Below are 144,179 nucleotides of genomic sequence, written 5' to 3' on the forward strand. Positions count from 1 at the left end.
AAAAATATATATATATGGGCCAGGCATGGTGGCTCACGCCTGTAATTCCAGCACTTTGGGAGGCTGAGGCAGGCAGATCACTTAAGGCCAGGAGTTCAAGTCCAGCCTGGCCAGCATGGCGAAACCTCATCTCTACTAAAAATACAAAAAAAATTAGCCAGGCGTGGTGGTGGGCACCTGTAATCCCAGCTACTCAGGAGGCTGAGGCATGAGAATCACTTGAACCTGGCAGGCAGAAGTTGCAATGAGCCAAGATCGTGCCATTGCACTCCAGCCTGGGTGACAGAGTGAGACTTCAACTAAAAAAAAAAGTATATGCATATGTATGTATATGTGAATAGATAATAAAATAATAAAATGTATAATGCAAATTGCACCCCATACACTGCAGCTAGCATCATTTTGCTCCTAATTTTTTTGCCTATGAGCCTTTCTTGGTCAGTCTCAGCTTGGGTCTCAATTTTCTTGTCTGTCTTTCTCTATCGCTTTCTTTCTGTGTGTCTATTCCTATCTTGGCGAAACTCCTCCCATCACTTTCCTTTGCATTTACTTTGCTTTACCACATTGGCCTTGTTGCTGATTCTCAAAGATACCAAGCTTTTTTCTGCCTCTGGGTCTTAGCATTTTCTGTTCCCTCTTCCTGAATGCTTGCACCTCCACTCTCTTCATGGGCCATTCCCTCACTTCATTCAGTTCTCTGCTCAAATATATATATAAATTATTATATATATTATAATAGTATACAATATATAATAATATATAACATATAATAAAAATAATACATATATCAATAATATATAAATATATAATCATATAATATTATAAATATATTCTATATTATATTTATATTATATATAATTTATATATAATATCTAATAAATAATTATAATTTATATAATATATAAATTTATATTATAAACATTTGTTTATATTTATATTATTATAAATATTTATATTTATATTATAAACATATAATTATATTCATATTATTTATATTATAAAATATATATTTATATTATATATATCATTATATTTATATTTATGTTTATGTTATTTATATTTATAAATTTATATAAATTTATATTATTTATATATTCATATATATTTATATATAATTTTTATTTCCTATTTTATTAAATTTTTTTGAGACAAGGCCTTGCTCTGTCACCCAGGCTGGAGTAGAGTGGCACAATCATAGCTCACTGCAGCCTCAACCTCCCAGGCTCAAGTGATTATCCTGCATCCGCCTCCTGAGTAGCTGGGACTACAGGTACAAGCCGCCATGCCTAGCAAATTAAAAAAAAAAATTGCTAGAAAAGGAGTCTTCCTATGTTTCCCAGGCTGGTCTTGAACTCCTGGACTGAAATGATCCTCCTTCCTCAGCCTCCTGAAGTACTGAGATTACAGGCATGAGCCACAGCATCCAGCCACTCTGCTCAAATATAATCTCTGCCTTAACCACCTCTTCAAAAACGGTCTCTTCCATCTCCCTCAATCATCCTACATCTTATTTCACTGCTTTACATTTTATCATAGAACTTATGACTATATAAAATGATCTCATTTTATCTGTCTCATTGTTTAAGGACAGGAACCTGGCCATCCTGTGTTCAGAACAGTGCCTGGCACATAGCAGATGCTCAGTGAATATTTGTTGAAGGAATGCTCTTGTTCAATGATACTGATAGGCGTTTTTTGACTCTAGCCTCTTGTCCTGTTCCACATTGTTCAAGATGGCATTTCTTCATTTCCCTGTCTTTTGTCCTCCGTTAGTTGAGTTGCTGTCTGTGGTTCTGAGACCCAATACTGTGGATCTGTCCTTGGTGCTGACCTGGACTTCCACTTCCACTTAAGCTTGGGAGGGTGGGGGAATCTTGGGAAGGGGCAAGGTTGTATGTAAAATCCAGGCATTAAATAATCATTATCTGCATTACCAGAAGAAGAGCGATGTCTGGGTTCCCAAGTGGGTGTATGGGTCACTGTGAGTTAAATAGGTATTAGTTCTATCTATTATCTACCTTTTCATATATACATATATATTCATATATGTGTACATATATATTTATTATCGAGAACTTCAAACATATAGAAGTGAACAGAAGAGTATAATAAACCTCCATGTATCTATTTAACAAATACCAATTCGTGGTCAATTGCATTTCATCTGTGCTTCCATTTACTTCCTCACTTCCTATGTTATTTCAGTGTAAAACCTAGAGGTAATACCATTTAATCATATGTGGCATTTAAAATTGTTTTCTTTTTCTTTTTAGAGGCAGGGTCTCACTCTGTCACCCAGGCTGAGTGCAGCGGCCCAATCATAGCTCACTGCAGCCTCGACCTCCTGCCCCCAAGAGATCCTCCTGCATCAGCCTCCCAGGTAGCTGGGACTACAGGCGCACACCACTGCACCTAGTTACTTTTAAAATTTTTAGTAAAGACAGGGTCTCTCTATGTTGGCCAGGCTGGTCCTGAACTCCTGGCTTCAAGCAATTCTCCCACCTCGACCTCCCAAAGTGCTGGGATTACAGGCATGAGCCACCAGGACTGACCTAAGATTGTTTTCTTTTTGTTGAGGTATGGCTTACACGTTGCAAGTCTGCAGATCTTAAGTGTATGGATTAATTCAGTTAAACCTGTGTACAGACATATGTGACCACCATCTCGATCAAGCTGTCTCCATCATCACAAGAGGCTCTCTTGTAACCCTCCCAACTGATACACCAGAGATAACCAGTATTCTGAATCCCTATCGCCAAAGATTAAAAAGCTCTAATATGGATGTCCAAAGACCTGAGCTCTAGCCATGTCTTTGCTTTTGACATTTAAAAAAAAATAGGTCGGGTGCGGTGGCTCAAGCCTGTAATCCTAGCACTTTGGGAGGCCGAGGCGGGTAGATCACGAGGTCAGGAGATCGAGAACACCCTGGCTAACACAGTGAAACCCCGTCTCTACTAAAAATATAAAAAAAAATTAGCCGGGCATGGTGGTGGGCACCTATAGTCCCAGCTACTCGGGAGGCTGAGGCAGGAGAATGGCATGAACCCAGGAGGCGGAGCTTGCAGTGAGCCAAGATTGTGCCACCGCACTCCAGCCTGGGCGACAGAGCGAGACTCTGTCTCAAAAAATAAAAACAATAAAAACAAATAAATAAATAAAATATACCTTATATGCCGAAAGTGCATAAAACATAGTGGTACATTTTGGACAAATGATGTATTGTGAACCTCCATAAAATCAAAGGCACACCAAGAGAAAGTATTTGCATTCCCTGGAATCTCCTTATGTGCTCCTTTATGATCAGGAACCCCCAACCTCCAGAGGAAACCACTACCCTCACTTAGAAGGGACTTTAACTCCTCGTAGACCATAACACTTACACTCTGGTTTCTCAGTTCCTCCTTCTGCCTCCAGCCTTTTAATCCTAAATTGCCCTTGACTCTGGAAACCAGGCAGCATGAGAGGCCCTCTCACCATCCACCTCCCTGGTCTCCCTGCCTCCAATCTCACTCCCTCGGGCCTGTCTCCTGCGTGGCCACAGGGAGAGCCTCATATCACCTGGCTTTGACCATGCCTCGCCCCTTCTCTATATCAGTCCATGTATCCCCATTGGCTGTAGGAGAAAGTTCAGAAAATGTTATCCCTATTTGACATTGTAAGCCCTTCAGGGGCACTGCCATATCTTCATTCACATCTTCTTCACTTAAAAAAAAAAATAGAGACAGTGTCTTACTCTGTTGCCCAGGCTGGAGTGCAATGGAGCGATCATAGCTCACTGCAACCTCAAATACCTGGGCTCAAGCAATCCTCCCACCTCAGCCTCTCTAGTAGGTGAGACCACAGGCATGTACCATCATGCCCCACTAATATTTTTAGTTTTTTGTAGAGATAAGGTCTCACCATGTTGCCCAGGTTGGTTTCAAAGTCCTGGGCTCAAGTGTTCCTTCTACCTTGGCCTCCCAAAGTGCGGGGATTACAGGAGTGAGCCACTGCTTCTGGCTTTCCTCACACTTTAAACACAGGTAGGTACTGAAAGATAGTTTTTCAAAGTGGTTGTTCTATTTTACACACATACTACTTGGATGTGAGAATCCCAGTAGCTCCACATCCTTGCTAATAAATGAAGCCTTTTATTTTACTTTTTTTTTTTTTTTTGAGATGGAGTCTCACTCTGTCACCCAGGCTGGAGTGCAGTGGCGCAATCTCGGCTCCCTGCAAGCTCTGCCTTCCAGGTTCACACCATTCTCCTGCCTCAGCCTCCCATGTAGCTGGGACTACAGGCACCTGCCACCACGCCTGGCTAATTTTTTGTATTTTTAGTAGAGACAGAGTTTCACCATGTTAGCCAGGATGGTCTCGATCTCCTGACCTCGTGATCTGCCCGCCTCGGCCTCCCAAAGTGCTGGGATTACAGGCATGAGCCACTGTGCCCGGCCTATTTTACTTTTAATTAAATTGTTTAGAGAGACGGGGTCTTGCTACATTGCCCAGGCTAGTCTCGCACTCCTGGGCTAAAGCAATCCTTCTGCCTCTGCCTCCAAAATTGCTGGGATTACAGGTGTGAGCCACTGTTTCCAGCAGGTGAAGCTTTTATTAGGTGAGTGCAAAAGTAATTGCGATTTTTGCATTGTTGGAATTTGCCATTTGATATTGGAATACATTCTTAAATAAATGTGGTTATGTTACACATCACTTTTTTTTTTTTTTTTTTTTTTTTGAGACAGAGGCTCGCTCTGTCACCCAGGCTGGAGAGCAGTGGCACGATCTAGGCTCACTGCAACCTCCGCCTCCCAGATTCAGGTGATTCTCCTGCCTCAGCCTCCTTAGTAGCTGGGATTATAGGTGTGCACCACCATGCCTGGCTAATTTTTGTATTTTTAGTAGGGACAGCGTTTCACCATGTTGGCCAGGCTGGTCTCGAACTCCTGGCCTCAAGTGATCTGCCCACCTTGACCTCCCAAAGTGCTGGGATTACAGTTGTGAGCCACCATACCTGGCCTGTTATACATCCTTGTAATGGGCATTTCTTGCTTTATGTTTTTCTGCTAATGACTTATTACTTGATGTTTATTTTATGTTTATTTTAGACTCTGGAAATGATATTAGACAAAAAGCACATTAGAGTGACTTTCTTATTTCTTATTTGAGTTCAGAATGGGTCATAAAGCAGAGTTTGTTGAATCCTGAAGCACATATTTTTATACTACAGGAATCAACAAACTTATTTCTCACGGGCAAAAATGTGTTGATTGTAATGGTTCCTATTTTGATTAATAAAGATGTGTGTGAGCCTAGTTATAATGATTTAGAATTAATGGTCCGGGCTGGGCGTGGTGGCTCACGCCTGTAATCCCAGCACTTTGGGAGGCCAAGGAGGGTGGATCACCTGAGGTCAGGAATTTGAGACCAGCTTGACCAATATGGTGAAAGCTCCCCCTCCCCCTGGCCCCTGTCACTATTAAAAATACAAAAATTACCCGGATGTGGTGGCATGCACCTGTACAGTCCCAGCTACTCAGGAGGCTGGGACAGGAGAGTTACTTGAACCCAGGAGGTGGAGGTTGCAGTGAGCCGAGATCGTGCCACTCCAGCACTCTAGCCTGGGCAGCAGAGCGAGACTCTGTCTAAAAAATAAATAAATAAAATGAAATTTATGGTCCAAACCCATAATTACTTTTGAAAGGCGTCTCCCTCTCTGCTAAGCACTCAGGAAGGCATCTGGGTCGCAATACCCAAGCAGCTACATAGCCGAGTCCACAGTTTCACTTGGACCCCCCATACTATGAGTTCTAAGGCAGTTGGTGCACCCCTGTTCTACTTAGTGAGAGCTGTCAAGTATAAGCTTTTAGAAGTTTTTGAATCACTCTCATGACAAAGAACTGCCAATTGCTCATGTATTTCATCTCACAGGAGTCCTTGGCCACCACACCTCAGGGAGAATCTTCTATCTCAGAAGTACAGTCATACACTGCCTAACAAGTACAGTCATACACTGCCTAACAACCCCTTGGCCAACGACAGACTGCCTTTATCATCAGTGTGGCACCATAAGATTATAAAGAAGCTGGCCAGGCGTGATGGCTCACGCCTGTAATCCCAGCACTTTGGGAGGCTGAGGCAGGTGGATCACTTGAGGTCAGGAATTTGAGACCAGCCTGGCCAACATGGTGAAACCCCGTCTCTACTAAAAACACACACAAAAAATTAGCTAGACGCGGTGGCTCATGCCTGTAATCCCAGCTACTCAGGAAGCTGTGGCAGGAAAATCGCTTGAACCTGGGAGGCGGAGTTTGCAGTGAACCGAGATCGTGCCAATGCACTCCAGCCTGGGTGACAGAGCAAGACTCTGTACAAGAAAGAAGAAGAAGAAGAAAAAAAGATTACTATGAAGCTGAACGATTCCTTTTTTCCCCGTTCCTCAGGCTGAAACCTATTTACCCTGTTCCTCAGGCTGAAACCTATTTACCCTGTTCCTCAGGCTGAAATCTAGGAGTCATCTCAAGTACTCCTCAACCAATATATCAGCAGGTCCTGTCTTCTCCACTAATAAAATCTATTCCTTGCAGCCTGTTAAGGAGAAGCTAAATTTTTAAAAAATCTATTCATTTTCCAACTCCTTGCACTACCTCTGCCATCATCTCTTGCCTAGGTATATCATCTCTGCCTAGACTGGGGCAGCAGCCACCTCACAGGTCTAGCTTCCATTCTTGCCACAGGGAAGCTTTTAAAATGTAAAGCATGTACACAAGAGCACATGCTGTAGGATTCCATTCATATGAAGTTTAAAAATAAGCAAAATTGATCTGTGATAGAAGTTGGAGTCATGGTTATCCTTGGGGTGGGAAACTGACTCTGAAGGGCTATGAGGGAGGCTCTGGGGACATGGGCTGGAAATATTCTACATCTTGACCTAGGTGGAGGTTATTCAGGTATGTACATATGGAAAAATTGCAATTTATGCATTTTATTGTATATATTTTATACCTCAATGAAAATGTTATATCATATATTACATGTAATTATATGTGCATATAATTATATACACATACAACATATATATATACATATATATATACACATACACACACACACATACACCCCTATATATGATTATGGCAGCCTTCTACTTCTCCAACGCATTCTTTTTTTTGTTTTTTTGAGACAGAGTCTCTGTGTGTTGCCCAGGCTTCAATGCGATGGCATGATCTCAGCTCACTGCAACTTTTGCCTGCTGGGTTCAAGTGATTCTCCTGCCTCAGCCTCCCAAGTAGCTGGGACTACAGGTGCATGCCACCATGCCCGGCTAATTTTTGTATTTTCAGTAGAGACGGGATTTCACCATGTTGGCCAGGCTAGTCTTGAACTCCTGACCTCAGGTGATCCGCCCAACCCAGCCTCACAAAGTGCTGGGATTACAGGCATGAGCCACCACGCTGGCTCCAACACATTCTGTGTTAGTCTTGGATTAACCACAGAAACAGAACCAGTAGACAATCTATAATATAAGATTTATTGCAAAGAATTGGCTTATGTGGCCTGGCTAGGCAGGTCAGAAAGAGCAAGCTGGAATCTCAGGCATGGGCTGAAGCAGCTGTCCATAGGTGCAGTTTTTTTCTTCCTCAGAGAAGCCTCATCTCTGCTCCTAAGGCCTTTCAGCTGATAGAGTCAGGCCCACCCAAACTGTCTAGAACAATCTCCCTTCCTCAAAGTCAACTGATTATGGACTTTAATCACATCTACGAAATACCCTCACATCAACACACTGATTAGTGTTTGATTGAATAACTGGAACTGTCACATAGGTAAGTTGACACATCAAACTGGCCATCCCAACTTCAGACCACATTTGCAATAAAATCCAAAATCTGGCTGGGCATGGTGACTCACACCTGTAATCTCAGCACATTGGGAGACTGAGACAGGAGGATTGCTTGAGCCCAGGAGTTTGAGACTAGCCTGGGCAGCATAGTGGGGGCCCCATCTCTATAAAAAATACAAAAATTAGCAGGGTGTGGTGGCACACACCTATAGTCCCAGCTACTAGGGAGGCTGAGGTGGGAGGATTGCTTGAGCCTGGGAGATTGAGGCCGCGGTGAGCTGATTGTGCCACTGCACTCCAGCCTGGGATAGAGCGAGACCTTGTCTCTAATAAATACACAAGCAAAATCCAAAGTTTGCTTTGGATTGCTAGCCCATCAAAAAGGCTAGCTCCTTGAAGGTGGGAATTTTTGCCACTTTAGTTCCCTGCTGCATGCCCAGCAACTGGAACAGCGCCTTGCACATAGTAGGTGCTCAGTAAATGTGAAGGATGAATGAAGACATCCAGCTTCCCCTTGTATGTCAGGATGTAAAGACACCTGAAGCCCTTGTCACACTGGCCTTACAGGAGCATAGGAGCGGAGCGTTTCTGAATTGCCCCCCTTCCCACAAGGCTACTTGCTGACATGGAGCGAGAAGACACGGGAGTCCACTCTTGCTATGCACTTACTCTGAAAACTGCTCTCTCACTGTGCTTTGGGCATCTTGTCTGTAAAACAGGAAGGTGTCTTAGTCCCTTCAGGCTGCTGTAACAAAATACCATAGACTGTATGGCTTATACACAACAGAAATTTATGTCTCATAGCTCTGGAGTCTGGGAAGTCTGCAATCAATGCATCAGCAGATTCGATGGCTGGTGAGAACCCACTTTCTTGCTTATAGGCACCTGCTGGCTGTGTTCTCATGTGGTGGAAGGGGCAAGGCAGCTCTCCAGGGCCTCTTTTATAAGGGCACTAATCCTATTCATGGGGGCTCCACCCTCATGATCTCACCACCTCCCAAAGGCCCCACCTCCTCGTAATATCACTTTGGTAATTAGGTTTCAAAAGATGAATTTTGAGGAGACACAAACATTCAGACAATAGCAGGATGCAACTTACTTTTTTGCTTCTCTCACTGAGTTGCTGGAAAGATCAAGTGGCAAAAAGCATGTGAAAGAACATGGTCAAGCATGTGCACAGAGAACATGCTAAAGGATCCCATCTCTATGAAGTTCATGCAGTTATGAAAGTGTCCTGCACTCATGAAAGTGTCCTGCACTCCTTGTGTTCCTTCCTCCCTCAGACCTTTTTCCAGGCTGTCTCCTCTACCTAGAATGTGCTTCCTCCTGCTTCTTTTTGCCAGCTACTATTGATCCTTTAGGATTTTGCTCAAGGGTGAATTCCTCCAGGAAGTCTTCCCTGATCTTTATAGCTTGGAGAATTTCACCTCACTGAACTTTGCCTTGTGTGTTTTTCTGTGAAGTTAATCGGCACTCATGTGTTTAGGAGGTGCGGTTGCTTAGCAGTTCATGGGGCTGGGAATCTAGTCCCTGAATCCATACTCACTAGATACACAAGCTCAACCAAGTGCTTTTGCCTCTCAGTTTGTTGACCTGTGACTTAGGGCTTATGACAGTAGCCCATTTATACTGGGCCACTACTGTGTCCCAAGTACTAAATGTTCATCTCGTTGAATCCTCACTGCAACTACTGTGAAGCAGTTCTTGTCATGTTATAGAGTTTATTTTCACCTCCACCTTATAGGTGAGAAAATATTGGCACAGAGAGCTCAAGTAACTCACCCATGGTCTCTGCAGGCTGAATGGTGGAGCTGGGATTTGAACCCATGCAGCTTAGCTCCAGAGCCTGGCTTAAGTAACTCACCCATGGTCTCTGTAGGCTGAATGCTGGAGCTGTGATTTGAACCCATGCAGCTTAGCTCCAGAGCCTGGCTTAAGTAACTCGCTCATGGTCTCTGCAGGCTGAATGGTGGAGCTGGGATTTGAACCCATGCAGCTTAGCTCCAGAGCCTGGCCTACTAACTGATAGGGCATACTGCTTATTGGGCCTCTCATGATGACAGTAATAAAGACATCATTGTATAGCTCCCTCCTAGAGCTGCGACAGGCTCTGGAGGGAGAGCACAGGAAGCCGTGTTACAGGGTGCCTGGTGCCTGGCTGGTGCTCAGTGAGTAACAGCTGTGATCAGAATTGCTCTTCATTAGGGCAGGACGTGGCTGTTTTGCCCTCCCCTGGGATGCTGGTGACTGTGTCCAGTTTCTTCCAGTACTGTTGACCAGGTTGTGGGGCACAAGGGAGGGAGAGATGGAAGGCCAGAGGGACAGGAGTGCAATTCTTATTTTCCATCATTTTCCAGTGAGCTACGTGATAGGGGCTGAAGCAGCAAGAATGAAGTGTGTGAACCCTGTTCCCAGCATCCTGGAGGGGCGGTCTATGCTGAGAGCCCCACCAGCAGGAGGACTGGGAGGAGCAGGGCCAGGACCTGTAGTGCTCGGGGAGGGGTGGTGGCTGAAGCACTGGTGAAAGGCTGGGTCATGGATTTCCTGTTGCAGAGGTACCCCTCACAGCAGGAGCCCTGGAGGTCAATGGCTGTCCAGGGGCTGGTGGTGCCCTCGGTGGTACAGGAGGGCCGGTGGCAGGTTCTGATGTACACAGGGACTGAGAAATTGCCTGGGGGTGGGCAGAGCAGTGAGGAACGGTCAGAACTGAGGGAGACAGCTGTACCTGAACCTCCACCTTGGTAGCTAGGGCCATGCCTCCGTCCTCAGACTTGCTTCAGGTTTTCCTCCTAAGACCAGGGCCAGGCCTCCCTCAGACCAGGGCCATGCCTCTTCCCTCAGATCCCAGGGCCATGCCTCTTCCCTCAGAACAGGGTCGTGTCTCCTCCCTCAGACCAGGGCCGTGCCTCTTCCCTCAGACCAGGGGCCATGCCTCCTCCCTCAGACCAGGGTTATGCCTCCTCCCTCAGACCAGGGCATGGCCTCCTTCCTCAGAGCAGGGCCAGGCTTCTCCCTCAAACCAGGGTCATGCCTCCTCCCTCAGACCAGGGTCATGCCTCCACCCTCAGACCAGGGTCATGCCTCCTCCCTCAGACCAGGGTCATGCCTCCACCCTCAGACCAGGGTCATGCCTCCTCCCTCAGACCAGGGTCATGCCTCCACCCTCAGACCAGGGCCAAATCTTCTCCCTCAGACCAGGGTCAAACCTTCTCCCTCAGACCAGGGTCATGCCTCCTCCCTCAGACCAGGGCCATGCCTCCCACCTCAGAGCAGGGCCATGTCTCCCTGTTGGGCCTGTCTGGTATCACTACCCTCATGGCTGCCCTGCCTCCATATCCCTTGTCCAGGCCCTTCCACCCTTCCAGCCCCTTACCGACTGTCATTCTGCCATTGCCCTGGAAGCAGGCGGTCTGGTCCTGGTGACACTGGACCCGTCGGGACCTGCCGATAGCGCATTCATCCTGGTGGACCCCGATACAGGCGTAGCACTCGGCGCCGCTGAGCGTCGGCGGGTCGGGTGCTGGCAAGAGAGCGTAGATGCACACTCAGGCAGTGGTACCCTGGCACAGTCGTGCGGGCTGCGCACTGCGCCAGAGCCCGCGCCTAGCACGTCTAGGGGGCTGGGATCCTAGCGCGCCAAGAGAAGGCGCTCGGCGGAGGCCACGCCTTCACCGAGGCTGCCCGGCCTCCCATCGTCACTCCCGGAGCCCAGCCCCGCTCTCCCGCGCACCTTGGCTCAGGTTGGGGAGGGCGTCATGAGTCATGAGGTGGGCGTTGCATTTGTCAGTTGTGCAGCCGCGCACCACCGAGTAGTCTGGAGGCAGCGCGTCCGGGTTCGATTGCGTCTGGCCCGCAGGAGGCCCGGTCCAGCAGCCCTTCCGCACCAGGGTCACCGGCGCGCGATACCCTGGGGGCGGGATCGGGGCTCGTGCTCTGCTTCCCGAAACCCTTCTCCCTCCAGTCTCAGCGTTCTTCCTCCTCCCTCTATCCTTTCGCTTTCACCTACACCTCCTCCCCTCCCTCCTTCCCTCTTTCCTCTCACCCCCAGACCTTTTCCCCGAGTTCTTCTCTTCCTCCACTCTTCCTCCCTGTGCGCCTCTCCCACCTTCTCTTCCTTGCTTCCCCATTGTTTCCTCCCCTCACCGCTCGTCCCTCATCCACTTTTTCTTTTGTGGGGCGGAGGACGGAGCCTCGCTCTGTCGCCAGGCTGGAGTGCAGTGACCCGATTTCGGCTCACTGCAACCTCTGCTTCCCGGATTCAAGCGATTCTCGTGCCTCAGCCTCCCGAGTAGCTGGGATTACAGGTGCCCGCCACCACGCCCAGCTAACTTTTTGTATATTTAGTAGAGACGGGGTTTCGCCATGTTGGCCAAGCTGGTCTCAAACTTCTGACCTCGTGATTCGCCAGCCTCTGCCTCCCAAAGTGCTAGAGTTACAGGCCTGAGCCACTGCCCCAGCCCTCATCCACCCTTTTCTTTTTCTTCCTCCTCTTCTTCCTCTCCTTCCCCATCTTTCTATCTTTATCTTTTCATCTTCTACTCAATTCCCCTCCCTTTCTGCTCCCCTCTCCCCCCTTTTCCCTCCCTAATCTCTCATCCCTGTCCCCCCAGCTCCCGCTCCTTACCGGTGTCCAGAGACAGGATAGCCTCAAAGCACTCATGAGGACAGGAGATGCTGGGCAGCTTCATGGCCCTGAGGTCAAAGGGGCCAAAGTAGGTGTGCTCAAAGCTGTAGCACTGCAGGGCTTGGGACCCTGGGGAGAGAGGCGTGGCAGAGTCAGCAGGGCCAGTGTGAGCCTGTCCCAGGAACTCAGAGCTCCACCCAGCAAATGACAGGCACACGGGCCTGGCCCCTCTGCTCCCAGGGAAGACACGCCTTGAGAGACCAGGTGCTGCTATTGCAGCTGGTCCCAGCTGTGTCTGTCTCATGGCAGAGTAATGACCTCTCTGCAGCTGACAGTCCAGTTTTTTCCCTCCAGGACACTCCATGTCTCCACCCTCTTCCAGGAAGCCCTCTCCCTAGCTATGACTTAGAATAGGAAGGAAAAGTGATTCATTCTTGCTCTGCCCATCCTTCCCCAAGCTTAACTCACAAAGTGGACAGCACAGTAAGAGACCCCTGACAGGAAACATGCACTCCAGGACAGGTAGAGTGAAGTGTGGTCCTGTAGTGCCCTGTAAACCCATACATCGCCCCAGCAACACACAAACTGCCATAAACACACAATAACAACATATACACAGGTTCATCCAAGTCTCACAAATATACACAGAATATCCTGAGCGCACCCAGGCAGAGTTTTACATTCTCACACAAAACAAGTACGCACCTGGACCCTGCAATATAAACCTCCCTAACTAAGGCACAGCACTTCACACATGGAAAATCACACAGACACAAAGCGTGTGTCTGTGAGGATGCTTGTGCCTGTATGATAACCATATCAACACAGAGAGGGACCAGATGCACAGAAAATCATACCCAGAGAGGTCCCAAATCACAGAAGCACAAATAAAACCAGAGACCACAATTATGCGATGTTTAGAGATACAGGAAAATGAGATCACAAAAACATACAGTTTAAAATAATATATGGAGGCCAGGGGTGGTGGCTCATGCCTATAATCCCAGCACTTTGGGAGGCTGAGGCAGGAGGATCACCTGAACTCGGGAGTTAGAGACCAGTCTGGGCAACATGGTGAAACCCCGTTTCTACTAAAAATACAAAAATTAGCTGGGCGTGGTGGTGCACGCCTGTGGTCCCAGCTACTCAGGAGTCTGAGGCACGAGAATTGCTGGAGCCTGGGAAGCAGAGGTTGCAGTGAGCTGTGATCGCGCCACTGCACTCCAGCCTGGGCTGCGACAGAGGGAGACTCTGTCTCAAAAAAAAAAAAAATCAAAATCACATATGGATACAAAATGTATAGACCCATGTAACACAGATACATGGAGAGAAAAAAAAAAAAACACACATCAAAAGGCCCAAACAATTGGCCAGGCATGGTGGTGTCCCCCTGCAGGCCCAACTACTTGGGAGGCTGAAGCAGGAGAATTGCTTGAGCCAGGAGTTTGAGGCTGTAGTGAGCCATGATTGTGCTACTACACCTTAGTGTGGGCAACAGAGTGAGACCTTATCTCTATTTAAAAAACAACCACAAGAAAAAAGGCCAGTCTCATTGGCCGACGTGAGTGGATTGCTTGAGCTCAGGAGTTTGAGATCAGCCTGGGCAACATAGTGAAACCCCACCTCTACAAAATCATACAAAAATTAGCCAGGCGCAGTGGCACATGCCTATAGTCACAGTTACTCAGGAGGCTGAGGTGGGAGGATTGCTTGGGCCCAGGAGGTCAAGACTTCAGTGAGCTGTGATTGTGCCACTGCACTCCAGCCTGGGCGACAGAGCAAGACCCTGTCTCAAAAAACAAAACAAAAAACAAAAACTGAGCATATATACATAAATATAGGCTTACAAATCACAGAGATACATAAACACAGACGCAGATACACAAAATTACACACGCATCTCTTTTATAAAGAAAGCAAATTCAGAAACAGACCCACAAACGCATTTGTTCAGACTAAGACTTTGAAACCTATACAGAGATACACACACAAGCACAGAGACTCACAGGACATACTGAACCTGGACACATACAGAAATCAAACTCTCTCCCATTAAGGAGCAGAAACACACAGATTTGGTTGTGTGCAGGAATAGCCTCCTTTCTACATTTCTAATTCCCTGTCTTTGTAACCACTTCCATTCTGAAATGAGTTATGTTCCTGTCCTAGCCCACAATGGGGTAGAGGTTGCCTGAAGGTGAAGCCAGGGTTTCTGCCAGTTTCGGAAAGAGTCCTGAGGGCTCCCTGGAAATACCTTTGAATTGGGGGTTGGGCAAGGAAGAGAAGAAAGGCTGGGATGGTGGGAAGAGAGACACCAGGAAAAATGACTGATGGGAGAAGAACAAAGGCAGGGAAGAGAAATGAAAATGACATAGCCTCCAGGCTCCTGCCCACCAAGACCCAGGAGTCCAGGCCCCCAGCCTCCTCCTCCCTCAGACCCAGGAGTTCAGGCCCCCAGCCCCCTCCTCCCTCAGACCCAGGAGATCAGGCCCCCAACCCCTCCTCCCTCAGACCCAGGAGTCCAGGCCCCCAACCCCTCCTCCCTCTGACCCAGGAGTCCAGGCCCCCAGCCCCTCCTCCCTCAGACCCAGGAGTCCAGGCCCCCAGTCTCTCCTCCCTCAGATCTAGGAGTCCAGGCCACCTGCCCCTTCTCACTACTGGATTCAGAAGTTTGCGTACCTGTCAGGCAGAGCGCAGCCCCAAAGAGGCAGAGCAGAATGACTCTGGGGACCCCCATTGCCATTGCTGAGCTGGGCCACCTGGGACAGCTCCTCCCGCTGTGATGTGCTGCCTGGCTGGTTCTCCTTACTGAGTCCTAAGCATCCCGGCCACCCAGCCTGGCCAGTATTTCTTCGTCCCACCCTCCCTATGTGGGCGGGTCTCTTCCTAGGTAATCGTGTTGGAAACAGGGTGATCCTCAGTTGCTGGAGATCTACACTTCTGGGTCTGAGGGAGGAGAGAACTAGAAGTCTGGAACCCTTAATTTTGAATGATTGGTGTCTTGTTGGCCTTCTTCCTTCACCCCTCCCAGCACTCTGCTCTAGTCTGAGGGTGGCACATATGGCCTTTTGACTTCCCTTCCCTCCCCCTACCCCAACACACACCACCCACACAGCTTCCAATCCTGGGATGTCTCCACACCCAAAGACACGTTCATCGTCCCATCGTCTAAACCTTCTCTGAACCCCATCTCCCCACTCATCCACACACCCTCAGCCTCCAGCACCTTCCTGTCTCCCAGCCCTGATCAAACTAGGCTGGGCTAGCGTCTGTCTCCCCTACCTGGCTGTGAACTCTTCGGGGGCCTCCAGGAATGTCTGAGATACCGTATGAGTGAACGAATGAATCAATGAATGAAGACACAAACAGAGAGGCACCAAGAGACATACAGGGAGAGACAGACACAAAAGGGAAACAGAGAGAGAGGAAGAGAGAGAGCGAGCGTGCCTTCGAGGAAGCAATTACACACGAGATGCAGAAAGACAGACACAGCCTGGTGTGAACAGATGTGACTGTGTAGTCACACAGACAAACCTAGAGGTGAAGAGGGACACCCCGATAGACACGACATGCCCCCAGGTGTTTCAGAAACATTTATTAAATGAATGAAATCAGGAAGATGGAGATACAGCAGACAACCAGAGGGTCACTGTCCCCTGAGGACACAGGCAGACACATGTGGATGCTCAGACACTCAGCAGGTGAGGAGGTCCAGAGGAGGCCCCAGCAGGTGGTTGGTGCTGAGGCAGAGACCCCAGGCTAGCACCTCCTGGTTTGTCTCACTTCTTGCTGCTTGGAGATGCTGCCTGCTGGATCAGGCTAGTGGATACTAGCCACAGAGTGGGCACCAGCCATGTGCAGACACCCAGAATCTCAGACCCACATCTGGATGGCAGTCCACGTAACACTGGTGACCAAAAGAGCCTTAATGGTCCCCTCAGATCGACTAAACTTTAGATAGGTTTCTTCCTGACTCTCGGCCCTGGATCACGCTTTTTGTAGGGCACTTACTTTAGAAAACTTGTACAGTCATCCCTCGGTATTGTTTTCTATTTCTATGTTTTTTTATTGTTTTTTGGTTTCAAAATATTTTTTATCCAAAGTTGACTGAATGCGTGGAGGTAGAACCTGTGGATGCAGAACCCCATAGACACAGAGGGCCAAATATAATTGCAAATTCTTTCTCTGCTCCCCCCGCACCCCCTCTCTTTTTCTTTTTGAGACAGCGTCTCACTCTGTTGCCCAGGCTGGAGTGCAGTGGCGTGATCTCGGCTCACTGCAAGCTCCACCTCCCGGGTTCACACCATTCTTCTGCCTCAGCCTCCCGAGTAGCTGGGATTACAGGCATGTGCCACCATGCCTGGCTAATTTTTGTATTTGTAGTAGAGACAGAATTTCACCATGTTGGCCAGGCTGGTCTTGAATTCCTGACCTCAAGTGATCTGCCCGCCTCGGCCTCCCAAATTGCTGGGATTACAGACGTGAGCCATTGTGCCCGGCCTTCTCTGCCCCTTTGAAATGTAGGTAAATCTTCTCCTGGTCTCTTGCCAGCGTTACAACCCAGGAATGTCTTTTTCAAGGACCTGGGAATTATCCCTTTGAAATCATCAAGGGAGATAGCACCCCTATCGCCCAGTCTCTGTGGGAGGGTAGGAGCCTCACTTTGATAATTGACAATCAGCAAACTCAGATGGCCCAATCACAGAGAAAAACATTTGCAGACTCAGGAATAACTCCATGTGATGGACACATCTCATTGACCCACCTCCCCCATTGTCCTCCAATATTTTTCCATTAACTCACCTAGGGCTTAACCACCCTAGCACATTTGTTTCAGTGGAGTTGAGTTCAGTCTCTTTCCCTATTGCAATTTCCTTGAATAAAGTCTGCCTTGCCTGTGCAATTTTTCTTTGACAGCAGGCACTATGGACACTACCAAGCTATGTCCTCCCTTACTGTCATCTTGCCAAATCCCTCCTCTTCCCATCAGGCCTCACTTCCCAGAACCTGTTTTGCATACAAATTATTCTTCCTTCCTGATTCTCCAGTTTCTGCCCCAGGCTCTCAGTGGGGGTCTATCCAGACCGGGGCAGGGTTGTGCTGGGGGTCTCTGGAGAGTGGAGTCTGGCCAGGAAGGAGGATGGTTTTTCTGAAGCCCCCGTGGAAGGTGGAGGCATTGAAGGTCTTCACAGCAGTTGTCAGTTTCAGGGATTGAGGCTTACAGGGTAGGCAGACCAGTCTGGTGAATGTGTGAGTATGTGAGTGCTGTGTGCACTTTTGATTCTGGTATTGTTCAGGTACTTTTGGAGACTTTGAAGTGTCAGCTCCCTGTACCTTTTGGGAGCATCCATCTGGCTGTCTTCATCTGCCTGGTGTCTGAGTGTTCACGAGTCTGTTGAATGCCTTAGAATTCTGAATGCCTTAGAATGTTCTCAAGGATCTTCTGTTGCATTCCATCAGTTTCCACGCATGGTTCCATTTCCAATCATGTTTGCAAACATCTGGCCTCTCAAAATTTTTTTTCATATTTGATTTTCATAAGCAGTTTACTAAATGTGGGTACCTTCTAGGGTTTGTGGCCCAAATAGTTGAGAAGTATTTAGTATTTCTTGCCTTATTGGAAGTGATTCCATTAATCAAACAAGTCATAATTGTAATGCATTTTAAGATATTCCCTAAGTAATGTGGGTCATCCCTTGCTTCCAGTCTTCATGTTCTGCATAAATGTTATTTCACACATTATCAGAATTGTGAATTTTCTTTTGGAACTCTAGTCATGACCTTGTCAAAAATTGGATCATGCAGATTGTATGCCAATATATTCTTTTGTTATTTTGTTATTTTTATTTTTTGAGACCGAGTCTCACTCTGTTGCCCAAGCTGGAGTGCAGTGGTGCCATCTTGGCTCACTGGAACCTCCGCCTCCCAGGTTCAAGTGATTCTCCTGCCTCAGCCTCCCAAGTAGCTGGGATCACAGGTGCTTGCCACCATGCCTGGCTAATTTTTGTATTTTTAGTAGACACAGGGTTTCACCATGTTGGCCAGGCTGGTCTCAAACTCCTGACCTCAGGTGATCCACCCGCCTCGGCCTCCCAAAGTGCTGGGATTACAGGCGTGAACCACCACACCTGGCCTCTTTTGTTGTTTTCACATACATTCTTCCTGCAGCATCAATATCTCTTTCTTTCAAATCAGATCTTAATTTTCTTTTACAGTTCAGTAGTATCAAGTGTATTCATGTTTTTGTACAATCAATATCCAGAACTTTTCATCTTGCAAAACTGAAACTCTTTACCCATCAAACAACTCCCCTTTCTTCTATCCCTCCTCCCCACACCCCCTGGCAAGCATCATTCTACTTTGTTTCTGTGAATTTGACTACTCTAGATCAGGGATCCCCAACCCCCGGGGCCTGATACCAGTACCTGTTAGGAACGGGGCCGCACAGCAGGAGGTGAGCGGTGGGCGAGGGAGGGAAGATTCATCTGTATTTACAGCCTCTCCCCATTACTTGTACTACCACCTGAGCTCTGTCTCCTGTCAGATCAGTGGCTTAGATTCTCATAGCAGCGTGAATCCTATTGTGAATTGCGTATGCAAGGGATCTAGGTTATGCATTCCTTATGAGATTATAATGCCTGATGATCTGTCACTGTCTCCCATCACCCCTAGAAGGGACCATCTATTGGCAGGAAAACAAGCTCAGTGGGCCAAGCGTGGTGGCTCATATCTGTAATCCTAGCACTTTGGGAGGCTGAAGCAGGAGGATCACTTGAGGTCGGGAGTTCAAGATGAGCCTGGTCAACATGGTGAAACCCCATCTCTACTAAAAATATAAAAATTAGCTGGGCATAGTGGGCACGCCTGTAATCCCAGCTACTCAGGAGGCTGAGGCAAGAGAATCCTTGAACACGGAAGGCGGAGCTTGTGGTGAGCTGAGATCACACCACTGCAGTCCAGCCTGGGCGACACAGCAAGACACCGTCTCAACAAAACAAAACAAAACAAAACAAACCCAACAAGCTCAGGGCTCTCACTGATTCTACATTATGGTGAGTTATATAATTATTTCATCATATATTACAATGTAATAATAATAGAAATAAAACGCACAATAAATGTAATGCTCTTGAATCATCTGAAACCATCCCCCACTCCCCGGGTCCATGGAAAAATTGTCTTCCACACAATCAGTCCCTGGTGCTCAAAAGGTTGAGGACCGCTGCTCTAGATAACTCATATAAGTGAAGTCATATAGTACTCGTCCTTTAGTGACTGGCTTATTTCACTTAGCATAATATCCCCAAGGTATAACCATGTTGTATGTAGCATGTGTCAGAATTTCCTTCCTTTTAAAGGCTGAACAATATCCCATTGTGTGGATACACCGCATTCTATCTATTCATTCATCCTTCCATCAATGGACACTGGGGTTGTTTCGCCTCTGGGCTATTGTGAGTAATGCTGTTATGAATATGGCTTTACAAATATCTGTTTGGGACCCTGCTTTGAATTTTTTTGGTTATTATATCAAATCATTTTGAATGTTGCACGCTCTTGTGGAAGTGCCCCTCACCTCATTTTCTTTCTTTTCTTTTCTTTTCTTTTTTTTTTTTTTGGCAGAGTTTCGCTCTTGTTACCCAGGCTGGAGTGCAATGGTGTGATCTCAGCTCACTGCAACCTCTGTCTCCCAGGTTCAAGTGATTCTCCTGCCTCAGCCTCCTGAGTAGTAGCTGAATTTACAGGCGCCTGCATCCACGCCCAGCTAATTTTTGTGTTTTTAGTAGAGATGGGGTTTCACCATTTTGGCCAGGCTGGTCTCGAACTCCTGATCTCAGGTGATCCGCCTGCCTCGGCCTCCCAAAGAGTTGGGATTACAGGTGTGAGCCACCGCGCCTGGCCCACCTTCTAATTTTCAGATAATTTGTGATAGCTGTGCTCACCTGTGTTGTTGCAGGCTAGGCTCTCCTGGGAGGCAGATTGTGAGGCTGAGATTAGCATGCAGGACCTTGGGATCAATAGCTGCATAAAGGAGGCAAAGGAAACTGGATTTTGAGCAGAGGGTGAGATTGGGTCCTGATTCAGTCAATCCAAGGGTTCAGTGCACCCCAGGGGGAGGTCTGGCACTGGGCTTCTGGGTTCTGATCAGCTGAGGCAATGCCCAAGGGGCTGACATCAGAAGCAGCTGTCAGAGTCCTTCATTCCTAAAGAGATCTTGGTGGCAAATCACAGCATCCACCACATTCTACTCATTTCTTTGTTTTAGTGTATTTTTCTCCATCTCCAGTGTATTTTTTCCACCTCTTTGAAATAAAGATTAATTACAGAATCCTTTGAGATTAAACAAAGTTACCTGATCTGGTCATTTATTCCTCAGTTGAAAAAATTGATGTGAAACTACTTTTCTGTCTACCGTTACTGTCTTTTGGAAGTTAAATGCTTTTTTTTTTTTTTTGAGACAGAGTCTCACTCTGTTGCCTAGGCTGGAGTGCAGTGGCGTGATCTTGACTCACCACTGCCTCCCAGGTTCAAGTGATTCTTATGTCTCAGCCTCCGGAGAGGCTGGGATTACAGGTGTCTGCCACCACGCCTGGCTAATTTTTGTATATTTAGTAGAGACGGGGTTTCACCATGTTGGCCAGGCTGGTCTCGAACTCCTGACCCCAACTGATCCACTGGCCTCAGCCTCCCAAAGCATTGAGATTACAGGCGTGAGCCACTGCACCCAGCCTAACTGCTCTTATTTAAGGTGAATAATTTTTAAGAGTTTAAATTTAAGGGTTTAATATTTAAATATTCACATCTAAAGAGTTTAATATTTAAATTAGGTGGCTGGGTACCTGGATTGACGAAAAGAACATGTAATTAAAGGGTTCGTTTATTCTCCATTTTTCCTGTCTTCCAGTTATTTCTTGAATTTTCTTTTCTTGGCTTACACAAAAGTGGAAGGAGTAAATTCATGGTCTGTCCTGCTCAATAATTAATGGATCTGTGCTACATTCTGCCAAAATAGCAGCTGTGGAAATTTTTTCCCCTTGCAACTTTGTTTTTCTCAAAAATTCATTCAATGATCCACTTTGTTTCATAATAGCTTTCCATTTTCTGGTCCTGATTATTTTTTGTCCTTGACAGACATCGAATAAGGTTAATATTTTATCTTAGAATTTTAGCATCTTACAATACTATGTAGGCAACAAATCATTAAATTTTCATAAGTTTATTTTTATACTGATGAAATTTCTAAAGCAATAATAAGCAACTACTATAATAGTATAATTAACAGACTTGCATAATACTCTTTAATTTCAACCCACACACATTCTTTGTGGATGATTAATGGTAACCGGATATTAGTTTGTTGTGTTATTGTTGTTGTTGTTTTGAGACAAGAGTCTTGCCCTGTCACCCAGGCTGGAGTGCAACGGCGTGGTCTCGGCTCACTGCAACCTCCGCCTCCCGGGTTCAAGTGATTCTCCTGCCTCAGCCTCCCGAGTAGCTGGGATTACAGGCGCCCGCCACTACACCCGGCTAATTTTTGCATTTTTAGTAGAGACTTGGTTTCACCATGTTGGTAGGCTGGTCTCCAACTCCTGACCTCGTGATCTGCCCACCTCAGCCTCCCAAAGTGCTGGGATTACATGTGTGAGCCACCGCACCTGACCGGATATTATTATACAGTGATTTGTGCCAAGTGAAAGGACTTGTAGATTTATTTATTTATTTAAGACAGAGCTTCGCTCTTGTCACCCAGGCTGGAGTGCACTGGCGAGATCTTGGCTCACTGCAACCTTCGCCTCCCAGGTTCAAGCGATTCTCCTGCCTCAGCCTCTGTAACTGGGATTACAGGCGACTGCCACCATGCCCGGCTCATTCACTGGGCTAATTTTTGGTATTTTTAGTAGAGACAGGGTTTCACCATGTTGGTCACGCTGGTTTTCAACTCCTGACCTCAGGTGATCCACCCGCCTTGGCCTCCCAAAGTACTGGGATTACAGGCGTGAGCCACCGTGCCTGGCCAGGACTTGTAGATTTAAACATAGAATTCAAAAATTCCAGTCTGGTAGAGTAAATAATTAGATGAAAATATGAACTGCAATATGAAATACTGAATACAGACAATGTGCTGGCACCATTAGGGACTTTAACAAAATGTTCTGCATATCAGGTGGAAGAGCAGCTCATTGTTTAGAAGCACAGACTATTTTAAATGACATAAAATCAACACGTCTTTCCATTTCAAAACCAATGTCTCCTTAGTATATAGAAGTAGAATGGTAGCTACCAACCCTCTTGGAACAAGACACTTTACTGCCATCTGCTGGAACATAGTTGCAATAAATTGTAAATCACTTTCGCAACCGTCAATAGCATGCACAATACATAATAATTTTCAAAAAGTTGTTTTCAAAATAGTAAAGATGTCTGTGATATGAATAGCACCTCCTTAGGTGTAGTGTTCTTGTGCAGTGCCCAACATGAACAACTGCACATGGTGACAGTAGAATCATGGCATCTGCAAAACAAAATCCATTTTACTTTTTCCTCTCCAATCTTTATGCCTTTTTTTCTTTTTCTTGCCTTATTGTATAGGCTAGAACTCCCAGTACATGATTGAATAGAATTAATGGGAGTAAACATGCTTGTCTTGCTACTGATGTTATATAGTCGTGTGTTTTTTTTAGACAGGGTCTTTCTCTGTTACCCAGGCTGGAGTGCACTGGCATAATCATGGGTCACTGCAGCTTCAACTTGCTGGGCTCAAGTGATCCTCCCTCCTCAGCCTCTTGAGTAGCTGGGACCACAGTTGCATGCCACTGTGCCTGGCTAATTTTGCTAGTTTCTACCCTTCCCTTCCGTTCCCTTCCCTTCCCTTCCCTTCCGTTCCCTCCCCTCCCCTCCCCTCCCCTCCCTTCCCCTCCTCTCCCTTCCCCTCCCCTCCCCTTTCTTTCCCTTCCCTTCCTTTCTTTCCGTCTTTCTTTATCTTTCTTTCTTTCTTTCTTTTTTTTGGACAGAGTCTCGCTCTGTTGCCCAGGCTGGAATGCAGCGATCTTGGCTCACTGCAACCTCTGCCTCCTGGGTTCAAGTGATTCTCCTGCCTCAGCTTCCCAAGTAAGCTGGGATTACAGGGGCCTGCCACCATGCCTGGCTAATTCTTTGTACTTTTAGTAGAGATGGGGTTTCGCCATGTTGGCCAGGCTGGTCTCGAACTCCTGACCTTAGGTGATTCACCTGCCTCGGCCTCCCAAAGGACTGGGATTACAGGCGTGAGCCACTGCGCCCAGCCTAACAGAAAAATTTTTAAATAATAGTAAATATATACCAGACCACCCACAGTGTGATCAAACACCTTTCTTTGGCAGCATTTGTGTAGTTTCTAATACAGCTTTAAAATATGTTCATAAAGAATTATTAAATATCCTTTGTATTTATATTTTATTTAGAGGCTGGAGAAGGCTCTAAATAAAAGGTGAGAGGTGAATATTTTGAGTTAACTTGATATAAGCAAGGTTTCACAGATTAACTTTGAAATATAGGATGACATGGGGCTGGGTGCCATGGCTTATGCCTGTAATCCTAGCATTTGGGAGGTTGAGGCAGGATGACTATGACAGCTTGAGCCCAGGAGATTGAGGGGAAAAAAAATGGATAACATGGAATAGTTGAGAAACGTGACATCATGAAAATAAAGGTGATTTTTCTAAATTTTATTGCAAACAAATTTAAAGGTATGAAAGTGTTGAAAAATTAGCTCATCAGCTGGGCACGGTGGCTCACGCCTGTAATCCCAGCACTTTGGGAGGCCAAGGCGGGCAGATCACATGAGGTCAGGAGTTCAAGACCAGACTGGCCAACAGGGCGAAACTCTGTCTCTACTAAAAATACAAAAATTAGCCTGATGTGGTGGTGGGCGCCTATAATCCCAGCTACCTGGGAGGCAAAGGCAGGAGAATGGCTTGGACCTGGAAGGCGGAGGTTGCAGTGAGCAGAGATCACGCCACTGCCCTCTAGCCTGGGTGACAAAGGGAGAAAAGAAAGAAAGAAAGAAAGAAAGAAAGAAAGAAAGAAAGAAAGAAAGAAAGAAAGAAAGAAAGAAAGAAAGAAAGAAAGAAAGAAAGAAAGAAAGAAAGAAAGAAAGAAAGAAAGAAAGAAAGAAAGAAAGAAAGAAAGAAAGAAAGAAAGAAAGAAAGAAAGAAAGAAAGAAAGAAAGAAAGAAAGAAAGAAAGAAAGAAAGAAAGAAAGAAAGAAAGAAAGAAAGAAAGAAAGAAAGAAAGAAAGAAAGAAAGAAAGAAAGAAAGAAAGAAAGAAAGAAAGAAAGAAAGAAAGAAAGAAAGAAAGAAAGAAAGAAAGAAAGAAAGAAAGAAAGAAAGAAAGAAAGAAAGAAAGAAAGAAAGAAAGAAAGAAAGAAAGAAAGAAAGAAAGAAAGAAAGAAAGAAAGAAAGAAAGAAAGAAAGAAAGAAAGAAAGAAAGAAAGAAAGAAAGAAAGAAAGAAAGAAAGAAAGAAGGAAAGAGAGAAAGAAAGAGGGAGGGAGAGAGGGAGGAAGGAAGGAAGGGAGGGAGGGAGAGAGTAAGGCAGGCAGGAAGGCTCATTGATCATCCATATAGCAATTATGTGGATCAAAATTGTTAACATTTGCCATATTTGCTTATTCTATCTCTATCTTCTGTGTCAGCTTCTGGTGCATAGGAAACCACAAGCAAAATGTAGGGGCTTAAAACATCAAGCATTTTACCCCTCTCCAAATCCTGTGTGTCTCTTGGGTTGTTCTTCTGATATGGGCTAGCTTGACTGATTTCTGCTGGGCTCTGTCATGTGCTTGTGGTCAGCTGGAGGGTTGGGTGGTGGCTGGATGACCCAGAATGGTCTCACTCACAAGACTGGCTGTCAGGCAGGCCTCAGTTCTCCTCCAAATGGCTAGCTTGAACTTTATCACATGGGAGTTGCAACGTTCCAAAGGGGAGCAAAAAAGGGCAACCCCTAATAAGCAGGTGCTTTTCGTGCCTTTGCTTATGTTTGCTAATGTCCCATGTCCCATTGGCCACAGCAAGTCACCAGGGTATCCCAGAGTCAGTGCAGAAGGACACTAACAAAAGGTGTGGATAGAGGGAGGGGAATGATTTGTGGTTATTTTCTCTATCTATCTATCTATCTATCTATCTATCTATCTATCTATCTATCATCTATCTATCCATCCCTCCAGCTATCTATCATCATTATCATCTTTATCATCTATTATTTGTCTATTACTGTTGAACCATTAAAAGCAAGTTGCAGACATCTTTTGCTTCACTCCTAAATATAAATTCTGGCATAGGCAAGGGTCTTTCTCCAATTCAATTCTTCCCTTCCCTTCTTTTCAGACTATTTTTAAAGGGCTAAATAACTTGAAACTTGATCGTTCATCTCACATTCACACAATAATTGTGACAGTGATAAAGAACATGGAGGGAAGACCTACAAGGCCAACTAATTAAAATATTTAAAAATATTCATTTTTACCCACAAGGAAATCGTAGGTTTGAGCCACAACATTTAACCAGATTTCTTGGAGCTCAAAGGCAGTTCTGCAGTCAAATTTATACTCTTAACTACACGCAAATTAAGGGACAGATGATGCAGACATTTCTAGGAAAAGAGTGGTAACTTCTAGGTCATCACCATGGAAATGGGTGGTAACTTCCGGGTATTGCCATGGCAATGGTAAACTGACATGGCACACTGGTGGGAGTGTCTTATGGAAAGCTGCTTCCACCCAGGCCCTGTTTTAGCTAGTCCTCAATTAGGTCTGGTGTCTGAGCCCCACCTCTGGAATCGAGTCCCACCTCTGACCTCATAAAGATATTAAGGACACTGTAAGAATAAATTCCTGCCCCATTCAGGAGATGTCTTGTGTAATTACGTTACTATGAGGTAGCTGGCTGGTCTCCTTGAGAAGCAGTTCCATATCAAGTGCTCAGGATCAGCCTCTGCTGCTAGCAGATTGGGTACTCAGTAGTGGCGGTAAGTTGATTAGTTTCAGTGAAAGGTAGCCCCTGCGTGGTGCCCTCCCACAGTAATGAGTTTATGCAAGATCTGGTTGTTAAAAAGTCTGGGAACTCCACCATCTCTCTCTTGCTCTCTCTCTTGCCATGTGACACACCTGTTCCCCCTCTGTCTTCCACCATGATTGTAAGCTTCCTGAGGCCTCACCAGAAGCAGATGCTGGCACTATGTTTTTTGTACAGTCTGCAGAACTGTGAGCCAAATAACCTTCTTTCCTTATAAATTACCTAGACTCCAGTATTCCCTTATTGCAATGCAAAACAGACTAACACACAGGCATAGCTTTCATCCTTGCCACCATGGCCACTCTGTTCATGAGACCATTGAACCAGCATGGGGCTGGCTGAGGAGATGGACTGACTTACTTTCATGGGATGGATCATCCCTGTTGTTAAGAGCTTTCTTTGTGGGGATTATTGTTGTATTTATTTGTGTATTTATGTATTTATTTATTGAGACGCTGTTTCATTCTGTTGCCCAGGCTGGAGCGCAGTGGTGCAATCTTAGCTCATTGCAACCTCTGCCTCCCGGGTTCAAGTGATTCTCCTGCCTCAGCCTCTTGAGTAGGTGGGATTACAAGTGCACACCACCAAGCCCAGCTAATTTTTGTATTTTTAGTAGAGATGGGGTTTCACCATGTTGGCCAGGCTGGTCTCGAACTCCTGACCTCAAGTGATTTGCCTGCAATGGCCTCCCAAAGTGCTGGGATTACAGGCATGAGCCACTGTGCCCAACCAAGGATTATTTTTAGTAGGAATTAGGATGAGACACATATATGCATGCATTTTGTATGTACGCCCATAAATGTATCCACATACTTCTTCCTAGACCTACTTGCCCCTGAGCTTCCAGTCTCATTCCTTACAAGATCCTGACCAAACAGAAAGCCATGGGCCATTTCCCAGGAGCCCATGTATATCTGCACATTGGGCCACATCTCACTCCAATTTAAGTGAAGGGGCCAGGTGTGGTGGCTCAGCCTGTAATCCCAGCACTTTGTGAGTCTCAGGCGGGAGGATGGCTTGAGCCCAGGAGTTCAAAATCAATCTGGGCAACATAGGGAGACCCCATCTCTACAAAACATTCAAAACAAATTAGCAGGTGTAGTGGTGCACACCTGTAGTCCCAGCTACTGAGGAGGCTGAAATGAAAAAATCACTTGAACCCAAGAGATTGAGGCTGCAGTGTGCTATGATCCTGCCACTGCACTCCAGCCTGGGTAACAGAGAAAGACCTGTCTCTAAAACAAACAAACAAATGAAGTGAAGATCTCCAATCACAGCTCTGTACACCAGGATTTACCTTCACCACTGCCTGTAGGACCCACCTCTGAGTAGTGGTCCCGTAATATGATAATTCGGGTTCAGCTTCCAAAATACATCAGTCATACTGATCCATCTGTGAGCCAGACCTTTTCTTCCTTAATATTCTACAGGAAAATCTTCATATGATGTCATGAATGTGAATTAAAGGAACAACATAGCTGCAACCAAGGTCAGTGACATGAGAGTCTGAGCTGTCTGTGTGTGTAACTCTTTTGTGCCATCTAGATCTCTTACAATGAATTAATACTGTGCCCAAATCGCACTATGACTCAGTGGGTTAGATACCCAACTCATGACAGGTAGTTTTAGTCATATAGATACTTGATGTCCCATGGTCAAAATCACAGACTCTATTAGTACTCAGCAGTTGGTTTTCAAATTGAAAGCACTTATATGCTGCATAATAAATGGACTTACTTCAGAAACTTACGGGCTGCAATTTTGCTTTTGTATCTTGCCAGAGACTCCACATAACAGCTTCAACCATTATGGATAGAGGTGACACCATCAAAGTTGCTGATTCATGTGGCTCAGGGACAGGGCGATTGCATCGCAGGCTTTACCTGCTGTAGAGCTCTCACCTGCTTTGAAACTCAGCAGCCTTCAAGTTTATCTGAAAAATGAGTCAGAACAAAATTCCAGGCCAGTCATGATGGGTCATGCCTGTAATCTCAGCACTTTGGGAGGCCGAAAGTGGGGGGATTGTTTGAGGCCAAGAGTTTGAGGCCAGCCTGGGCAATATAGTGAGAACCTATTTCTAAAAAAAGAAAGAAAGAAAGAAAAAGGAGTTTGAGACCAGCATGGGCAACACAGGGAGACCCCGTCTCCACAAAAAATTTAAAAACTAGCTGTGCACGGTGGCATGTGCCTGTAGTCCCAGTTACTCGGGAGGCTGAGGTGGGAGGATCTACTTGAGCCAGGGAGGTCAAGGCTGCAGTGAGCTGTGATCATGCCACTGCACTCCAGCCTGGGCAATAGAGCAAGACTCTGTCTAAAACAAAAACAAAACCAAAAACCAGCTATAAAAGACACCTAGAACTATTTAAAAAAGAGAAAAAAAGAACACTATTCTGAAGTGTGATTTATATATGTATCATATAAATCATATATGTTATATATAAACACACATCTATATATACCCATCTATTATTTTTATTTTATTTTATTTTATTTTTGAGACGGAGTTTCACTTTGTCACCCAGGCTGGAGTGCAGTGGCGCGATCTCAGCTCACTGCAACCTCTGCTTCCCGACTTCAAGCGATTCCCCTGCCTCAGCCTCCTGAGTAGCTGGGACTACAGGTGTGCACCACCATGCCTAATTTTTGTATTTTTAGTAGAGATGGAGTTTCGCCATGTTGGCCAGGCTGGTCTCGAACTCCCAACCTCAAGTGATTCACCCGCCTTGGCCTCCCAAACTGCTGGGATTCCAGGTGTGAGCCACCACGCCCCACTCTATCTATCTATCTATCTATCTATCTATCTATCTATCTATCTACCTACCTATCATGTATCTATCACTTTCAAATGTCAAAGAGCCCTACCAAATTATGTGCCTGTTTATCAGTTTAGGAAGTGTGAGTTGTAATAACTTATTCTTTACCTTAAGGGAGATACTATGGCATGTCCCAGATGATTGGACTTCTAAAATCTTCACTGATGTGGTAAGTTAGTGAACATTCATGAGGTTTATCTCCCTCTTTCTGTCACTCATTTGCATTACTATGGCTTCTACAGTGATTGCCACTTCCTGATCACCAGGTCAAATTAGCATGATTTTATTGGTGGAATGAACCAGTGCTATGTTCTTCAGAATGTAAAGATGATCAAGGCCTCTGTGGACTACAATATGACGGAGATTAGGAGGGTTATCAGGAACCTGGGGCAAGACAGTGCTGCAGTCCTTACCATGCACACATGAATGGCTTTTAATTCTCCTAAATGTCAGAGATCAAGTAAAATACATTTGTCAGATCATTAAGCACATACTAAGGACCAAAAACTAGGTTGGTCAACTCCAGTAAAGATGTCACATCTGACATAGCAGCTGAAATTGGAGCTGCTATTTGTTTACATTTAAAGTAGTCACTATGAATTAGCTTTGGCCACATAATAAGTGATACGGTTTGGCTGTGTCCCCACCCAAATCTCATCTTGAATTGTAGCTCCCATAATTCCCACATGTTGTGGGAGGAACCTGGTGAGAGATAACTGAATCATGGGGGTGGTTTCCCCCATACCGTTCTCATGATAGTGAATAAGTATTATCAGAGCTGATGGTTTTATAAGGGGAAACCCTTTTTGCTTGGCTCTCATTCTCTTTGCTGGCTGCCATGTAAGATGTCTCTTTGTTCTCTTTTGCTCTTCTGCTATGATTGTGAGGCCTCCCCAGGCATGTGTAACTATGAGTCCATTAAACCTGTTTTTCTTTATCAGTTACCCAGTCTTGGGTATGTCTTTATCAGCAGCATGAAAACAGATGAAAACAATCAGTAACCCCAAAACTCAGAGGCTTGAAATTACGAATATTATTTCTCACAATTCTGGGGGCTTTCTGAGCATTTCTTTTGCTCTGGGCTGGTTTGGCTGCAGCTGCATAGTATAGTCAGGCCTCACTCAAAGTTCTAATGGTTGGTTGGTTATTGTGGGGGAGGGGGCATGAGAATGACTTGGCCTTATGTTTCTCATCATCCCTCAGTCTAGTTCACGCTTGCATGAACCCATGGGAGCTGGGTTCAAAATGCAACAAGAAAGCAGTTTCCATTCAGTGAGTGTTTTTCAAACCTCTATATGTCACATTTACTACTGTCTCAAAGAAAATCAAATGCACATTCCCAGATTCAAGGAGTGGAGAAATTGACTCCACCTTTGAAGGGAAGAGCTGCAAAGTCATGTTGCAAAGAATATACACACAGGTATGGGAAGAATTTGTGGGATTTTTTTTCAATCTACCACATCCACTAGCTTCAGTCATGCAGGTTTTTTGCAGGGGCCAAGTGAAATGAATGGAGGTATGATAGGGACAAATAATCCTGCATCCTCTAACTTTTTGATGATGATGCAATCTCTGCAATTCCTCCCACAGCACAGTATTGAGTTTCAAGGGTTTCCACTTGGCTCTTTATACCATAAGGACTTTATTTATTTATTTATTTTTGAGATGGAGTCTCACTCTGTCACCAGGCTGGAGTGCAGTGGCGCCATCTCAGCTCACTGCAATCTCTGCCTCCCAGGTTCAAGCTATTCCCCTGCCTCAGCCTCCCAAGTAGCTGGGATTACAGGTGTGCACCACCACATGCAAGTAATTTTTTTATTTTAGTAGAGATGAGGTTTCACCTTTTTGGCCAGGATGGTCTCTATCTCCTGACCACATGATCCACCCGCCTTGGCCTCCCAAAGTGCTGGGATTACAGGCATGAACCACCACGCCCAGCCCATAAGTACTCTTAGTTCACAAGTTAGGAAGCCACTATAATGAGTTCCACCAGAAGATGAGCATATCTATCCCAAATATATGTTAAAGGATAGAGGAAAACAACCATAGGGTGAGTTCATGGACTTACTGAACTCACTGTGAGATCAGACTTGGGCCAAACATGGATAAGTAACAAGCTTGAAATCCTATCACAAGGATCTTGAGGGTCTCTCCTGGAAACACTCCTCTTAGCTTACATTGCCTACAGGGAGGACCCTGAGAAGAAGTTTCTGTGCTATTATTTTATCAGCGGGTACAGTTCCAGGGAAGCAGGAGAGAGGGAAAAGTATAGTGTGGTAGGGAAGGAGACAACACTTGCATGAAGGTCTTACTGATCTGGCCACTGCTTGCTATCAAGTGTAATTGATTGTTTAATTTTGTGTTTTAAGACCACCTAGCTGAGGAGAAGAAGGGAGGTGAATTCATCCACTGGTTCATGAAAGGTTTGTCCCAGAGACTATTAACTCCGCTGTACTTCCAGGTCACGTGTGAATAGTTCAATGGGTTCTGTAACGTCTCATGCATCAGCATCAACAGGAAAGCCCTAGGGCTTGAGACAAGTAGTGTCCATTGCAGGCATGAGGTCAGGTTTCGTTGCTGCTTGTGCCCATGTAGAGTTGTTCTGAGTTCATGCAGGGATGTTGCTGCAGCAGTGAATCAAGAGAAACAAGTTTCCAGAGGCCCCAGGCGCAGGTGAGGCTGAGAGGATCTGAAGTGACATATAAGATGTGTCTGAACTCTTTCTTAATTCAACTCTTGCATGCAATTATCTGAGCCTGGTGATGATTAGAGTTTAAATTCTAAACTACTGATGCTGTATCATTAATGACTAATTGTCTATTATTAAAAGTTTCTGTCTCTTCTTGTCAATTCTTTAAGTTATAGCTTTCTAGGAAATTGACCATTTCATCTGTCTTCAAATTTATTCTAATTCAAAAAATATTTTCTATTCTTGTGTAGTCTTTTTCTTTCTTAATATTATTTGTGCCTGTTCTCTTTTTTATTCATCTTTTGAAATAATCTATTTTTTAATTATCTCAGAAATGGATCACTTCAAATAAGCAGTTGTTGGCATTTAGCCTCTATTGCATCGGTGTTTTCTATTTCTTTAACTTGTGCTTATTGTTGACCTCAACCAACTTTCTTTGTATTTATTCTATTATTCTGTGTTCTAACTTCAAGTTGGACACAGCCTTCATTCTTTTCATTTTTCCCTTCTTCTTCTTCTTCTTTTTTTTTTTTTTTTGAGATGGAGTTTGCTCTTGTTGCCCAGGTTGGAGCGTAGTGGCATGATCTCAGCTCACTGCAATCTCCACCCCCAGGGTTCAAGCGAGTCTCCTGCCTCAGCCTCCCGAGGGGTCTAGGAGATTAGTGATTATTAGTTCTAGCAGGTTACAGTGACCGGTAGCACAGGAGGGATTGGCTTCCTTTTTCTGAAGGTGAACCGGGTCTTTTCTGTCCTTTTTCTAAGTAGCTTAAATAACACATGGTCAATAGGCACAATTTTCACAGGCCTCTAACTCATGACCCACTAATCCCCTAGACCCCCGTTGGAAAAAAGGAGAACGTGTAACCCTGGAGATCGATGGGTCAGGGCTAAACCCCCAAGTTGCCTTTTTAGTTTGAGGGGAGGTACACAGGCACTGTCCCAAACCAGTGTTTCAAACTTTTTATGATGAGCCGAATCTGCCAACACCAGAGCTTCCAAAAAGGACAAAAGAACTTGTTTCTCCAGCTAGCAGAAAGTGTAGCTCATTTCCTCAATGTTACTTTCTGTTATGTATGTGAGGGAACCACTATGGGAGACTGATGGCCTTGGGAAGCTAGAGAGTTGGTGCCCACTGATCCAGTTCCTGACCCAATTCCAGTTCAGAAGGCCCAAATTAGCAACTTCTGGGTCCTAAAAACTTCAATTATTGGACAATACTGTGTAGCTAGAGAAGGAAAAGACTTCACCATTCCTGTAGGAAAGCTCGATTGTCTAGGACACACTCCAGCTGTCACTCTACACACAAACCCACACACTTGTGTCACAGTCACAGATTCATTCCAGTCCTGTCATACACCAAGCACTTTCTTCTTTTTGACACATACACACAGTCTGTCACACAGTCAAAGAGAAACACACCTGCTGTGTCATGAGCACACATGCAGTCACGAAGACATACCCTGGCCATTTCATGTGCACAGACGCACACACACCCCATTCCCTGTGTCACAAGACATCCCAGCCGTGGCACGTGCACTCTCATACAGACGCAACGTCACCATTCGCACGGTAGGGCACATCCTTGGCTCTATCACGCACATAATATTGCACACACCCCCTACACCATGTCTGTCACCACCACGGACGGTCCATCACACGCGGCCAGGGAGACGCCTGACCTCGTTTTGCCCCACCCCCTCCCTCAAGTCTTCATACCCAGCCACACTGTCGCCTTCTTCGGCTGCTCGCATTCGCCTCATTGCTTCTCCCACCCTTACCCGCACTGCCGACTGGGGCATGAGTCCGCAACGCCCTCTGAGCCTCGCCCTGCTTCGATGTCTCCTTCCGAAACTACACGCGGAACGCAAGAATCACTGGGATGCGCAAAGTGGATCAGGAGCGCACGCTCATTCGGCCCAGTGACCTGTGGGAATTGTAGTCCAGGGCCGGAAACGCAGGAGACGCCAGAAACCCAAGTTTGGGACGGCGCGTCCCAGGGGTTTCTGGAAGTTGTAACCTGTGCTCCGAGTGCGCAGGCGCAGGAACCCTTCGGGGGAATCCCTTTAGCAGGGAGCGTATGTTGAAGAGTGCGTGCGGAGGTGAGAGCAATAAACTGATAACGGAAACAGATGGCATACTTCGTTTTCAGTTATCAAATTTCAAAAACTAAAAATGTAGATGGTACACAATATTGTTGAGAATGTGGGGAAATGAGAACTTTCACACGTAGTGGGTGGAAATGACTACAGCTCTTTTACAGTTTTGTGTAGTAGCATTCACGAACTGTGAAAGCAAACCCCTAAGCAACCAGCATTTTTACATACAAGAATCTAGCCTACAAAAATGCTGGCATGAAAGACAAAGATGTGGGTACAGTAATGCTTACCAAAGCCGTGTTTGTAATACTGAAGAATTCACACTGTAATACTGAAGAACCTCAATGTTCGTTCTTTGAGACACTGTTAGTCTGTGCTAGCCAATATGATAGCTATTTGTGGCTATTTAAAATTAAATTTATTAAAATTAAATAAAATTCGAAATTCAGTTTCTTACTCACACTAGCCATGTTTCAAAGGCTCATTAGCCAAGACAGCTAGTGGCTACTGTATTGGACAAGAGGGATATAAACATTTCTAACATCACAGAAAGCTACATTGAACAGTGCTGGGTTAGGTAATAATTCAACGTTAAAAGGAATGAATTACATCTATAACTGACATGAAATGAAGTAGAAGAATGTGTTGAAGTGGAAAGGGCAAATGGCAGAATTATATGGATAGCATGATCCCATTTCTGTATAAAATAGCTGTGTCTTTATACATACATTCAGTGTACAGAAAAATCTGGAAGAATACCTGAAAATATTAACTTTGGTCATTTCTGTAGATAGGGAATGAGTAGGGGGACACTTTCATTTCTGACATTATTTATCATCAGTTGTTTGAATATTTAAAAACTGCAACAATTAACTGAATGTTGCTAAATCCAAATAAATATTTTTATTACTTATTTTGAAAGATTTTTGGCTGCCTTCTACTATCTCAGCGACGTACTCTTTCTTGAAATACTGAACTACTTTAGCTTAATAGACCTCCCTCATTTCTGTTTTATCTCCTCACTGAAAAGCATTAGAACATCTCTACAGCTATACCACTCTGAATGCTCCCGATCTGGTCCGAAAAGCATTAGAACATGGAATTACTTGAGTGATTAAAAGTAAAACAATAAGAAATTGATTGTGGCATCAGAAAAAGTGAAATCAGTTGGATCAATTTAAAATCCCAACATAAGTTTTTTTAAAACGTTTTTCTTTTTACTTTGTAATTACAAAAGCAATGCATGTTTATTACATGAAATATGAATATAGAACAAGTGCAATAACAGAAAAGATCCCTGTAGCCCATGGAGTGGCTGAAAATGATGATTGCTAGTGGGTATTGGTGTCTTTTTGGGCAATGAAAATGTTCTAAAATTGATTGTGATGATGGTTGCATAGCTCTTTGAATAAACTAGAAACTACTGAATTCGGCCAGGCACGGTGGCTCACACCTGTAATCCCAGCACTTTGGGAGACTGAGGCGGGCAGATCACCTGAGGTTAGGAGTTCAAGACCAGCATGGCCAACATGGTGAAACCCCTGTCTTTACTAAAAAATACAAAAATTAGCCAGGCGTGATGGCAGGTGCCTGTAATCCCAGCTACTCGGGAGGCTGAGGCAGGAGAGTCGCTTGAACCCAGGAGGCGGAGGTTGCAGTGAGCTGAGATCACGCCATTGAACTCCAACCTGGGCAACAAGAGCAAAACTCTGTCTCAAAGAAATAAAAAAGAATCTACTGAATTGTACACTTTAAATGGGTGAGTTTTAGAGTATATGAATTATATCTCAGTAAAAGTATTACAGAAAAGCAATAATCTGTGTTAACTAGTTAACCACCTGGAAAAATAAAGTAACTTCCATCCCTCACACATTAAAACAAATAATGTTCACGACATGTATAACTTAAAAATAGACTACCAGAGTGCTTATCAAATTACAAATTGATGTTATTATAATTTTGGTCGGTAGGTTTGACAGCCAAAACACAAATTATGAATTAAATAGTTAATAAATTATAGAAAATATAAAGTATGTTCCAGTAAACTTCCCTGCCTCCCTCAAATTTAAGTAGCAAATAAACTAAGGGAAAATATTTCAGATACAACAAACAGATAATAAATTTAAAACAAATCAACATATAGATGAATACAAAAATGTGTAGAAATAGGTAAAGAATATAGACTCTTAGAAGGAAAAATTGAAAATGACCAATAAATACTTGAATGCATATGTAAGCTTATGAGAAATAAAAGACATGGAAATATTATGAAAATAAAGGCCGGGCGCGGTGGCTTACGCCTGTAATCCCAGCACTTTGGGAGGCTGAGGTGGGCGGATCACCTGAGGTTGGGAGTTCAAGACCAGCCTGACCCACATGGAGAAACCCCATCTCTACTAAAAATACAAAATTAGCTGGGCTTGGTGGCGCATGTCTGTAGTCCCAGCTACTTGGGAAGGCTGAGGCAGGAGAATCGCTTGAACCTGGGAGGTGGAGGTTGCGGTGAGCCAAGATCGCGCCATTGCTCCAGCCTGGGCAACTAGAGCAAAACTCTGTCTCAAAAAAAAAAAAGAAAGAAAGAAAAGAAAAAAGAAAAAGAAAATAAAATGTTATCATTGGTTTAAGGACTGGGAAATGGTCAAAACAATTGTAAATTTTAAGAAGATATTCATTCACAATACTTTTGGTGGGAGGAATCCACTTACAACCTTTCTGAGAGTAACTTTACATAAATATTTAAGAGAAGCATCTCTTTTAATTCAGGAATCCATTTCTAGAAATGTAGTCCAATTCGGCAAAGTTTCCGACGTACACAAATTAGTAGCTCTTCTATGCACCAACAGTGACCAAGCTGAGAATCAAATCCAGAACTCAACAACTTTTACAACATCTGCAAAAATAAAATAAGATAAAATACTTAGGAATATACCTAACCAAGAAGGTGAAAGACCTCTACGAGGAAACTTCAAAACACTGCTAAAAGAAATCATAGATGACACAAACAAACGGAAACACATCCCATGCTCATGGATGGGTAGAATCAAGATTGTAAAAATGATCATACTGCCAAAAGCAACCTACAAATTCAAAGCAATTCCCATCAAAATACTGCCATCATTCTTCACATAACTAGAAAAAACAACCCTAAAATTCATATGGAACCAAAAAAGAGCCCGCATAGCCAAAGCAAGACAAAGCAATGGAGGCATCCCATTACCTGATTTCAAACTATAAGGTCATAGTCACCAAAACAGCATAGTACTGGTATAAAAATAGGCACATCGACCAATGGAACAGAATAGAGAACCCATAAATAAACCCAAATACAGTCAACTGATCTTCAACAAAGCAAACAAAAACATAAAGTGGAGAAAGGACGCCTTATTCAACAAATGGCACTGGGATAATTGGCTAGCCACATGTAGGAGAATGAAACTGGATCTTCATCCCTCACCTTATACAAAAATCAACTGAAGATGGTTAAGGACTTAAATCTAAGACCTGAAACTGTAAAAATTCTAGAAGATAACATTGGAAAAAGCCTTCTAGACATTGGCTTAGGCAAGGATTTTGTGACCAAGAACCCAAAAGCAAACGCAATAAAAACAAAGGGCCTGAGACTTAATTAAAGAGCTTCTGCGTGGCTAAAGGAACAGTCAGCAAAGTAAACAGACAACCCACAGAGCGGGAGAAAAATTTCACAATCTGTACATCTGACAAAGGACTAATATCCAGAATCTACAAAGAACTCAAATTAGCAAGAAAAACAAACAATCCCATCAAAAAGTGCGCTAAGGACATGAATACACAATTCTCAAAAGAAAATATACAAATGGCCAACAAACATAAGAAAAAATGCTCAACATCACTAATGATCAGGGAAATGCAAATCAAAACCACAGTACAATACCATCTTACTCCTGAAAGAATGTCTATAATGGAAAAAAAAATAGATGTTGCCGTGGATGCGGTGAACAGGGAACACTTCTACACTGCTGGTGGGAATGTAAACTAGTAAAGCCGCTATGGAAAACAGTGTGGAGATTCCTTAAAGAACTAAAAGTAGAACTACTATTTGATCCAGCAATCCCACTACTGGGTATCTAGAGGAAAATAAGTCATTATACAAAAAAGATACTGGTACACACATATTTACAGCAGCAGAATTCACAATTGCAAAAATGCTTAACAACCCAAATGTCCATGAATCAATGAGTGGATAAAGAAACTGTGGTAGATATATACAGTTGAATACTACTCAGCCATAAAAAGGAATGAATTAATGCATTTGCCTGGATTTATTTATTTTTCCTTTTTTTTTTTTTTTAAGATGGAGTTTCGCTCTTGTTGCCCAGGCTGTAGTGCAATGGCGCTATCTTGGCTCACTGCAACCTCCACCTCCCAGGTTCAGGCAATTCTCCTGCCTCAGCCTCCTGAATGGCTAGGATTATAGACACCCACCAGCGTGCCCGGCTAATTTTCGTATTTTTAGTAGAGACAGGGTTTCATCATGTTGGCCAGGCTGCTCTTGAATTCTTGACTTCAGGTGATCCAGCTGCCTCAGCCTCCCAAAGTGCTGGGATTACAGGTGTGAACCACCATGCCCGGCCTGGAGACTATTATTCTAAGTGAAGCAACTCAGGAATGGAAAATCAAACATCGTATATTCTCACTCATAAGTGGGAGCTAAGGTGTGAGGATGCAAAGGCCTAAGAATGACACAGTGGACTTTGGGGACTTGGGGGAAAGGGTGGAAAGGGGGTGAGGGATAAAAGACTAAAAATTGGGTGCCATGTACACTGTTCAGGTGATGGGTGCACCAAAATCTCACAAATCACCACTGAAGAAGTTACTCATGTAACCAAACACCACCTGTTTCCCAAAAACCTATGGAAATAAAAAATTAAAAAAAAATCAAAGACCCCCAAAATATTCAGAGTAGTACTTGTGGGAGTCATTGAGCAAGTAACATGGGAAGAGAGGAGGCTGCTTCCACCAGTGGTTTTGGAGGTGGAGCAGATGCTGATGATAATGAAGTCCCAGATGGGAAACGGGGATGGGTGCCGAGGAAAGCTCAAGGACCCTGCAGATGAGGACTCAGACCCACGATACTGGATGAGGCATCCATGTCACCATGGGAGTCAACCAGGGTAGTGGCCTCAGCTGAGGCAGGGGAAAAGCTGGGTTCCAAGAGCTCTAGTCTTCTCTTGATAAGCAAGAGAGACCAGGAGGTGAGAGATGGCAGAGGATGAGACAGGTGATATCAGTGACCAGAAAGAGCCCCTAAAAAGTAACTTCCTTTTCTTTCTGTTAGTTTTAATATAAAATTTCGCTTTAATATTTTTAGACAATTCTTTTTAAAAAAAATATTTATATCCAAAGGTTCTTACCACACCAACCACAGCCCCAATCTTTTTGCCCTAACCTCAGAATCAGTTAGTTGTCTCCTTTAAAACCTCTCTCTCTCTCACACACACACACACACACGCACACACGCAAACACACAGGAGAGAGAGGGAATATATAGTATTGTTTTTGGAGTATGAGTGTGTGCTTCAGAATAAATGGTTTCATACTCTATAAAAAATGAGATTCAAATTTTATAATCCATCAAGTTTTATTGGAACACAGCCATGCTGGATTGCTTGTGTATTGTTTATGGCAGCCTTTGCACTGCCATAAGTCTCCACGGTCACAATATCCACTCACTACCACTTATTGTTGTCTTTCAACAGCGGCATATAAAATCTGTAACACAGTTCATCTCACACCTAATAAAATAGACTCACACAGGCATAAATTTAGAAAACATCCCATGAACATAAACTGGTCCACGCAGGGTCCCAGACACCGAATCGAACTAAGAAACTCCCTCACAGCAAGACACACCCATCTGTTCAATTGCCAGACACTGTTCCAGGCGCTCATACCCAGGTAAACCGGTAGTGTCGCGCAGGTCATTTCCAGCGAACTTACCCCGGATTCCCTTGCTCGCTCACGTCTAAGTCCCCAGACACCCCAGTCCCATCTTCGCCTGTTCTAGACTCCAGAATGCGTTCCTTAGCGAAAGCTGAGAACCTTTTAATTCGCTCTCAGTCAACACCAAAGACCCTCAAGCAAAAGCAAGAGCTCCCGGGCGTCTTCGAAAAAAGCGCCTTTTGTGAAGCCAAGGCCAAGTTGCATGCTGGGAGCATCCCTGCTGTCCAGGTTTCAACTTCCGGAGACTCTCCCGCTGTGGACTACATTTCCCAGAAGTCTCCGGGGCACAGGTCTTTTAGGGGCGGGGCGAGCTTGCCTGCCAGAAGCTCATCTCCCAGCCTGCGAGCATTTCCAGGCTCTTGTTTCCCATCAGCCTCTGGGTCCAAACTAACCACAGGTCTCTGGGTCCTTTTCCGGTGTCCTTAAGGTTCTTGGACTCTGCATGGTGAGTTGGTCGTGTCCGTAGAAGTAATCTGCCCGGGTGAAGCTGGGAGGGCTCGGCTGGCTTACTGGGGCCCGACTGGAACCGGCAGTGAGGGTGGGGGTGGCATCGGGGGCGCTGGGGGTGGGGAGGGCTGGGTCACGGACAGAGCGTGTCGTGTCCGGATCCTCAAGCCTGTGTGCACGCGAGCAGCCGAGGGACAGTGTGTCTCAGACGGCGTGGCAGGGACGGGGCGTGTCTCCACGGAGGTGGGTGCAGTTGTGAATGTGTGACGGGCTGACGGGGTGCGTGGCCGTATTTGTAAATGTGATTTGCTTTGACCAAATGCTCTAGGTTCCCTTTAGCCTGTCTTCGGGCCTGCCACAATTAAATGGCCGCAAGAAAGAAGTCTATGCTAAGCCCCATAATGAACGTTTCAAGCAAGAAGGATGAGAATTTTAGATCTGGAAGTGTCCGCGGGACAGGATCTTGTCAAGACCTGATGGGGAGGTTCTAGAGGTGGGATTCCTAGAAGAGGGGCCTCTAGGAGCTCTTTGGTGGTGAGCCACATGTTTCAGAGCCATTGCAAGCAGACCTCTGTCCCCAAGAATTGCCCTCAACACAGAGACAGACTCTAGCCTCCCTTTTCATTCCGTTTGGTTTTGTGTGGATGAAGGCAGAAGTGGCCCCAGAGGGTGTTTTGCTCTTCTTTTTCTTTTTTAATTAAGTCTGTGACGCGCTAGAAATGCTGATGTCTCATGTTACTGTTTTTCCCCCAGTGCTGCCAGGTTGCCAGATTTCGAAGAAGGAGTTTGAAGAGGAGAAAAGGATTTTTGCATGTTTAGAAATCAAGGTTCAGGTGAGGTTTTTTATACATACTTTTAAAATACATATACATACAATTACCTTTGCTTCTAGGTCATGAGAACATTTTCTTTCCTTGGCCTGAAATATCTTGACTGGGTTTTCCCAGTTACATGACCCGCCATGCTGGTACATATTTCCTCCCAGTGGCCCCCTATTGTTCTTCTCCACAATTCTTACCCACCTGTTCATATGGCAAATTGTTCAAATACTTCAGTGCATTATGATGCACTGAAGAGTTATAGAAAGGCACCTCTTGTAGATTGCTATTAGAGCATTATTTTATACTATGATTATTTGAAGAGATTAGTAATTAGGTGGTGTTATATAAACATTATTTTTTATCTTTTCTGTAGTCATAATTAAAATTTTTTTTTAACTTTTTTTAGAGACAAGGTCTCACTCTGTTGCCCAGGCTGAGTGCAGTAGTACAGTCATAGCTCAGTGCAACCTTGAAGTCCTGGGCTCAGGTGTTCCTCTGGCCTTGGCGTCCTAAAGTGCTGGGACTGCAGGTGTGAGCCACCATGCCTGGCCCATAGTCATGATCCTTAAAGAAAGGCAAGGTATAAGGGATTTTAAGTAAGGGAATGTTTCTGGCAGTAAATGACAATGTTGTCTGCTTTGTGAGGCTTTTAGGGGTGGAAATATGATTGAGCTTTGAACATAGGGATTTGCAATTTGCACCAACAAGAGTGGGGACTTTCAGATAATCTTTAGATAGAAATCTGTAACATTTCCAAGCATGACTTGTTTCAAGTCCAGCTTTGTGTGGCATGTAAGAAGCCGTACTATGTTGTAGTTAAAAATAAGGCCCTGGGGTCGGGCACAGTGGCTCACGCCTGTAATCCCAGCACTTTGGGAGGCTGAGGCAGGTGGATCATGAAGTCAGGAGATCGAGAACATCCTGGCTAACACGGTGAAACCCCGTCTCCACTAAAAATACAAAAAATTAGCTAGGCGTAGTGGTAGGCGCCTGTAGTCCCAGCTACTCGGGAGGCTGAGGCAGGAGAATGGCGTGAACCCGGGCGGTGGAGGTTGCAGTGAGCCAAGATTGCACCACTGCACTCCAGCCTGGGTGACAGAGAGAGACTCCATCTCGAAAAAACAGCAACAACAAAAAAATTAAGGCTCTGGATCCAAAGTATCTGAATTCAAATCCTGGCTCTGCCTGTTGGTAGCTGTGTGTACTTAGACAATTGATTCAGGCCCTCTGTGCCACATCTATAAAAGAGGGACAGGATAGTACCTACCTAATGGAGTTGATATGATGTAAGATGAGATATTATATGTAAAGCTTCATAGAGCAGTGTCATCCCCATGGTATGGGCTTACTGAATATTGAGTTGCTATTACTGGGCTCTTCTAGATTATTTCCCATAAACTTTTTATAGATTAGAGTAACAGAAGTATGAAGTTGATTGTGACGGGTGCTTGCAAATTAACTAAAAAAGTGGGGGCTGGGCACGGTGGCTCACACCTGTAATCCCAGCACTTTGGGAGTCCGAGGCAGGTGGATCACAAGGTCAGAAGTTCGAGACCAGCCTGGCCAGCATGTTGAAACCCCGTCTCTACTAAAAATACAAAAAATTAGCCGGGCATGGTGGCGGGTGGCTGTAGTCCCAGCTACTCGGGAGGCTGAGGCAGGAGAATTGCTTGAACCTAGCAGGCGGAGGTTGTAGTGCGCCGAGATCGCGCCACTGCACTCCAGCCTGGGTAACAGAGCAAGACTGTCTCACACACAGACACAAAAAAGTGACCAGATGCTCAAATGATCTAGGACAGGAACACTTTTTTGTTGTTGTTTAAACAGGTTCTTGGCCTGTTGCCTAGGCTGGAGTGCAGTGGCATGATCATGGCTCACTGTAGCCTTGGCCTGCTAGGCTCAAGTGATCCTCCCACCTCAGGCTCCCGAGTACCTGGGACTACAGGTACGTGCCACAAAGCCTGACCAGTTTTTGTTGTATTTTTTATAGAGAGGGGGTTTTGCTATGTTACCCAGCCTGGTCTCTAACTCCTGGACTCAGGTGATCTGCCTGCCTCGGGCTCCTCAAGTGCTAGGATTACAGGCGTGAGCCACTGTGCCCAGGCTTACAACAGGAAGTCTTAACCTGAGGTCTTCTTGTTCCATTGACGAGCTTCCAGGTGACCAAAATCCCTTGAAATTGAGACTAAATTTTTGTAAATATATGTAAATGTGTTTTTTTAAGTGGGCAAAGTGTCTATAATTTCATGAGATTTTCAAAAGTGACCATGACCCAAAAAGATCTAGCTCCATTGTTCTGGAAAAAAGACTGTAATTGCTGGGAAAGAGCTTGAAAAATATTAGTGTCCAGCTGGGCTCGGTGGCTTATGCCTGTAATCCCAACACTTTGGGAGGCCGAGGCGGGTGGATCACTTGAGGTCAGGAGTTCGAGACCAGCCTGACCAATATGGTGAAATTCCATCTGTACTAAAATTACAAAAATTAGCCGGGCGTGGTGGCGTGCACCTGTAGACCCAGCTATTCAATAGGCTGAGGCAGGAGAATTGGTTGAACCTGGGAGACAGAGGTTGCAGTGAGCCAAGATTGCACCACTGCACTCCAGCCTGAGTGACAGAGCAAGACTCCATCTAAAAAAAAAAAAAAAAAAAAAAAAATTAGTGTCCAATAGAATGGAAATAGTCAAGTAAATTGCAGTATGTCTAGTGATGGAATGATATGCACCTAATAAAAATTAAGTTTATAAAGAGTCAAAGGAAGGAAAAATATAAATGATATAATTTTAAGCAATCATTATAGTTATGAACAAAAGTGCTCAAGAATATTGTGTTACGTGCCAATCCCATCTGATAAGACACGGTTTTGGAAGACATATTTCAAGAATTACATTAAAATGTTACTTTAATTGGTCATTCACTGAAGAAGTGGAAAGGTGCAGCCATACTTACGGAGTATCTACTCTATACCAAATACTGTTTTGTTTATGCACATTTATTTTCTTCCTCAGACTTTGAAGGTGGTTTATCTAATTTGTTTTGATTTACAGGAGAATCTTGACAGTGAATGTGTCTCATTACATTGAATAACAGCTACAGGATGTTCGAGAGCTGGTAGGTGTAAATTGTTTCAGGCCCACTGATTTTCAGTGTTGGCCCCGTTTGTTCAGTTTTCTTAATGACTGGAATATATTCCTCCTGTCACTCAGTTTTTTACATTTGGAAATGTCTTTATAGTTCCAATTATGGAATTAGTGCAGGCTTGGTCCAAAAAAAAAAACTCAGCAGTCCAGGAGACATATAGAGAAGGAAGCTAAAAATTGCATCCTCTAGAGTTAATCATTTTTAATGTTTTGGTGTTTTTTTTCTTTTTCTTTTTTGAGATAGTTTCTCATTCTGTCACCCAGGTTGGAGTGCAGTGGTGCAATGTCAGCTCACTGCAACCTCCACCTCCCAGGCTCAAGCGATCCTCCCACCTCAGAGGGAAGGTAGCTGGGACCACAGGTGTGTGCCACCATGCCCGGCTAATTTTTCATGTTTTTGATAGAGATGGGGTTTCACCATGTTGCCCAGGCTGGTCTTGAACTCCTGAGCTCAAGCAATCCGCCTCCTTTGGCCTTCCAAAGTGCTGGAATTACAGGCGTGAGCCACCACACCCAGCACTTTGGAATATTTTTATTTAAATCCTTTTTCCTTTGAGCCTATGGGTCTGGTTTTTTTTTTTTTTTTTCTGCAGAATAAAATTATAGTAATTGGTGATGTAAATGAATTGAAGACTCTTTAGTTCTTAGTTTGAAAAAAAAATCCAACCCAGTTCTAGGTTTTATGTTAATCTTGAATATTTAGGGAGAAGAGGGACGTACTAGTGATTCCCTTATTTGAAAACCTTCAAATATTTACAACTTCTGGGATTATAGAAATGTCATTTAAAAATGAATTACCAGGCAAAAAAGAGTTTTAGAATTAGATTATTTTAAAGGTTACCTCTACAGACAATGGCAATAATCTCCAGTATACAGCCATCTTACAAAAAATACATTTTACAGATAATATTTCCAAGGACAGGTGTAAATACCAGGAGGTAGAATAAGAAGGTTCTTGTTGTAAATGTTTAAGTAAACCACCAATTTGTACAGAAGAGTAAGACTGAGCCTCTGGTTAAGTTCTCAGCTTTATACCTAATCAGGTTGTATTTTCTGATGCAGCTTAATGATGCTGAATCTCTATGTAACTTCTGGGAGGAAGGGGTATTATCCTCTGTATGTTTCTGAGAACCTGTTTTGCTCACATTGTTATTTAGGAAGAATAGCAGACTCAAGGTTGACCTGTGAAATTTGAGTTCACGTTATAAGAAAGCAGGTCTGAGAAAGACACATTTTACTGTGAGCAAAATAGAGTAGCCTTAAGTTTCTTTGGCATAACAAGATAAGGGACAGTAACATTCTTCATTTTCAATAATAATGATGAAAATGTGGCCAAGCCTGGTGGCTTGCACCTGTAATCCCAGCACTTTGGGAGGTCAAGGCAGGAGGATTCCTTGAGCTCAGGAGTTCGAGACCAGCCTGGACAACACAGTGAGACCCTTTCTTTACAAACAATTTTAAAGAAGAATCATTAGTGGGGCAAGGTGGCGTGCACCTGTGGTTCCAGCTACTGGGGATGGAGGCTGAGGTAGGAGGATCACTTGAGCCCAGGAGGTTGAGGCTGCAGTGAGCTGTGTTTGTGTCACTACACTCCAGCCTAGGCAACAGAGCAAGACCCTGTCTCTGAAAAAAAAAAAAAGACAACTTATAAACAATTGTCATATACCATTCAGTATTTTGTATGGATTTCTTACTTACTCTTCTATGGTAGACACTGTTCTCACCCGTCTTATTGATAAGGAAACAGAGGTATTGAGAAATGGATAACTATCAAGCTCAAATTCACATCCTAAAGGTCTGACACCAGAACTTTTATCTTAATTTCAATAGAATATGCTTCCCACATTATGTTAGTTACAAACCGGCCTGCCTAAGGAATTGATCATGCATGTCTTTCTTCATCAATTAATATGAACCAACACCATCATAACTAATGAGGATATGGTGGGCCATAATTTATTAAACCTTTTGCTTACTATTACGTAGTTTCTCATTTTTGGTTACCAGAAATTATTTTTGGTTGAGTACCCTTGTGTATTCACCTTGTGCGTTTCTTTCTTCTTTACCTGTTTCTTTTTCTTTTTCTTTTTCTTTTTTTCAGATGGAGTCTCACTCTGTCGCCCAGGCTGGAGTGCCGTGGTGCGATCTTGGCTCACTGCAATCTCCGTCTCCTGGGTTCACGCTATTCTCCTGCCTCAGCCTCCTGAGTAGCTGAGACTACAGGTGCCCGCCACCACACCCAGCTAATTTTTTTTGTAGTTTTAGTAGAGACGGGGTTTCACCATGTTAGGATGGTCTCGATCTCCTGACCTCGTGATCCACCCACCTCGGCCTCTCAAAGTGCTGGGATTACAGGCATGAGCCACCGTGCCTGGCCCTTCTTTACCTATTTCTTAAGGATACATTTCTAGAAGTGAAGTTTTGGGTAAAGAATTTGCCCCAAATGCCTGACCCTGTGATACTTGTACTTAGGGGGTAATACAGTGTTTGGAAGACATAGTTGTTACCTTGGAGACCAAATATGCCTTGGGGTAAGCATAAGGCAGCCAGCAGTGAGCAACAAAGGCCAGCAGGCAATCCAGGGGACCTGCTTTAGGAACTCATAGGAAGGCAGTTATAAGCAATACTGCTGAACCATGATCAAGCATTTGGAGGCAAATGGAATTTATTCTGTAAGGTTTATACTTTATAGTTTTTATTCTACTAATGTTGGTTGCAAAGTGAGCCTAATAGGATCAGGTGATTCAGTTATCTGGATTCAGTTATCTGGAGAGTACCATGTCTAAGACAGGTTCAGATACAAAATAAATCTATCAGTCAAGATAAGAAAAGCAGAATCAAAACCTCATTAATGGAAGGGGAACAAAAAAATAAATAAAACCTCCCCCCAAAAAATGAAAAAAAAGGATGAAATTCCTCAACTTAGGCCATGGATATATTAATATCATTTCATTAATATTATTCCATTAGTATTATTCCATTAATATATACATGGCATAACTTGGGGAATTTCATCCTTTTTTTTTCTAGGCAAGACATAGGCATATGTAGAAATTATACAGTTTGTGTAATGTATGGCCATGGTTACAATGATTGTGTGGATTACCTAAACAGAAAACATTATGATCATAATGAAAAAATAAATGTTATTAATATATATAGATATATAATTTTATTTTTTATTTTTTATTTTATTTATTTATTTATTTTTTTTGAGATGGAGTCTTGCTCTGTCACCCAGGCTGGAGTGCAGCAATGCAATCTCGGCTCACTGCCGGCTCTGCCTCCCGGGTTCACGCCATTCTCCTGCCTCAGCCTCCCGAGTAGCTGGGACTACAGGCGCCTGCCACCACGCCCGGCTAATTTTTTGTATTTTTGTAGAGACGGGGTTTCACCGTGTTAGCCAGGATGGTCTCGATCTCCTGACCTCATAATCCACCCACCTTAGCCTCCGAAAGTGCTGGGATCATAGGCCTGAGCCACCGCACCCGGCCTGTTTCTTTCTTGAGATGTATAACTTTCTAAACATTTTTTCATCTATTGATGTGATTGTCAGTCTTTCTGTATTGATATATATGTATTTTATACATGTAATCATATCATAAGTCTCATAACCTCCTTTTTCTATTGAGTATATCTTGATTATTTCCCTAAGTTAGCATGTACTCATTGCATGATGTTCTGTGTCATGAATATTCTGATATATGCATTAGAAAGTCAGCTTTTTGGGTTCCTGATGAATTCCTTATACATCCTGTCCAGCTCCCATGTTTTGACCAACTTCCTTCAGTCCTGAGCCCATGAAGGACGTTCTAGCTTGGACCGTGACAGGTATTCCTGAGAGGTAGGAATGGAAGGAGGATGATCTGATTTCCTGGGCAGGACTGAATTGTCGAATCCCAGGTCCAGATTCACATCCTCAGAACCAGACACTGCCAGAAACCTCCCTGCTGAAGACCTCTGGGGTTTAGATCAAAGTTTGAATTCCATAAATGGTGCGTGGGGTGTGTAGCAGAAGCAGGCATGGAGAAGATAAGATCTTCTATTAGCGTTAGTCAGGATGGGATCACTGAGGCACACCTGGTTTAACGCTTCGTTTTCCCTCCCCAGTTCTGGCTTTTCTGGATTCTGTGCTTCACCAATAGAGGAATCCCACGGAGCATTAATTAGTTCTCGCAGTTCCAGAACCATGACTGATGTAAGTTGGTATTTTTCTCTCCATGAAATACTGTGATTTTTAGGACGTGTGAATCTTTTCATTAATTTTCCTTAGACCTATAGAACTTCTCCATAGACCCAAGTTTTCCACAGAGATAAGGACATTGGGGTTGCTTGGTCTCAACCTCAGTTTATGTGAAGCTGCATGTGTTGGGAGGCGCTTCAGATTAGAGAGAGGGGAGTTAGTGGTTCTTTCCAGCAATTTCCTAAGAGATGAAGACCAGTGGTCTTTGGAGTCACCAAAGGACTCCACCACAAGTGGATTTGGAACCAGTTGACTTTGAAGTCATTTTGTCGTCAACCAGGATGTGTAGGCCATGAGTGACATTTGTGTCATGTGCAATATCCTATATCAGTATCCTCATGTGTCTTGTATCAGTACTCTCTAACTCAGGAACAAGTGAAGTACTAAGCGAGGGGTAGTTGATAGTAACAGATAAGATGATGCCTAAGGTCTAGATGATAATATATTTCCACGATCAAGAAAATCTACAGAAGTTTTGTTCAGCCTAAATGTACAGATATAATTGAGTGACTAAGCTCATATATTGAGAGGATAAAATGAATTGCAACAAATAAAAATACTGTTTATTCATCATAAGAAAAAATGCTTATGATGTAATCTAACAGTGATGTATTTGAGTCTTGATGATAGTCCCTAATTTAATGGGAATCATTTTTATAAAATAAAGATTTTGTAGTACATTTGGAAAAAAGTTTTCATGTTTTCCTATTTCTTTCTTTCTTTTTGAGACAGAATCTTGCTCTGTCACCCAGGCTGGAGTGCAGTGGCACAATCTCGGCTCACTGCAACTTCCGCCTCCCAGGTTCAAGCGATTCTCCTGCCTCAGCCTCCCAAGTAGCTGGGATTACAGGCATCTGCCACCACACCTGGCTAATTTTTGTATTGTTAGTAGAGATGGGGTTTCACATGTTGGCCAGGCTGGTCTCGAACTCCTGACCTCAAGTGATTTGCCCGCCTCAGCCTCCCAAAGTGCTTGGGATTACAGGCATGAACCATTGCACCTGGCCTTGTTTTTATTTCTTAAAGGGGAAAGATGGTGAGCAATTCACTTTTACAAAGAATTGATGAGGAAGGCACATAGCACATTGTAAATGTGCATGATGTATACGCATGCACTTTTTATATAACAGAGAAGAAACTGAGATTTTTAAAATATATTACCAGACAGATCTGGATAGCTGAGTTATCTCACAGTATCCGGGAAGTTTTTTCTGCTATAACAAGATTCTCGTAGAACATGTTGACATCCTGCTTTAGTCACAGATTTTCTTGCTTTTTCTTACCTATATCAGAGGCTTTCAGCCTACTCGATTGTTATATTTCTCCCCCTCTTTGTAGTTCATCCTTTGTACCCTCTTTTTTCCTCTTGGAAATGTTTTCTTTAATTTCACAAGTAATACATGGGTTTTTGGTTTTAGGGGTTGGTGACATTCAGGGATGTGGCCATCGACTTCTCTCAGGAGGAGTGGGAATGCCTGGACCCTGCTCAGAGGGACTTGTACGTGGATGTAATGTTGGAGAACTATAGTAACTTGGTGTCACTGGGTAAGCTCATCTGCCTGAAATAATTTAGAGTCTCCTCTTTGCATCATCAGTTTTCTGCACTGGAAATTACAGGGCTATCTTTGAAGAAACCAGGTGAATTTCTTCTCCCCCTTCCCAGGGGCATGCTTTTATACTTGCTGGGTTAGAAATGGGTTCGTTAAACACGTTGATCTTCCCCATCCCTCAGTGAGCTTTACACCATTCTCGGGCCCTCCCTGCAATCACCTCTCTCCTTTAATGGCCAAGGGGCTGGATTTGCATTATAGGACATTTATTTCATAACTATGGCAAAGAAACCAGATTTCATAAATTCTGAAAATATTATATTGAATATCTACTCCTGGCCAGCCTTGTGCTGAGCACTGTCAATTGAATCATGAACAAGCTTTGATAACTTGCCCATTTTCGTGCAGTTTACTTTGTAGTAAAGGAGAAACATCAAATAAGTAAATTTATAAATAGATAAATAGTATGTAATGAAGCAAATTCTTTGGAAAAGGTAAACAGCATAAGGGAATAGAAAATGATGAGGACTGACAGGGCTAATTTAGGTAAGATAGTCGGGGAACGCTTTCTTGAACAGAGATGTGGAGCCTGGGATCTCTATGTGAATATCTGGCGGAGGAACAGATCAGTCACAGTGAACAGCAAATGCAAAGGCCCTGTTGTTGGAAAGGAACTTTACCAGAACTCTAGAGTAGAGTTATTAAAGGAACATGTACTAAGAAATTAGGCCAGGGAGATAGGAAGGGGCCAGATAATACATTGTTTTGTTGTTCTTGTTTGTGGAATTTGGATTGTTTAGTCTCTTTCAGTCTGAAACAGTTCACATGTCTTTCCTTGACTTGCATATATGTCTGTGATGCTTTTGAAGATTACAGGCCAGCTATTTTGTATAGTGTTCCTCAATGTGGGTTTGTCTGCTGTTTCTTCATGATTAGATTTAGAATATGGATCTTTGGCAGGATTATCACAGAATTGATGCTGCGTTCTTCTCCCTGCATTTTGTTGGGTGGTATGATTAATTTATCATTACTCATGTTATTCACTCTGAGTACTTGATTAAGGTAGCGTCTGCTGGCTTCCTCCTTGTGCAGTTGCCCTTTTTCCCTTCCACAACTATTTTGTGGGGAGGAACTTTGAAACTATTAAATATTGTGGAACTGGGCACAGTGGTGGCTCACACCTGTAATCCCAGCACTTTGGGAAGCTGAGACGGTTGGATCACTTGAGGCCAGGAGTTCGAGACCAGCATGGGCAGCATGGCAAAACCCCATCTCTACAAAAAATACAAAAATATTTGCTGGGCTGTGGTGGTGCGCTCCTTTAGTCCCAGCAACTGGGGAGGCTGAGGTGGCTGGATTGCTTGAACCTAAGAGGTTGAGGCTGCAGTGAGCTGAGATTGTGTCACCACACTCCAGCCTGGGTGACACACAAGACCCTACCTCAATAAATAAATAAATATTGTGTTCCTCTTTAAACTTTCCATTTATTCATATGTTCGCTTTCTAGTCAATGGGCTATATTCTGTTTTTTTTTCTGTTATTTATTTTGAAGCTCAAAGTGTTGGAGCTTGTCCAGATTTAGTCAGTGGGAATCCTTTCATGATATGGCTTTTTGGCACATCTCCGTCACTCTTTGAGTACCTCCTGGTTTTCTGATAAACAAGGTGTTAGAGTTTCATCTTGTATGAAATTTCCCTTGTCTAGTTTTACAATCAGCTATTGCTTTGAAGTGCCTGGTTACTTTCACACAGATTTATAGTTATTATTTTATGCATTTGTCTTTTAAATCAATAAATCAAAAGTACAGTAATACTAACTTTTATATTTACTCATGTAGTTACCTTTACCAATGTTCTTTCTTTCTCCTTATGGCTTCTAATTACTGTTTAGTGTCCTTTCACTTTAGTCTGAAACACTCTTGTCTAACATTTCTTCTAGAGTAGGTCTACTGGTAATCACCTCCTTCAGCTTTTGTTTTTTCTGGAAATGCCTTAATTTCACCTTTATTCTTAAAGGACAGTTTTTGCTGGTATAGAATTCTTGGTTGACAGTTTTTTTTTCTTTTGGACTTTTCAATATACCATCCTATTACTTTCTGTTCTCTGTGGTTTCTGATGAGAAATTAGCTGTTAATCTTGTTGCAGATTCTTGTATGTGGTAGGCTGCTGCTTTCTTCCTGTGTTCTGAAGTCTTTTTGTCTTTGGGTTTCCATAATTTGACAATAATGTGTCTAGATATGAATCTCTTTATCATGTCTGAAGTTGTTGAGCCTCTTGGATGTGTGTATTCCTGCCTTTTGTCAGATTTTGGAAGTTTTCAGACATTTTTTCTTCAAATTTTTTTCTGTACTTTTGTCTCTCTTCTTTTTCTGGGACTCATATGATGTGTATGTTGGTGTGCTTGATGGTATCCCATTGATCCCTCAGGCTCTCTTCACTGTTCATTATTCCTTTTTCTTTTTGCTTCTCTAGTGCAATAATTTCAAATGACTCATTTTCAAGTTTGCTGAGTCTTTCTTCTGCTGAAATTTTCATTTCAGTTACTTTACTCCAGAATTTGTTTGGTTCCTTTTTTTTATAATTTCTATCCTTTTATTGATATTTTCATTTTGTTCATACATTGTTTTCCTGATTTCCTTTAGCTCTTGGTCCATGGTTTCTGTAGCTCATTGAGCATATTTGGATAGTTCATTTAATGTCTGGGCTTCCTCAGGAATGGTTTCTGTCAGATTCTTTTTTTTCCTTTGAACGGGCCCCGTATTTTCCTGTTTCACTGTATGCTTTGTAATTTTTTTTGTTAAAACTGGGCATTTTGAGTATTATAATGTGGTACCTCTGGAGATTCAATTTTCCCATTCCTCAGGCATAGCTGATTTCTGCTTGTTGAGGGCTGGAGCTGTCAGATTTTTTCAAACTCTTTTTGCAAATTGTATATTCCTTATTGTATGTGGTCACTGAAGTTTCTGTTCCATCATCTCTGCAGTCAGTTAGTACCAGATAAAGATTTACTTAAATATCTGGCTGTAAAAAGGGGAGGAAAAAAAGGTCCATTAGCCCTTTAAATCTTCCAGTAGATACTTCTGGGGAAAGCTGCTGTGGCTGATGGGGCTAAAATCAAGGCAGTCATCTGTGCTGGTCCCTCAAGGTAACACAAAACCCACCAAACTGCACAACCCTGAATTTTTTGGAAGACAAGGTCACGCTGCCCACCCAGGTCCCAACCAGCTGTTCCAGGAATACAGGCTGCTCTCCCCACAGCTGTGGTGGAGCTGAGGAGTGAAGGAAGTGATTAGTTGGTACACAGCATTCCAGGCACATAGGCCTGTCATCCCATAGCATTGGCTGGACTGAGAAATGGGGGATGGTGGCTTGCACGAGCCACTCTTTCACCTAAGAATAGTAGCCTCTTTATTCATCCAGCACTCCCCTTGTTGTTATGGAAGTGCCTGATAAGATTCCAGAATTAAGAGTTTGTGGATGCCAATCTCTCTCTCTCTTTTTTTTTTTTGAGATGGAGTCTCGCTCTGTCACCCAGGCTGGAGTGCAGTGGTGTGATCTCGGCTCACTGCAAGCTCTGCCTCCCAGGTTCACACCATTCTCCTGCCTCAGCCTCCTGAGTAGCTGGGACTACAGGTGCCTGCCACCACGCCCGGCTAATTTTTTTTCTCCTTTTTTTTTTTTATTTTTTAGTAGAGATGAGGTTTCACCCTGTTGGCCAGGATGGTCTCGATCTCCTGACCTCGTGATCCACCCACCTCGGCCTCCCAAAATGCTAGGATTACAGGTGTGGCCCACCGCGCCTGGCCAATGACAATCTGTCTTTCCAGCTCAATCGTTGCTTTGATGGAGGTACCAGCCCTTAGAGCTTCCTATTTCATCATTTTGTGTGACATCACTCCTACATATTCATTTAATGTCACTATTGATATGGTTAAATTTCAGTTTACCATCTTGCTATTTTTTGTTTCACTAGTTCTTTCTTTTGTTTCCACCTTCTTGGATTCATCAAGTATTTTTTAGTATTCCATTTTATCTCATCTGTTATCTTTTGCTGTATTATTTGTATTTACTTTTGGGATTACAATATGCATCCTTAATTTAGCATGGTCTACTTGAAATTAATAACATACTACTTTGTTGTATAATGTAAGAATTTTACTAATCTGTAAACTTCATTCAGCCTGAAAAGCTTCCTTTAGCATTTCTTGTGTTATATGGCTACTAGCAGCTAATTTTATCTTTTTTTTTTTTTTTGAGACAGTCTCACTGTGTCACCCAGGCTGGAGTGCAGTGCCATGATTTCAGCTCACTGCAGCCTCTGCCTCCCAGGTTCAAGCAATTCTCGTGCCTCAGCCTCCAAAATAGCTGGGATTACAGTCGTGTGCCACTATGCCTGACTAGTTTTTGTATTTTTAGTAGACACAAGGTTTCACTGTGTTGGCCAGGCTGGTTTTGATTTCCTGACCTCAGGTGATCCACCTGCCTTGGCCTCCCAAAGTGCTGGGATTACAGGCATGAGCCACTGCACCCAGCCTTCATCTTTCTTATTTTTGAAGGATATTTTTACCAGATATGAATTTCCCAACTGATATATTTTTTCTTTTAGTTAGCTTCAAAAATGTTCCATTATCTTCTGAACTCTATTGTATATAATGATTAGACAGCTATGATTCTTATTGTTCATTTTATATATACTTTATTCTGTGTTATTAAGTTTTTTCTTTATTTTTGGTCTGTAACAATCTGACTATAAAGTTCTAGATATGGTTCCTTTACATTTATCATGCTTCACTTTCCCTTACCTTTGATCAGTGGGTTGATTTTTTTATTGAATTTGGAGAAATTTCAACCATTGTATCTTCAAATACTTTTTTCTGCTTCTTTAGTACTTTTCCTCCTCCTAAGACTCCAATTATATGTGTGTTAGACCACTTATATGGTGCCACCAGTCACGGAGGTGCAACCCCCAGTCTTTTTCTCTTTGTACTTCAGTTTGGTAATACCTATTTACCTGTCTTCAAGTCACTGTTTTTTTTTCTTTGATAGTGTCCAATTATTGTTAAGCCTATCCAATAAAGATTTCATTCCACATACATTTTATAGCTATAGAATTTACATTTGGTTTTGTGGGTCTGCTTTTATTGACTCTATTTTCTCTAAATCTTGTGTCAAATTTTCCTGCTTCTTTACCGGTCTTACAATTTCTCATTGTATACTGGCCATTGTAGATGCCATGTTGTAGTGACTTGGGGATTTTATTATCTTCCTAATAGTTATATAGAACTGTTCAGGCAAGCAGTTAAATTAATAGCAGATCACAATGATCTTTTTAAGAGTTGATTTTTGAAGGCAGGTACAGTTTGGTTTTATCCTTAGTCCTGGACATAATTCTTACTCTAGGTAGGGCAGTGGTTCTCAAACTGTGGACTGAAGACCCCTGGGAGTCCCCAAGAACCTTTCAGTGGGCCAAACCTTTCACAAAGTGAAAAATATTCTCATAACAATACTGAGAGGTTTGCCTTTTTCACTGTGGTGACCCTTCCACTGGTGGTGTAGAAGCCATGGTGAATCTTCTCTGCTTTAGCATGAGCAAAGGCAGAGGCACCAAATAGTACTAGTAATCATCATATTCTTTACCTCCACACACAAAGAAAATGTGTTAAGAAAAAACCCATTTTCACTTAAGAACATCTTGAAGAAGCAGTATTCATTTTATTAAATCTCAACCCTTGATTATATATACATTTAAAAAATATTCTATGTAATGAAATGGGAAGTATCCATTAAGGTCTTCTGCTGTATACCAAAGTATGATGGTTGCCTTGAAGAAAACCACTTGTACAGTTGTTTAAGTTGTGAGTTAAAGGCCAGGCTCTGTGGCTGATGCCCGTAATCCCAGCATTTTGGGAGGCCAAGGCGGACAGATCACAAGGTTAAGAGATCGAGACCATCCTGGCCAACACGGTGAAACCCCATCTCTACTAAAAATACAAAAATTAGCTGAGCATGGTGGCACGCGCCTGTAGTCCCAGCTACTCGGGAGGCTGAGGTAGGAGAATCGCTTGAACCCGAGAGGCGGAGGTTGCAGTGAGCCAAGATCGCGCCACTGCATTCCAGCCTGGTGACAAAGTGAGACTACGTCCCCACCCCCAAAAAAATTGTGAGTTAAACCAACTGCTTTTTTGACAAAACACCATATTTTTCACCAAAGAATGACAAACTTTGTTTGTTCAGACTTGGGCAGTAGGAAAACATTTTCTTGCAAGTGAGCCTGTCACTTCAAAAATAACTAATATTTGTTGCCAATGATATAATTCAATCTGTCATGTTAAAATTAGAATTTTGTAAAATGTTTATTCATAATTTTGAGCTTTATAGCTTCCTAATACATTAAGATTTTTTATGAGATGGGTGGTAATATTAACATGTGATTTTTTGATGTTGTATAGTGAACTACGTCAACATTTCAAAGATCTGCATAACTCTTTGAATCAGTATTTTCCAAATGACCAGTGTATGATGTTACAAAATTACACATGGATAAAAGATTATTCAAAGTGCAATGTAACATAGTATGAAAAGTTCACAGATATGATTTTATATTCCACATTGTACTTAACCTACCAGACACTACCATTTCTTAAGTTTTAGGGTGGTGTCAAAGAAAAATATCCACAGTTATCTGCATGGACTAGTAAAATATTCTGCCATTTTCCAACTATGTACCATGAGAGGCTAGATTTTCTTCATATATTTCATATATATGATTTTCTTCATATATTTCAACCTAAATAACATATTGCCATAGATTGAATGCAGAAGCAGATATGAGAATCCAGGTGTCTTTTATTAAACCATCCATTTAAAAGATTTGAAAAAATTTAAAACATCTTTTGTTTTGTTTTAGAAAAGATTATTTTTTTAACAAATCATTTATATTAACAGTTAATGGTTTATTGTTATTTTAAGTGAATTAGTAAATATCTTAAAATTTCTCTGTTTAAATTTTTAACATGACAAATATCAAAATATATAACTACATAAACTAAAAGTCTTTTGGGTCCTCAATGATTTTTTTTGACATTTAAGAAGAAGTTAAACCCATATTTATTTACTGACACTGTAAAACCTTACATAAAACATAAGTAGTAAGTAACTAAAATGTTAAATCTAAATCTATAATGTTAAATTAAAATCTAAGCCTTACATAGAAATTAAAATTCGCTAAACTACTGATGCTATGTTGTACAAAACTGTACTCCTTTTAGTTCATAATTGGTCACCTCCATATTCAGTTGGAATATTAGGTTGGTCAGCTTAAATACTGTGGCTTTGTTTTGGTTATCCACAGAATCTTTACACCCAAATGTTAATGCATAAAAAGCAGCAAGACATTGTTAAATGAAACATCAATAGTGCAGTTTAGACCTGTGACCAACTGTATATGATTAAACTTACTTCCCACATTCACATCACAATAATCATCCATCATTTAATAGCTCAACCAAAATGTTATACAGTCATCAACAGGCAAGGCACATGAAAACCCCGCACAACCAAAAATGATTTGGGCCCAAATGTCAGTAGATTTGAGTTTGGAAAAACCTTCTTGTAGTTGTTAAGGCTCAATGGCTCTGGTTAATTTAATATAATAAACAACAACTTCATAATGGAAAAAAAATTAAATCCTCTATTGAGGTATAAAACCTAATTAATTTATAAGGATGAAGTAAGTGACTACCTTGAAGTCAAAACACATTATGGACAATGAAAGAGTATTACGATTGTTCCAAATTGACAAGGGTATTTAAACCTAGGTACACAATCTTTCTTAAAATTAATTTATAGAAAGTCATAACCTGTGGGTACATGCATATGAATATACATCTTCTCCAACTTGACAAGTACATTATTGCTGGGACAGGTACCTTTTAATAACAAGTAACTTATTAGCCTAGAAAGGCCAAACTTCTCTTTTTATTGTCAGCTTTTGGTTTTTAATATATCTGGGATTATATAAACAAAAACACAGTCATAGTAGTTTTGGGCTAAGTAAATTCTGGATTATGTCAAAGAAACCTGATTGTTTCTAGTATCTTTTGTAAGCGAAAGAGCAAATCTTTGTGCTTGCTCAGTGGCCTTTTAGGAAACCTGAAAGGCAGATTTTATGTGAAAGACATAATCTGTTACAATCTGTTTCATTATTCTGAATTGGAAAAGGCATTAACAAAAAGAGTTGTCAGAGGAGCTTTTGACAAGAACAATAGTTGTGACTAATTAATCAGAACATCAACACAATATTTAAAATAATGAGAAGGTAGCAAGATTTTAATTTTTATTTAAATAAAAAATTCTGTTCTATTTAAAAATAGTTTAGATGTGTAGTATAAGGTAGCTAAAAGCATGAAAATTATTTGACTCTTAAAATTTGAAGCATACACAGAAGTGTGGCAAAATTATGCAGATTTATTTTCTTCATGTATTGAAGAAAAAGAATAATACTTTAATTTCCTCATACAGAGTGGACAGTTTACTCCAAGATCATCATTTTCCCTTAGCTAGCAGTCTTTTCTATCATATCATACTTATGTCACTTTTTTCATACATTATATGACATAACATTTCCCATATGCATTTAAACCTGCTAATATTGTCAATATACCATGCTGAATGACACTATAATTTAAAGCTTTATTTTCAATTTTAAAATATAATTAACAGTATTAATGTGTTATAAGATGATGTGTGTATCACATTGATTTTTGACAGGGTAGTTTGAGCTTAGTTGAGTGAAAATATGTTTAACAATGGTCAAGAAATAAGTAAACTTAATTGAAAAATAACTCAAAATATTTGTTCTTCCTCTTTTATGAATATCTTCTTAGGAACTTTTTATGCAACCAGAAATTATTTATTAGTAACTCTCAAGATCATTTTGTCTAAGTGAATTGGAGATCTTATAATTTAAAGTGATCCTTAAATAGCAATACAATTACTGTTGATTTTTAAAATTGATAGACATTTAAAATTTTTAAATAAGGTAAAATCTATAGAGTCACATAATTGCAGCATTATATGAAGTTATAAAAATCAATCCTTTTATAAAAATTCTGGCTAATCTAAGTAAATGTAAAATTTAAATTTAATTGAACTTTATATTTTTACAATTGTGAACATTTATGAAAGCAATGTTTGCTTTATCTCAGGGGTTGGAAAACTCTGGCTCTGGAGGCCAAATCCACCTGTTTTTGCAAATAAAGTTGTATTGGAACATAGTCTTGCCCATTTGTTTATATGTTTACATATTGCCCATGGCTGCCTTGATAAAATGGCAGAGTTGCGACCATTGAGTTGTTAGACAAAAGAGTTATTAGACAAAACAAAATCAGCCAAAGCTCATTATGATAAGAATTTGATTCCCATTAAGATACATTGGATGACCACAACTGGGCACATAAGGGCTTGACTGATGGAAGCTGACATTTGGTTTGAGGGAACATCAGCATGGGAAAATGAGGGACTTGTTGAAGCGACCTCTGTGGAATCCTCCAGAAAACTATAAAATCAGAACATTCAGATCACAAGAGCTGCAAAATCAAGGCTGAGTTTGTTATTTAATAGGGGAGTGCCTTAATGCCAAGGAGTGAGTTCAGTAAGTCTCCTAATTTGTCTTTTATTTCTACTGTAGTTTTTTTTGTTTTTTTCCCTAGTGAAGGAAATAAAATGTGTGGTTTTCTTGTTTTCTTTCAGATTTGGAGTCAACAACATATGAGACCAAAAAAATATTTTCAGAAAATGATATTTTTGAAATAAATTTTTCCCAGTGGGAGATGAAGGACAAAAGTAAAACCCTTGGCCTTGAGGCATCCATCTTCAGAAATAATTGGAAGTGCAAAAGCATATTCGAGGGACTAAAAGGACATCAAGAGGGATACTTCAGTCAAATGATAATCAGCTATGAAAAAATACCTTCTTACAGAAAAAGTAAATCTCTTACTCCACATCAAAGAATTCATAATACAGAGAAATCCTATGTTTGTAAGGAATGTGGGAAGGCTTGCAGTCATGGCTCAAAACTTGTTCAACATGAGAGAACTCATACAGCTGAAAAACACTTTGAATGTAAAGAATGTGGGAAGAATTATTTAAGTGCCTATCAACTCAATGTGCATCAGAGATTTCATACTGGTGAGAAACCCTATGAGTGTAAGGAATGTGGGAAGACCTTTACCTGGGGATCAAGCCTTGTTAAACATGAGAGAATTCACACTGGTGAGAAACCCTATGAATGTAAAGAATGTGGGAAGGCCTTTAGTCGTGGCTATCACCTTACCCAACATCAGAAAATTCATATTGGTGTGAAATCTTATAAATGTAAGGAATGTGGGAAGGCCTTTTTTTGGGGCTCAAGCCTTGCTAAACATGAGATAATTCATACAGGTGAGAAACCTTATAAATGTAAAGAATGTGGGAAGGCCTTCAGTCGTGGCTATCAACTTACTCCGCATCAGAAAATCCATACTGGTAAGAAACCTTATGAATGTAAAATATGTGGAAAGGCTTTTTGTTGGGGCTATCAACTTACTCGACATCAGATATTTCATACTGGTGAGAAACCCTATGAATGCAAGGAATGTGGGAAGGCTTTTAATTGCAGATCAAGTCTTATTCAACATGAAAGAATTCATACTGGTGAGAAACCTTATGAATGTAAAGAATGTGGAAAGGCCTTTCGTTGGGGTTCAAGCCTTGTTAAACATGAGAGAGTTCATACTGGTGAGAAATCCCATGAATGTAAAGAATGCGGAAAGACCTTTTGTAGTGGGCCTCAACTTACTCGACATCAGGTATTTCACACTGGTGAGAAACCCTATGAATGTAAGGAATGTGGGAAGGCTTTTAATTGTAGATCAAGCCTTGTTCAACATGAAAGAATCCATACAGGGGAGAAACCCTATGAATGTAAAGAATGTGGGAAGGCTTTTAGTCGTGGCTATCACCTTACTCAACATCAGAAAATTCATACCGGTGAGAAACCTTTCAAATGTAAGGAATGTGGGAAGGGTTTTAATTGTAGATCAAGCCTTGTTCAACATGAAAGAATCCATACAGGGGAGAAACCCTATGAATGTAAAGAATGTGGGAAGGCTTTTAGTCGTGGCTATCACCTTACTCAACATCAGAAAATTCATACCGGTGAGAAACCTTTCAAATGTAAGGAATGTGGGAAGGCCTTCAGTTGGGGTTCAAGCCTAGTTAAGCATGAGAGAGTCCATACTAATGAGAAGTCTTATGAATGTAAAGACTGTGGGAAGGCCTTTGGTAGTGGCTATCAACTTAGTGTTCATCAGAGATTTCATACTGGTGAGAAGCTTTATCAACGTAAGGAATTCGGGAAGACCTTTACTCATGGCTCAAAACTTGTTCATGAGAGAACTCATAGTAATGATAAACCCTACAAATACAACGAATGTGGGGAAGCCTTTCTGTGGACAACTTACTCAAATGAGAAAATTGATACTGATGAAACCTTATGATTGAAAGTTGTAAGAGAATATTTTGTGTGTGTGTATAGACAACTTATCATAATAACTCTTACTCTTGAGAAACCTTGTGAATGTAAGGGTTGTGCAAAAGCCATTCATTTCTGTTTATGGGCAATTATCTTGCTATCCAGCAATTCATACTAGTGAGAAGTATTTTGAATACAACTAATATGAAAAGGCCTTTAGACTTCTGTACAGTCTTATTGGATATCAATTTATACTGATGTAAAATCATTTAAATGTAAGGAATGTGTGAAGATCTTCATTCATGACACAAAGTCTGATTAACATCAAATAATTGGTATTTGTTAAAAAGAGTTTAAATGGGAGGAATGTGGGAAGGACCTAAACTTAATTCAGTTCTTGCTGCACATCAGAGAATTCATACTGCTGTGTAATCCTATGCACATAAGGAATTTGGGAAGGCTTATAGACATAGTAAATATCTTAAGAGTACATCAGAGAATTCATCCAAATGAGAAATCATTTGAATTAGAATTATAGGAAGGCCTTTAGACAAATGCTACTCAAATTATTATCCAGAGACTGGTGCAGTCATAAAATTGTCATCTGTCAATCGTGAGATAAATGTGGAAAGTGAGTAAATATTTGGAACTTTTATAGCAATTTGACATTTCCATAACATTCTATTTTACAAAATTATCAGTCCATAAATGATTGAGAATTGAAAACAAAGTTTGTTCTTTCCCAGAAATAATTTGAGACAAGACTCACACTTTTCAAGACGTGAGACAAGTGACAATTTAAATAAGAAATTCTTCACTTGCACCTCTCTGATTAGAATAGCAGAATATTCATACTATAGCAAGATTTGGCAAATGAGGGAATCAAAATTTTCTAATGCCTGTAACAGCATAAGATAATTTATACCAGATATGTTAAATGTACAGAAGCCTTCCAACACTATTCAGTCTTTGTTAAACTTCAGTAAGTCATTCTAGAGAGTAACTCTGTTAATGTAACAAATGTAGGAAAACCCTTATCCATGGCAAATACCATACTGTCATCACCATTTCACCTCCATACTACCTGTAGGGTGGTGAGCAAAATGCTTATCTCTTCTGGACATGATGTTTCAAATGCTGATGGTAACTAATAATGCTGTTACAGAGATTAGATGGATTTAGTATGCATCATATCCTTGGAAGAGTATCTGGTATGTAGCCTATGCTCAATACATATTAGCTATTGTTCATATTGTCTTTATTATTAGTATTACTACTGGTGAATTCTTAGGAGAGGCACAACCGTTTTGAGGAATGAATTCAGAAAAGCTTCCCATAACCACTCATCCATTTGAATTTCAGATAGTTCATTCTGGATAAGATCTAGTACAGTATAAAGAATTTGAGGGGATTTTAATTCAGAGTTTATCCCTTAAGCTGAGCTAAAAAAATGAGACTTGAAAAAACCCAGACTTTTGAAGAGTTTAGGAAAGCTGTTTTATAGAATGTCACACATTAGTTTCTTTCCTCATGGTGAAATTTGATATGGGCCTCTCCTTCACATTTCTCGTAACATGAAGTTGGAAATAGAGGCTTAAACATTTTTTACCAGAACACTTCATAGATGGTGATGTGTACTTCATCTTGCAATACCTCAGAAGCAGATAGTATCCATTTCCCCCAGTATCACCAGTGCCAAGTTTGATCACTTATGATAACTACTGGAGTTTTCCGTTATAAAGATCCATTATATACCTAATAGGATTGGTCAACCTTGATCAATGATCTTTGGAAATGTGTGATCATATGGTACGTATTTTACTTTTTTGGGGGGGGGACAGGATCTCTCTCTCTGTCACCAAGGCTGGAGTGCAGTGGTGTGATTTCGGCTCACTGCAACCTCCACCTCTCGGGTTCAAGTGATTCTCGTGCCTCAGCCTCCCAAGTAGCTGGATCCACAGGTGTGCACCACCACACTGGCTAATTCTTGTATTTTTAGTAGAGATGGGGTTTTGCCATGTTCGTCCAGGCTGATCTTGAACTCCTGCACCTGCCTCTGCCTCCCAAAGTGTTGGGATTACAGGCGTGAGATGCCGCGCCTGGCTGTATTTTACTATTTGGAAATCACAATGCATCTTAAAATTGATGGCTTCTTGCAACCACTTTCAACCAGGTGCCTGTCATGATTTAGTGCTAGCATCAAGGCAGGTTAGTTATGAAGAAATAGAGTGTGTGTTTATATACTCACACAGTTAGAAATCGACCCTTTTAAAAATTATTTCTTTTTGAAAATAATGTCAGTTCCATCAGAACTAATGCATTGATAACTAAATGTCTGTGGTTCCTTGTCATAGGTCTACACCTGACCTCTCTATTTTGTGCACATAGGGGATTCGTAATACTGTCCAGTCAGTCATTCACCATCTAGTGATCATCATTCTACATGATTGCACTTTTTCAAAGGCATAAAAAGCCAACAGTTGCACTTTTAATAATCAACTGTAACACAAAGCAGAGTACTTTGGGAGTTTTAACAGGATATATTATTGGTAACTGGCTATTATGCCACTCCCTCTGGGTGCCACATTTGCCTGTTAACCAAGAAATGTAGACATGGTGCCTTATCCCAACATTTCTGAAATTATATCTCAAGGAATCACCAGTGCTTACTAGTACTTGACAATGAAGGAGGATTTTACAGTTAAAGAAGCTTATAAAGTAGCATCTACTAAATCCCCTCTTAAGGAACAAGCAAAAGCACCTCACCAGCTTATCAAAAGACTAAAGAGAAGTGAAAAAAAAAAAAAAGACGGCCGGGCGCGGTGGCTCATGCCTGTAATCCCAGAACTTTGGGAAGCCGAGGCGGGCGGATCACGAGGTCAGGAGATGAAGACCATCCTGGCTAACACGGTGAAACCCCGTCTCTACTAAAAATAGAAAAAATTAGCCGGGCGTGGTGGCGGGCGCCTGTGGTCCCAGCTACTCGGGAGGCTGAGGCAGGAGAATGGCGTGAACCCGGGAGGCGGAGCTTGCAGTGAGCCGAGATTGCGCCACTGCACTCCAGCCTGGGCGACAGAGCGAGACTCCGTCTCAAAAAAATAAAAATAAAAAAAGACTAAGGAGTATTCTAGTGAAGAAAATGGTTGAACTGTGTTTAAACTGGTGTATGGCAAACTTCACTGTTGAAATACTTATTCCCATGACCTATTATCTTTGTAGGTGGGTGAAATTGCATTGGGAACTGCTGCTATAACCAAAAGAGAATTTCAGTCACCATGTCTGGTTGTTAGCTATGATGGAATGGCAGCATCATGGTCTCAGTTATGAGTGAAAATCTTTATTGTAGCTAAGTAGTGGTGCCTCCTGAGTTTTATTAAATGCCGTTTCACTATCTTTTTCTGCACTTCTATAGTATTTAATTTGTTCATGTGATAATTTATTCTGATGGATTCACTGACTTTTTCCCATTCCTGGATATTCCAGGTTAGTCATAGTATCCTTCTGATGCATTGCTTGATTTCATTTTGCCATTTTATTTAGTATTTTTGCATCTCATGAGTGAGATTATATAATAGTTTTCTTTTTTATTGTATTTTTGTTTGTTTTGGTATTGCAATAGCCTGTTTTTTAATATTGTATGATCCTATTAGGTTATTTTGTTTGATCCTTGACCACTTTTCTAGTTCCATCTGTTGCATTTTTTTTTTGTCTTTTAATTCCTACTTCAGACATAACAGATTTATTGAGTGTTAGCACAGTTCCTTTAAGGAGCCTTCATAGCCATGTAGTACTAGCCAAGATCCGCATAAAAGACGCATCCCAGCATGGCCCCTTGTTGAAAATCCTTCATTATGTGTTCTTAAGAATAATGTGTTGGGAAGTCAGAACTTCCTTATAGGGCTGTTATGATCATACTTGTACATGTCTTTTGGAGCACACGTGTACACATTTCTTTCTGTATATACTGGGAGTGGAATTGCTGGGGTGTGGTCATGGATACACATCTATTCAACTTTTTAGTAAGTTTAAATTCTTCTGAACAGTTTTCCAAACAAATGAACCGTCTTATACTCTCACCAGCAGTATATCAATGTTCTGCTTTCTCCACATCTTTGATAATACTTGACATCATCAGTTTAAAGAATATTTTCATTACTCTCATAGGTAATATAGTGGCATTTGATTGTTGATAATTGTGGTTTAATTTTCCATTTTCTGATTGCTGCCTATTTGTATATTCTTGCAATTTCTCTTTGCTCCTTGCTCCGGGCATTGGAGGCATTCAATGTGTCTGTTTTTTACAGAGCCTCTGTTCAGTTTGCAGGACAACAATTAACACCTAGGCCATGACATTCTCTCTCTCTCTCTCTCTCTCTCTGTGTGTGTGTGTGTGTGTGTGTATTCCCCACCAGTGAGCTGGTTTTGATGGCTGTGATGGAATCAGCTTTATCTCTGCATCTCCAGTTCCCAGTATGAACCATGACCCTTAGTTGTTTGATTCAGTTAGGATACACTCAGCAGAAATTAAAATACCACACTGGGGCCAGGCGCGGTGGCTCACGCCTGTAATCCCAGCACTTCGGGAGGCCGAGGCGGGTGGATCACAAGGTCAGGAGACTGAGACCATCCTGGCTAACACAGTGAAACCTCGTCTCTACTAAAAAAAAAAAAAAAAAAAAACCCAAAAACATTAGCCAGGCGTGGTGGCGTGCGCCTTTAGTCACAGCTACTCGGGAGGCTGAGGCAGGAGAATGGCGTGAACCCAGGAGGCGGAGCTTGCAGTGAGCCAAGAACGTGCCACTGCACTCCAGCCTGGTGACAGAGCGAGACTCCATCTCAAAAAAAAAAAAAAATACCACATTGGCTAGAGCAATGAGGAAATATATTGAATGATATAACATGCTTTCAGAGGGACACTGGGCTCCAGATATTTTTGATTCATCAGCAAAATTAAATTTCTTTTTTTTTTTTTTTTTTCTTTTTCTTTTTGAGACAGAGTCTCGCTCTTTCACCCAGGCCGGACTGCAGTGGCACTATCTCGGCTCACTGCAAGCTCCACCTCCTGGGTTCACGCCATTCTCCTGCCTCGGCCTCCCGAGTAGCTGGGAGTACAGGGGCCCGCCACCGCGCCCGGCTAATTTTTTTGTATTTTTAGTAGAGACGGGGTTTCACCGTGTCAGCCAGGATGGTCTGATCTCCTGACCTCGTGATCCGCCCGCCTTGGCCTCCCAAAGTGCTGGGATTACAGGCGTGAGCCACCGCGCCCGGCCGCAAAATTAAATTTTCAGAGGCTCAGTTTCTCTTCCATTTTCCACTCTGCACTCCCCAGTGTTGGCTGGCACCATGATGGCTGGCAGGTTTCCAGATATTACAAACAGACATGACAACATCCACAGAAAATAATAAGGGAGAGCATCTCCCGTGACAGGAGCAAGGAAACATTTCCCATTGGCCAGCAGCGTACATCTGCTTTTAGTTGCTAAAATGGGTTATATGTAATTCCTGAAATAATCATTGGTATTACTTTAAATTAGCCATAGACTCTCAAAGGTTTTAGTTAAATAAAAAATCAGACTCTTAAGTTTCATTAGCTTTTTATGTATGAGACATAACAAGTGATCCTTTATTTTAAAAAGTAAAATTACAAATATGTATAAATTTCATAATACAGATAATTTAATGTATATATTAAGACCACAAACATAATTTCACCTTTTTGAGATTAATGTTAATTTTTAAAAGCAGAAATTCTGAAATATAAAGTCTATATTGTTAGAACATTTACTAGGAATTTTTTATGATATAGAATATTATCTGATTGTTTGTAGATGTAGGGGACAGGGAAAATATTTTTGGTCTAATCTTGTTAAGTATTTTTTCTTCCAGACTCAGAGGAGCCTACTCTTAATTTCTAGAATTCTGTTAGTTAACCTGAAGACTGAGAAGGCCAAGATTTACAATGTGGAAATGAAACCAAGGTGTAATTGGAATTTGGGTGAACATATTTACTCAATTCATTTTTTAAAATTTGAGACAGAGTCTCTCTCTGTCACCCAGGCTGGAGTACAATGGTGTGATCTCACTGCAACATCTGCCTCCTGGGTTCAAGCGATTCTCCTGCCTCAGCCTCCCGAGTAGCTGGGACTACAGGCGTGTACCACCGTGCCCAGCTAATTTTTGTATTCTTAGTAGAGACAGGGTTTCGCCACGTAGGCCAGGCTGGTCTTGAACACCTGGCCTCAAGTGATCTGCCTGCCTCCACCTCCCAAAGTGCTGGGATTACAGGTGTGAGCCACTGCACCTGGCCTCAGTTCATTTTTACAGCACACATACGTAGCACTAAATTCAAAAGAAACAAAAATCTTATCTCTCACCTTTTCTGAAGCTTTAAAATCACCCTTTTCAGAGACAACTACACTTTCCAGCCTCTTCTGTGTTCTTGAGCAGATAGTCCATGTAAATAGCAGAGTACATTGCCTTAGAGTAGACATTCAAGATTTGAAAGTATTCCTTTACTATCTCATAATTCAGTGTTAGTCATATACCAGTGTCATTATGGATTTCATCAATAAAAATTTTGGTTCAATTTATTTTCACTATACCCAAGTGTTTACTGTGGAGGAAGGGTCTGCAGTGTCCTTGGCCACATTTAAAAAATATGGTTCATTCCGGACTGTTTGCCCAGATCTCTGCCTGGTGCACAAGAGATATTGTGGCCTCTACCACCATCACCACTGGGATTCTCTTCACCTCTCTCCTCTACTGAATTTCTTGTTTTCTACTCATTCATTCTGGTGGAAAACCCCTTCCACTTGCTTTCTTTGAAGAGTGACTTGGAAATAATTCACGTGGTTGAAAGGATTTTATTCAAGAACAAAAAACCAAACACCGCATATTCTCACTCATAGGTGGGAATTGAACAATGAGATCACATGGACACAGGAAGGGGAATATCACACTCTGGGGACTGTGGTGGGGAGGGGGGAGGGGGGAGGGATAGCATTGGGAGATATACCTAATGCTAGATGACGAGTTAGTGGGTGCAGCGCACCAGCATGGCACATGTATACATATGTAACTAACCTGCACAGTGTGCACATGTACCCTAAAACTTAAAGTATAATAAAAAATTAAAAAAAAAAAAAGAAAGGATTTTATTCTACCCTTCTGTTTTTGGTGTCTCCCTATTCTTGGCCAGCAGGTTCCTAGGCATGTTCTTTTCATAGTAGATGGCAGAAACACAAGAGGCTGAGCCAAAGCATATTTAAAGTATCTATATCCATTGTAATCCACCCAAATTCTGTTGACTAGACACATGGCCAAGCCCAACACCAATGGGGCAGGGATGAGCTCTGCCAAGGGTGGAGAGTAAGGGAAGAATTGTGGGCAAATATTCTAAGCCACCAGATTCATACCAACATTACTGGCATGACTGTGAGTCAACACATTCCACTGTGGGGGGCAACTGAGCAATAATTAATGATGTCATTGAGAATAGTTTATTCTTCACAGGCTTCTTGTAATTCAGGTCTCTGCCCAAATGCCACCTGATTGAACAGGTCTTTCTTGACCACCCACTTGACTAGCCCCACCCTTCTGTCAGTCACACTCTTTCAGATTATTTTTAAAAATTTCCTAATTTCACCAAACACTAAGTGACATTCTTTGATTTTATTTATGTATTTATTTATTTTATTTTTTGAGATGGAGTCTTGCTCTGTCGCCCGTGTCTGAGTGTAGTGGCATGATCTCGGCTCACTGCAACCTCTGTTTCCCGAGTTCAAGCAATTTTCCTGCCTCAGCCTCCTGAGTAGCTGAGATTACAAGCATGCGCCACCACGTCCAGCTAATGTTTGTATTTTTAGTAGAAATGGGGTTTCACCATGTTGGTCAGGCTGGTCTCGAACTCCTGACCTCAAGTGATCACCTACCTCAGCCTCCCAAAGTACTGGGATTACAGGCGTGAGCCACCACGCCCGGCCAGGCATTCTTTGATTTTAAATAATGTGTCAAAGAAAGTGACATTATTTGTCCCCATGTTGATTGTCTACACTCTTGGACATAAGTTCCACAGGATCAGGGGATATGCTTCTCTTGCTATCATTGTATCTCCAATATCTAGAGAAATGTATGGCTCAGAGAAGATGCTCAAATATTTGTTGAAGGAATAAAAATGAAAATGGATTGATTCATATTTAGACTCTAAATAGAGGTGGAGTACTGCTGCCTCCTTTAGAGAATAAAACTCAAGGCTCTGAATAGTATGAGTTTCTCATATTTAGGGAAGGAAAATATGTGAGGACTAAAGTAGAGTTAAATGCACTGAGGAACCTAATATTTATAAGGATGCAATTTGGAATAATATTACTTCCTGGATTTAATTGACTTCTGGTAATTTGAATGTAGTGTGAAGGAATCAACCCTTATTCTTTGATTCTGGAACTCACACCACACAAAATAATGCAGTGGTTGAGGGCATTGTCTCAGAGACTAAACCTCCACCACTTACTAGTAGTTTACTTAATGTCTTAATCTCAAGTCACTTAATCTTTAGTATCTGTAATAGAGATATAACAATAGCATAACCATGTCGTAGCACTGTGGAGGGTATTATATGAGTGAAAACATGCAGCATGGTTAAGGCACTGCCTGTAAGTTCTGTATAAGGGCTTCCCACAGACCTCCAGATCTGGCTTGCCAAGACTATAAGTGGCATCCAAAAGGCATGGGCAAAAGCCCTGAGTCCATACCTTTTCTGAATTCTTATATTAGTTCTAATAATTTATCTGATGATTTTTTGGTGTTTCCTTGGCTTACTATCATATTATCTAAAATATTAATTTTATCGTGTTCTTTTTATGTATTTTCTTTCTCTGGCTTTATTTATATAATTTTTTGAGATAGGATCTTTCTCTGTTGCCCAGGCTGGAGTGCAGGGGTATGGTCATAGCTCACTGCAGCCTGAAACTCCTGGGTTCCATTGGTCCTTCCACCTCAGCCTCCCGAGTAGCTGGGACTGCAGGCACAGGCCACCATGGCTGGCTGGTTTTTAAACTTTTTGTAGAGACAGGGTCTCCCTATGTTGCCTGGACTAGTCTCAAACTCCTAGGTTCAAGTGATCCTCCTGCCTCAGCCTCCCAAAGTGTTGGGATTACACGCATGAGCTGCTATGCCTGGCCCTCTTTTTCTTGCTTTAAAGCAGGGGTCCCCAACCCCCGGGCCACAGACTCATACTGGTCTGTTAGGAACTGGGCCACACAGCAGGAGGTGAGCAGTAGGAGAGTGAGGAAAGTTCATTTGTATTTACAGCCACTCCTCATCACTCACATAGTAATGTGACTAAGGTCCCCCTTCTGTCAGATCAGTGGAGGCATTAGATTGTCATAGTAGCATGAACCCTATTGTGAACTGTGCATGCAAGAGTTCTAGGTTGTGCATTCCTTATGAGAATCTAATGCCTGATGATCTGCCAGTGTCTCCCATCACCCCCAGATGGGACTGCCTATTTGCAGGAAATCAAGCTCAGGGCTCCCACTGATTCTACATTATGGTGAGTTGTATAATTATTTAATTATATATTCTAACATAACAATAATAGAAATAAAGTGCACAATAAATGTAATGTGCTTGAGTCCAAGCAGGAAAGTCTTTCCCTATAAAACCTACTCCAAAATATTGGAAGATGTGAGTTTCACTAGATGACTAGAAATCAACATAGGGAAACATCAAACATGAAAATGCAAGAAAACGTAACACCTCCAAAGAAACACAATAATTCTTCAATAAAAGACCCCAATCATAAGGAAATATATGAAATGCCAGAACAAAAGTTCAAAATAATGCTTATAAGAAAATTCAACAAGGTACAAGAGAACACGGATAGATAATTCAACAAAATCAGGGCAACAATGTATGATTTGAATGAGAAATTCAACAAAGAGAGAAACATCATAAAAAAGAACCAAACAAAATTTAGAGCTGAAGAATTCAATGAATAAAATAAAAAATACAGTCAAGTGCTTCAAAAACAGACTAGGCCAAGCAGAAGAAGGAATTTCTGAACTTGAAGACAGGCTGTTTGAAATAACATAGGCAGACAAAAAAAGAAAAAAGAATGAAAAAACCTTACAGGATTTGTGGCACACTATTCAGTGAACAAATATTCACATAATGGGCATTCCAGAAGGAGAAAGTTGAGGGAAACATATTTAATGAAATAATAGCTGATTTATTCATAGATGGCAGAAATAAAAAGAAATAATAGCTGAAAACCTATAAACACCATCTTGAAAACATGCAAAACTATAAAACTCACTGGTAGAGCCAATGCACAAGAAGAGAAAGGAATCAAACCTTATCACTACAGAATACCACCCAAGCAAAAATAATAAGAGAAGAAGTAAGGAACAAAGAATATATAAAACAACCAGAAAATAATCAATAAAATAACACGAGTATGCCCTCACCTATTCATAATAACCTTGCACATAGACAGATTAAATTCCATATTTAAAAGATATAAACTGGCTAAATGGATTTAAAAAAAAAACAAGACCTAACTATATGCTGCCTATAAGAAACTCACCTCACCTATAAAGACACAAATAGGCTAAAAGTGAAGAGATGGAAAAAGGTATTCCATGCAAATAGAAACCAAAAGTGAGCAGGAATAGCTATATGTATATTAGACAAAACAAATTTTAGGTCAAAAGCTGTAAGAACAGACAAAGAAGAACATTATATAATAATAAAGGGATCAATTAAGGAAGAAAATGTAACAATTGTAAGTATATATGCACCCAACACTGGAACACTCAGATTTATAAAGCCAATATTATTAGATCTAAAGAGAGAGATAAAGTGAAATACAGTAATAGTTTGGGACTTCCACACTCTACTCTCTGCATTGGAGAGATTATCTAGACAGAAAATTAACAAAGAAATATTGGATTTCAACTGCACCATAGATGAAATATACCTAACATTTATGGAACATTCTGCCCAATGGGTGCAGAATACACATTTTTTTCATCAGCATAATAAATACCTACATCAAAAATAGAAAATTTCCAATAAACAACCTAATTATGCATCTCAAGGATCTAGAAAAGAAGAACAGGCCCAATTAGTAGAAGGAGAGAAATAATAAAAATCAGAGCAAAAATAAAATTGAGAGTAAAAAATACAATAGAGCAATGAAACAAAAAATTGTTTTTTTGAAACAATAAAATCAACAATTAGCCAGACTAAATAAGAAAAGAGAGAAGACTCAAATAAATAAAATTGGAAATGAAAAATGAGACATTACAATGGATACCACAGAAAAAAGGATCATTAGACAATACTATGAAAAATATATGCCAATGCAATTTTAAAACTAGAGGAAATGGATAAATTACTGGACATATACAACCTACTAAGATTGAACCAAGAAGAAATAGAAAACCTGAAAAGACTAATGACAGGTAATGAGATTAAATCAGTAATAAAAAGACTCCCAATAAAGAAAAGTCCAAGAATGGATGGTTTTAATTACTGAATTCTACCAAATCTTTAAAGAATTAATACCAATTTTTCTGAAAATATTTCCAAGAAATTGAAGCAGAGGGAACTCTTTCTAAATCATTTTATGAGACCAGCATAACCCTGATACCAAAGTCAAATAAGAATGCAACAAAAGAAAACTACAGGCCAATATCCTTGATGAACAGAAATGCAAAAACCTCAGCAAAATACTAGCAAATGGAATACAACAATACATCAAAAAGACAATACACTATGATCAAGTGGGATTTATTCCAGGAATGCAAAAATGGCTCAACATATGCAAATCAATAAACGTGATCTATCACATCAACAGAATGAAAGACAAAAACCATATGATCACCTCAATAGATGCAGAAAATGCAACTGATAAAATTCAACATTCCTTCATGATAAAAACTCTCAATAAATTAGGTATAGAAGGAAAGTTCCTCAACACAATAAAGACCATATATGACAAACCCAAAGCTGTCATCACACTGAATGCAGAAAAGCTGAATGATTTTCCTCTAAGATCTGGAACAAAACAAGGATGCCCACTCTCAGCACTCTTATTCAACATAATACTGGAAGTCCTAGTTAGAGCTATTAGGCAAGAGAAAAATAGCAGGCATCCAAACTGGAAAGAAGGAAGCTAAATAGTTCTTGTTTGCAGACTACATAATTTTCTATATAGAAAAACCTAAAGACTCTACCAAAAAACTCTTAGAACAGATAAACAAATTCACTAAAGTTGCAGGATACAAAGTCAACATGCAAAAATCAGTATCATTTCTACACACGAAAAACAAACTAGCTGAAAAAGAACTCAAAAAGGCAATCTCATTTTCTAAAGCTGCAAAAACAACAACAACAAAAACCTAGGAAGAAGCTTAACCAACGAGGTAAAAGATCTCTACAAGGAAAACTACAAAATGCTGATGAAAAAAATTGAAGAGGATACAAGTAAATGTAAAAACACCTTATGCTCATGGATTGGAAGAATTAATATTGTTAAAATAACCATACTACCAAAAGGAATCTACAGATTCAATGAAATCCCTATCAAAATTCCCATGGCATTCTTCACAACAACAGAAAAAAATCTCACAATTTGTATGGAACCACAAAAGACCTCGAATAGTCAAAGCAATCTTGAGCAAAAAGAACAAAGCTGGAGGCATCATACCATGAAACTTCAAAATACAAAACAAAGCTGCAGTAACCCAAACAGCATGGTGCTGGCATAAAAACACACATAGACCAATGGAACAGAATAGAGGACCCAGAAATTAATCCATATATACACAGTCAACTGATTTTTGTCAAAGGTATGAAGAACACTCATTGGAGAAAGGACATTCTCTTTAATAAATGTTGCTGGGAAAACGGAATATCCATATGCAAAAGAATGAAACTAGATACCCATCTTTCATGCTATACAAAAATAAACTCAGAATGGATCAAATACCAAATGTAAGACCCCAAACCACAAAACTACTAGAAGAAAACATAGGGGAAATGTTTCAGGACACTGGTCTGGGAAAAATTTTAATGAATCTTTTTTTTTTAAGTAAGACCACAGGCAACAAAAGCAAAAATAAATGAATGAAATTATATCAAACTAAAAAGACTTCTGCACAGCAGAGGAAACAATCATCAGAGTGAAAAGACAACCTAGAGAATTGGGGAAAATGTTTGCAAACTATTTATCTAACAGGGGATTAATATCCAGAATATACATTTCAACAGCAAAAAAATTTTTGGTTAAAAAAATGGGCAAATTTTTTGAACAGGCATTTCTCAAAAGAAGACACAGAAATGGATGACAAATATATGAAAAATTCCCAGCCTTATCATCAGGTAAATGCGAATCAAAACCAAAATGAAGTGTCATCTCATCCCACTTAGGATGGTTATTATCAAAATGACAAAAAAATTAACAAGTGCTGGCAAAACTGTGGAGAAAAGGGAACTCATAAACTGTTGATGGGAATGTAAACTTGTATGGCCACTATGGAGAACAGTATGAAGGCTCCTCAAAAAAACCTACAAATAGAAGTAATCATATGGTCCAGCAATCCCACCCAGACATTTATCAAAGGACAGGATATCCGTATATCCAAGAGACATCTACATCCCCATATTTATTGCAGCACTATTTATAATAGCTAAGACATGAAATCAACCTGGGTGTCCAACAACAAATGAATGGATAAAGAAAATGTGGTATATATACACAGTGGAGGACTAAGCCATAAAAAGAATGAAATCCTGTCATTCACAGTAACATGGATGGAAGTGTAGGACATTATGTTAAGTGAAATAAGCCAAGAACAGAAAGTTAACTGCCACATGTTCTCATTCATATGTGGAAACCAAAAAAGTTGATCTCACAGAAGTAAAAAGTAGAACAGAGGATACTATAGGTTGAGAAGGGGAGAATATGAACAGATTTGTTGAAGGATGAAAAAATCACAGCTAGATAGGAAAAATAAATTCTAGTATTCTATACTACTGTGGGATGCCTATAGTTAACAGTAATATATAGTTTCAAATAGTTAGAAGGAGGATATTGAATATTCCCAATACAAAGAAATGAAATATATGAAATGATGGCTATGCTAATTACTCTGATCTAATCACTATGCATTTTATATGTATGTGTGTATATATATACATAAACATCACTATGTACCACATAAATATGTACATTTGTCAATTTTTAAGTTTCTATAAGTAAAATAATAGGTTTTTAACCCCATAAAGTGTTTCATAACAATTTAATTTTAATTGTAATCATGCAAATGAATAGATGCTTAGGTGCTAATTAGGAAAAAATTGCTAGAAATAATTTTTTGAAGTATTATATATCTTTAGAAGTATTTCTCTACTTCCGGAGGTGGAGGGGGAAGAGAGACATATCACTAAGTCAGAGCAAGGGTATTGGGAATACCTTGCTCTGTGTATCAAGAATTATCTGTATACAGCATAAATAATAATTCTTGAATGTATGCAGCAATCTTTAGGTATATAGATGCTGTTTTAACAAATGACAAAATTTTTAAAAAGTTAAAATATATTAAATCTCACACACACAAACACTTAAAGACCCTACATGGTACCATTTGCAGTTGAAGAAATGTAATTAATTGTAAAGATGCAGTATTAAATTATAACTGCATAAAATTAACTGTAGAACATACTGTTCTATTATAATAATATCATAGTCACCTCCAGTTGTTATTGCAGTGGATGCAAGTGTTGCAAGTATTCACTTAAAACACTATGTGATACTAGTCATTTCTGTGGGAGCAGTTTGTCTCTCCAGTAAATTGCATATTGCAGTAAAAAGTGATCTCTTGCAGTTCTCATATATTTTTCATCATGTGCAGTGCAATACTGTAAACGATGAATAACAGCATGGGGCCCATACAAAGCACTGCTTGTGATATTCGAAGTGCTCCCAGGAAGCCGTGAAAAGTTATTACATTACAAGAAAAAGTTGAATTGCTTGTCATGTACCATAGACTGAGGTCTGTGGCTGCAGTTGCCTGCCATTTCAGACAGATGATTCATCTTATAAACAGATTACGTAACTATGTTATTGATAAATACAGTATGGTACTGTAAATGTATTTTCTCTTTTTTATGATTGTCTTTAAAATATTTTTCTTTCTCGGCCAGCACTTTGGGAGGCCGAGGCAGGCAGATCACCTGAGGTCAGGAGTTCAAGACCAGCCTGGCTAACATGGTGAAACCCCGTCTCTACTAAAAATACAAAAAATTAGCTGGGCATGGTGGTGTCTGCCTGTAGTCCCAGCTACTAGGGAGGCTGAGGCACAAAAATCGCTTAAACTCCAGAGGCAGAGGTTTCAGTGAGCTGAGATCACGCCATTGCACTCCAGCCTGGGCGACAGAGCAAGACTCTTTCTCAAAACAAATTTTTTTTTCTTTCTCTAGCTTACTTCATTTTACGAATACAGTGTGTAATACATATAGCATACAAAATTGTGTTAATTGACCGTTTATGTTATTGGTAATGCTCAATAGTAGGTTATTAGTAGAAGTTACTAATTGGTGGAGTCAAAAGTTACCTCTCGATTTCTGACTGTACAGGGGGTTGGCACTCCTAACCTCTGGACTTTCAAGGGTCAACTGTAGTTGTTATACTGTATTTTTAAAATTTTGCATTTTTTATTGTCTTATTGCTATTTTTTTGGTCCTCAGTTGGTTGAATCTGCAGATGCACAATCCAGAAATACAGAGGGCAGACTGTATTTGCTTTGCTAGTATTTACTTTTGGTTAATGTGCGTGTGTGATTTATGAATGATGGCAATAGCTATGCAGTGGCAGAAAGTTGGGAGTTTATGCCCCATAATGTGTTTTTGAAGGCAGAATACTGCTAGGTGAAATTGAACAAAACCTAAATATATAGAGAAATATACCATGTTCATGGATTGAAATACTCCACATTGTTAAAATGTTTATTCTTCCCAAATTGATATGAAGATTCAATGCAATCCTAACAAAAATCCCAGCAAACATTTTGTAAATCTTTCCAAGCTAATTCTAAAATGCACATAGAAATAAAAAGGTCTAGAATTACCAAGAGCAGTCTTGAAGAGGAAAAACTTTGGTTTCAAAGAACATCTTTATTTCTGCCTTCATTTCGTTATGTATCCAGTAGTCATTCAGGAGCAGGTTGTTCAGTTTCCATGTAGTTGAGCGGTTTTGAGTGAGATTCTTAATCCTGAGTTCTAGTTTGATTGCACTGTGGTCTGAGAGATAGTTTGTTATAATTTCTGTTCTTTTACATTTGCTGAGGAGAGCTTTACTTCCAAGTATGTGGTCAATTTTGGAATAGGTGTGGTGTGGTGGTGAAAAAAATGTATATTCTGTTGATTTGGGGTGGAGAGTTCTGTAGATGTCTATTAGGTCCGCTTGGTGCAGAGCTGAGTTCAATTCCTGGGTATCCTTGTTGACTTTCTGTCTCGTTGATCTGTCTAATGTTGACAGTGGGGTGTTAAAGTCTCCCATTATTAATGTGTGGGAGTCTAAGTCTCTTTGTAGGTCATTCAGGACTTGCTTTATGAATCTTGGTGCTCCTGTATTGGGTGCATATATATTTAGGATAGTTAGCTCTTCTTGTTGAATCAATCCCTTTACCATTATGTAATGGCTTTGTCTCTTTTGATCTTTGTTGGTTTAAAGTCTGCTTTATCAGAGACTAGGATTGCAACCCTTGCCTTTTTTTGTTTTCCATTTGCTTGGTAGATCTTCCTCCATCCTTTTATTTTGAGCCTATATGTGTCTCTGCACGTGAGATGGGTTTCCTGAATACAGGACACTGATGGGTCTTGACTCTTTATCCAATTTGCCAGTCTGTGTCTTTTAATTGGAGCATTTAGTCCATTTACATTTAAAGTTAATATTGTTATGTGTGAATTTGATCCTGTCATTATGATGTTAGCTGGTTATTTTGCTCGTTAGTTGATGCAGTTTCTTCCTAGTCTTGATGGTCTTTACATTTTGGCATGATTTTGCAGCGGCTGGTACCGGTTGTTCCTTTCCATGTTTAGCGCTTCCTTCAGGAGCTCTTTTAGAGCAGGCCTGGTGGTGACAAAATCTCTCAGCATTTGCTTGTATGTAAAGTATTTTATTTCTCCTTCACTTATGAAGCTTAGTTTGGCTGGATAAGAAATTCTGGGTTGAAAATTCTTTTCTTTAAGAATGTTGAATATTGGCCCCCACTCTCTTCTGGTTTGTAGGGTTTCTGCCGAGAGATCTGCTATTAGTCTGATGGGCTTCCCTTTGAGGGTAACCCGACCTTTCTCTCTGGCTGCCCTTAACATTTTTTCCTTCATTTCAACTTTGGTGAATCTGACAATTATGTGTCTTGGAGTTGCTCTTCTCGAGGAGTATCTCTGTGGCGTTCTCTGTATTTCCTGAATCTGAACGTTGGCCTGCCTTGCTAGATTGGGGAAGTTCTCCTGGATAATATCCTGCAGAGTGTTTTCCAACTTGGTTCCATTCTCCCCGTCACTTTCAGGTACACCAATCAGACGTAGATTTGGTCTTTTCACATAGTCCCATATTTCTTGGAGGCTTTGCTCATTTCTTTTTATTCTTTTTTCTCTAAACTTCCCTTCTCCCTTCATTTCATTCATTTCATCTTCCATCGCTGATACCCTTTCTTCCAGTTGATCTCATCGGCTCCTGAGGCTTCTGCATTCTTCACGTAGTTCTCGAGCCTTGGCTTTCAGCTCCATCAGCTCCTTTAAGCACTTCTCTGTATTGGTTATTCTAGTTATACATTCTTCTAAATTTTTTTCAAAGTTTTCAACTTCTTTGCCTTTGGTTTGAATGTCCTCCCGTAGCTCAGAGTAATTTGATCGTCTGAAGCCTTCTTCTCTCAGCTCGTCAAAGTCATTCTCCATCCAGCTTTGTTCCGTTGCTGGTGAGGAACTGCATTCCTTTGGAGGAGGAGAGGCGCTCTGCTTTTTAGAGTTTCCAGTTTTTCTGTTCTGTTTTTTCCCCATCTTTGTGGTTTTATCTACTTTTGGTCTTTGATGATGGTGATGTACAGATGGGTTTTTGGTGTGGATGTCCTTTCTGTTTGTTAGTTTTCCTCCTAACAGACAGGACCCTCAGCTGCAGGTCTGTTGGAATACCCTGCCGTGTGAGGTGTCAGTGTGCCCCTGCTGGGGGGTGCCTCCCAGTTAGGCTGCTCAGGGGTCAGGGGTCAGGGACCCACTTGAGGAGGCAGTCTGCCCGTTCTCAGATCTCCAGCTGCGTGCTGGGAGAACCACTGCTCTCTTCAAAGCTGTCAGACAGGGACATTTAAGTCTGCAGAGGTTACTGCTGTCTTTTTGTTTGTCTGTGCCCTGCCCCCAGAGGTGGAGCCTACAGAGGCAGGCAGGCCTCCTTGAGCTGTGGTGGGCTCCACCCAGTTCGAGCTTCCCGGCTGCTTTGTTTACCTAAGCAAGCCTGGGCAATGGCGGGCGCCCCTCCCCCAGCCTCGCTGCCACCTTGCAGTTTGATCTCAGACTGCTGTGCTAGCAATCAGTGAGACTCCGTGGACATAGGACCCTTCGAGCCAGGTGCGGGATATAATCTCGTGGTGCGCTGTTTTTTTAAGCCCGTTGGAAAAGCGCAGTATTCGGGTGGGAGTGACCCGATTTTCCAGGTGCCGTCTGTCACCCCTTTCTTTGACTCGGAAAGGGAACTCCCTGACCCCTTGCGCTTCCCAAGTGAGGCAATGCCTCGCCCTGCTTCGGCTCCCACAAGGTGCGCGCACCCACTGACCTGCGCCCACTGCCTGGCGCTGCCTAGTGAGATGAACCCGGTACCTCAGATGGAAATGCAGAAATCACCGTCTTCTGCGACGCTCACGCTGGGAGCGGTAGACCGGAGCTGTTCCTATTCGGCCATCTTCAAAACTTTGGGATATTTAGCTTACCTTGTTTCAAAGCTTAATATAAAGCTATTTCACAGAGTGTAGTATTTGTATAAGGAAAGTTAAATATATCAGTGTAACAGAAGACAGCCTCCAGAAATAATTCCAAATATATACAACCAATTGATTTATAAGAGTCACCTATGCAAATCAATGAGGGAAATAATTTTTTATCTTAAAAAATCTATTTGGAGAGATTTTATAATAAAAAAATTCCTGCAAACTATTCAAAAATCCATCAATAGAAGAACAGATGAATAAACTATGGTATATTCATACCTTGACTATTACTAAATAGTAAAAAGCTATAAACTACTAATTTAAGGAATAACATAGCAGAATCTCAAATTTTTCTATTGAAGGAAAGAATTAAGGAATAGTAGTATTCATAATGTATGATTCCATTTACATGAAGATCAAGATAAGGTAAAACACATTAATTGTAATAGAAATCAGAACAACAGTAGCCTTAGGAGAATGAAAGATAAGAAGCAAGAGAGAACTTTTAGGAATGATGGAAATGTTCTGTAAGTGTCTTCCCGTTGCAGATACTCTGAATTTTTGATGAGTTGGGGATGAGTCCTTACGTGGAAACATTCATGGAAAGTATTAGCTCTGGGTTTTTTTTTGTTTTATTTTTTGTTTTTGACAAGAGCTCACTCTGTTGCCCAGGTTGGAGGGCAGTGGCACCATTTCGGCTCACTGCAACCTCCACTTCCCACGTTCAAGCAATTCTTGTGCTTCGGCCTCCTGAGGAGCTGGGATTACAGGCATGCATCACTGCACCAGGCTAATTTTTGTATTTCTAGTAACGTCGGGGTTTTGCCATGTTGGCCAGTCCAAGAACTCCTGGCCTCAAGTGATCCGCCTGCCTCAGCCTTCCAAATGCTGAGATTACAGGCGTGAGCCATTGTGCCCTGCCTTGATGTATTTATTTGAATACTTCAAAAAGAAGAAGAGTTACAGTGATACTAAGGAAATAATTATTAGTAATTAAATGGAAATACTTAGTACTTTATAATTAAATTATTATTCTAGGTTGAAAAATAAGTATGGACAAAATTTAAAATTTAAAATAAATGAAGGCATATTACACAGAATTGAGTGGAGACCAGTACTATGGTCAGAACTGTAAAAAATGAGCCTGGAAGATAATATACTATGAATTTCATGATGAATGTCAATTGCAATTTGCTGTGAGAGAGCAAACAAAAAAGCTGTTTATTACATAACAAATTAAATTGTTAAAGAGAAAAATATTGTGAAACATTTTCAGCAAATACATAGTAAATTTGATGAGACATTTTCTCTTGATAAGCAAAATGGAATAGATGAAGTTAGTTGCCTGAAATTAGAATTAAATGTCCAACCAAAATATTTAAACAATTTTTAAACAGAATCTGAGTTTGTAACCTTTTTGAGCTATAAAATGGCTCTGATTCTTGCACAAAAAAGAAATGTTGGATATAGAGATAAGATAAATTATTAGTTTGGTTGCAAAAATCTTGTTAGCATATTCTGAGAAAGACTAAAATGATCTTATAAAAAGTAAAAAAAAATTAAGTCACCTAAAAACTGCTCATAGAATACAAGATATTTCTAACAATATCATGGATCAATTAATTCAAAGTTAGCAAAAGCTTCAAGTACTCTTCTTTAGCCATATATGAGTTGTGCAATATAAGATAATTTAGCCCAATTGATACTGTGGGTACACTTTGTCTCAAAAGATCCCCAAATAAAAAAGCTGTCAATTCGCAGCCTACAAAACCAGAGTCATGACATAGATATTTTTGTCTTTTATATCTGTCAAAGAAAAATTTCTGTTAGGTATCAAAAAATATTTCTATCACAATAGATGATACACCAGCTGTATTAGGTTAAAAATCTGAATTCCTTGGAATTTCAATGCAAGAGACTGATGTCTCCCTAACTGCTTTGCTCTACTGTATAAAGAATATATCTATGAAGTATATACATGTAAATATTATGAATCACGACTACTTCATGGAACTGTTAAAAGAAATAGAGGCCAGGCTTGGTGGCTGATGCCTGTAATCCCAGCATTTTGGGAGGCTGAGGCGGGCGATCATGAGGTCAGGAGATCGAGACCATCCTGGCTAACATGGTAAAACCCCGTCTCTACTAAAAATACAAAAAATTAGCCAGGCGTGGTGGTGGGCACTTGTAGTCCCAGCTACTCGGGAGGCTGAGGAGAATGGCATGAACCTGGGAGGCGGAGCTTGCAGTGAGCCGAGATCGCGCCACTGCACTCCAGCCTGGATGATAGAGTGAGACTCCGTCTCAAAAAAACATAACGAAACAAAACAAAAAAGAAATAGAGAACGATTAATCTTATGTTCTTTCCCAATGCTCATCTGTTTAATGGTGTAAGACATTTACAAAGATTTCTCGTACTTTGAACTCCAGTTCAAGATTTTCTTTAAAGAAAGTTTTCCAAATACTTAATAATAAAGGAAAAAGAAGACAGTGATTTTTTTTCCTCACCAGTATCACATTGCATATGAATAAACAAAATCTGAAACTCCAAGGAAAGGAAAGCTTTTTTTGTGTGACCTAGTGAAAATAATAGGAACATTCATTGAAATGAAAACTTTTCACAGTATAAGTTCATAATAATGATTTTATATATTTTTCTAGCATGAATCAATATATAGAGGATTTTAACAGGACTGAAAAGCCTTGTGAAAAGATGCATGCAATGAAGAAATAGGCAATCTTAGTAAAGAAATAGGAACTATAAAAGTACTAAAGGAAAATTCTAGAACTGAAAAATGTAATATCTGAAATTAAACAATTTGATAGATAGGCTTAGCAGCAGAACTGAAATGACAGAAAAAAAGAATAAGTGAATTTGAAAATAGAGTAACAGAAGTTGTCCAAGCTGAAGAACAGAAAAAAAATACTGAAGATAAATAACAAAGACAGTGACCTGTGGGACAGTACCAAAAGATTTAACATATGAGTAGAGTAAATGCAGAAAAAATATTTGAAGTTATAATGGCCAAGAATTTCTGGAATTTGGTGAAAGGCACATGTGTACAAATTTCAGAGGCTCAGAGTACCCCAAGGAGAATTAACACAAAGAAAACCATACCTAGGCACATCATACTCAAACAGCTGAAAACCAAAGGTAATAAGAAAATCTGGAAAGCACCCAGAGAAAAAGGACACATTACATAAGAGAAAAAACAATTCAAATGATTTCTTCTTGTAATCTATGGAGACTTGAAGACCAGAAGTCGGTGATTTATATATACATATATAAAACAATATATATCTCTTTACGAGTATATGTATGTGTGTGTGTGTATACACACACATATATTCATATATCTCCAAAAAACTGCCAACCCAGAATTCCATAGCCAGAAGAAATCCTTAAAAAATAAAGGCATTTCAGTAAAAGAAACTATGAAAATTCATCACCAGCAGACGTTCACTCTAAGAAATGCTAAGTTAAGTTCCTCATACTGTAGGGAAATGATACCAGAGAAAAATTCAGATCTCTGGAAAGAAATAAACCGCATGGGAAATAGTAAATATATGGGTAAATATAAAAGATGAGGATTTTCATCTTAATTTCTTTAAGCAACTGGGTGTAGCACTGTGTGCCTATAGTCCCAGCTACTCCAGAGGTTGAGGCAGGAGGATTGCCTGAGCTCAGGAGTTCAAGGCTGTAGTGTGCTGTATAACATCTGTGAATAGCCACTGAATTCCAGCCTGGGCAACATAGCAATACCCCATCTCTAAAAATAGAATACAGAAGACTGTTCAAATTTCCAACATGACTTTCCATGGATTACTTATTTAATTGCAAAGAAAAAATTCACCCATACAATGGAAGGAGCTGGTGGTCAATACATGAATCAAGGGATAAAACATAGTTTCACTTGTAGGCCACCTGATACTTTACAATATTAAGTACATGATACTATCTATGAAGTAGTCTTTTGAAAATGTTTAATCTGAAACCCAATCAAGCCTCTAATCATAACCTACAGGTCACAGTAAATATAGAGGACAAAGAAACAAGTTAATCACACCTCCAGAAACAATAAGACAAACACAGCATGTGCAACACTATTTAGGTCAAATCTAAAGTCTTCAAAAAGTCTATGTCACAAAATGATGAAGGGTAGGCTGTTGACTAAAAGAGACTTAATAAGCCATAATCATATAAAATATATGAGATTAGTTTGGTTCTTGGCTTGTGAAAAAGACAGTGCTAAAAGACATTATTTTAAAAATTGGAGAAATTTGCAAATGGAGTGAATATTTTAAGACATTATAGGGTTACTGTGAATTTTTTTGTGACAATGGTTTAGTAGACATCTAGAAGATTATCTTTGATCCTAGCAGTTGTATGTTGCCTTTTTTTTAGAGGTGAATGATACCTAAAACATTCACTCAAAAAACAGGAAAAGTGATATATGTAATATATACATATATTCATGTGTAATAAGTATGATATATATGCATCTGTGTATATACATAGACATAAGACATGCATGGGTATATATGTATTTGTGTGTATATATGTGTTAGTATACACATAAAAAAGAGAGACATCAGATGTACTGAAACTAGGTGAAGGGCAAACAAGCCTTCACTGCACCACTGTAAACACTTACCTTTTCTGTAAGGATGTAAATCTTAACATTTTCATAAACTTAGGGAAAACTTTTCCAAGTTAATATCTGTCTTTTGGCTACCTAACTGTTCATTTCTAATTTATTTTAATTGTAGAGGATGCAAAATATATGTTATCTGTATTATAGGATTTGTGAAAAAATTTCTTTAAACCACTCTCTAATTTTCAACAGCTATCCTTTCATTATTCAATAAATACACATTATTTATTCCAGCATTAATCTTCAGGGGTATGAATTCTGAATTTAAAAATTTCTCATTTAATATATTCTACAGGATTTTGTCCAGAATAAATTATATGAAGTGATGATAGAGCATTTTCAAAATATCACACTCATAGGGTCTTCCTTCTATAAAATTTATTTTTAGTAATTCTAACAATTATCATAAAAATAATTTAGTAAGCAAATACTATGTGCCAGATGCCTTTCCAAGTATTTATATTCTATATTAACTAGTTTAATCTTCACTATAGCATCATAATAGTGACAACAGTAAAAATGTGCCATGGCTAAAGGCTTTCCCTCTCATTACATTAAGAGTCTCTCACCATGGTGAAATCTTTGATGTTGACTAAGTTGATAGCAATGACTAAAGGCCTTACCACATTCTTTGCATTTCTGTGGTTTCACACCAGTATGAATTGTCTGATGTTGAGCAAGTCGATCACTGTGATTAAAGGCCTTATCACATTCTTTACATTCATAGGGTTTTTCACCAGTATGAATTCTCTTATGTTGAGAAAGACCTGAGATAGAACGAAAGGCCTTCTTACATTCTTTACATACATAGGGTTTCAAACCAGTATGAATTGTCTGATGATAAATTAGTTGAGAATTAAGTCTAAAGGTTTTTCCACATTCCTTACATTCATAGGGTTTCTCCCCAGCATGAATTGATTGATGTGTCTTAAGGTCTCCAACACGACTGAAGGCTTTCCCACATTGCTTACATTCATATGGCTTCAAATCAGTATGAATTATCTGATGTTGAATAAGATATGAATGAAGCTTAAAAGTCTTCCCACATTCTTTACATTCATGTGGCTTCTCACCAGTATGAATTCTCTGATGCTGTGTAAGTTGAGAGCCTCTACAAAAGGCCTTTCCGCAATCCTTACAATCATAGAGTTTCTCACTACTATGAATTCTCTTATGTTTAAGAAGGCTTGAGCCCCTACTAAAAGCCTTTCCACATTCCATGCATTCATGAGGTTTCTCACCAGTATGACTTCTATGATGTTCAACAAGTAGATAGCTGCGAACAAAGGCCTTTTCACATTGTTCACATTTATATGGTTTCTCACCAGAATGAATTTTCTTATGTTGGTAAAGACTTGAACGATGACCAAAAGCCTTTCCACATTCTTTACATTTGTAGGGTTTCACACCATGATGAATTTTCTGATGCAGACACATGTCGATATAATCTAAACGTTTCCCCACATTCCTTACATTCAAAGGGTTTCAAGCCAACATGAATTTTCTGATGTTCTGTAAGGTGAGAATGACGTCTAAAAGCCTTCCCGCATTGCTTACATTCATAGGGTTTCATACCAGTATGAATTATCTGATGCTGAATAAGCTGTGAATAAAACCTAAAGGCCTTCTCACATCCATTGCATTCATAGGGTTTCAAATCAGTGTGGATTTTTCGATGTCTAATAAAATGCTGGAAAACTACAAATGCTTTTCCACATTTATTACATTCATAGGGTCTCACACCAGTATGGTCTCTCAGATGTTCAGTAAGGTGTGAATATTTTCTAAAGCCCTTCTTATATTCCTTACACTCATATGATTTCTCTCTTGTGTTATTTCTCTTATGTAGAGGAAGGGATTTATGTTTTTTGAATATCATTTGACTAAAACATCCCACTTTAGGTCTCTGTTGTCTCCCAAATTCAATTGTGTACTGTGGGTCAGTTCTGAAAATAAACCTCATAAGGTTGAAGGTTTTATTTCTTTTCCATGTCTCCTGATGGTACGCATTTACTTCATAATTTCTTTTTTCTGAAGATAACTTGTCGCTTTCAGTTGTGAAATCAAATTCTGGAAGAAAATGAAAAAACAAACAAATGCTATTTTCCAATAATAGGGGTAGGGAGAGGACATCTATATTAAAAATAGTGATAAACTAAAAAGTGTATCTGTTAGTAGTAAAAGAGTTTAGAAAATTCTAAAGTACTGCCATGCAATTTTTAAAAGGCAAGAAGGGCTCAGAAAATTATGAAAGTGCACAGGAGGATGTAAGATTTATGAGTAGGCAAAGACAAAGTCACTAGTTCTCATATTTAGTTGCAAATCAGAATTACCATAGGAGCATTTTACATACACTATCTTTTAGATATCCACTCAGACTGAGTGGATCAGAATGCACAGGAGTATGTCCTGAATATCTCTATTCCTAACATTATCACATTGCTCTCTATATAATTTTGTCAGTGGTTTGGCTTTATCTTAGAATGAAAACCAAACACATAACCATGAATAAAAGGCCCTGTCTTATCCACACAAATTCATTTCAAGCCCTTGATATCTGCTCCCTACATTGTACCACATTGCATCTTTTCAGCTGTGAGAACACACCACAAATCTTTCCCATCTCCTGGGGTGTTACATAGATGTTCCACCTTTCAGAAATCCTCTTAAGTGGCTTCTTTAAATAATTGGCTAACTTTAAGTAAATTCATATTTTTAAGTCTATATTCCATTTCCCAATTATTTGCCTTTATACTCCTTCTCTCAATTACATATTTACTAAATCTCATTTGTTTTACTACTTATTTTGTTACCCTAAAACATAGCATAGGTGCAAATCTTCTTTCAACTCCCATTGAAAAACAAGTCCTACCATTGGTAAGTATTACATAATTCATTGTAGAATGAAATGTTGAGTTAAAAATGTAAACTGGATGAAAATAAAGGTCATTGGAAAAGAGAGCTGAGTAAAATAACCATTTCATTTCTGAAAATTATGTAAAAATTATCAGGTATCTCTCCCTGACTCCAATCTCTCACTCCTTATTAATCTTTTACCTCACATTTACTTTACAGGTGAGAAAAATGCACTTCCAAAATAGCTCAGTCAAGAATATAAGTGGAAAAGGCTGATATGTGGCCATTCTGCAATAACCTGTCCCCTTAAAAATATACATGCCTCTACCACTGGTGTTCATTCTTTCCTTTGCATAGCCATGCTTTTCTGTTTCTATCTCAATCAAAGTAATCACATGTTGCATTAATTTTTACTGTAATGTTTTAAATAATGTTTTTTTTTAATCTACAAATAATGCCTGTAAGGTTGAAGGTTTTACTTCTTTTCATTCTACACATGTTCAATCTGTTGTGTTTCTTCAATGCCTTTCCCAAATTCTCCCTTCTATTCATTTAAAGCCAAGGTGGATCATTCTTGAATTCTACAGAAATGCATCTCAGCAATTTTTCAGGAATTGCACGAATTAATATATTGAAAGGCTTATCAAAGTCAAAGCAAATAAACCTGGGGATATTGGGAAAAATAAAGTAAAAAATGGGGCAAGAGTCTAGGAAACTGAGTGCCTAGTAGTTTGCAACAAAGAATATATTGGATGTAGGCTGAAGATTGATAATCTGTGTGAGGGAGCAGCCTTTGAAATCTAATATGCTAAATGGGTCAAGTATTGAAAACAAGTGGAATTCTGTGAAAAAAGTATAAATTTAAAAAGTCAAAATAATACAGATGTTATCCTCTGAGCCAATGCAATAAAGGATAAGTAGCAATATCAAACAGCCAAAACACTTCCTATTTATAAACAGAAAGTACTCAACAACTACTGTTAGGTCAAAGACAAAATACAAACTGAAACTGTAGAATTTCTTGAAGATAGTGATAATGGAGATACTACATATCAGAATCTATGGCTTTCAGTTATAATGCACCGAGGCAAACTCAAAGATTAACATGCTTACATCTAATTAAAAATAAAAGAATTAAAATGAATAAATGAAGCATTTCATTTAAAAATTAGGGAAAACAGCCAGGCTCAATGGCTCATGCCTGTAATCCCAGCACTTTGGGAGGCCGAAGCAGACAGATTGTTTAAGGCCAAGAGTTCAAGACCAACCTGGCCAACAATGGGAAATCTAAAATTACAAAAATTAGCCAGGTGTGGTGGCACACGCCTATAGTCCTGGCTCCTTGGGAAGCTGAGGCACAAGAATCATTTGAACCCAGGAGGCAGAGGTTGCAGTGAGCTGAGATTGCACCACTGTACTCTAGCCTGGGCGACAGAGTGAGATTCTGTCTCAAAAATAAATAAATAAATATAAATAAAAATTAGGGAGACATTAGGAAAAGAACGATGCACTGCAGAAAAGGAAAATATAATACAAGCAAAATTTAAATAAAACAGTAGAATTAACACATACAAACCATTATTTCCTTTATACCTAAGGAATAAAAGATAGGAGGGAAAATCCAAATATAATGACAAGGGGGAAATGACCATCAATAAAGAAATAAAGAATGTTAAAAAAATCATACAACTGTGCTAATATATTTCAAATGTACATGAAATGATGAATCTTCCTGAAAATAAAATTTATCAAAAGTGACACCAGCTAGACTTACTGGCTGGCTTCTAGCAAACAGAATATGAAAAGGGAAAAATAATAACTTTACAGTGAAGAAAAATGACGGACATCACCTTAAACAAATTTATAAGGTTAATACCCCAGCAATAAATCATGCTGATATCATGTATTTCTGATACGATATGATGAGAAAGGTACTTCTCTGGTATTCTTCCCCAAAGCCGATAATCCCAGTTTAATCATAAAAAATTCAACAAACCCAAATTGTCGGGCACTTTTCAAAATACCTGACTAGTACTCTTCAAAAAGTGTCAAGGCCAGAAAGGACAAGGAAAGACAAACTGTCACAGGTAGGAGGAAACTAAAACACATGATGGCTAAATGCAATGTGATATCCTGGATTGAATCACGGAATAGAAAAAAAGACAGTGGAAAAACTGGTACAACTGAATAAAATCTATAGTTTTGCTAATAGTTTGCCTATAGTTTTGTTAACAATGTTAACTTGTTAGTTTGCATAAATGTACCATGGTTATGTAAGATGTTATCATTATAGGAACCTGTGGTACCACATTTGTAACTTGTCTATAACTCTAAAATTATTTCAAAATGAAAGTAAAACAATAACAACAAATAGACTCCAGAAGAGATGGAAAATCTAAACAGACCAATTTCCATGAAAAAAAATAGAAAAAAAATTTAAAATATTTTTCCCCACAAACAGCTGGTCACAATTAGTTAGCTCCCTGTTGGCCAGGCTTCGGTCTCTATATACTATTTCCCATTAATGTGAACTAGGGTGCCTTGGAGAAATAGCTAATTCCTAGTTCAGGGAGGGAAGATACAAGGCGAATCTGGAACCTCTTGTACTAAAATGCAAAGAAGCTTTTAAAGATAACAGAAAATAACTTGTGCTTTTAGTTATGAAACATTAAGAGGGATCAGATTTCCCCTTTTACTTTATTTTTATTTATTTATTTATTTATTTTTTATTATTATACTTTAAGTTTTAGGGTACATGTGCACATTGTGCAGGTTAGTTACATATGTATACATGTGCCATGCTGGTGTGCTGCACCCACTAACTCGTCATCTAGCATTAGGTATATCTCCCAATGCTATCCCTCCCCCCTCCCCCCACCCCACAACAGTCCCCAGAGTGTGACGTTCCCCTTCCTGTGTGCATGTGATCTCATTGTTCAATTCCCACCTATGACTGAGAGTATGCGGTGTTTGGTTTTTTGTTCTTGCGATAGTTTACTGAGAATGATGGTTTCCAATTTCATCCATGTCCCTACAAAGGACATGAACTCATCATTTTTTATGGCTGCATAGTATTCCATGGTGTATATGTGCCACATTTTCTTAATCCAGTCTATCATTGTTGGACATTTGGGTTGGTTCCAAGTCTTTGCTATTGTGAATAATGCCGCAATAAACATACGTGTGCATGTGTCTTTATAGCAGCATGATTTATAGTCCTTTGGGTATATACCCATTAATGGGATGGCTGGGTCAAATGGTATTTCTAGTTCTAGATCCCTGAGGAATCGCCACACTGACTTCCACAATGGTTGAACTAGTTTACAGTCCCACCAACAGTGTAAAAGTGTTCCTATTTCTCCACATCCTCTCCAGCACCTGTTGTTTCCTGACTTTTTAATGATTGCCATTCTAACTGGTGTGAGATGGTATCTCATTGCGGTTTTGATTTGCGTTTCTCTGATGGCCAGTGATGGTGAGCATTTTTTCATGTGTTTTTTGGCTGTATAAATGTCTTCTTTTGAGAAGTGTCTGTTCATGTCCTTCGCCCACTATTTGATGGTTTGTTTGTTTTTTTCTTGTAAATTTGTTTGAGTTCATTGTAGATTCTGGATATTAGCCCTTTGTCAGATGAGTAGGTTGTGAAAATTTTCTCCCATTTTGTAGGTTGCCTGTTCACTCTGATGGAACTACCCTGGAGGCTCTGGCTGAGTACTGATATGAATTTACATGTGAGCAAACTAATGAGGCAAAGGAAAGCACCACCATATAGGGGTAGGCAGAACAATACCTGAAAGTCACCAAGGGTAGTTAGGGGATAGTTCCTGTTTCCACCAGCCAGGAGTGGTAAGTTGGCCCTAAGGCTCTACAACTACTTTTCCCCTGAAAAAACTCTCTGATTCTAAGTACAGCAGGAGTTAAAAGAACAGCGATTACAAAGAGGTAGCTGAGCATTATCAAACTGAAAACCAGCAGCGACCCATTTAATTCTTGGTTGTATTACTGTCATCAGCCTGCATTCTATCAGACTAACAGAGGAAAACATAAATACCCTCTGGTGGAAGATACCATCATCTGAAACCTCTTCATTTATTTTATATGCAATGTCCAGCATACAATCACAACTACTAGTAACTTGAAGATGCATTAACAAATGACAAATAACAAGATTAAAAGAAAGAAACAATAAAGAAGCAGACCCCCAGATGATACAAAAAATGAGGCATAAAAGAATTAAAAAATTAACTATGATTAAAATGTTCCAAGAAAACAGATGAAAATTTAGTAATAAAAGGAAAGCAAATAAAAGAATGAAGATTTCAACAAGTATTTGGAAGTTATAAAAGAGAATTAAATTGAATTTCTGGAACTGAAAAAGACAATATCTGACATGAAAAACCCCTCTTTAGAAAACAGAATAAGTGAGCTGGAATACAGGTCAACAGGAAACATTCAAACTCCATCATATGAAAAATAGAGGGGAAAGAGAGGAGAAAAGCAGATAAGGACATGATAAAGTTGTGGGATATGCTCAAAAGGTCTAACATAGGTATAATTAAAGTCCCAGATGGGAGGAGAGAATGGTCACCTATCTTCCAAAAACTGAACAAAGACTGCCCCTTCTGCATGGAATCTATCAGATCACTGGAAGCCAACAGGCCCACTGCTAGAACTACAAAAATAACAGTAAAAAAGAGAATAATCTTAATTCATTCTACTACTATAAAAATTATGGAGGCTCTTTTGTGGTAAAGAGAAAACCATGGTTTTTTATGTAGGAAGATCAGCAATTAAAGTATTTACAGACATTCTGAACACACATATAATTTAAAATTTGTTTTTGCTGATAGTGTCTTTGCAGAAAAATACCAGAATTCAAACCTCTAGTCATTTAGAAAAAGAAGTAATTATAGGACAGGGCAGAGGCAGGCATAAAGGCAAGTGAAGAATAGTGAAGATTCAGGTGCTGAATGGGGGTGCCCATTCCACCTAACAAACTTCAAATATGCCCATTTCCACCTAACAAACTTTGAGAATATGGAGCAGAAATGTAGCTGGTTTCTTGGCATAGACCATAAAATATACAACAGAGAAGGCTGATATTCTAGAGAGCATATTGTACATCATTTTGTGCAGATATTCTTACCCAATGAGACCAAGTTAGTATAATTCTCCAACATCACATCTCTGTACAAATCCCTCTGATCCGAGTTTAAATATTCCCACTCCTCCTGAGAGAAGTCTATGGCAACATAGCTGAATGTCAATGGCACCTGAAATGACAAACCTGTGTATTATTTGTAAAAGTAAAGAAGACTTTTCAAGATGGAACATTAAATTGCAATAAAGGGGCAATATGTAAAAAGAAGTAGTCTAGAGTTACAAGATGATGACATGGTTAGATAAGAGTAAATAAATTAGCATGTCTTAAGTAGAGTGCCCACACAATCTTAAGGAATCCTGTTGGAGCACACAAAATTTTCTTAGTAATATTAGAGAAAAATCCAAATATATAAAAATAAATGAAGTCACCAAACTTTCCAAATTAAATAGTATATATAAGCACAACACCTTCTACGTACCTAAGCCATATAATATTAATAAATACAAGTTGTTACAGCTTTTCTCTTCAAGGAATATGAAAAAACATGAATTGATAACTACCCCCTCCCCCATTGTATTATAAAATCTTTTCCAGCCAAGATGGAATAACAGGGATTGAATTTACCTTCTTGTATGAAATAACTGAAAATCTGAACAAAATATATTAAACCATGATTTTCAAGACAGAAAACATTGGGCAATGATACCCGAAAGACAAGTAACAAATGAGGTGAAACCTACAGTCACACTAGTTTACTGTAAGGAGACAATTTCTAGGCTATGGCACAGGGAGCGGGAACCTAAGCAAAGCCCACTGGATTCCACTGAGAACAAGAAAAGTACAAACCAATATCCATCGTGGACACAGATGCAACGATTCCAAACAAAGTTTTAGCACATCAAATCTAACAATATATAAGAAAGGGAACTCTATTATGACCAAGGCTCAATCCAAGCCTGTCTCACATTTAAAAATCAATCAAGGTAATGCACCATATTCACAAACTACAAAAGAAAAACCATATGAACATATCAATAGATGCAGAAAAGGCATCTGACAAAAGCCAACATCCACTGCTGATATCCTTGGTGAAACAAGAAAAGAAGGGAACATCCTTAACCCAATGAATGACATCTATAAAAAACCCATAGCTAACATCACATTTGATAGTGAAAGGCTGAATGCTTTCCTCCCCAAATCAGGAATATAGCAAGGATATCTACTCTCACCACTTCTATTCAACATTGTACTAGCGGTTCTAGCCAGTGCAACTCAGGCAAGAAGAAGAAATAAAAAGCATCTAGATTGAAAAAGAAGTAAAAATCTCTTTATTCACAGATAACATGATTGTCTACATAGAAAATCTAATAGAATCTAATAAAAATTCATTAAAACTATCAAGTGAGTTAGCAAGCTGAGAAGATACAAGCTCAATATGTTAAACATAAATGGCATTTTAATTAGCAACAATTGGTGGAAATTAAAATAAAAAATACTGAATATCAAATGAAAAATATAAAATACTTAGGAATCAATCTAACAAAAGATGTACAATACTAATACTCTCATAACTACAAATAATTACTGAGAAAAAACTTAAAAGATCTAAATAAATAGAAAGCTATAATATGTTCATCAGTCAGATGACTCTTACCTTTGCAAACACAGATTCAACAAAATCTCAGTCAAAATCCCAGCAGAGGCCGGGTGCGATGGCTCACCCCTGTAATCCCAGCACTTTGGGAGGGTGAGGCAGGCGGATCACCTGAGGTTGGGAGTTCGAGACCAGCCTGACCAACATGGAGGAACCCTGTCTCTACTAAAACATACAAAATTAGCCAGGTGTGGTAGCGCATGCCAGTAATCCCAGCTTCTCAGGAGGCTGAGGCAAGAGAATCGCTTGAACCTGGGAGGCGGAGGTTGCAGTGAGCCAAGATCCCACCATTGCACTCCAGCCTGGGCAACAAGAGCGAAACTCTGTGTCAAAAAAAAAAAAAAAAAAAATCCCAGCAGAGCTTTTGTAAAAATAGACAAGCTGATTCTAAAATTCAGATGAAAACACGAAGGATCTAGAATAACCTAGACAACATTGAAGAAGAGCAAAGTTGGAGGATCAACCCTACTAATTGGAAAGCTTAACATAATCCTACAATAATAAAGAGTATGTGGTGTTTGCATAAACGTAGACAAATAAGTCAATGGAACAGAGTTGAGAAATAGACCTATACATATCTAGACAACTGGCTTTAAACAAGTGACCAAAGGCAATTCAGTGGATAAAGGACCGTCTTTTAAAAAAATGGTGTAGGAACAACTGGGTATCTATATGCAAAATAAATGATCTATACCTTCTACCATATGCCAAGATTAACTTAAAATGGCTCATGGAGATAAACATAAAACCTAAAACTATAGATCTTCTATGAGAAAACACAGTATGAAAATCTACATAAGCTTGGGGTGAGGCAAAGATTTCTTAGATACAACACTAACAGTACAATCTCTAAAGAAAAAGTACAATCTGTAAAGAAAAGAAAAAGCTGATAAACTGGATTTCATCCAGAAATGGAACTCTCATACACTGTTGGTGGGAATGTAAAATGGTATTATCACTTTGAAAAATTAAAAATTTCTGCTCTTCAAAATTCAGTTAAAAGAATGAAAAAATGGCCAAGTGTGGTGGCTTATGCCTGTAATCTCAGCACTTTGGGAGGCTGAGGTGGGAGGATCACTTGAGCCCAGGAGTTTGAGGCTGCAGTAAACCTTGATAACAAAACTGCACTCCAGCTTGGGCAAGACAGCAAGACTCCATCTCTAAAAAAAAAAAAAAAAAAAAATTAAAAAAAAATTAAAAATTAAAAAGAGGCTGGGCGTTGTGGCTCATGCCTGCAATCCCAGCACTTTGAAAGGCTGAGGTGGGCAGATCACTTGAAGTCAGGAATTCGAGACCAGCCTGGCCAACATGGCGAAACTCCGTCTCTACTAAAAATACAAAAATTAGCTGGGCATGGTGGCAGGCGCCTGTAATCCTGGCTACTTGGGAGGCTGAGGCGGGAGAATCGCTTGAACCCGGGCAGCAGAGGTTGCAGTGAGCCAAGATAGCACCACTGTACTCTATCCTGGTGACAGAGTGAGACTTCATCTCAAAGAAAAAAAAAAAAGAATAAAGTGACAAGCACCCTCTTATTAGATTTCATCTTTCTTAAGGTATTAAGGCACTATTATTAAAAATAATATTATTGTATAAAGTATTATACTAACGTGGCATGTATGTTGGACACAAATCCCAACCTCTTCCCCATAGTTCAATATCATCTACCACATATCATTCTAGTTGACTTTCCTTTCTACAACCCTTTATAGATCTGTTCCTGAGTTGGAACACAGTAATGCAGAATGATCCAGAACAACCTTGATTCCCTCAGGACTGTCAATTTCTCTTCCACTACAAAATGAGACCCTGGAATTGTTTTCATTTCTCAGTGATCCCTTAGCTAGATCCCTAATCTCTCTCTAGGTAAGTGATAATCCCATCTTCACTCAAACCTAAATGCATTTCAAGGTTGAGATCTCATCTCAAACAGACTGAGACCACTCATAACCAAGTTTTCCCTTATCTAACTGTGGAGATAAGGGAGCTGTGGAGAAAGTTTCCACTCCTGTAGTCAAATAGGACCATTGTTCCTATGCCATGAAACCATGAACCTGACAAGGGCTGCTCAACTATTTCAAGGTACTTCACTCTTTCACTGCTCTAACACTGCTCTTGAGAGAAGACTGAACACATGGAAGATGGATGAATTATTTGAAAATAAGTGAAAATCAGTTCAAAAAAGGAGGGCAAATGAGGAGGACATCATCCTTCGCTGGAATGGGAGGAATGTGAAATAGGTTCCGAGAGACAGCTTTCTGAGATAGGAGGTTTCAGGATAAAAAATGAAAATATTACATGAATTAAAAAATCACAATATGTCAGAAAAGCAAAAGAGACATCAACTCACCTGGGCCATGGTTTTAGAAATGCTAGTTCTCTTCAGGTTTCCTCTACCAGAGAAGCAGAGTTCAGAGAAGCCAAAGCTAGGTAATCAAGGCATCACCTGCCAAAAGATATGTAACTTTACTAAAGAGATGTTTCTAAGCAATAAGATACTGTCATTTTACAGGTATTTAGTTGTCACATTTAAAAGGTTGATGATGTACCACATATTAGTAAGGCTGTAGGGTAAAGTGCATTCTCATGGTGTTCTGTAGACTTGTGAAAATCAAGGGCATTAATACATGTAAGTTCTGCATAAGAAGAACTTAACCATGAAAGGCCGTTTCTGAGACTCCATCCAAAGGAAATAATTATAAAATGTGCTCAAAGATGTATAAAGGAATGTGATGATACATATTAGTTGTAATGAAAAAAGCTGGAGAAAAATCTAAAGATACATAGATGGGTAGTTAATTAAATAAATGACTGTGTATTCACATAACGGAAAAAAAGGTAGATATTAAAAACAATTGTGTAGATCACTGGTTCTGAACAGGCAGTGAATTTGTTCTTAAGAGAACATTTGACAATGTCTGGAGACACATTTGGTTGTCATAATGTAGGCAGGGGTGTTAAGGTATCTACTGGGAAGAGACCAGGGATGCTGCTAAACAATGTACAATGCACAGGAAAGTCCCTAAAACAAAGAATTAGCTAGCCAAATATGTCAATAGTGTCAAGGGTGAAAAACCCTGAAGTAGACTCATTAAAGGAAGATACCATAATCCAGAGTCTCTATAATATATAACAGATTATGCCAACACATGATAACTGTTAAACATGAAAAAAACAGGAAAAAGTCACTAATGAGCAGGAGAAAAAAAAATCTCAACAGAAATAGACTCACAAAGAATCCAGATATGGGAGCTAGCAGACAAGGGCTTGATAATATGATTAACATGCTAAAGAAAAGAAAGGAAAAGATGAGCAAAATGGATTGCAAAATGGAGTAAATCAATAGAGTATCAGATCTGAAAAGACAATCACATGAATATTTTAGAATTATAAAATTAATTAAGAGCTTATTGGGCTGGGTGCGGTGGCTCATGCCCATAATCCCAGCACTTTGGGATGTCAAGGCGGGTGGATCATTTGAGGTCAGGAGTTTGAGACCGTCCTGGACAACATGGTGAGATCCCGTCACTATTGGAAATACAAAAATTAGCCAGGTGTGGTGGCATCCACCTGTAATCCCAGCTACTTGGAAGGCTGAGGCAGAAGAATTACTTGAACTGGGGAAGTGGAGGTTGCAGTGAGCTGAGATCGTGCCACTGCACTCCAGCCTGGGCGACATGGTGAGACTCCATCTCAAAAAAAAAGAGCTTATTATGCAACATTAAGTCAAATTTACAATAATCTGTCTTTCAAAAAATCCTCTATGTCTATTATTATTATTTTAGAGATGGGGTCTGGTTCAGTCACCCAGGCTGGAGTGCAGTGGTATGATCATAACTCACTGCAGCCTCAAACTGCTGGGCTCAAGTGATCCTCACATCTCAGCTCCCCAAGTAGCTGGAATTACAGGTATAAGGCACTGCACTGAGCCTCAAATTAACAATAATCTTATGCAGAGAGGAAAAAAAAGAGAACACAATTGAAAAGAAAAATGCAAGAAACAGTGAAAATGTGACACTGAACATCTAGAAGAAAATAAGAGAGAATGGGACAGAAAAATTATTTAAAGAAATAATGAACAAAAACATTCCAAATCTCAGGAAATACCTTGATATATAAATCAAAAAAGTTGTCAAGCCTAATCAAAATAAAATGAAGAAATTCACCCCTAGAGATATCATAGTCAAACTGCTGAAAAAAACACTGAAAAACATAACTTAAACCACATCATTTTAAAAAAAAGCTGTCAGCTATAAGAAAACAGTAAGAAAAATGGTTGACTTCTCAATAGAAACTATAGTAGCCTAAAGAATGGAATTTGTAACTTTAAAGTACTGAAAGAAAAAAACTGAGAACTCTGAATTTTATACCCAGAGAAAAAATTTTTCAGAAATAAAGGTGAAATAAATACCTGTTGAAACAAATGCTAAGATAATTCTTTATTAGTAGACCCACAATATAAGAAATACTAAAAGAAAGCATTAGGCTAAAGGAAGGTAATCCCAGATGGAAGCATGAATATGCAAACAAGCAATGAACAGCTGTAGATGGAGTAAAGACACGACTGATATGACTAAACAAATGAATTATTTAAAGCAACGAAAATAATAATGTTTTATGGGGCTTGTAATATAGGATGGAGGAATGACAATAATAGCAAAAATGGTGAGCAAGGAGGTTAATGGAGTTAACACATTAACCTCTATTAATGACTATTGAAATGCCCTTACACTATGGGGACTCTATTAAAGACGCACATTATATTATAATATCTTGGCAGCCAGGAGTGGTGGCTCACACCTGTAATCCCAGGACTTTGGGAGGCTGAGATGGGCAGATCACCTGAGGTCAGGAGTTTGAGACCAGCCTGGCCAATATGGTGAAACTCCGTCTCTACTAAAAATACAAAAATTAGCTGGACTTGGTGGCGTGTCTGTAATCCCAGTTACTTGGGAGTCTGAGGAAGGAGAATTGCTTGAACCTGGGAGGCGCAGGTTGCAGTGAGCCGAGACTGTGCCACTGCCCTCCAACCTGGGCAACAGAGTAAGACCCTGTCTCAAAAAATAAATAAATAAAACAAAAGAATGTACAAACATGTACAATTGAAAAACCTGATAGAAGAGGCCAGGCATGGTAGCTCATGCCTGTAATCCCAGCACTTTGGGAGGCCGAGGCGGGTGGATCACCTGAAGTCAGGAGCTCGAGACCAGCCTGGCCAACATGAGAAAACCTCGTGTCTTCTAAAAATACAAAAATTAGCCAGGCATGATGGTGGGTGCCTGTAATCCCAGCTACTCGGGAGGCTGAGGCAGGAGAATTGCTTGAACCTGGGAGGTGGAGGTTGTAGTGAGCCGAGATCGAGCCATTGCACTCCAGCCTGGGCAAGAGCGAGACTCCATCTCCAAAAACAAAAACAAAAACAAAAACAAAAAACAAAAAACAAAAAACAAAAAAAACTGACAGAGGAGATGAAATGGAATAATAAAAAAAAAACTTAATTTATACAAAAAAATCAGGAAAAGAGCAATTAAAAATATAAAGAATAAATGGGCCAAACAGAAAACATATAGCAAGATGGCAGACTTATATTACAGTAAATATAAATTATAGTATATTACTACAGTATAATTTATACTTATACTAATTATAGTAATTATAGTAAATACAAATGAACTAACAATTGCAATTCAAAACTGATATTATAAGATTAGGTTAAAAAGAAAAATAGGATCAATTAGGCTGCTTACAAGAAACATTCTCTAAATATAAAGACACGTGTTTAAAAAAATGGAAAAAATCTATCAAGCAGTATTGAGAAGAAAACAGACATAGCTATACTAATAACAAATAAAGTAGATTTTAATGCAAGAAGTATTGTAAGTAATAAAGAGGGTCATATTCTGCAATTCAGCAAGAATACAACAGCAGTCCTATATTTGTATGTACCTAATAACATAGTTTCAAAAAATATAAATGTCAACAGAATTAAAGGATAGACAAATTTTAGAGATTTCAACACTCTCTATTGGTAACTACTAATAGGAACACCAAAAAAAGAAAAAAAAAATCCACAAAGCCATAAAAGTTTGAAGAAGATTAACCGAATTGAACCAAATGAACATTACACCAAACTGCAGACTACACATTCTGTTCAAATGATTACATCACATTTATCAGAATAACATTCTGGGCTAGAAAGTAAGTATCTATAAATTACAAAGGATTAACATAAAACAATGTATATTTTCTGAGCCTTTACAATTAGCTTAGAACTCAAAAAGAGGCAGTTCTCAAATGTTTCCAAATACAGACATGCTGTGGAGATATTGCAGCCTTGGCCCCAGACCACCATGCTAAAGTGAATATTGCAGTAAAGTGATTCACATGAATTTTTTGGTTTCCCAGTGCATAGAAAAGATATGTTTATACTGTATTATTAAGTGTGTAATAGCATTATCCCTAAAAAATACGGTGCATACCTTAATTTAAATATACTTCATTGCTAAAAAATGCTAATGGTCATCTGAGCCTTCAGAGAGTCATAATCTTTTTGCTGGTGGAAGGTATTGCCTTGATGTTGATGGCTGCTGACTGATCAGGGTTGCTGAAGGGTGGGATGGCTATGACAGTTTCTTAAAAGAAGACAATAATGGGCCAGGTGCGGTGGCTCATGCCTGTAATCCCAGCATTTTGAGAAGCTGAGGTGGGTGGATCACAAGGTCAAGAGATCGAGACAATTCTAGCCAACATGGTGAAACTCTGTCTCTACTACAAATACAAACATTAGCTGGGCATGGTGGTGCGCACCTGTAGTCCCAGCTACTCGCTCGGCAGGCTGAGGCAGAAGAAGCGCTTGAACCCAGGAGGCAGAGGTTGCAGTGAGCCGAGATCGCGCCACTGCACTCCAGCCTGGGTGACACAGCGAGACTCTGTCTCAAAAAAAAAAAAAAAAAAAAAAGACAGTAATGAAGTTTGCCACATCAATTGACTCTTCCTTTCACAAAAGATTTCTCTGTAGCATGTGATGCTGTTTGATAGCATTTTACCCACATGGGATCTTTTTCCAAAATTGGGGTCAATCTTTTCCAACCCTGCTGCTGCTTTATCAACTAAGCTTGCGTACTATTCAAAATTGTTTGCTTTTATTCAACAACATTCACAGCATTTTCACCAGGAGCAGATTCCATCTCAAGAAACCACTTTAATTGCTCATCTGTAAGAAGCAGCTCCTCATCCATTAAAGTTTCATCATGAGATTGCAGAAATTCAGCCACATCTTCAGGCTCCATGTCTAATTCTAGTTCTCTTGCTATTTTTGCCACATCTGCAGTTACTTCCTCTACTCAAGTCTTGAACCCCTCAAAGTTATCTGTGAGGGTTGGAATCAACTTCTTCCAAACTCCTGTTAAACATTTTGACATCTTTCTATGAATCAGGAGTGTTCTTAATGGCATCTAGAATGTTAAATCCATTCCAGAAGCTTTTCAATTCACTTTGCCTAGATCCATTAGAGAAATCACAATCTATGGCAGCTAGAGTTTTATGAAATGTATTTTTTAAAAAATGAAACTTGAAAGTTGAAATTATTCCTTGATCCATGGGCTGCAGGGTGGATGTTGTGTTAGTAGGCATGAAAGCAAAATTAATCTTTTCCATACATCCCTAACAGAGCTCCTGGATGACCAGGTGGAATGTCAATCGGCAGTAATATTTTGAAAGGAATCTTTTTTTTTTCTTTCTGAGCATTGGGTCTCAACAGTGGGTTTAAAATAGTGAGTAAGCCATGCCATAAACAGATGTGCTGTCATTCAGGCTTTGTTGTCCCATTTCTAGAGCACAGGCAGAGTAGATTTAGCACAATTCTTAAGGGCGCTAGAATTTTCAGAATAGTAAATGAGTATCGCCTTCAACTTATAGTCACCAGCTGCATTAGCCTCTAATAAGAGAGTCAGCCTGTCCTTTGAAGCCAGGCATTGACTTCTCTCTAGCTATGAAAGTCCTAGATGGTATCTTCTTCCAACAGAAGGCTGTTTTGTCTACATGGAAAATCTTTTGTTTAATGTAGCCACCTTCATCAATAATCTTGGCTAGATCTTCTGGACAACTGGCTGCAGCGTATATATCAGCATTTGCTGCTTCACCTTGCACTGTTATGTTATGGAGATGACTGTTTTCCTTAAACCTCATGAACCAACCTCTGCTAGCATCCAACCTTTCTTCTGTAGCTTCCTCACGTCTCTCAGACTTCACCAAATTGAAGACAGTTAGGTCTTTGCTCTGGCTTTGGCTTAAGGGAATTTTGTGGCTGGCTTGATCTTCTATGTGGACCACTAATCTTTCTCTGTATCGCAGTATCTCCATATGACTCGAGAAGCACTTTTCATTTCCTTCAAGAACTTTTCCTTTGCATTCACAGCTAGGCTAATTGTTTGGCACAAGAGGTCAAGCTTTTGGCCCATCTTGGCTTTTGACATGCCTTCCTCACTAAGCTTAATCACTTCTAGCTTTTGATTAAAAGTGAGAAACAGAGGACTCTTCCTTTCATTTGAACACTTAGAGGCCATTGTAGGGCTACTAACTGGCCTGATTTCAATATTGTTGTGTTTCAGGAAATAGGGAGGCACAAAGAGAGGAAGAGAGACAGGAATAGCTGGTCGGTGGAGCAGTCAGAAGACACATAACATATATTCATTCAGTTCACCATCTTATATGGGTGTGGCTCACGGTGTCCCAAAGCAATTACAACAGTAACACCAAGGACCCTGATCACAGATCACCATAAAAATAATGGAAAAGTTTTAAATATTGCTAGAATTACAAAATGTGACAAAGACACAGAATGAGCACATGCTGTTGAAAAACAGAGACAATATACTTGCTCAATGCCGGGTTACCACAAATCTCAATTTGTAAAAATTGCAATATTTGCAAAGTGCAATAAGGCAACATGCAATAAAATGAGATGTGCCTGTGTAAAAGGCATACTTCTAAATAGTTACTGGTCAAATAATAAATCAACGGAAGCTAGAAAATATTTTGAGTTAAATGATAGTGAAAGTAAGATATATCAAAGTTTGTGAGACGCAGGTAAACCAATGCTTATGAAGATATAAGCTTTAAATATATGTTCTATCAAAACAGAAAGGTTGAAAATCAGTGATATACATCAAGAAGCTTGAAAAGGAAAAGCAAATTAAACCTATAGAAAGAGTAACATACCAAAAGTAACCAATAACATAAAAAAACCCCAGATATACAATAAAGAAAAATCAATAAAGCCAAAGCTATTTCATTGAAGAGATTAATAAGAATAATAAACTTCTAGTTACACTGATCAAGAAAAAATTGCCAATATCAGGAATATAAAAGAAGATATCACTACCTATTTAACTATATACATTAAAATCAGAATTGTATGAACAACTTTATAACTTTCTAATAAACTTGAAAATGTAGCTGAAATTTTAAAATTCCTTGAAAACACAATTTGAACTGATATAAGAAATTGAAAATCTAAATATTGTTGTATTTATTAAAGAAATTAAATCTGTATTAAGGATCTTCTTACAAAAATAATGTCAGGCCAAGAGGATTCAGTAGCAAATTCTCCCAAACATTTAAGAAATTAAAAATGCCAATCAAACTCAACTTGTTCTAGAAAATAGAAAAAAACAAACTATGTCATAAGGCCAGAATAACTGTGATATCAAAACCAGATGAGGATATTACATAAAAGGAAAATTACAATATATCTGTTTCATGAACACAGACGCAAGCATATTAAACCAAATATTAGCGAAGAGAAACCAGTAACATATTGACCAAGCGAGCTTTATTTTAGAAATTCAAAGGCCATTTAATTTAATTTTTTACCATAACCTCAAACAAGTATAACTTTAATTTTTAAAAAATCAATGTAATCTTTCAATGTTAACTAATAAAGGAGAAAACCATTCAATTATTTCATTAGAAATAATCCATTTAACAATATACAACGTTAATCATGATAAAAATTCTCAGCAAACCAGGACTAGAGGGGAACTTCTTTCATCTGATAAAGGGGACGTAAGGAATAAAAACTACAACTACCATTGTACATAAAGGGATCATTACACATAATATGGACCACTGTCTTTCTGATTTCAGGAACAAGGTAAGGTTGTCTACTCTTACATGTCTTTTCAGTTTTGTAGTAGAAGACCTATCCAATATCATAAGGAAAAAATAAAAGGTGTAAATGGAAGGAAGTAAAATGATCTTTATTTGCAGATAGTGTAGATTACATGATTATGTACATAAAATATTTTTTAATTCCACAAGCTTTAAATTAAATAATTTATTGTTGAACAAAGGGTAAAAGTATAAAACAATTATATTAAAGCAAAGCTACTGAAAAATAAAAATTTTAAAACCTTAACAGTTTGTAAAAACATAAAAAATGTAAAACACTCAGGAATAAGTTTAACAGATGTGCAAGACCTTTAGACAGGAAACAACAAAACCTTAAGGAAAGAAATTAAAGATGAATTCAATAAATGGAAATGTATTCCATGTTCATGAACTGTAAGACTCAATTTTGAGATAATTCTCTCTAAATTTATCTACTGATTCAATGTACTGCCAACAAAATGTCAGCAGGGTGTTTTGTTTGTTTTGAGAAAATTAATTAACTCATTCTAAAATTATAGAGCAATGCAAAGAACCTGGAATAGACAAACTGATTTTGAAGAACAAAGTTTTTCTTCAACTTATATTACCAGATTATCAAGATATAATATAAAGCGACAGGAATTAAAATGGAGGTGCTGGCACAAAGATTGACAAAGAGGACCAACGAAAAAGTAGAAAGACTCCTGCACATATATGGGCCCATGCTTTACAGCAAAAGTCTGACTGCAGCTTAAGAGAAGGCCAGTGTTTTTAACAATCGTGCCAGTGCACTTGGATATCTGTATGAAAAAAATGATTTTGAACTTCATCCCACTACATACACAGATATAAATTCAAGATGGATCATAGGTCTAAGTGTGAAAACAAACAATAAAGCTTCTGGAGGAAGAAACAGAGAAATAACTTTGTGATCTTGGGATAGATAAAATTTTCCTTTTTTTTTGTTTTAACTTTTAATTTCCACTTATTTTAGACTTAGAGAAAAGTTGCAAGAGTAGTACAGAGGGTTCTCATATACCCTTCATTCTAGCGTTTATCTTACATAACCAAAGGATAATTATCAAAACCAGGAAATTAACATTGGTACAATACGAAAAATTTGCACATCTTATTCAAATATGTTTTCCCATTAATGTCCTTTTTCTTTTCCATGATCCCACACATTAATCTACGTTGTATTTAGCTGTTATTTCTCTTTAGTCTCTTCCGATCTCCTTAGACTTTCTTACTGCATTAATTTTCAGTTGCTACCATAACCAATTACCACGAATTTAGCTTAAAACAACATATATATATATATATATATATATATATATATATATATATATATATATATAATCTCAGTTTCCATGGACCTGGAGTTTAGCTGGGTGCTCTCCTCAGGCTGGTCTCACAGGCTGCAAATGAGGTGTTACCTGGGCTGTGTTCTCCTCTGGAGTTCAACTGGGGAAGAATTCATTTCCAGGTTCATTCAGATTGTAGGGAGAATTCATTTCCCTGTGGCCATGTGACTGAGGGCCTCACCTTTTTGCTGACTGTTGGCTGGAGGCTGCCCTCAGGTTCTGCAGGCCACCTGCAGTTCCTTTGCAAGATGGGCTTCTCCAGCATTGCCACTTACTTCATCAAGCCCACAAAAGAAGTCCAATCTGCTATGAGTCTTATATGGTATAACATAATCACAGTAGAGACATCTCGTCACTTTTTTTTCATATGATAGGTTTATTTTTATTATTTTGAGGAACCTTCATACTGTTTTACATAATGGCTATACCAATTGATATTGCCACCAACAGCGTACAAGTGTTCCCTTTCCTCTACATCCTCACCAACACTTATCTATTTTCTTTTCTTTTCTTTTTTTTTTTTTTTGAGACGGAGTCTTGCTCTGTCGCCCAGGCTGGAGTGCAGTGGCGCCATCTCAGCTCACTGCAAACTCCGCCTCCCGGGTTCACGCCATTCTCCTGCCTCAGCCTCCGGAGTAGCTGGGACTACAGGCGCCTGCCAGCATGCCCGGCTAATTTTTTTTGTATTTTTAGTAGAGACGGGGTTTCACCGTGGTCTCAATCTCCTGACCTCGTGATCCGCCCGCCTCGGCCTCCCAAAGTGCTGGGATTACAGGCGTGAGCCACCGCGCCCAGCCCACTTACCTACTTTCTTTTTATAATAGTCATCCTAACAGGTATTGTGGTAACATCTCATTGTGGTTTCATTTGCATTTGTCTGATGTGCTTTTCAGGTACCACTTAACCATTTGCGTGTCATCTTTGGAAAAAAGTCTATTCAAGTCCTTGCCCATTTTTAAATTGGATTATTGGTTTCTTTTTCTTCAAAATTAATTAATTCATTTTTATTTTACTTTAAGTTCTGGGATACATGTGCAAATGTGTAGGTTTTTTACATAGGTATATATGTGTCATGGTGGTTTGCTGTACCTATCAATCTGACATTTAGGTTTTAAGCCCCACATGCATTAGGTAATTTGTCCAGTGCTCTCCCTCCCCTTGCCCCCCAACTCCCCGACAGGCTCCAGTGTGTGTTGTTCCTTTCCCTGTGCCATGTGTTCTCATTGTTCAACCCCCACTTATGAGTGAGAACATGTGGTGCTTGGTTTTCGGTTTCTGCATTAGTTTGCTGAGAATGATGGCTTCCAGCTTCATCCATGTCCTTGCAAAGGACATGATTTCATTCTTTTTTATGGTTGCATAGTATTCCATGGTGTATATGTGCCATATTTTCTTTATCCAGTCTATCACTGATGGGCATTTGGGTTGGTTCCAAGTCTGCAATTGTAAATAGTGCTGCAATAAACATACGTGTACATGTGTCTTTATAGTAGAATGATTTAGAATCCTTTGGGTATATACCCAGGAATGGGAGATTCCTCCAGGAGCTAGAACCAGAAATACCATTTGACCCATGACTTTTGCCATATAAATTAACCTAATGAGAGGAGTGACATTTCCTGACCTTTGCCATTTTCCACTGATTAGAAGCAAGTCACCACCTCTGCTCATACTCCAGGGTAGGGGACTAAACAAGGCTGTGGACTCCAGGAGGTGGGAATCATGGGGCCACCTAACATCTGCCTGTCATACCTATCTTCATGTCCTTTCAATTTGGAAGAGTACCAATAATTTATTCTGTCAAATTTCCCCCCGCTGGGTTTGTATGATGTGTTTTTATAACTGAAATGAGGCATGTATTCTTGGCAGTGGCACAGTAATGATGCTGTGTCCTTCACATTGCATCATCATGTCCAAGGGTGCATGATATCAATGTTCTATTACTGGTGACATTAACCTTCATCACTTGGTTAAAGTGTTTTCTCCTGTGTTTTCCTTCTGTACATTACTACCTTCCCATTTGTAGTTAATAAACATCTTGGGAGGGTAACACTTTAACACTATGCAAATCCTCTTTCTCCTCAAACTTTCACCCACTAACTTTAGCATCTCTTGTCTTGGTGTCCAATGTGAGGATACACTGCAGCTCCCCTATGTACATAAGTTCTGCTAATAAACACTTTGAATTGGTCACCCTGGTATTGCTGTTTCTTTCTTTGGAATCCCAACAGCCCCATCCTGGGATGGTTTGGGGCAGTCCCTTTAGGGAACTCCCCTGCCACTGCTTTTGGGGTGACTCCAGCTGAGTGTTCAGTAGGACAAAATAAGGTTGTTTCTGGTATTTGACTACTATGAATAAAACTTCTATGAACATCCTTTACAAGTCTTTGTGTGGACATATATTCTTGTTTTTCTTGGGTATATACCTAAGGGAGGATGTGGTTTACCTAGTTTATCAGACTGCAATGTATATAAGGTCCAGTTGCTCCTCAAACTTGCCAATACTTCGTGTTGTCAGACATTTTAACTTTAGCTATTCTGGTGCATGTGTAGTGGTATCTCATTGTGATTTTTATTTACATTTTCCTGATAATGATGGGAACACCTTTTCATATGATATTATCTATTTTGATATACTCTTGGGTCATTCAACTCTTTTCCCCATTTTTTAATTTGATTTGTCATTTTCCTATTGATTTCTAGGAATTTATAAATGTATTTTGAACACAAGTCTTTTGTGTGTGTATACAGACATAAAAAGGAGGGTGGAGGAGGAGAGGGAGGGAGGGAGGAAGGGAAGGGAGGGAGGGAAAGGGAGAGGGAGAGAGAGAGGGAGAGGGAGAGGGAGACGGAGAGGGAGAGAGAGAGAGAGGAAAGAGTTGCCTGTGTCTTCTTATTCACTTTCTTAATCATGTCTTATTATAAATAGATGTTCTTAATTTTAATGAAGACCCATCTACTTAGGTATGTCCACAATAAATGGGCTGGGTTATGAAATTTATTAGAGGGCTTAAGAAATTTGGCTCAGGATCACAGCTAGCTTCTGTGTGTTGTGCAACACATTTTGATCTTCCAGTGTTTCAGGCCATAACCTACACAACTTCACTAGTGCCTGGGAATGTTCAAGGCCTTGGCTTGGGTTCAAACCTGCAGGGAAAACATGCAGCTGAACAGGTCACAGAGAGATCAAGGCGCTCTGTGAAACATAGAGAGCGAGGGAAACTTGGGGAACCTACAAACCTATCATCATGAGAATGAATAAAAAATTGTGGTGTGGTCATATAAAGGAAGATTATATAACAATTGAAAAAAAGCCCTGTTGATTTCCAAAACAACATGGGTGAATTCCAGAAGTACCAGTTTGGATGAAAAAAGAGAGATACAAGAGATTCCATTTATATGAAGTTCAAGAACACGCAAATCTTATCTTGAGTGACAGGAGTCAGAATAGCACTTACTCCTTATGGGAGAACAGTGGATTCTAACTAGGACAGGACACAGAAAAATCCTCTAAAGCAGGGCACAGAAATCTTCTGTGTCTTCATCTGGCTGGTGAGTACACTGATCCTTTCAAATACAAAAATTCATTGGATTATATATATAGCTAAGATGTGGGCACCTTATTGTATATGATACATGCTTCAATAAAAAGTGATGACAGAGCTTTATTTGATGATAGTGAGTAAAAATATTACATTACAAACTGTTATTCTGTTATGGTGGGTAAAATAACACATATGAATATATGCATATGCCTTGAGGGATGGAGATATACATATATATATATATTGTGTGTGTGTGTGAGACAGGGACTCACTCTGTCACTCAGCCTGGAATGTGGTGGTGCAAACACGGCTCACTGCAGCCTCGACCTCCTGGGCTCAAGCTATGCTCCCGTCTCAGGTGGTGGCATGGACCTGTAGCTGGGACTACAGGTACATACTACCAGGCCCGGCTAATTTATTTTTAGTAAAGATGAGCTCTCATTATGTTGCCCAGGCTGGTCGCACACTCCTGGGCTCAAGTGATCCTTCTGCCTCGGCCTCCCAAAGTGCTGAGATTACAGGCATGAGCCACCGTACCCAACCAAAAAGATTTGGAGTAAAATGTTTACAGTTGTTGTTTCCTCACTTTGGGTTTTTCTGTATTTTCTGAACTACTATATGAGAATGTATTACTTTTATAGTAAAAAATGATAATAGAGCTAATCAATCTCTCTAAGATTAGAGAATGTAATAAAATAAGTTATGAATACAGTGATATTTGGAGTACGGTGAGGAGGCCTTGTTTTCTCCCAAGTCCTAAAGTCTTTGAGTTGTCTCAAATTAGAATATCAAGGCTCTGAGTTTTGAAAACTGATATACAACAGTTTTCCTTTTACTGGTTTTCCCTAAGTCACTTGGATAAATCCTCTTGTCACTACACTCTCCACCTATGAGGACTGGACTCCCTGCTCCAGTTCAGGAATTGCACCTACCTTAGAAATAAGCCATTTTGGTTAAAAAATCAATTGTTTTCAACATGCAGGAAATATCTGCATATGAAAAAAGAAATGGGACTTTGGCATGCTGAGGCTTTTGAAAAATTCCAGTACAATCCTGTGGCAGAGAGGTTCCATACAAGAAAGGCCAAATGAAAGCCACCCGAGGGACCAAGAAAATGATGCTTCAAGGAAAACAGAATGGAATGATCAATGAATCTCAAAGAAATCCTTCATAAATTCAAACACTCCAGGGCCTCTCTAGAGGGTCACATTAAGGGATAAAAAAGCTCTAGAGATCATATTTTGAATTTAAAGAGTTGATCATAAAGAGTCTGCTCCTGTAGTTTTTCAGTATCACAATCATTTACAAGTCCATCTGAAATAGTGCAGTGATCAGTGCTCCACACAGTAGAGGATGCTGCCACGTTCTCAGATGTTACTATCTCTGAAATTATAAAGACTGAAGTTCCCATGTGGCCCAGAGGAATGGAAAGAAGTGAGCTGATCACTCTATGAAAGGAGAACAGCATGTAGAAGCAGGCATGCTCACCATTCTGAGCTCAGCAACAGCTGATTAATTAAATATGTAACAGGACATCCATATAATGAAATATTAAGCAACCATTTAATGCTAAGTTTAGGAAGCTGTTTAAGGGAATAAAAACACTCAAGATACATTGTCAGTGAAGAAAATTAGGTTACAACATTTTAAAAAAGCAATTAAAAAGGGGGCAAAGAATTTGAATAGACATTTCTCCAAAGATGTACAAACGGCCAATAAACAAAGGAAAAAATGCTCAACACCATGAGTCATCAGAGAAATTCAAATCAAAACCACAATACCCACTTCACACTCATGAGGATGACAATAATAAAAAGAAAGGTAATAACAGGTGTTGGTAAGAATGTGGAGAAACTGGAACCCTCTTACGCTGGGGGGAATGTAAAGGGATACTTTCGATAACAATCTGGCAGTTCCTCAAAAGAGTTACCATATGACCCAGCCATTCCACTTCTAAGTATATATCTAAGAGAAATAGAAACATATGTCTATACAAAAACTTGTACACAAATGTTCACAGCAGCATTATTCATAATAGCTAAAAGTAGAAACAACTTAAATGTCCATTAACTGATGAATAAACAACAAAAATGTGGCATATTCATACAATGGAATATTATTCAGCAATAAAAAGAAACAAAGTACTGATATATGCTACAACCCAGATGGATTTTGAAAACGCTAGGCTAAGTGAAAGAAGCCAGTCACAAAACATCACTTATTATATAACTCTATTCATATGAAATGTCCAGAAGAGGTGAATTCATAGGGACAGAAAGTAGATAAATGGTTGTCTATGGCTGGGGAAAATGCAGAGTGAGTGCTAGTGGGTATGGAATTTCTTTTTGAGGTTATGGAAATTTTCTCATGTTGACAGTGGTGATGGTTGCACAACTCTGTGAATATATTAAATACATTAAACTGTATACTTTAAATGACTGAATTTTGTGGCATGTGAATTATATGTTAATAAAGCTGTTTAAGAATTGGGTTACGGGCCGGGCACAGTGGGTCATGCCTGTAATCCCAGCACTTTGGGAGGCTGAGGCGGGTGGATCCATGAGGTCATGAGATCGAGACCAGCCTGACCAACATGGTGAAACCTCATCTCTACTAAAAATAGAAAAATTAGCTGGGCGTGGTGGCACGGGCCTGTAATCCCAGTTACTCGGGAGGCTGAGGCAGGAGAATTGCTCGAACCTGGGAAGCGGAGGTTGCAGTGAGCCGAGATCGCGCCACTGCACACCAGCCTGCTGACGGAGTGAGACTCCATCTAAAAAAAAAAAAAAAAAAAAAAGAATTGAGTTACAAATGTATACAATTATGCAAATGTAAATATGATTACATTTATAAAATATATGTATTTATCAATATATATAGAAAAACTGACAGACATCAATAAATTGAAAAAAGTATGGAAAACATAAACCCATATATTAACTTACTTAATATTTCTTTTATAGTCCTGGGTTTCTGCCTATTCCTAAAAGTATATTTCATAAAATTAAAACTTTTTTTAAAAAGGCAACTATCTTACTTATTCCTATTTTGATTTATTCTTCCTTACTGGATACCAAGTCATTTGAGGATAGCAACTATATCTTTTTGTCTTGAGACACAGTTAGATAGATTTTTGAATTTTTAACAGAGCAATCTTTTCTCTGAACAAGTGGGAAAAAATCCTCCCTGCCTTACCTTTTAAATATCTTTTGATCTGGAGGAGAAAACTTAGTATACTCTAGAACAAAGGTCCTCTAAATATAGTCCCTGGGAACTTGTTACCAATGCAGATTCTCTGCTCTACCTCAGACCTACCGAATTAGAAACTCTGGGGCTGGGGCCCAGCAAACTGTGTTTGAACAAGCCCTGCAGGTGATTCTGATGCATCCTACATTTGAGAACCAGCGCTGCTCTAAAAACTGCTGCTGTGTTTTATTGAAAGCTTTTACTTTATCTTCATCAGTTCCCATTACCTGAACCCACCCTATGATTCGTTTGCCTGTAGAAATGTATGTCAATGTAAATCGGAGACTCTGATATTTCGTATGCATTACTGGTAGTCTCAAAGCTGCTTCCTATTATACATTCCTGATAGATGGGTTTATTTTACTTCTGAATCTATCCTCCTAATCACAGTGTCCTACAAGCAGCTGTTAAGACATCTTGTTCCATTTAATGTCACTTTGCATTCAACATCATTAGAATAAAAACTATAAGGTGTAAGATCCATTTTCTTCCACTGAGTTCTCACAGTTCGATCATATCCTGACAATGCTGCTATAGCCAGAATGATGCCTCTTCCCTGTGAACTCCCAAGACAGGTCATCTGAATTTCTCTAGTGGCCTTTCACATCAACTATCTTTCTTATCCCTATTCCGATTTCATTTTCCTTACTGGATACCAAGTCATTTGAGGATAGCAACTATATCTTTTTGTCATTGTATCCCAACAAGTACAAGCACATGGTAAATATCTGATATTTGACTCAAATTTTGAAACTAGGGTTTATCCTCAGGGAATGGCTATAAAAGGAAGCAAAGATCTCTGCAAAATGGTGTTCATTATAGACTAGTTTTTAGTCAACAATTAGAAACATAATAGCTCGCAGTAGGCAAAAGGTTAAATAAATTATGAAGAGAAGGGCTTAAGGGCCTTGAAAGGAGGCTGTAATGGCATATTCACAGATACGTCACTGTTAGGCAGGACATTTCCAAAGAGAAGAATGGGTCTCATGTCTTTAAAATTAAAGAGCATCTTACAAGTAATGAGGAAATATAAACTCACCTGGACTTTAGCTTTCAGATGTGTAGCAAAAATTCTTTCCTCTTTCAGGATCTTTTTTTTTTTTTTTTTTTTTAACAGAAGGGTAGCACTGGAAAAGAGAAGGCAATCATGAGACAGCTGGGGTTTCTTGGATAGCACAGTAACTTAGAAAATACCCTCAATGATCATACCTGCTCACCTACTTCACCGAGCACAACCAGATGGGAGTAGGAGAGAAACTGGAACAGTGTTGACCTTCCCAATACAAGAGAGGCCAAGATCACTGATGTCTAGGGTGGAATCTGTCTCTAATTCACAGCAGGTTCCTGGGGCTGGAGCTTTAGAAATGCTATGGTTACAAACATACAGCTGGCTCCTCGGCGCTTCCAAGGGGAAAATATCCAGGAGGGATGCCTATTCCTGAGAACTCTTTATCGAGTCTTCTCAGAGCCTGCCTTGAGGCCGCAACCAATTTCAAAAATCTCGTCTCAAGATCAAGTCTGTGTTTTCTTGCTGGGATCCTTCACGCCTCCATGAATCTGGCTTCTCTCTTTTACCTGCTGCACATCCCAAGTGTCTGTGAGGCGATAGGGCTGAGGAATCTGCAGAGCCTAGAGCCTGGAGTCACAGTGACAATTCACACAGGTACACAACACTGTTCATTTGTCTAACGCACACACACGTACACAACCCTGTTCATTCATCACACACACACACACACACACACACACACACAGTCTCTCACAGGCACACAGAAACTCCTCCTCTGCTGCTCAAGCAGACAGGCCTGAAATTCTACTGAAACTCCAGGATGACACGCCCCGTTCACGCCCTGGGTCTTCTGGTCTTCAGCGCCTCTCATCCTCACCGCCGGTTCCATTCCAACCAGGGACTGTGGAAGCCTCCGCTGATTTCTGTGGACACGATCTACTCACCACGTAGGGGCTACAGCAGCTCGGACACCGGAAAAAGATCTAGAGCTCGAGGGTGACCCTAGCGCGGTGACTTCTGGGAAATGTAGTCCACCCGGAATAACCATGTCCACGGCGCCCGCCATTCTGTAGCCTATGCTCGGAGGGCACATGAGCAAGAGCTTGACCATCTGTACCGTTGGTTGACTTGCTCTATTAAGGGCTATGATTTCAGGTCGTCCTGCGTGTTTAGAGGAGGCGAGTGGAATCTTGAGTCTCGGCTGGAGAAGGCAGAGCACGGGCATGCAGACCTCAAAGCCTCAAACCTGCGTGTGAGAGGAGAAGTTGGCGAGCTCCAGCGTATGGTCCACGGTTGGTACTCTAGGTGCGAGCTGAGGACAGGGGCTTTTGTTTTTCGCGCTCCCAGGTAGCGCCAGCACCTATAGTAGCTCCAGGAGCACAGAAGGCGTTAAGTGTGCGTTGGTTTCTGAGAAAGAATGCCTGTGCGTTTTGTGTTTTCACTCTGTGACGTTGTGAAACTCATTGTGTGAGAACATGGATGGGGTTGTATTCCAGATTATGGTTTGTTTCTAAGTGTGTTACTTTGGACATGAAATGGTTTGTTTCAGATTTTGAGATTATGTAAATTTTTTAAGCCCTCTCCCTTCACTCCTACTCCCACTCTGAAATTTCTCCTGCCCAATTGCCATTCTCTCACTTAAAATACGAGTCTGGCTGATTTGTCCAAGGTAAATACTACTATGGCCTACTTATCCATTAGGCTGAATGGGCAAAGTACCGAGAGCCCACAGAAATGTTTTCTTTCAAAATAAGAAAATGAATTTTAAGGTCAAAGAAACTTAATATCGTAGTCTACTGGCGAGTGTATAAATTGATATAATCACTTAGGAAAACTATTTGGCAAGATCTATTGAATTTGAATATATGCATTTGCTATAACCTAGCAGTTCCATTCTTACCTTTAACCCAAAAGTAAGTGTATACATATTCACCAAAATACATGAATGGGGATGTTTGTGGCATTGCCATTTTGATTGGAATTGCACTCAATATATGGGTACTTTTCAGGAAAATTGGTATTTTAAACATTGTGAAAAGGCTGGGTGTGGTGGCTCATGCCTGTAATCCCAGCACTTTGGGGAGCTGAGGTGGGTGGATCACTTGAGGTCAGGAGGTCGAGACCAGCCTGGCCAACATGGCAAAACCCCGTCTCTAGTAAAAATACAAAAATTAGCCAGGTGTGGGGGCCCGTGCCCGTAGTCCCAGCTACTTGGGAGGCCGAGGCAGGAGAATCGCTTGAATCCAGGAGGTGGAGGTTGCAGTGAGCCGAGATCGTGCCACTGCACTCCAGCCTGGGAGAAAGTGTGAGATTCTGTCTCCCCCTACAAAAAAAGAAAAAGAAAATTGAGAAGGGACCTCCAGGAAGATGGAATAGATGTACTTTTTTCTATTTGTCCAGCTAAGTACAATAAAAACCCTGGGCATTAGTTATAAAAAAAGAGAAAAAGAACACTGAGTGGTAGAGAAAAGGTAGACTGGTGCTGAGTTCCCTTGGTTTTCTTTGTGCCTCCTTTGTGCCAGACTTAAAGCCAAAGAAGCTAGCAGTCCCAATACACCAATGGGCACAGACAAAAAAGTCCCAGCAAAAGCCTGCTGTCTTTAGCCAAAAGACAAGGAAGAGGGCAGCCTAACAAGAAGGAAAACTTTTAGACAATTACTGCCATGCTCTAGTCAGAACACCACAGGAAAAACCTTCAGCACTATCCCCAGCATGCCAGCAAAGACCCATGCTTCCACTCTTGCCTGGAGAGTTAGGACTTTCCTCCCCACCCCTCAACCCAGTGCTAACAGTAGAAGCCACATGGAGTGCAGTAATAAGGCACTCCTTTCCCTCCAAATTAGAAAGGTATCAGTGGAGGTCTAGTGGGAAACCAGAACTCCCACCCCTGCCACTAGTAATGAGGAGCCCCCCTGTGGGTATCAATGGAGGCTGAGTGGGAAATCTGGATTTCTGTCACCACCTAATAATAATGAGGCAGGATCCACTTCCCCTACCACAGTGATGTCAGAGGAGAACAGGTGATATAAACTGAATTGTGTACTCCACTCCCTGAGTTCATATGTTGAAGTCCTAACTCTCAGTACCTCAACATGTGGACTGTATTTGGAGATAAGGTCTTTAAAGAGGTAATTAAGGTTAAATGAGGTCTTTGGTGTGGGCCCTAATCCAGTATGACTGGTATCCTTATAAGAAGAGGAGATCAGGACACAGATACACAAAGGGTGTGTGAAGGTAGCACGTTTACCAGAAGAACATGGCCATCTACAAGCCAAAGAGAGAGACCTCACAAGAAACAATACTGCTGACACCTTGATATCAGACTTCTACCCTTCAGAACTGTAAGGAAATTAATTTGTGTTGTTTAAGCTGCCCAGTCGGTGGTACTTTGTTAGGTATGATCCAGAGCCTCAGATCAGAAAACCAAAAATGTTCAGTTCTAACAGAAAATCACTTACCACACCAAGAACTGGGAAGATCTCAAACTGAATGAAAAAGACTCAATAGATGCCTACACTAGGATGATGGAAATATTAGAACTATTTGACAAGAATTTTAAAGCATCCACCTTAAAAATGCTTCAGACAATAATTATGAACATGCTTGAAATAAATTAAAATATAGAATGTCTCAGCAAAGAAATCAAAGATATAAAGGAACACCAAGGAATTTTGACTCCTGAGAAATTTAGTAACCAATTAAAAACTCATTGGATGTACTCAGCAGCAGAAAGGAAAGAACAGAGGAAAGAATCAGGAAACCGGAAGACAGAACAGTAGAAATGACCCAGAATGAACAACAGACTGGATAAAAGACCAAAAACACAAAAATGTGTAAAACTCTACAGAAATTGACATAACAATTATAGTTAAACATAGTAATACTCTGCTGACAATTGATAGAATAGATGAAAAATCAATAAGGACAGAGAAAACTTGAACAATATTATCAACCAATTAAATTTAATTGACATAACATTCTGCCAAACAGCAGCAAATTGCCCAATTTTTCCAAGTACATATGTCAAGATAGGCCATAACCTGGACCATGCAACAAATCTCAAAAGCTTTATAAGGATTCAAGTTATATAAAATACGTTCTCTATTCCACAATGGAATTAAATTAGGAATCAATAACAAAAAGATAGCAGGAACTAAATAACTTTTTTTTTTTTTGAGACAGTCTTGCTCTGTCACCCAGGCTGGAGTGTAGTGGCAGTCTTAGCTCACTGCAACCTCCACCTCCTGAGTTCAAGCGATTTTCCTGCCTCAGCTTCCCAAGTAGCTGGGACTACAGGTGTAAGCTGTACACCAGGCTAATTTTTGTATTTTTAGTAGAGACAGGGTTTCGCCATGTTAGCTAGGCTAATCTCCAACTCCCTAGTGACCTGCCCTTCTGGGCCTCCCAGAGTGCTGGGATTACAGGTGTGAGTCACCACACCCGGCCAGCATTTCACAGTCTATAGGTCAAATAAAATAAAATAAAAAATAAAAACAACATATCAAAACATATAGGATGTAGATAAAATAAGACTTCAAGGAAAATTTATAGCATTAAATGCCTATATTAAAAGAGAAGAGTGTCTCAGTGACTGATATGGTTTGGGTTTCAGATGCTCTTCTTTTTCTCTTGTTTCTTAAGATAAACACCGTATTCGTCCATCAGTGACTGATATGGTTTGGATCTGTGTCCCCACCAAATCTCATGTCAAATTGTAATCCCCAGTGTTGACGGTAGGGCCTGGTGGGAGGTGAATAGATCGTGGGTGTGGAGTTCTCATGAATGGTTTAGCACTATCCGCCTTTGGTACTGTATAGTGAGTGAATTCTCAGGAGATCTGGTTGTTCGAAAGTGCATGGCACCTCCTCCCTTGCTCTCTTCCTCCTGCTTCAGCCATGTGATTTGTGCCATAAGTAAAAGCTCCTTGAGACCTCCCCAGAAGCAGAAGCCACTGTGTTTCCTGTACAGCCTGCAGCACTGTGAGCAACTAAACCTCTTTTCTTTATAAATTACTCAGTCTTAGGGATTTCTTTATAGCAGTGTGAGAACAGACTAATATAGTGACCTAAGCTTTTACCTTAAGAAACAAGAAAAAAAGAACATCTGAAACCCAAAGTAGGCAGAAGGAAACAAAAAAAAGAGAGAAATCCGTGAAATGTGCACACCTGTTCATGATAAAAAACACATTCAACAAATTAGAAATGGAAGGGAACTTCTTCAACATAATAAAGGGCACCTATAAAACACCCACAGCTAATATCATACTTAATGGTGAAAGACAGAGTACTTTCTAAGATCAGGGACAAGACAAAGATGTGCACTCTCACCACTTTTTTTTTTTTTTTTTTGAGACAGGAGTCTTGCCCTGTTGCCCAGGCTGGAGTACAGTGGCGCGATCTCAGCTCACGGCAACCTCCGCCTTCCATGTTCAAGGGATTCCCCTGCCTCAGCCTCCTAGTAGCTGGAATTAAAGGCGCCTACCACCACGCCCGTCTAATTTTTGTATTTTTAGTAGAGATGGGGTTTCACCATGTTGCCCAGGCTGGTCTTGAACTCCTGACCTCAAGTGATCTCCCTGCCTCAGTCTCTCAAAGTGCTGAGCCACCACGCCCAGCCAACTCTCACCACTTCTATTTGATACATGCTGGAGGTTCTAGCGAGGGCAACTAGGCAAATAAATGAAATAAGAGACATCCATATGGAAATGAAGAAGTACAATGAAGAAGTAAAGCTATATTTGCAGATATGATTTTATATACATAAAGTCCTAAGGAAATCACAAAAAACTAATAAGACTAGTAAATGAGTTCAGCAAAGTTACAGGAAGATCAATATGCAAAAAAATTGTGTTCTTACACACTAGCAATGAATAATCAAAAAATGAAAGTAGGAAAACAATTCCATTTACAACAGAATTTGAAGAAAATACTTAAGGAATAAAGTTAACAAATGAAGAGGAAAGTTTGTACACTGAAAATTATAAAACATCATTGAAAGAAATTAAAGATGACCTAAATAAAAGGAAAGACATCTGTGGTTCATGGATAAGAAAAGTTAATATTGTTAAGATGCCAATACCTCCCAAATTGATCTATGGATTCAATACAGTCCTTAACAATATCCTAGCTGGCTCCCCCCTCCCAACCCCGCTGCCTCTAGAAATTGACCAGCTGATCCTAAATTCATATGGAGACACAAGGGACCCAAAATAACCAAAACAACTTTAGAAAGGAAGAACAAAGTTGGAGGACTCGCATTTCCCAATTTCAAAAGTTACTGGAAAACCACAGTGTGGTACTGGCACAAGGGTAGACATAGAGATGAGTGGAATAGATTTAAAAGTCCAGAAGTAAGTCTTGACACTGTCGATTCATTTTCAATAAGGGTGCTACGGCCATTTAGTAGGGGAAAGAATAGTCTTCTCAACAAATTATGGTAAGACAACTGGATATCTGTCTGCAAAGAAAGAATGAAGTTGGAATTCTACTTTATACCATACACAAAAATTAACTCACATCACTGACCTAAATCCTATAGGAGCTAACACTATAAAACTCTTCAAAGACAACACAGGGGCAAATCTTCATGAGCTTGGAATAGGCAATGATATTTTGGATACACCAAAAGCACAAGCAAAACAATAAATAGGAGTATATCAAAATTAAAACTTTTTACTGCAAATGATACCATCAAGAAAGTGACAAGATACCCACTGAATGGGAGACAATATTTGCCCATCATACATATGACAATGGACTTGTATCTAGAATACAAAAACTCTTAGAACTCAACAATAAAAAAAAATGGATAATCCAATTTCTGGAAGTCAGTCAGATTTCTGGGATGATCACTCCCATCCTCACAACAACAACAACAACAAAAAACTAAAGAAATTAATTTTTTCTGGATCTGTCAGATAATAGAGGTCACAAGGCAAACCACCAGCCTTAAATCTGGAGAGACAAGCAAACAGAGATCAGCTTACTTGGAGCAGAAGGACCAAGGTAAGACCATTTAGGCGGGGAAAGAATATTGGTAACTAAGTGTTACCAATAACACTGCTAATTAAGTATTACCAGCTAATTGGTAATATTTACTAGCAGTGTAATTAAGTATTACCAGCTAATTGGTAACTAAGTGTTGGTAACTAAGTGTTACCAATTAGTTGATAATAAGTAATTAGCAATGCTATTGGTAGGAGCGCTTAATTGGTAATTTAGAGAATTCATTGGATGCTAGCTTCAAAAATCTTCCAGGGACGCAGTCTTAGGGGGAGCCTCACACTTTCATGGAATTTACGTCCAGTAATGCTACTAGGTTCTCATGGTGAATTTACAAGAAAAATCTCATGTTTTGGAGGAGGACAAAAGTAACTATTTTGAAATACACTGAGAGTGTTCCACATAACAAAGGACTGCTATCCACGGGAAATGACTTTATCAGATACTTATATAACTGGGGAGAAAGGCAATATGTCAACTCGCCTTCCTGTCTTACCTAAGGGGAAAACAGAAAGACTAAGAACTGCGTCTGAAGATCACAGGCCAGGGACTCAGGCCCACTAAAAGACAGATTAAATCATATGATTGTAGAACACTTCCCCTCTCCCCACACTTTACCACCATATCAATAGGATTCTTGTATAACAACAGGATAATAAAAGTGAGAAGGCTGCAAGACACAGATTCTATTTTTAAAGTTCTTAGGGAAATTCAAAGACAACAGGGAAGGAAAAAGAAGGGACATTAAAGAAAGGTAAAACTGAAACCTCTGACACCTTCAGCTAAATCAAACATTAAACACAGCGCAACACCTAGCCAGATTAACATAAAACCTCACACTTAACTGAAGCTCCCACATTGCCTGCTATATAGCTGTCTACAGTTGTGTATTCTCCTGTCCTGCACAATGTAATCACACTCTGCAAGAAGCTAAAGCTTACTGGCAGGCCCTTACTTATCTAGGTATATCCAAACCCTGATGAATGACGGCACACAGGGACCTACCATTGCCAATGACCTACTCTTCTGCATCAAGGAACTGCAGATTAGATTTGTCCTTGTCCCATTCTATTGGCTCCTCATGTGATGCCCTTTTGGTGTAAGCCAATGCCCTACAAACTAGCCAACTTACACCCATTGGTGCCACACCACTTAATTTCATCCTTTGGGTGAAATGACCCCTACACAAAAGCCTTTAAAACTATACTTCCCTTCATGCTTAACAGTTGGGACCTGGACATGATAACTACCCCTCTGTGGTCTCCACAGTGACCTCCACAACCACATCAGCGCCAGTCCCATTGTCCAACAATCCATGCTTCACTCTGCACTATTCCTTCATCATGACACCACATCCTACTTTCTTCAACTTGCCAGATAATACATGTGAAACAGTAACAGAACATGTCATCCAAGAGATAAAACCCCAACAATGCTGGGCCTGCCAGCAGGCGTCCCAACCTGGGTAACCACTCGTACAACTAATTTCCACACTCTTGGAGGTATGTGATATCCATACTACTAACCAGTCGCCATCCTCTCTGGTCACCCTCCAGCTCCTTTACTTCCCCAGGCACCCTCAACCTCATCAGGTTCTTCCTCTGAATTTTTCCTTCACAGTCCCACCTTTCCTGCCCTCTGTCAACGATTTATATTATATAAAGCCATTGAAAGTACAAGGGCCTCACACGTATGCACTGGTGAATGCCCTTCCCATAAAAGGGGATACCAGGCCACCTTTTTGTATATTATAAATTGGGCCTCATCACAATCTTTGGTATAATAGGCATAAGTCTAGATCTTTTCAGTTCTGTAGCAGACTTCATTCTTAGAGCTGCCAGCCAAACAACGTCACAATTCCTGGCAGACCATATATACCAAACAGCCCAAGATTTAGAAGCCCTTAATGAGATAAAGCTCTGTAGCTGTCATGGTAGTTGATAAAATACTGCATTAGACTAACTAGTGGCATCTCAAGGTGGCCCTCTGAAGGGAACCTCTGGCTGTGTGAAGGTCAGTAAAAACAGGAAAGCTCTCCAGAATCGTTCAGTAGATAACAAACCAAAACAGTCAACGATGTTACTAAGTTACTAAAATGTGGCAAGAGTTTCTGAATCCCTATTTCTTCTCCTGACTGCTTCCTTCTGCCTGGATTAACATTATCTGGCACCACATTATCTTTCAGGGAGCTATTATAATTGCTGGCCTAATTTTATTGGGTCAACTTTGCATATTTGGCCTCTCTCAAATGCAAGTTTATTTATAGGAAACCTAGGAGTTTGCTGTGCTAACCCAAACGTCAGGGGTGAATTGTGAAGACTGGAGGAAACTTGGTGTTTGACTTAGTGCAAGCCACCTATAAGCATCTCTTGCCTATGTCCAGTCTCCCTCACAATCCTGATGAGGTTCACTTACTGCTCCACAAGTGCATATGCCCTCCACCACCTCTTTTAAACTCTGTGCTGGCAGGACATCCCCTTTTATAAACTGCCTGAACACTAACTATTCTGTTTTGGATCTTTTCTTGGACAGCCCTCCCACCCCGTAATCATCTTTCTTTGATCATTCCAAAGGACTACCGTCAGGAGTTTGACATACAAACCTAACCTTGGAAGGAGTTTCGACATTCAAACCTAACCTTGGAAGGAGTTTCCCCACATCATAGTAGAGGTGCTGTAATAGGCATATAGATTGGGAGGGAAAAACTTTTTTTTTTTTTTGCAGATGACAAGATTGTCTACACAGAAAATCCCAAGCAATCAATAGAACAGCTACTTAAACCAATAACTAAGTTTAGCAAGATCACAGGACACAAGGTCAACATAAAACAATCAACTATATTGAAAAAGAACAATTGGAAATTGAAATTTGAAAAACAGTACTAATTTAGAACCCTAAAAAAGGAATATGTAGGTATAAATCTAATAAAGTATGTGCAGAATCTATATGTTAAAACTACAAATTACTGATGTAATAAGGGAGTCCTAAATAGGCAGATACTGTGTGTATGGTTTAGAACATTCTCAGTATTGCTAAAATGTCAGTTGTCCCCAAACTCATCTATATATTCATTGCAATCTCAATAAAAATCCCAGCAAATTATTTTTACAGATGACAAAGCTGATTCTGGAAATTATGGCAAGACAAATTTGATAGCCAAAATAAAATAATGAGTTGGAAGACTCACAGTATCTGGTTTCAAGACATTATATACAGATACAAAAGTCAAGATGTGCAATATTTAGCAAAATGATAGACACATAAATCAATGAAACTGCACTGAGGCCAGAAAAAGACCCATACATGTATGGTTAATGGATTCATAAAGGTGCCATGGCAATACTGAAAGAATAATTGGATTCTCATATGCAAATAGTGGACCTCCCTTATATAAAGATTCACATCTTATATAAATACTAACTCAAATATATGATAGACCTAAATATAAAGCCTGAAAACATAAAATTTGTGATAAAAAAGTGGGAGAAAATCTTTGTGACCTTGGATTAGGCAGAGTTCTTATATTTGAAACCAAAAGCACAATCCATCAAAGACAAAAAAGGAACTTCATTAAAAAAAATTTCTTGTGTGAAAAATACTGTTAATGGAATAAAAACACAAGCCACATAATGGTATACAATATTTGCAAAACACATAACTGACAAAGATATCTATCCAGAACATATAAAGAACTCTCAAAAATCAATAAGAAACAATCCAGGTTTTAAAAAAATGGACAAAAGATTTGAACATAGTTCACAAAAGAAAATAGGCAAATGGATAGCAAACGAGCAGTGAAGATGCTCAATGGCCATTAGGGAAGTGTAAATTAAAACCAAAATGAAATCCCACTATAACCCTTTGAAATCCTAACAACAAAATAAAAATGAAACCAAACCCTGACATACCAATTGTCAGTGAAGTTAAGGAACTGGGACTTTCATACACTGGTGGTGGGAATGTAAAATGGTACAGTTATTTTAGAAAAGTCTGTCAGTTTTTCATAGATAAGTATACTGTTACCATACAACCCAGCAATTCCACTCCTAGATATTTACTAAGACAATGTGGACACACAAAACTGTTTGCAAATGTTGACAGCAGCTTTCTTCATAATCACTGAAAACTGAAAACCCAAGTATCCCACCAGTGATAAATGGATAAACAAACTGTGGAACATCCATATGACAGACTACTACTCAGCAATAAAAGAAATGACTTCTGTACTGATATATGCAACAAGACAGATGAGTCTCAGAAGCATTAAGTGAAAGGTGCGACTCCAAAGGAAACATACTCTAGAATTCCATGTATATGACATTCTGGAAATGATACAAACTATACAGACAGAAAATGAGTCAGTTGACAAGGGCTGGTGATGGGGAGAGGAGCTGACTAAACAGAACAAGCAAGTTTCAGGGCAGGGGGTACTAGAACTGTAGACTATCTTGATTGTGATGGTGGTGTTCACGTAACAGCACTTGCCAAAATGCATGATAGAGTCAGTTTCACTGTATATAAATTATTCCCTAATTAAAAAAAGAATGTTAGCTTATATGATTTTCATGGATGCCTTTTATCTCATTGAAGAATTTTTTCATCATGAGTGGATGCTAAATTTTGTAGATTCAGATTTCTCTGAATCTACTGAGATGATCATACATTTGATCATAAGAATCCAGATATAAGAGTACATACTAAATCCATAGGAAGCTCAGGAACAGACCTAATTAATTTATGGTGTAGAAATCATAATACTTGGCACTGGAGGTGGGATTGACTGGAAATGGGCACAAGAAAACTTTTTGGTTTAATAGACATATTGTATACATTGATCTTGGTGATGATTACATTTGTCAAAATTCAGAAAGCCATGAACTTGAGACTTGTGCATGTTACTGCATGCAGATTACACCTCAATAAAGTACTGTTAACATACAAAACTTCTAGTTGCTAGCCAGAAACTGATTTCTGGACCCACTAACAAGCTGCAACCTTCAGTTTGATAAACACTTGTCCACGAGATCTGCAAAAATGGGAAAATCAGGCCATATGACTAACTTATATATCCTCCAAGCCTTGCAGAATTCTTCTGAGTACAATTTTAGAGAAACTTCTAGAGATAAATAAAAATGTCAAATATTACTGAATTTCAAATATGACAGTAATTTCAAATACTACTGAAAAATTACAACGTATTAGGCACTGAAAAGGCAGAGTAGATTTGGCAGTCAACAAAGTCCCTGCCCTCTTGGATCTTATATTCTAGTGGAACAGAATTCAGCATTTCCATCTTAGTACTTCTGATTTACTCCAGATCAGACTCATCCTTCCTGATCCTCTTGTCTGCATGTATCAGCTAATGGTCAATGTTCTGAATGCAGTCCATATGTCTCCACCCTTGTGAGGCTTCTCTGCTGTGTGGTCTCCCAATCACTTGGCTGAACTACTGACTCTATAAAACAAATGTTTTGTCTATGATAGCTCTGATTATTAAAATATTTCAGCACCCATCTGAGATAGTAAAACATATTTTATCGAGTTTTCCTGTGTGAATCCTCTGATGAAGGAAAGTCCTTGTCACCCTCATCATCAGCATGGACTCGCTGATGAATGATAAGACTTGAGCTCCAACTGAAGCCCTTCCCACACTCCTCACATTTGTATGGTTTTTCTCCGGTGTGAACTCTTTGATGGGCTTGAAGGTATGAGCTCCAGCTGAAGACTTTCCCACATTCCTCACATTTGTATGGTCTCTCTCCTGTGTGGACCCTCTGGTGGGCTTGAAGGTAGGATCTCTGTCTGAAGCGCTTACCACACACATCACATCGGTATGGTTTTTCTCCTGTGTGGACTCCACGATGTGCCAGAAAATTGGAGGCCCGACAGAAGCCCTTCCCACACTCCTCACATTGATAGGGTTTCTCTCCAGTGTGGCACCTCTGATGGGCTTGAAGCTGTGAACCTACACTGAAGCCCTTCCCACACTCTGCACACTGATATGGTTTCTCTCCAGTGTGAACTCTCTGATGCACCTGAAGGCTGGAGAACTGACTGAAGGCCTTACCACACTTCTCGCATTTATAGGGTTTCTCTCCTGTGTGGATTCTACAGTGTACATTAAGATCTGAGCTCCGACTGAAGCCCTTCCCACATGTACCACATTTGTAGGGTTTCTCTCCAGTGTGGCCTCTTTGATGGGCCAGAAGATTTGAGGCCTGGCTGAAGCCCTTGCCACACTCCTCACATTTATAGGGTTTTTCCCCTGTATGGACTCTAAAATGAATGTTAAAATCTGAGCTACGACTGAAGCCCTTACCACATGCATCACACTGATACGGTTTCTCTCCAGTATGGCCTCTTTGATGGTCCAGCAGATTTGAGGCCCGGCAGAAGCCTTTCCCACACTCCTCACATTTGTATGGCTTCTCTCCAGTGTGGCTTATCTGATGGGCCTGAAGGTGTGAACCCACACTGAAACCTTTCCCACACTCCTCACACTTATAGGGTTTCTCTCCTGTGTGGATTCTACAATGAATGTTAAGGTGTGAGCTGTAACTAAAGCTCTTGCCACATGCATTGCATTTGTATGGTTTCTCGCCAGTGTGGATTCGCTCATGAGCCTGCAGTCGTGAACGCCAACTGAAGCTCTTCCCACACTCTTCACACTTATACGGTTTCTTTCCAGCGTGAACTTTCAGATGAACTTGAAGATATGATCTCTGACTGAAGCCCACCCCACACTCCTCACATTTATAGGGTTTCTCTCCCGTATGAACTATCAGAGCTTTACAATGTGAGCTTTTCCCAACATTCCTCCCACACTCTTCATATTTGTATGGATTCTCTCCAGTGGGAACTCTCTGATGATGGTGAAGATGTGACCTCTGACTAAAACTCCTGTAACTTGCATCATTTGTGTATGATTTTGCTCTACTGTGGACTCTCTGATGGGCTTGAAGACTTGAAAACCGACGGAAGGCATTATCACATTTTTCACATTTGTAGGGCTTCTCTCCTGCGTGAGCCCTTTGGTTAATTTGAAGATGAGGGCTCCAGCTGAAACTTTTCACACAATGTTCTCCTTTGTAGGGTTTTTCACCAGTGTGGACTCTGTGAACTTGAAGATGGGAACTCTGATTACTGACTCCCTCATCTTTATAGTGCAAATCATCTCGTTTTTCCAACTGGCAGCCTGTTCTTTGAATATTTACCACAGAATCTTGATACTTGATTAACTCTCTTGTAATCTGTTGCCAGATCTGGGAGCAGAAAAGCTCTTCATGAGGCAGGTACCTTAATCCTACTTCTTGAAGAGTCTCCATCTCTTTTAGATTCTTGGCTCCTAAAAGGATAAAGAAAATTTGGAGATGGGGCATGTGAATAATGTTTTGTTCCAAGATGTCAAGTTTATAAACTTGGGCCCATAGCCTAAGGCTTCATTGAACCAGGAGAAGGTTCCATTGCCTACTGCGTAGACATCTGAACAAAGTGGCCCTGTTCAAAATGTCTAGTAAAACTCCTACACATAAATTTTCAAAAACCTTTGCCTGGGATTATTTCATTGGAAGTTTATTCCAAGGTTGGGAGATGTTGAGGCACTGTGCTAGTTAGAAAGACACATTTTTCAGAAAATACCTTATCACCTAAGTCAGGGCCCCAACCCCTGGGCCGTGGATCAGTACCAGTCCGTGGCCTGTTAGGATCTGGGCCACACAGCAGGAGGTGAGCGGGAGGCCAGTGGGCATTACTGCCTGAGCTCTGCCTCCTGTCACATCAATGGTGACATTAGATTCTTATAGGAGTGCGAATCCTATTGTGAACTGCGCGTACGAGGGATCTAGGTTGCATGAGAATCTAATCTTATGAGAATCTAACTGAGGTCTGATGATCTGAGGTAGAACAGTTTCATTTCAAAACCATCCCCCCGACCCCAGTCTGTGGAAAAACCATCTTCCAACAAACCAGTCCCTGGTGCCAAGATTGGGGATCACTGACCTACATACCTAAAGTTCGAGTGCAAACAGATAGTGGTCCTTTACCTCTTGCTAGGAAATAGCCTCCATGAGAACACCTGGGAGAAGAGGTTTATGGTAATAACATACATTATTCTAAAACCTGATAGCAATTAAAGTTTCCATAACCACCAGGGGGGTTTCACCACGTTGGTCAGGCTGGTCTCAATCTCCTGACCTCGTGATCCACCTGCCTCGGCCTCCCAAAGTGCTGGGATTACAGGTGCGAGCCACCGGCACCTGGCCTTCTTTTTGTTTTTTTGAGACAGAGTCTCACTCTGTCACCCAGGCTGGAATGCAGTGGCGCAAACATGGCTTGCTGCAGCCTCAACCTCCTGACTCAAGTGATTCTCCTGCCTTATCCCCCCAAGCTGCTGGGACTACAGAAGCACACCACCACACCTGGCTAATTTTTGTATTTTTTTGTAGAGATGGGGTTTCACCATCTTGCCTAGGCTGGTCTCAAGCTCCTGAGCTCAAGCTATCCACCTGCCTCAGTCTCTCAAAGTGTTAGGATTATAGCTGTGAGCCCCCACGCCTGGCCCAGTGATGCCTCTTTATCACTCAATATCAGATAGTAAAGTCTCCCCATCTACATTACACCCCTGGCAATTTCCATTCACCTGTTTTGTTTTGACAAAGCACATATTACCCTCTGACAAACTATATATGTCCCTTATTATTTTTTATGTCTCTGTTGAATGGATGTTGCCATCCATGAGAACAAGCATTTTATATCATTCACCACTTTATCATCACCCAAGAGCTCTGCCTGACTCAACACAGTGTTCAATAGATGTGTTGAATAAAAGAATTCCCACTTGTCTTCTCTGGGAGACTTTGAGCCAAATTACAAAAGTGAAAGAACTTTTTCAAGTAAACGATGCATAATGGGAAAGGGACTGGAAAGAGCGATTCTTCTGGGAAGTTTAAAGGTTTCACCAGATTCAGGGCTAAGTGGATGGTGCTGATAAGAAAATCATGCTGATCACAAAATCATGGTAAGAATTACTTAGGAAAAAAAAAATCATAAGGCAGAAAAGTGGCCAGGGGATCTAGGGACTGATTGCTTCTAAAATTTTTGTTCTCTGATTTTTCCTTTTTCAAGTAGGAGTCAATATTTAGAGCCTCGGGAATAATGTTTTCTCTGAAAGCAGACTATAAAAATGGATGGATGTAAATATATTTTTCTATATAGATCACACCATTGTTTTTCAAACTGAAGGCTAGGACTATTAGTGAGTTGGAAATAAATTCAGTTGCTTGTGACAAGCATTAACAGAAAAGAAAAATATTAGACGTGTTTTGTAAGCAAGAAATGTATTTCTCTGCATAAATTCTTGTTTAAGGCCACACACACACACCTACCCATATGTGAATGTTTGTATTGTTTATGATATAAAATGTATTTCTTATTGTAACTCATACTAAAAAGTTTGAAACCTCCCAGTCTAAATGATTAAGAAAGGTATTAATTTCTTAATCAAACAAATTGTTCAAATAGAAAGTTACATTGTAATAATGGAAACTTGGGAAACAGATAAATGTGTTTCCTTTAAGTTGAAGCCTACATAGTTTGTCATGTCTGTATATATTTTGCAAGTTTTCACTTTTATTTTTATTTTTTTTTTTTGAGATGGAGTTTCACTCTTGTTGCCCAGGCTGGAGTGCAATGGCGCGCTGTAGGCTCACTGCAACCTCCACCTCCCAGGTTCAAGTGATTCTCCTACCTCAGCCCCCCAAGTAGCTGGGATTACAGGTATGCGCCACCATGCTCAGCTAATTTTCATATTTTTAGTAGAGACGGGGTTTCACCATGTTGGCCAGGCTGGTCTGGAACTCCTGGTCTCAGGTGATCCACCCACCTCCGCCTCCCAAAGTGCTGGGATTACAGGCGTGAGCCACCATGACTGGCCGCAAGTTTTCACTTTTAAATGTGACTTTTTTTGGTCTTCCTGAGAATGTGTCAATTTGAGGAGGGCAACTTCCCTATTTTGCCCAGGTTATAATGTTTCTAATTGAAAATGATATGTTAGGCCCTTATTACAATGCAGAGAAAACTAAAATCTACCTTCTTTAGTATATGTTTATTTAATGGCTATCTTCTATAACATTTATTTGCTTAGTGGCTAATTTTGTAGAAAATAAAGGCATTGCCATACATACCATATTTGAATAGGGATTACTAAAATGATAAGTAATATTCTTTTCTGTAACTCTCTTTGGAAGAGGTGGATGGTTGCCACAAAGAAAATTTTTAAAGGGAAAGACTTAAAAGCTATTCTCTAAACATTGTTTTTTCCTTGTGTAAAGTGTTTTTGGGGACCTGCCTAAAAAGTGGCTATGAGAACCTTTATTCTAAAAAGTAGTTCTTCACCAAGTGAGCAAGATTCACTATTAACGGCTACAGGAAAGCCACAAGGGGGAAGTGATACTCAATTTGATTACAACTAAAGCTAAGCTTTCATTAGATGTGAGTGCTATGGTCTCAATGTGTGTGCCCTTGCCATTTGTATGCTAAAATCCTAACTCCTAAGGCATTAGGAAGGTGATTATGTCATGAGGGCAGATCTTTCATGAATAGGATTAGTGCCCTTATAAAAGAGGCCTGAGAGAGATTTCTTGCCCCTTCCCTGTAAGGATGCAGCAAAGAAGGTGCTGTCATTGGATCAGGAAGTGGCCCCTCAGCAGACACTGAATCTGCTGGTGCTTTGAACATGGACTTCCCAGCCCCCAGAAATGTCAGAAATAAAATTCCGTTGTTTATAATTCCCCCAGTCCATAGTATTTTGTTTTAGCATCCTGAGCAAACTAAGTGGGTTAATGAATACAGATCTTCATATATCCAAAAGCACCCAATAAATTAGAATTAGATTAGATATTCATCAGGGGGAAAAAAACTGTTCTAGACTATGCCTTCGTCACACATTTTTGTTTGCCAACCTTGGAATATCTCCAAGACTAACAGAAAAATGTCCAGCAGCCCCAGCCCCTCCTCACCTGAGGAGTTATCTCTCTGGGTTGCCATCTTCATCATCCACAGCTTTTCTTCTCTCTCTAACTGTGGTAGACCATCTGGTGTGGACTGATGCCCTGTGAAAAGGCAAGGACATAGGTTTATAATTAATACATCAGAAGCCAAAATTACTCAAAATTATTGTCCTCATTTCATCGTCTTCAGGACATCAAACTTAGTGTTTTCCACACTTCTAATCATGACCCATTGGAGGAAGTATATTTCATGCAAAGACCCAAGATATGCAGATATAAGTATAAATTACTGGAAAAAAAATGTTTTCATCATACCCCCTCCATTGTCTCTCACATTCTTCTTGGCAACAGGACATAGTTTTTGCTGCAACGTGCAGTTATTGCCAAGTGCTCTGACATTTTCTACCCCATTTTATTTCATTAAAAAAACCAATGGTACAATTCATCAAATGTATATCAGGACCCACTAACTGGAGATGACCACAATTTGAGAAAGGATAAAAGTGTATAGTTGTCATGCTGTCAATTTATGGTTCATTAACAAAATACACACTTTCGCCAGGGGAGAAAGACTTTAAAAATTCCATATCTGTCTTATGATGGATGATTAGAAAACTGAAAACCAGTTCAAGAGCTCCAAAGCCCTGTATACCCAAGGACAGAGAGACAATAGAGGGAGCCAATGTTCAGTCAGAGAATGCCTGTCCTCACCCACTGAGACCACATTCCTGAAGTTCTCCAGCATCACATCTTGGTACAGCTTCCTCTGGGCAAGGTCCAGCAGTTGCAGCTCCTCCTCAGAGAAGACCACAGCCACGTCCTTGAATGTCACTGCCTCCTACAACATCAAACACACTCCACCTAAATCTTGGAATAAAGGTCCACTGGAAAAGGGATAGCACTGAGAAATGTGAAAAAGATGTGTAGGGAAAGGTGTCAGATTCTTAAGAGACCATACTCAACTTTACTACAGTTAAACACATATAAAGTGTATTATATTTTAGAGGTTTTTCCTTTTCATAATAAATGCTGTAAAGAACAACTTTTTGCATAGATATTACCCACCTATTTTCTTAGGTAAGTTCCAAGAAGTGAAAAATCACAATGTCAAAGAATATGCAACTTCCAAATTATGATGTACGACAGATTTTCTTTTCAATTTTTCCCTATCTTATCCTTCCCCCAAGATAAAGTATCATTGATTTTCCATACCATAGATAACACTGAATATAACCAATTTTTAAAAAATCCTAGGCAATCTGTTCAGTAAGAAACAACTGGGTTTTTTGGTCTGTAATTAACTAGTAAGATCATATTTTCGTATATTTACTGGACATCTTTATTTTTCTTTGGTATCTCACCTGTTACTGTCCTTTTATTGATATTCCATTTAGAATTTTATCTTATAACTCTGTAAAATTTCTAGTGATGATTTTAAGTCATTTTTTAGCATATACATTGTTGTTCACCTACATTTTGCTGGTGTTTTATAGCTTTGTGTTCAGGAGTGTTTCTTAAACTCAGCACTATTGCTGTCTTGGGCGGGACAGTTGTCTGCTGTGTGGGGGTGTCTAGGGCACTGTAGGGCGTTTTGCAGCACCCTTAGCTTCTACCTACTAGATGCTGGTAGCACCCCCGACCTGTGGTACCAGGAATGTTTCCAGATGTTGCCGGGTGGGGCGGGGGGGGGCAGTGGGCGGTAAAGTCACCCATGATAAAGAAGCACTAGCATATCGTATTGGTTTTTTTTTTTTTTTTTTTTTTTAAGACAGAGCCTTGCTCTGTTCCCCAGGCTGGAGTGCAGTGGTACGATCTTAGCTCACTGCAATCTCCGCCTCCTGGGTTCAAGTGATTCTTGTGCCTCAGCCTCCCGAGAAGCTGGGAATACAGGCGTGCGCCACTATGCCAGGCTAATTTTTGTATTTTTAGTACAGATGGGGTTTAGCCATGTTTGTCCAGGCTGGTCTCGAACTCCTGACCTCAAGTTATCCACCTGTCTCGGCCTCAGAAACTGCTGGGATTACAGGTGTGAGCCACTGTGCTCGGCCAGCATTATCATACTGTTTTAACTTTTCATATGAAGACTGTTCATCCCTGGAGCCCTGCACATTCAGGTGCCCTAAATGAATGACAGTGGTCATAGAGAAGAAGAGGCCACTGGAGAGTGAATCGAGTAGGGGCAGTATTAGCTGAGGCATCTTCCACTAACCAGGACAAGCTAGGCACCCACACAAAAAGGGCCAGGTCCACTAAGTGGAGAATTCTTTTCCTTTGCCTCTCTCTCTTCAGTCAAGTAAAAATCCTGGAGTCTTTTGAAATCAGTTGGATCTTTGGTATCCTATGTGAAACTAAGCAACTTTCCACAATTCTACAATCTTGTTTCTTTGTAATTAAAATGCACATGAGACCAAGTACTGCCTCATAAAGTTGGTTTGAGGAATAAATACAGTAAGAGAAGTATCTGGTAAGTCCTCTTGTACTGCTAGACTTTTAAAATTAAGTACATTATTACTTCAATAAAATAAGTTAACATAAGAGTAAAAGAATACGGATCAGTAAGTAAACATACATAGGGTGTAACTCAGGCCTGGGTAAGAAAAATCTAGCTTTCTTACGTGGAAATATCTAATAATATTTTCTCTAAAATCAGTGGCATCATGTCACACGATGTCATATTTGAATCATTGACATAGGAACTACCCAAAGTACCACATATCAAAAGTACTTTTTCAATATAGTGTTTCTATAACATTAAAAGTAAATAATAGCAAAACTCCTTCAAATTGCTTTTTGGAAAAAATGGTTATTTGTGGGAAAACTGTAGTAACAATTTTCAGTAAAAATTCTAAACTACCTAAACATTGATGAATGAGGAGAAAAGTTATCTCACATACACACCACAGAGTAACATCAGTTCAAGGGACTATAAAAATATGGAGCAAGTAATATTAATTAGAAAAGGTGTAACTTGAACATTTTGTCTATACAATGCTTATAAATACGCAGTTATGAATACATCTGAGGAAAAGAACATGGAAAATCAAAACAGTTGTTTTGTAAGGGAAACAGTAGGAAAATGAGAGATTTTTATTGTTACTGACTTTTCTATTCTATGCTTATTTATCAAATTATAAAGTCATAAAATAAAGCAACAAAAATTAAACAACACAAAAGTAAAAAGCAGCAAGCATCTGGCACACAAGAGGTTCTCAAATGTCTACCGTTCTCCTTCATCTTCCTAACAAAGAGAATAAGGTGTGTGTAATCTTTCCGAAATGAGATGACAATTATTACGGAGAAAGGGAGGTCCAACTCACCTTAGACTTCGTCATTTTGTCCTCCTCCTTCTGGAAAAGTGCCAAGTCTTAAGAGGGAAGGAGAAAACATGGGGGAAGGAGAAAAAAGCTATGAGAGTTTGGCCAAAAAAAAAACCATAGCTGTTTTTTTGTTTTGTTTTGTTTAACGTGAAATAGCAACAGTGTTCCTTCCTCGGGCTGGCTTGATGAACAGAAACTAGGCTGGATTCCAGATACTACTTGTCCCTTTGGCTGTAAGACCCTGGCAGCAAGTGACCTGCCCGACCACACAGAGTATGCCCCCAACATAATTTCTCCTTGTGGCTCTCAGGGTATGACTGATTCTAGGGAGAGTAGAAATTGAGAGTAAAATATCCAGATTAAGAGTATTTGGCCCCTCTGGAGCCAAATGCCTAGATTTATGGCATTGCTATTTATTCGCTATGAAATCCAGGACAAATTATTAATATCTCTGTGCCTCAGTTCTTTCATCCATAAAATGAAGAGATTAACAATGAGAGAATTAACAATCTCATAGGATTGTTTACAAATTAAATGAGGGAAAAAGCTCAAAGAATATTTTCAGAGTACCTTATTTCTTAGCTGCAGAAAAGCACATAACATTCAGTAACATAAAACCTGTGCTCATTAATGGTTTCTACCAATAAATTCTTTTTTTTTTTTTTTTTTTTTTGAGAGAGGGTCTTGCTCTGCTGCCCAGGCTGGAGTGCAGTGGCACAATCATGACTCACTAAAGCCTTGACCTCATGGGCTCAAGCGATCCTCCCACCTTAGCCTCCCAAGTAGCTGGGACCACAGGTGTGCACCACAATGTCCAGCTAATTTTTTTACTTTTTGTAGAGACGAGGTCATGCTATGTTGCCCGAGCCAGTCTCAAACTCCTGAGCTCAAGTGATCCTCCTGCCTCAGCCTCCCAAAGTGCTGGGATTACAGGTGTGAGCCACCACACTCAGCCGATGAATTCTTTAGTAGAGGTTTTTTAACCTCTACTTTAACCTCGCCTTTAACCTCTGAAATACCTGTTATTCTCTCTTGGTTTCCCATACTTAATTTGAGGCTTTTGCAATAGTATTTAAGATTACAGTGGTCCTTCCTATCCATAGTTTTGCTTTCTGTGGTTTCAGTTACCTGAAGTCAACTATGGTCCAAAAATAGGTGAGTACAGTGCAGTAAGATATTCTGAGAGAGAGAGAGAGACCATGTTTATAGAACTTTTGTTACAGTATTTTATCATTATTCTATTTTATTATAAGTTATTGTTGTTAGTCTCTTACTGTGCCTAATTTATAAATTAAGCTTTATCATAAGTATGTAGGTAAAGGAAAAACATAGTATATTTAGGGTTCAGTAATATCTGAGGTTTAAGTCATTCACTGGGGGACTTGGAAGGTATCTGCTGTGGATAAGGGGGGACTACTGTACATAGATGACTGCTTTTTTTGATAGTAAAATATGTAACATAAAATTTACCATTTTAACCATTTTTTAAGTGGTTACATTCAGTAAGTACATTTACATTGTTGTGCAGCCATCACCACTATCCATCATCAGAATTTTTTATGTACCCATTAAGTAATAATTCCTCATTGCCCCTCCCAGCCCCTGATAACCACGTTATCTCTATGAATTTGACTATATGGACTGGTTTCTAAAAGGTATAAGACCTTGCAAAATTTGGCTGTGTAGAGTGGCTCATGCCTGTAATCCTAGCACTCTGGGAGGCCAAAGTGGGAGGACTGCTTGAGGCCAAGAGTTCAAGACCAACTTGGCCAACAGAGCAATCTCTAAAGAGAAAAAAAAAAAATCTAAAAAAAAAAAAAAAAGACCTTGCAAAATTTACTTTAACAGTAGGGCCTTAAAAAGACTATCATAGAGACAGAGAAAATTTAATAAAAAATCATGACTCTGTAAGATTTATGTAACTATAAATTAGATAATGTCACTGAAATTAACAAGCTATAGGAAGCACAATAATAACAACAAAAATGGTGATATTTAACTAAATACATATTAGGGACCTTATGAAGAACTTGGCACATGATGTTTCATTAAGGTACTTCACACATACCTGTGAAGAAGCTACTGTTGTATCAGTTGTGTGACCTTGGTCCAAACACCTAAACTTCTGTGCCTATGCTCAGCTATAAGAAGGGAAATGAAAACAGGATGTTAATCATAGGATTACTGTGAGGAATCAATGAGTGAATTTATGCAATGCCCTTGGCATAGTACCTGGCATTTTAAGGAGTTCTCAACAGATGATAATGACGACGATTGTATCCATTTAACAGGCGAGGAGGCTGAGGCTTGGTGAGGTCAAGAGGCAGGAACAGTACCTGAATCCAGCTTTCATACCAGAGCCAGTATTCTAAATCTTGTCTCTCTGTTGCTTCTAAAGACAAAAATAAGCAGATGGGAGTCTAAGATCTCATGGAAGGAGAAATGAGGGCTCCAGAGTTAGGGGTAAAAGACAGACACAGAAATGGAGATTGGACTCTGAAGCCAAGAGAGCTGCTTGAGGGAGTAGAGAACAGAGTTGTGAACAGTCTAGACTCCAGAACCAGCCCACCAGTACTGGAATACAGGCATCTCCAACTTGCTAGTACTTTGTGCTCTAATGTCTAATCTATAAACTGGATATAATAATAATACCTACTTCATAGGAAGGTCAGTGAAAGTGACTAAGTATACACAAAACATGTGGAACAGTTTCTGGCAGCTTAAACAATCAATAGAAGTTACACATAAACCCATGCAGATGCTTTACATGAAACAGTCAGGGAGCCCCTCCCTTGCTGCTGTGGACCAATGTCTGTGTCCCCTCAAAATTCTTATGTTGAAGCCCTAATGTGATGTTATTGGGAGGTGGGGCCTTTAGGAGGTAATTAGGTCATGAGGGTGAAGCCTCCATAATGGGATTGCTTTCCTTGTAAGAAAAGCAAGTAACCTAGCTCTTTCTCTCTTCCTCCCAGGAAGATACAAGACAACAGCTTCTGCGAACCAGTAAGAGTGGCCTCATTAGACATTGGATTTGCCAGTGACTTGATCATGGACTTCCCAGTCTCCAGGACTGTGAGTTATAAAGGTTTGTTGTTTAAGCCACCCAGCCTATGGTATTGTTTGTTATAGCAGCACAAATGGACTAAGACACTCAGGGAGTCTGCAGCTACACATGGCTTGATGATGGGGAAACATGGGCTGGATTCCAGATTCCACTTGACCCTTCAGCAGAGAGCCTCTGCACAGTGAAAAATGGAGTTCTTGTAGCTCTCAGGGTATGATTCTGATTCTATGGAGGGTGGAAACGAGTAAAATACCCAGATTAAAAGCTTAGTATTAGTTAATTACTGCTTGATTTATTAGTAAATTATTCTTAGTTCTCTTACTTCAGATAGAAGAACCCTTACTATTGAAAAAGGAAACATAAAACCTTCCAATCTTAGAAGAAATACTTATTTATTTATTTTTCTGAAATGGAGTCTCGCGCTGTGGCCCAGGCTGGAGTGCGGTGGAATGATCTCGGCTTACTGCAACCTCAGCCTTCCGGGTTCAAAAGATTATCCTGCCTCAGCCTCCCCAGTAGCTGGATTATGGGCACCCGCCACCATTCCTGGCTAATTTTTTTTGCTTCTTTTGTTTTTTTAGTACAGATGAGGTTTCACCATTTTGGCCAGGCTGGTCTCAACCTCCTGACCTCAAGTGATCCACCCGCCTTGGCCTCCCAAAGTGCTGGGATTATAGGCGTAAGCCACCACACCCAGCCTGAAATACTCTTTTAGAATTTGTAATTCACTTTGTTCTAACTCTATATTTGCCCAGCAACCTCTGCTCAATAAGAATGTTTTGCAGGGGATATATTTCCATCGCCTCGGGAAAAAAAAGAGGTAATAGCAAATCAACCATCTGTCTTGTGATGAATGTTTATTCAGCTTTATATCCCAAGTACCTAAAACAGTTCCTGTACAAAGTAATTGCCCAGCAGAAATGACTGAACCCACCATCAGACATGGAGAGGCATATAGGAAGACTAGACTAGTTGGTCTAAGTCTCCCTGAGACTGACTCCAGTTTGGAAGATTTGGAGAGCAAGGGTTTTATTTCCAAATTTTTCCTCTAGGTCTTTCACCATATTTGCTGTCCTTGGGCAAAATCAAAGTCATCTTTGGAAGGAAAAGCATCTCTGGATTTTGTTAAATACCATCTTAGGAAAGTACTCTCTGCTCTTCGAAGTCAGTGATGACATAAGTCACTGTTACAGAACCCACAGAATGTGTCCCTTAAAATATTGAGAATGAACACTATTTTACTGCCTGCATAATTAGCACTAGACAGGTGAATTTATTACTACTTCATTAAATAGATGAGTTTATTAACTCAGTGAAGACTTGTGGGAACCTTACTAAAAGAGATGCAATTCCCCAGCCTCAAGATGCTCACAGTCTAGTGATGAGGAAGCTGACAATTCCACTATACATGGCTAAATGCCAGAGTAGTGCACAGCATCCTTTAGTGGCATGAGGAATGGGCTCATAAGCCCACAGTGGAATGCAGGGGGTTCTACACAAACGTAGCTTAATCTGAGCCCTGGAGGGTGACTGAGCTCTATTAGCCAGAGAACCCAAATCACTATAAAACTCCCAGAGAACAAATGTCATGATGTGAAGACAAATAACAGGCAGAAAGAGATGGGCAGGAAGGCAGAATTCAAACCATGATGACGTTCAAGTCACAAAATTATCTGCAAGTCAGCAGGAGAACACTGAAGGACTTCTGGAAAGGAGAGTAAAAAGACTCCTTTCGTGTTAGAAACAGATTACCCTCTCAGACAGGAGGAGGCTTGAGGGGGAGGAGGCTAGGGCCAGAGAGACTATTAGGAGAGCCACACTAAGAAACTCTTTCTTCTTTATTCAAATGTCACCACCTCAGAATCTCTCTCTAGCCATCCTGTAGATAATTTCGGTCTCCTAACTGCACCCCAACACTTCCTATCTCTCATCTCTGCTTACTTCTTTTCTCTAAGCCCTTATTCCTCTCTAACATCCTTCTAGGTATTTACTTACTTATATTCATTACACTTGTCTAATGTGGAATTTCGTTACCTGCTCCATCCCCAACACCTACTAAGTTGCTACAAGCATTTGGAAGGAACCCAAAGATTTGCAGAATGACTACTTTAATGACTCAGTGAATAGTTGATAGATACACCATGTGGATCAGGGCCTCATTATTTATCACCTGAACCATTCATTCAACATATGATTGTTGAAGGGTCTACTCTGTGCCAGCCAAGGGTCCTAGATGTGAAATATACAGCAGTGAACAAAGACCTTGATCTCACAAAGATGATATTATAATGGGCTACGAGGGCATAGCAAACCCCCAATATATAGCGAGAGACACTTTTAAGAACAATAGGGCAGGGTAAAGAAATAAAAAGAGATGAAAGGAGGGGCTGTCACAGAATAAGTTTTTGTCATGAAAGATTTCTCTTATAAGACCTCAAATATAGGAAGAGAAAGCCATGTAGATATCTGATATCTGAAGGCATGTAACTCAGCTCTGAAGAACATAGAAAATTTTTTTTTTGTTAAAAAGCCATAGGTCTGGTATTTAGCAAAGACATGGAATCAACCTAAATGCCCGTCGATAGCAGTCTGGATAAAGAAAATGTGGTGCATATACACCATGGAACACTATGTGGCCATAAAAAAGATGTCCTGGCTGGGCGCGGTGGCTCATGCCTGTAATCCCAGCACTTTGGGAGAGTGAGGCAGGCGGATCACCTGAGGTTAGGAGTTCGAGAACAGCCTAACCAACATGGAGAAACCCTGTCTCTACTTAAAAAAAAAAATACAAAATTAGCCAGGCATCGTGGCGAATGCCTGTAATCCCAGCTACTCAGGAGGAGAGGCAGGAGAATCGCTTGAACCTGGGAGGTCAAGCTTGTGGTGAGCCAAGATCGCACCATTGCACTCCAGTCTGGGCAACAAGAGCGAAACTCTGTCTCAAAAAAAAAAAAAAAAAAAAAAGATGTCCTTTGCAGGAAGATGGATGGAGCTGGAGGACATTATTCTTAGTAAACTAATACAGGAACAGAAAACCAAATACCACATGTTCTAACTCATAAGTGGGAGCTAAATGATGAGAATACATGGACACATAGAGGGGAACAACAGACACTGGGGTCTCCATCAGAGGGTGGAGGGTGGGAGGAGGGAGATGATCAGAAAAAATAACTCATGGGTACTAGGCTTAATACCTGGGTGACAAAATAATCTGTACAACAAACCCCCATGACACAAGTTTACCTATATAACAAACCTGCACGTGTACTTCTGCAGTTACAGAAGATCAAGGATGGGACTAAGAACCTATTTCTACCAATATCCCAGGTGATGCTAATGCTGCTGGTCCCTAAATTACAATTTGATAGCATCAGTTAAAACAGCTCTCTAGATATTTTCAGACAGACTAACACTTGAGGTTTTCACCTCCAATTTTTCTACTAACCCCAGTATACTATCCTATTGCCTAAGGGCAAAAAGAACTAAAGAAGGTAAAAACAAACTGCAAGCTTCTCTTTCTCTCTGATACTAACAAACAGGAATGAAGGTTTGTTAGGATCAGGAGTGCCAAGATCAACTCTATGCTCCTAACATTAACCACGAAAAAACCCAGGCCACTCATAAAATACTCCCTATAATGACAGCAACTGACATTTAGAGCAACTGACTGACTGCCTACCAAGGCACTGTTTACATAAATTCTTCACATGTAGTATCTCATTTGATTTTCATAACAATGATAGAGATTGAGAAAATAATTATGCCCATTTTACAGACAAGGAAATAGAGGCACACAGAAGTAACTTGTTCATGTTTAACAAGTGGCCAACAGAAAAGTCAGGATTTTCACCCAGTGCCTTATCTACTAGAACACTGGCTGCACCAGGCAATGAACCCAGGCAATCTGACACCTGTGCCCATGTTCTTAACCGCTCTACAGTGGTTCTCAAACTCTGGTATGCATCCACATCAAAAGGCCTGAGGTTCCATGTGCTGCCTTGATACCTTTGAGACTCACAGGGCCCTGAAGGCCTAGCCGTGAGCTCCCGGCTCTCTCCAGATATGCCCTCTCAGTGGGAAAGGATCCCTGCCCACCTAGTTCCTCGTGTGTTAACCATGTTTTATGTACTGGCTATTTGATATCTGCTATTCCTAATCTCTCCCTAAGTCTGCTGAATCACAGGGCCAGACTAACAACCAAAATTATTTGCATCTTCCCTGCAAGCAGCTTTCACTGGTGGGAGAAAGACATATTACAAAAGCATAGGCCCCAGTTCCTTTCTCTGTCTGCTTCCTGACCCTTGCCTGTAGTGGGCTTCATGTGGTCTGGTGTGGTGTGATGTACCAGTGGAACTCTAAGTATTAAAATACTATTCATTGGCATTAATCTCTCCATGTTGTCACTCAGCCACTTTTATAAAATTAAGACTTAGGCACAATTCATCCTATTTAGCCAGACCACCTGTACCCCACCAGGTCCTCCACATAACAGGTTTCGCCTCCCTGCCAGCCTGTAGAATTATCCAAATGGTCAATGAAATCTTCTTGCAGGAACCAAGGGTCACCCTGCTACCCTCCTGTCACTACAAAATCAACCTACCATGGCCCCTGTTGGTTCAATCTATTCTCAAGTGCAAGTCCCCTGGGCTGTGAATATGTGACTAATAAACTGCTACCAACCTCTTCTGCATAGGCTGACTGTAGGGTTTGTGTGTTCAGCCACCTCCTGCCAGTTCAAGTGATGTCTTAGTCCATTTTTGCTGCTATAACAAAATACCACAGTTATAAAGAACAGAAATTTCTCACAGTTCTGAAGGATGGGAAGTCTAAGATCAAGGCTCCAGCAGGTTGTGGGTCTGGTAAGGGCCTTTCTGCTGTGTTCTCACGTGGCAGAAGCGTAGGGGAAAAGGGGGATGGAGGAATGCTGTGTCTTTATAGTCTTCATATGGCAGAAGAACAAGGGAGGTGAACTCTCTCTCTGAAGCCTCTTTTATAAGAGCATTAACTCCTTCATGCCCTCATGACTTAATCACTTCCCAAAGGCCTCACCTCTTAATAACACCACAATGGGGATTAAGTTTCAATGTTTGGGGGACACTCAGACAGCAGCAGGTGGGGGAATCCCTCCTTCACCAATGGGGTGAATAGGTGACCAGAACCCCTGAATTACTAATAAAGAACACAGAAGTTCAAGCTCATAGAAGCAGTGTAGGGCCTGGGTCTTATGATTCTGATGTGACCACAGTTCAAGAACCACTGCATTATTCTACACTGCCTCTTAAAGAGTTGACGGAACTGTCCAAGGGCACCCAGGAAACCAGGGGCATGGCTCTGCCTGGCACTCAGGCCTACTGATTATCAGCTCCCTGCTCCTCTCCAGTATAAGATGCCCCTAGAGCTCTCTATAAGAGGAAAGGGCTGCAGAATGACTGGTAATGCCTCTGGAGGCAAATTC

At 40.3% G+C, this 144,179-nt stretch overlaps 4 protein-coding genes and 1 long non-coding RNA gene across 30 annotated transcripts in view; 2 read left to right on the plus strand and 3 right to left on the minus strand.

The window, feature by feature from the left end:
* Positions 1–9,523: 9,523 nt before the first annotated feature.
* LYPD5 (LY6/PLAUR domain containing 5) lies at positions 9,524–40,321 on the minus strand. 6 transcript variants are annotated; one of them, XM_014342737.4, is made up of 6 exons: positions 40,064–40,321; positions 28,227–28,422; positions 12,444–12,572; positions 11,550–11,726; positions 11,193–11,339; positions 9,524–10,490 (listed from the first exon to the last, which is right to left on the minus strand). In XM_014342737.4, exons 3-6 carry the CDS (start codon positions 12,505–12,507, stop codon positions 10,252–10,254), a joined length of 627 nt encoding a protein of 208 aa, XP_014198223.1. In that variant the 5' UTR covers positions 12,508–12,572; positions 28,227–28,422; positions 40,064–40,321; the 3' UTR covers positions 9,524–10,251. The 6 variants fall into 6 exon arrangements, with proteins under 6 accessions (XP_014198223.1, XP_014198222.1, XP_014198224.1 ...); XM_014342736.4 differs by lacking the exon at positions 40,064–40,321 and adding an exon at positions 33,770–34,009; XM_014342738.4 differs by lacking the exon at positions 40,064–40,321 and adding an exon at positions 33,770–33,890 and having other exon boundaries at positions 28,240–28,422.
* A 51-nt stretch (positions 40,322–40,372) lies between these two features.
* On the plus strand, positions 40,373–66,462 carry ZNF283 (zinc finger protein 283). Of its 5 annotated transcripts, XM_055104109.2 has the most exons (7): positions 40,373–40,511; positions 41,267–41,346; positions 44,378–44,441; positions 46,572–46,693; positions 48,581–48,668; positions 50,132–50,258; positions 60,013–66,462. In XM_055104109.2, the coding sequence occupies exons 5-7, from the start codon at positions 48,660–48,662 to the stop codon at positions 61,797–61,799; spliced, it is 1,923 nt and encodes a 640-aa protein (XP_054960084.1). In that variant the 5' UTR covers positions 40,373–40,511; positions 41,267–41,346; positions 44,378–44,441; positions 46,572–46,693; positions 48,581–48,659; the 3' UTR covers positions 61,800–66,462. The 5 variants fall into 5 exon arrangements, with proteins under 5 accessions (XP_054960084.1, XP_014198218.2, XP_054960085.1 ...); XM_014342732.4 differs by lacking the exon at positions 46,572–46,693; XM_055104110.2 differs by lacking the exon at positions 50,132–50,258 and having other exon boundaries at positions 40,378–40,511.
* A 13,948-nt stretch (positions 66,463–80,410) lies between these two features.
* Positions 80,411–114,460, minus strand: ZNF404 (zinc finger protein 404). Its single transcript, XM_055104126.2, is given in 5 exon segments — positions 80,411–86,847; positions 86,849–87,482; positions 93,415–93,541; positions 97,374–97,469; positions 114,367–114,460. Coding segments are annotated over 4 exon segments (1,656 nt in total). The 5' UTR covers positions 97,383–97,469; positions 114,367–114,460; the 3' UTR covers positions 80,411–85,961.
* Positions 114,461–115,502: 1,042 nt separating this feature from the next.
* LOC129394788 (uncharacterized) lies at positions 115,503–123,991 on the plus strand. The gene is made up of 3 exons (XR_008622154.1): positions 115,503–115,641; positions 119,692–121,340; positions 123,870–123,991. It is a non-coding gene; the product is annotated as an uncharacterized LOC129394788 (long non-coding RNA).
* A 2,138-nt stretch (positions 123,992–126,129) lies between these two features.
* Positions 126,130–144,179, minus strand: part of ZNF45 (zinc finger protein 45) — a 23,298-nt gene continuing 5,248 nt past the window's right edge. For 8 of the 17 annotated variants that reach the window (XM_055104123.2, XM_055104120.2, XM_063600354.1 and 5 more), the window contains 7 exons: positions 137,893–138,052; positions 137,729–137,801; positions 136,789–136,839; positions 135,661–135,707; positions 133,055–133,181; positions 132,353–132,445; positions 126,130–128,682 (listed from right to left, as the gene is read on the minus strand). In XM_055104123.2, coding sequence (XP_054960098.1) covers positions 126,872–128,682; positions 132,353–132,445; positions 133,055–133,181; positions 135,661–135,675 — 2,046 coding nt within the window. In that variant the 5' untranslated portion in view covers positions 135,676–135,707; positions 136,789–136,839; positions 137,729–137,801; positions 137,893–138,052 and the 3' untranslated portion in view covers positions 126,130–126,871. Of the gene's footprint in view, positions 128,683–132,352; positions 132,446–133,054; positions 133,182–135,660; positions 135,708–136,788; positions 136,840–137,728; positions 137,802–137,892; positions 138,053–143,404; positions 143,502–144,179 lie in introns of those variants that run through there. The other 9 variants (XM_055104122.2, XM_055104116.2, XM_055104119.2 and 6 more) reach the window with 2 other exon arrangements.

Source organism: Pan paniscus, chromosome 20 (assembly GCF_029289425.2).
Source record: "Pan paniscus chromosome 20, NHGRI_mPanPan1-v2.0_pri, whole genome shotgun sequence".
NCBI classification, from domain to species: Eukaryota; Metazoa; Chordata; class Mammalia; order Primates; family Hominidae; genus Pan; species Pan paniscus.

Coding starts and splice junctions, on each gene's coding strand:
- LYPD5 (XM_014342737.4), bottom strand. CDS start 12,507: ATGAAGCTGCCCAGCATCTCCTGTCCTCATGAGTGCTTTGAGGCTATC. Junction 11,727..12,443: donor TATCCTGTCTCTGGACACCG/GTAAGGAGCGGG, acceptor TCCCGCCCCCAG/GGTATCGCGCGCCGGTGACC. Junction 10,491..11,192: donor CAATGGCAGAATGACAGTCG/GTAAGGGGCTGG, acceptor GCCCACCCCCAG/GCAATTTCTCAGTCCCTGTG.
- ZNF283 (XM_014342732.4), top strand. CDS start 44,395: ATGTGTCTCATTACATTGAATAACAGCTACAGGATGTTCGAGAGCTG. Junction 44,442..48,580: donor TACAGGATGTTCGAGAGCTG/GTAGGTGTAAAT, acceptor TTCCCTCCCCAG/TTCTGGCTTTTCTGGATTCT. Junction 50,259..60,012: donor TAGTAACTTGGTGTCACTGG/GTAAGCTCATCT, acceptor GTTTTCTTTCAG/ATTTGGAGTCAACAACATAT.